The sequence below is a fragment of the Adiantum capillus-veneris genome, chromosome 10 (assembly GCF_014529385.1).
Source record: "Adiantum capillus-veneris isolate H3 chromosome 10, ASM1452938v2, whole genome shotgun sequence".
NCBI classification, from domain to species: domain Eukaryota; kingdom Viridiplantae; phylum Streptophyta; class Polypodiopsida; order Polypodiales; family Pteridaceae; genus Adiantum; species Adiantum capillus-veneris.
This window is the reverse complement of record NC_140940.1, coordinates 64,953,662-65,097,840: the sequence shown is the minus strand read 5'-3', so window position 1 is coordinate 65,097,840 and position 144,179 is coordinate 64,953,662. Positions and strand designations below refer to the sequence as shown.

The window sequence follows — 144,179 nt, the reverse complement described above, 5'->3', positions numbered from 1 at the left end:
TGATACATTATGAAAATCTAGCTCAAGAATATTATGGACAATTTCAAATTTAGGAAAATATGAATGAGATGGATTATAAGTTTAAGCTTCAATGTCATTGGAAGATTTTAATGCATCTCTTTTAAGCTTACTAAAGTCATCCTCCCAAGGTTCTTCTCCTACATAGTCAATTCACAAAGACCCTCGTAAATATGATGAACTAAAAGAGATTCTACAACTCAAGGCTATACTGCAACACAAGGGCATCCTATTCTAGAGGACTAAGATTTTGCACGAGTATTTTATACGTTAAAAAGTTCCTCTTTTGATGACATAAAATGAATGATGGGACCTCAACTCAAAGATTCCTAATCTGTTATTGAGGACTAGAAACCAACACATGGGTTACAAAAAACCAAGACACAGTGTAAAAACATGTTTGATGAAGTCAAGTTTTATTAGAATCCTTAGAGGTACTTTTCTTTGGGCATGAGGGATCTTAGATGAACATAAGAGCCTACCCCCTTTAGAGGAGCTCCATCTGAGAAAAAACTTAATGATCCTAAAGCTTAAGCAAGTCCTTTCAAAAACTTGGAATGGTAACCATTAATTGCAACTAAGGAGATCGAGTACCACATTAGGGGACACATAAAAGACCACATTTGAACTTTCTTGTGACACAAATAAAAAGTTTGGAGCCCTATGCCGCATCCACAAGTGGGAAACAAGTACACTTACTCTTCAGATGTAGTGAATCTTAATAAAGCTATTGCTATTCTCATAAAGGAAAATATCCTTGTGGAGTGACTATAGCACACAATCTTGTGTGAGAAGGACCCTAAAAACTTCTTACCTACACACCCTTGTAGATATTAACTGTTAAGTCATGCCTAGTAGATAGAAAAGGAAAACATTATTCTTACAATCACTTATTATCTACACACTCTCATGAATGTTTCACAAGTCCATCTTCACCTAAATGAAGGTAGATAGGGAAAACTCTACATATTTGAGACAATCTTTTCCTCTACACAGTTGAGGCAATCTAGATAGGGAAAAATCTATACAGTTGAGACAATATATTTCCCTTATAGCATCATCGTGCACGATACCCAAACCCACACCCATGGCTTTCAAGGATCTTTTCTCATAAGGCATGGCAATCCTTTGGATTGATGAGCCAAAAATGTGACCTCGCTTAAGGTCAATGCTAACTCAAACCACACAATCTATAAAAGGGTTTTGATGTAGTGAGAATGGAACTTGGTTTAAACCTTTGTCAAGTAATTTCTCCCATAAATCACAGCATACCATCCCATAGAGGTTGCGATGAGATTATCCATTTAGAGGACACATAAAATATTCCTTTTGATAAAATTTATGATGATCAAGCTTAAAATTGGAAGCAGAAGATACACTTCCCTTATAGTATATCTACAAGCTTTGTATTTAAAATTTAAAGGCACCACTTATACTACCTTAAGTGCAACAAAAAAGTGATAAATTGATGAAAGTTTGCTTGCAATCAACTAGCTCGTACCATGTTGTTGTCCAAAGATGCATAAAACAAATGATTGGGAAAAGACTTGCAATATTCAATCCATGGTAATCTAGGAAAAATATGATATTGTGTGCACTTGAGAACTCCTAGATAACAGGTATGTTAAAGTGCGTCATACTACACTTCTTAGGTGTGAAAACTGCTTAAATGAGACCTTTCTTGCACAAGTGTCTAGAAAATCATGAATTGGCTAATCAAATACAACATCCATGAGATTTGGAGTCTAAAAGGTACAACGTGGAACCCTTGTCTTGTTATCACATTAAAAATGGAAATTGAAAGATTTTCCATATGTGAGGTGTTGAAGAATGAGCATGAAGCCCATCATACCATTAACACACTATCAACATGTAGGACAAATGGCATATCTTCCTGCAACACCACTTATCTATTGCCCATATACTGTTTCAAAAGGATATTATATAGCACTAGTGTGTGGTAATTACAATAAGAGACAACAGGCCCCAAAAAAAAGACCATCCATAACATGTTTCATCCATACCATATTTGATTGTAGGATCAATATCAATTTCCCAACTTGGCCACTCTAGTACACTAGATATGATAGTGCTTAAATAATAAGAGGATAAGATAAATGTGCATACCAAAACCACATATCTAAGAGATGCAATCAAACATCATAGCCATGAATGCATCACACATCCTCTATAAACAAGGAGCCCTCTAGCCCTTATTCCCACCAACCTCAGCGCTTAATTGTAGGCTCCTAGCTCTTAGGACCTTTGTCCATACATTGCTCAATGCTAATAGCTCCTAGGCTCAATCAAGATATAATGAAATTCCATATTTATTGGGGCTCATACACTTGTCCTACAACATAGAAACCATAGAAATATTAAGAAATCAATGTCAAAGTGTAAAATATTATTTTCCCTGTAAAATTGATATCAACATGCCACTCAATAATAATTTGCAGTTGTGGTCAAATGGCGTGTAAATGCTACATCCTTGCCATTCATATGATTTGTGGTCCGATTCCCGTTGTGATTGCACTTACACTTTGGAGAATCGGGTTGGTAAAACATAGAAAGTAGCCAATTTGTGGTTCGTGCTTGAAAATGGCACTTCCAACCTTTCCCACACAGAGAATCGGAGAGAGGAGAATAAAAAATAGCTCTAATACCATTGTAAAGAGAAGAGAGAGTCCATGACCTAGGGTGCATGATACTCCACTTGCCGAACTCCAAATACAGCCAATCACACCCCCTATATTTAGGACCCCTTTCCATGCATCCTCCCCAAATCCTCTATGAATAGGAATCCCTCTAGCTCCTATTCCCACCAATTCCTAGCCTTAGCCATTGTGCTCGCCTATGCTACTAGGAATAGGGATCCCTGTAGCTCTTATTCCCACTGGCTTAGGTGAGCACAACTCATGAGTATGGGGTTGTTTTCTTCACATACTTTTCTTTATTACAATGTGGGTGAGCTATGCTTGTAGCCAGGGCTCCTCCTTTTCCATTGCATCTATCCCAAGAGTTTCATCTTCCATGCACTTGGGCAAGTCTTGAGATAGAGGTGATGGAAGAGGAGGAGCCCTTGCTACAAGCATACCTCACCCACACTTCAATAAAGAAACTTATGATGAAGAAACAATCACATACTCATGAGTTGTGCTCACCTAAGAATTTCATAATCCTTATGAAATTTGATCTGGGGGAACATGCATCAGGACGTGTACAATGTTGTCATAAAAATGACATACCATTATTCAATGATGTGATCATTGAGAGATAAGTGTACCTTTGACAAAATTCTCTATAGATTATTAGTGTCTCTGACACACAAAAATATACTACAACACAGGTAGCATCTTAACAATGGCAGTTATGCCACACTTGTGCTTGTTAGGGTTCACGCCAAGTGGCCAGCCGCTCATCACTAACCATATTTTCTTTGGATAATATAGAAGAATAAGGAGTGGTAAGTTATTATGCTTACCTTGAGCTCCACAAAATCTATGTTCTGTTGCAGTGCCTCACACCGCGCACTTGCATGCATGCGCTCCCGCCCACACTCATAAGTGGTATCAGAGCAAGGTGCTTTCTTGATCCGCTCCATTGGCACGTGCACAAGCTTTGAGGTGAGCTAATGCTTGGAGATTAGTGTGCAAGTGAATTAAGTAGAGCTTCACAGACTGCAAAGCTGGAGTTTTTAGCAAATTTTACTGTAATGTTGGCCACTCTGTGCAAAGCTAAAATAGCATTGAATTCTACAAATTCTAGTAGCATACCCAAAGCCAACGATAGAGTTGGAAATTTGAAAAATTGCAGTTGCACTGAGAAAAGAAAATCACTATCGTTAGAAGTTCTTTGCAGCATCGCTAGCAAATTGCAAAAGCGACAGAGCATTGGATTTTGTGTTCAATGCACTACAGAGAGCAATAAGGCACAGTGTTGAAGTTATCTTTTGCATAGCACTACTCAAAGAGAGAGCAAGGAGAAGGCAACTATTACAGAAAGCAAGTGGAAGAGAGAGTGTGCTCTTGGGTGTCGGCAACTGACAAGCGTGTGGGTATGCGCATACACACACACACGTTCACCAAAGTAGAGAGAAGCAAGAGAAGAGAGAGGGAAGCTCTCAACCAGTCTCCCTCTCGGCATCATCACCTCTCCCAATCAGTTTCTCTCTCGGTATTAGCATCAGAGAGAGAGAGAGAGAGAGAGAGAAAGAGAGAGAGAAAGAGAGAGAGAGAGAGAGAGAGAGAGAGAGAGAGAGAGAGAGAGAGGAGAGAGAGAGAGAGAGAGAGAGAGAGAGAGAGAGAGAGAGAAGAGGGGCTGATTTTGGCATACAAACATATCAGCCCAGCGATCTCCCCCCCTCCCCCCCCCCCGCCAACACACACACACACACACGCGCGCGCTCGGCATTGCGTTTGACATTGGAATTTCTTTCAACATTGACATCCACATCGGCTTTGGATGAGTAGTTTTTGGCACACACAAGACTGCTGAGTGATGTATGCTTATGTGGTTTAGAGATCGATTTTCTTTGAGTTTTCACCATAGCTATGCTGGCTTATAGATACAGGTGGAGACTGGCATTTGTGTACTTGTTTTGGCACATGTAAAGCATTCATCGTCCCATGCTTAGTTACCTATGGTCGATAGACTCATGCTGTAATGCTAGTTTATGCGTTGTTTTATGCATGATTAGCAATTATGGTGCTATTGTGCTCTATTGAGAGAAATTTTCATTCTCTATAGTAGGGAGAGGTCAATTCAGACTTGCTTCCATCTATCTTGGTGCCTATTTGTGTGCAGATCTTGGTACAATAGTAGTGACTATCATCACATGTATGTTGAGTTACAGATATTTCCTTTTGTATGATGTTATGGAGCCATTTTTTGGCTTGTTCTTGGCAGTCTTGGCCATTTTTGAGACTCAGACTAGGAAGCCTTAGGGTAAATTTCTAACTTGCCCCAAATAGTCTAACTTTAGTAGGTCTAAATTCAGTAGGTTTTGGAGTAGCTTGGTGGCACCTCCAAGAAATGTGCTAAGGTCTCACACAAGAGTTAAAGTTTTAAAGCCCAAGGGCGAGTTTTTATTTTACCCAATTTTATCCTAATTTAGCAGGTCCAAAATTACCAGGTAGGCTAGAGCCCAAGTCAGCTTCATAAAGCCCCAAAGGTTTTTGCAAGGTCTTGTACCAAAGCTAGTTTAATTTAAGGATAAGTTTATGATTGATAATAGGTGAGAGAGAGAAACTAAGTTTCATGCAAGATCAACCCTGCCATTTTTTGGTAAGTTGACCCTAGACCGCGTCTCTTTTAAGTTTGGCTAGGCCACATGTTTAAAGTAGCTTGCACTTGCTTTTGTGAAGTTGGGCAAGTTGGTGTGTGTGTGTGTGTGTGTGTGTGTGTGTGTGTGAGAGAGAGAGAGAGAGAGAGAGAGAGAGAGAGAGAGAGAGAGAGAGAGTGCAAAGACAAGTCAAAAGAGAAGAGGGACTAGTTCTTTCAAGAAAGGAAAGTGGGGACAAGTGCTTGCATATGCAAAGTTGTAGTTTTGGGTGTTCACTTCTCATTAGACAAATGGTAAGCATTCCTTTTAAAGTTTATTAGCAAGTTTTGCATGAATTAAAAGCAAGGGTTCCATGGGAATTTTCTCTTATCTTTTCCCTTATTCAAGTGCTAAGTGTGGGCATGCAAACTCTCTCTCTCTCTCTCTCTCTCTCTCTCTCTCTCTCTCTCTCTCTCTCTCTCTCTCTCTCATATGGGAGATCTAGAGACGAAATCTATGCTTGAGAGCTTGGCTACGGATGCAAATCCAAGCAAGTGAAAGCTACATCTCCTTTTGGAGGCGGGACTGGCTCCAAGCAAATCTGATCCTCATCAAGTTTTCAACCTTACTTGTGGTATCCTCTTTGAATTATGTGCATGGTTTTCAATGTTCTAATGTGTAAATGTGTAAAGAAATCAGCTTGGCATAACCCCTAGTCTCCTCTAAAGAAGTCTCTTAAGGAAAACTCTCTTCTTTTATAAGCTAAAATTCCACTGATCTAAAGTAATTATTAGACTCTCTAATAATTCTATTCTTGCTATGATAACAAGCTCACCCAACTCATTTCAATGTCTTCTATGCATCACACATATATTAAAAAAGCAACCAATTGCACTATCTCATGCCTAGCTCCTCACATGTTGTTGTGTATGGAATGAGCTTGACACTTTCAGACAGCTATGGTAGTTAGAGTTAGTTCAAACCAGGCATGCAACTTCATATCAAACTAGACAGTAACTGAAAGACAAGATTAGAATTGGAAAAGAGATTGATACTAAAACTGAGAATTTAAACTGGAGTTGTATTATTCAAATCAGAGACAATTGCTTAGAAGTGTAATTGGTCAGACAAGTAAGCATTGAGCTTAATGATAATTACAAGGTATGAAAAACCCTTGGCTAAGTATGTGCGATAGCACTAGGATTTGGATTGGGGAATCAAGGACCGGGTCCCCACAAATGAAGTAATGAGCCCTATTTATAATTCTTTACTGGCTCTCTGACTGACTATTCCTTATGCCAGTTACCTCGTAACCGATTTTGGTAATTACCAGCCTAGGCACCCTAGTCTGGTAGCCGTTCCCATCATTTACATTCCCTCTCTCCTTTCTTAAATTTTGGTGTATACCAAAATTTGCCAATGAATAGTCAACCAGCATCATTCCATCGAACACACTTCTTCTTGTCTGGCGCCTTCTTCTTTGGAGGTTTGTGTAGAACTTTGAATGAATCTGAAGTGCTTGGACTAGGGCCATTTTTCTCCTTTTGAATTAGGCAGTGCAATGCCTCTTGCTCCAACTGGTCTTTTCTGACTTTGTTCATTTCAACTTCATATGGTGTTAGTGCATTCCACGTCTTTGTGTCAGGGTCATACATAGTTCTTTTGCGGCCTCTGGTCATGCGGCCTCTGGACAATATGAGGTAGTGTGAGTCCACCCTTGAGGTAGTGATTGATTGCATTTGATTCTATCCTCAAACACGATTTCAACAATGTCATAAAATATAATATCTAACTTTACCAAATGATTTTCTCATATTAAACTGACCATTTAATATGGGAAGATAAAAGGGGAACAAGAGTTAAGATATAGATATGTGCTTCTAGACCTATCTCAACAGGGGACCAAAAGGAGAAATGGTTGCATCTCAATAGGGGTCCAAAAGGAGACAGTTTACCAAAGAACATTGTGCAATAAGTGCTTCTAGATTTACCTTAGTAAGGGACCAAGAGGAGAGATGGTTATATCTCAATAGGGGTGGTAGTCAAAGAGCAACGTGCATCTAATGGAGCTTAAAAGACCTTAGGGTTAGCTTCATTAAAGACCTCCAAAAGTTAGTGTGTGTTAAAAAGTCATTTGACCTTAGGCAAGCTAGGGTTGACCTTGAGGTGGGAATCCTACCCAAGCATGAGGTGCTTGTCGACTTGCTAAGTGTTTGTGGGAACCTTGCTCAAAAGCTTGAGGTGCTTCTCACATGCTTAAATGACTAAGGTTCTTGAAGTGTTGAATTCAAAGATAAACTCTCAAGAGGCATAAAACGTTTCCATGCTTGATTGACTAAGTGCTTGAAGTATTCAATTCAAACCAAATGACTTAAGAAGCATAAAAGACACATGTTCAAATGATCTTCCACATGTGGCCCTCATGAGGTGCTTGAATCCTATTGGATAGGCTTTAAAGGGGTCCAATGAGAATTTAGATGCATAAAAATTAATAATTAAGTTCTTTCTCTCAAAGAGGAAAAAGACGACACATGTCCAAATGAAATAATTAAATAATACGAGAGAGAGAGAGAGAGAGGTGGACCAAGCATGAGAGGGGGGTATACTCTCCCACACACACACACACACACACACACATTCTCTCATTGTGTGGAGTACAAAGTGCAAGAGCTCCATCTCCTTCTCCAAGCTTGTTGAGAAGTAAAGAGCCTACACCAACACTCTTGGCTATGGAATGCAAATCCAACCAAGAGCTATGCTTCAATGCTTAAGCTTGTCATCTTCTTCATCTTTGTTACGATGCTATTATGCTATGCTCAGCAAAAATAATAAGTGAGAAACTTTTTCTTTCTCCTATGAATGATTCTTCTTCCTCTTCCCTACCCTCCTTCCCTACTAGCTCTCTCCACCTTCGAAGGTGATTGAGGCCTTGGAACTGAGGCTTGGGATAGTTAATGCTTTTTGCAAAGTTTATGTTATGCTCGTGATGCATGAAGATTTCCATCTTCATAGCATCACTAAGGTCACAAGGAACACAAAGATTGTATTATACCAAGTCTCTCTTGATGGGAGAATCTATAATACAAACGCCTTTTGGAGGGGGGACCAGCTCCAAGTAAATCCTGTCCTCAACTATTGTCATGCCCTCTAATACTCTCTCTCTTGCAAAAGTATTGTTCATGCCAAGTTAATTAAGTATTATGTTTATGTTGCTACCATCAATTAAGTTCACCCTCTATGTTCTCTAAGTGATCTCACAAAAATACTCACTTTAATTCTCTTAATTCCGCTATTCTCAAAGTTCATAGACCATTTTCATTACATTAGCGTTTGGTTTCTCTTTTTTTGCTTAAGAAGAGAGGTCCTTAAGGGGCCTATTAATGGTTGACTTTGTTAATTATATTAGGGTAAGTGGGTTTGGGATCTATTATTGATTTTGTTGAGCCCACTATGTGGAATATGGTGCACATCTCGGGAGCTTTGGTCTTAATAATAGGGTCTTTTTAGACTTGCCTATGGATTTATCATTATTGAGCCATAAGAAGTCCAAAAGGAGCTATCCCTTGGCAATTCTGCTATGTTAGACCTACCGTACTACTCTCTATAAATAACCAATTTGAGCCGTGGGTGTAGATACTTAAGTGCTTATTTTCAAAGGCTAAGAGGAGTAGCAACTACGGTTTTGAATTGCCAAAGAATACACTAAGTAAACACATAAATATAATTAGCATGGCTGAAAATAACCAAGAGAGTAAATTGAACATTGATAACATTAAATTTGCACATGAAGGTTCTAATGATGATGCCCCCATGTTTATTATCTTGTTACTAAGTTGCATCAATCTATGGGCAACCCTACTTTGCAAGCCGAAGTTACTCAACAACTTCGTGCTTATGGGATTCCCTTCCTCTCCAAGAGGAGAGAGAATTTAGGAGGCCTCTTGATGAGACTCCAAAAAGAAGACTCTCTTCCATAAAAGAGGAGGCATCCAAAGAACAAGAAAGAAGTGAATCCCTAAGTTCCTCTAAAGATGTGGCTCCATGAAGATGGTTGTTGTTAGCGTGTCGCCGCGACAGACGACTGCAGCATAGCTCTTTTGTACTAACATAATGTCAATATGCAAAGAAGCGACTCGGGATGGGGCACGAAGACTTAATGAGAGTGTCAATCTTACCAAAGTGAACATAGAGGGCTACTCATTCTACGACAAACTCAAATCAACCACTTCCTAGTTAGACAATTAGTATGCGTCCAATCTCACCGCTCTAGGTCATCACGCCTTTTCGGCATCCAAACGAATCCGAAATGCAAAGAAACTTAAGGAGAGGTATCACAACACTTACAGGCTTAATCCTACCAAGTTCTGTCACCATCTATGAAGGTACATAAATCACAATCTATCACAAAAAATGTGCAGAAAACTGGAAACAAAAGTACTCGAAAAGGTTCTCCTTAAGCATAGAAACACTTATCCATGGTCAAAACATCAAAAAACAACCATTTTAACCTCCAAATCAATGCATTTAGCTCACAAACAATGCGTCGCAACCCACAACAAAATTGAAAATGATTACACTTAGATTGTAGAACAAAAAACAAGGAACACAATGTGCTATTCTGAAACGAATTCTGATTACCAGTCCAGGAGAAAAGAAGATTACAATTTGTAGCAGTAAGAGGCTCCCACAGTGCACGTTTCAAAACCCGAGAGAGAGAGAGAGAGAGAGAGAGAGAGAGAGAGAGAGAGAGAGAGAGAGAGAGAGAGAGAGAGAGAGAGAGAGAGAGAGAGAGAGATCAAACAAATGTGTTACAATGTATGCTAGTGGAAGATCATTAACAAAGCATTCCCAAAAGCAAGTGACCGACATTAGCTGCAACATCCTCATTACGATGCATTAAAACATGGCCTTAATTAATCATCCACTACATCATCTTCTGCTAGTTCCATAGCCATGATGCGATCTATGTGGAGTCCCAGTTCATCAAAATCAGCATAAGGATCAAAACGATCATCCTGATCATCATTTTCTAGCTCTTCATCCTCTTCTTCATCTTCCATGTAGGTATGTTCTTCTCTATCGACATCAATTCTTGTACTTGCCTCATGATATCCTCTTGTTGAGCTTGGGAAACTCGATAAGGAGTCTTGTTAGGCGGTCAGCTTTCTAGTAGGAGCTCAATTCGATGGTCATCATTTCCTCGTTTTAAAGGTAAGTTCATAGAAATATCATCGATGAAAACATCTTGGAATCCATTTAGAAAAGTAGACAAGTCTAAGTCTTCTTGATTCCTACCATTTTCATTTGATAAATCATTAGCATCATTAGTGGATTCTTTGACAAAAATCATGTACACAGAAATCGAGCTTTTCATCGACTTATCAAAAGCTGGTGAATTTACAAGTGGCATAGTACGACCAAACTCATTAGCATCTATATACATGTCGTTTCCCCTATAGGTGAGGTAGATTCTCCTTTTAGGGGACTTCATGTTGCCAGTCATGCGATCAAACCATGGCGCCCCTCGGATAGCATCCTCATGTTGGAGAGGAGAGATGAAAAAGTCTTCTTTGTCGACATAGCTTTTGACATGAAGCCTCAACTTCCCAATCAAGGGAGTAATGGAGGCTTGCTGTCCCTTGAAAGCTGTGTCAGCCGTTACTATATCTCCCATCTCGAAAGCTTGAATGCCCAACTTGGAGGCCAACTCCGTTGATATGAAGTTGTGAGTAGAGCTAGGGTCAAACAAGATGAAGGCATCATGCTCCCTTACCTTTCCCCAAGCATAGGAGAGAGATGATCCTTTGCAATGAGCATCCTCTTTTGCAGCTTTGATCGTGGAAGCCCTAGGAGTCTCATTGCGAGCATTTTTCTTGGGGCAAGAACAATAGCCATGTCCTTGATCCCACACTTAAAACACTTATGGTCCTTGCGAAAAGCTTCAAGCTCTTCATGAGAGAGTTTGTTTTTACCTTTGTAAACTCCCTTCTCCTTGGACCTATTGTTGTTGTTGTTGTAGAAAGTGCCTTGCTAAGAATTTTGGGCATTGTTTTTCCCCTTTGTATCATTTTTGTCTTTGTTTTCCATGGGTTTGACATTCCGTCTAGACCCTTGTTGGAAATTGATGCGGGAAGCAACCATGGTGTGGTGGATTACTTCGGTGATAGAACCAGGCCGCTGGGAGTTGACATACGCAGCCATCTTCAGGTAATCCCACACAAAATTGTTGCTTTTTCTCGACAAAGTCTATCCTTTGGTAGACAGTAGCCTTGAGATGTAAATCCCAAAACTTGTCCACAAATTTGTGAATAGACTCATGTGAGAGAAGCTTCAAACTACACCATTCGGTAAGTACTTTGTCCTTTGCATCGCTTGCAAGGAATTTCTTCATGATGGAAACTCATAGAGTTTTCCATGTCTTTGGGGCTTCACCATTGCCATGAAGGCTAGCCCACCATTGACGAGCCGATTTCTGGAAGTACATAGCTACATGGCATAGCTTGGAGGACTTTGTGAAGCCCTCGTCTCAAAAGGCCGCATCAAATTGTTGGATGAAGGCCAATACTTTGTCAATGGCACCAAAGGTGCCATCATAGGTGAGAAAAGAGATACTCTTTCCTCTCTCTTTGAACTTCTTGATCTTTTGTGATCATTTCCATGCAGGGTATGATTTGCGATGTCCTCCCCTCTTGTATTCTCTAGGAGAACAGCCATAGCTTTCATCGGGAGAAGAGGAAGGTGAAGAGGGTGACCTCTTTCTTGACCTTTTCTTCCTTTGTCTCCTCTCTGCCCTTTCAGAGTGACGAGGAGAAGGACTGTGTGTTGACCGTTTCCTCATGGGAGGAGTTGGCGATCGTCTAGACCGCCGTCTTCGGTGGAGCCACATCTTCAGAGGAACTTAGAAATTCAATGCTTTATTGCTCTTTGGATTCATCCTCTCATATGGGAGAGAGTCTTTTTTTGGGGGTCTCATCAAGAGGCCTCCTAAGCTCTCTCTCCTCTTGGAGAGGAAGGGAAATCCCATTAAGCACGAAGTTGTTGAGTAACTTCAGCTTGCAAAGTAGGGTTGCCAATAGCTTGATGCAACCTAGTAACAAGATAATTGATAAACATGAGGGCATCATCATTAGCACCTTCATGTGAAAAATCAAAGTTATCAATGTTCATTCTACTCTCTTGGTTATTGTCACCCATGCTAATTATACTTATGTGTTTACTTAGTGTATTCTTTGGCAATTCAAAACCTTAGTTGCTACTCTCTTGGCCTTTGAAAATAAGCACTTAAGTATCTACACCCACGGCTCAAATTGGTTAATTATAGAGAGTAGTAGGGTGGGTCTAACATATCAGAATGCCGAGGGATAGCTCCTTTCGGACTTCTTATGGCTTAATAATGGTAAAGCTGTAGGCAAGTCTAAAAAGACCCCATTATTAAGACCAAAGCTCCCGAGGTGTGCACCAACAAACCCGATAATAGATTCCAGTCCCACTTACCCTAATATAATTAACAAAATCAACCATTGATAGGCTACTTAAGGACCTTTCTTCGTAAGCAAGAAAAGAGAAACCAAATGCTCTGATACCAATGTAATGGAAATGGCCTATGAACTTTGAGAATAGCGGAATTAAGAGAATTCGAGTGAGCATTTTTGTGAGATTACTTTGAGAAAATAGAGAGTGAACTTAACTGATGGTAGCAACATAAACGTAGTACTTAATTAACTTGGCATGAACAATACTTTTGCAAGAGAGAGAATAAACCTTGGCCCCGTGTTGAGACAGATCTATAAGCACATGTCTATATTCTAACTCCCATTGATTCTCCCACATTAAATGATTAGTTTAATATGAGAAAATCATTTGGGTTGGTTAGATATTATATTTTATGACAATGATGAAGCAAAAATGGAAGAAGAATAACTTACAGCACGATCGCTTGATGAAAACCATATCACTATCAAAAACAAATTCCCCGTGCCTCTGATAGAAGATCTGTTTTATAAACTACAAGGCTCTACCTACTTCAATAAGATTGACCTTAAAAGTGGCTATCATCAAATAAGGATAGTGGATGAAGATATCTTAAAGACCGCATTTCGTACAACGTTTGGTCTTTATGAATTTCTAGTCATGCCTTTTGGCTTGACCAATGCTCCTGCCACATTCAATCGTTTGATGGAGAAAATATTTAGACCCTACCGCAAGTTCAGTGGAGCGTTCTTTGATGATACCATCATCTACTCCAAATCCTTGAAGGAACACAAGCAACATCTCCAAGTGATTTTTCAAGCATTGAGGGAGAACAAGCTTTTTCTCAACCAAAAGAAAAGTGAATTTTTCCTTCAAGAGATTCAATACTTCGGTCATATTATTTGTCAAGATGGTATCCATATGGATCTATCGAAGTTAGAGATAATAAAAGCATGGCCTAATCCAAGGAATCTACATGAACTAAGAAGCTTTATTGGTATGTGTGCATATTGCAGACGCTTATAGCAAAATTTTCTCAAATCGCAAGACCATTACATGACTTAACAAAGAAGAACGTTAAGTATTCATGGACTGCTAAGGAGCAAAATGCTTTTGACAAGATCAAAGAGAAGCTTACCTCTCAACTAGTCCTCATGCTTCCGGATCTCTCAAAGCCATTTGAGGTCCAATGTGATGCTTGTGATTGCCTTGGAGCAGTCTTGCTTCAAGAAGGGCATGCCATAGCATATGAGAGCTGAAGGATCAATACGGATGAACAAGTCTTGGGCATTCATGAGAAAGAGCTTTTAGCTGTTCTATATGCCTTAGACACATGGAAGCACTATTTATTGGGGACTCCATTCATTTTACAAACAGACCACCAAAGTCTCAAGTACTTCATGATGCAAACCAAGCATTCCAACAAACAAATGAGGTGGGCAAATTTTCTTTCACAATTTTATTTTCATATTGCTCACATTGCTAGTAAACACAATCAAGTGGCCGATGCACTTTCACGACGATCAAAAGTCAATGCGGTGTCTATAGCAACTCACAATGATCTATCTTCTATGGTAGATGAGTATGCTACTGACCTTGACTTTAAAGATGTAATGTCAGCCCTTGCTTTGGGGAAGAAAGAAGAACTATTCACCTTGCAGGATGGTTATCTTCTCCATGGCAATAGGCTATGGGTTATCCACTCCCTTCGTGAGAAAGTCATGTATGAATCCCATGCTCTTCCCTATGCGGGGCATAGAGGCATTCAACCTACTCTTCGAGAAGTAAAGACATACTTCTATTGGCCTACCATGAAAGTGGACATACAAGAGTATGTTTCAAATTGTGTGGTATGCCAAAAGACTAAGTATGATAGAGGGAAGAAACTTGGATTACTCCGGCCATTTTCAATCCCTAATTCACCGTGGGAGAGTATATCCATGGATTTTATCTTTGGATTACCCAAGTCTATCCATGGGAATACGAGAATATGGACAATAGTCAACAGGTTTAGCAAGCAAGCACAATTTATTCCTATCAAAAAGACTATTAAGGCACACCTAATGGCAACCATCTTCATATCTCAGATTTTCAAACACCATGGATTACCAACATCCATCGTGTCAGATAGAGATCCTAGAACGACCAGTAATCTCTGAAAAGGTCTCTTTGAAAATCTAGGTACAAGATTGAACTTCTCTTCTGCTTGTCACCCACAAACGGATGGCCAAAGTGAGATAGTCAATCTTACAATACTCGATCTACAAAAGAATTATGTTATAGAAGTAGATCAACACTCGCAATAGGAGAAGTACTTACCCCCCTTGTAGAGTATGCGTACAATAATATAGTCCATACTACTATGGGAAAAACACCTTTTGAGATCATAGAGGGAAGACCTAAAAGTACCTTGCTACTTAAAGTACATGGGAAGATCTTCGTTGCTGATGAGTATAGCCATGACCTACAAGAATCTTTTCAAAAGGTTAACGAGGCTATCCATCTCTCAACAAAGGCAAAAAACTGCTGCTGACAAGCACAGAAGGGCCTTAACGTTCAAAGAAAATGATTGGATTTTACTTAAGTTTCCCAAGGCTTGATTGAGGCAAACGACGAGCAAAAATCCTACGGGCCATCAAAAGTATTATGCTAAATTAGCAAAAAGATACTATGGTCCTTTTCAAATCTTGAAACCAATCAATGACATGGCTTATCAACTCATGTTGCCCAACCATTGGCTCATACACAATGCTTTTCATGTGAGTCTACTTAAGCCCTACAAAGGAGAGCTGCCAAGAGAACCAATCCTTGAAGACCCTCCAGAAATCGAAGACCAAGAAGAGGTGCTACAACCCGAAGCTATCCTTCGGTATGAAGACAAGGTACTACTGCATGGTAAGATTATGCGACGGTATCTTATTAAGTTCAAAAACTATCCTTTTGAAGATGCTAGATGGATGCAAGGAATACAACTTAAGGATAGTATGAACCTTGTCAATGCTTACAATGTTGCACTAGAGTAAGCAAATGTAAATGCTTTCTAAATGAACAATGTTTTTGTCTTATAAGACTTATTATTTTTTGTGCATAAATTTAAATAGTATGCATGCTTAGAATCATGTTTGTCATGATAATGTCACTCAAACACCAAGTAGAATTTGTCACTCTACTTTGGGAGTATGATATGGACTAAAGAACAAACATGCTTACGGCAGCTACATGTCCTAAGCACAAAATGGACTAGTCATCCATTCTGGAATGATGTCGCTGGAAAATCTAATATCTAACCAACCCAAATGATTTTCTCATATTAAACTGATCATTTAATGTGGGAGAATACACGGGAACAAGGGTTAGAATATAGACATTTTCTTATGGATCTGTCTCAACACGGGGCCAAGGTTAAAGGGGTCCAAATGAGAGATGGTCTATCAAAGAGCAATGCTACCTAATGGAGCTTAAAGACCTTAGGGTTAGCTTCATTAAATACCTCCAAAAGTTAGTGTTAAAAAGTCATTTGACCTTAGGCAAGCTAGGGCTGATCTTGAGGTGGGAACCCTACCCAAGCATGAGGTCCTTGTCGGCTTGCTAACTAAAGTGCTTAAAATGTTTGTGGGAACCTTGCCCAAAGCTTGAGGTGATTTTTATGCTTAAAATGACTAAGGTTCTTGAAATGTTCAATTCAAAGATAAACTCTCAAGAGGCATCAACGGTTTCCATGCTTGATTGACTGCGTGCTTAAAGTATTCAATTCAAACCAACAAATAATTTAAAAAGCATAAAAGACACATGTTCAAAAAATTCTCCACATGTGGCCCTCATGATGTGCTTGAATTCTATTGGATAGGCTTTAAAGGGCTCCAATGAGAATTTAGATGCATAAGAATAAATAATTAAGTTCTTTCTCTCAAAGAGAAAAAAGAGAACACATGTCCCAAATGATATAATTAAATATTACTATAGAGCGAGAGAGAGAGAGAGAGAGAGAGAGAGAGAGAGAGAGAGACCAAGCATGAGAGAGGGGTATACTCTCCCACACACACACACACACATTCTCTCATTGTGTGGAGTGCAAAGTGCAAGAGCTCCATCTCCTTCTCCAAGCGTGTTGAGAAGTGGAGAGCCTAACACCAACACTCTTGGCTATGGAATGCAAATCCAACCAAGAGCCATGCTTCCTTCATCTTCATTGCTATGGTATTATGCTATGTTAATCAAGAAGAGTGATGATAAGTAAGGAACTATTTCTTTCTCCTATGGATGATTCTTCTTCCTCTTCCCTACCCTCATTCCCCACTAGCTCTCGCCACCTTCGAAGGTGTTTGAGGCCTTGGGACTGAGGCTTGGGATAGTTAATGCTTTTTGCAAACTTTATGGTATGCTTGTGATGCATAAAGCTTTCCATCTTCATTGCATCACCTAGGTCACAAGGAACACAAAGATTGTATTGTATCAAGTCTCTCTTGATGGGAGAATCTATAATACAAATGCCTTTTGGAGAAGGGACTGGCTCCAAGTAAAGCGGGTCCTCAACTATTGTCATGTTCCATAATGCTCTCTCTCTTTCAAAAGTATTGTTCATGCCAAGTTAATTAAGTACTATGTTTATGTTGCTACCATCAATTAAGTTCACCCTCTATTTTCTCAAAGTAATCTCACAAAAACGCTCACTCGAATTCTCTTAATTCCGCTATTCTCAAAGTTCATAGGCCATTTCCATTATAATCATCATCGTTGTGTTTGTCCACAGTGGTTCCTATGTTCACTGTGTCATCTAGTATACATCTTGCTCTTGGCGTGACTTGTATAAGAAACCAGTACCTTTGTTCGTAAATACTTGGAAGATAGATCACTTGCTCATAACTTTTGGAGAGATGTGGATATCACTTGTGCCCGTATGGAATCTTGTAGAGTCCACCATGTAGATACCGCTTGCATGTCTAGATGAGACACCTCCAAACCACTTCACATCGAACACATACTTACAAAAAATTCAAAAGTCTACTCGATAGATTCTTTGGATAACTCCACAATATCTATTTTCCATATCGTTTGGAGTTTGCGCATCAAAATTTCCCATCACTCCACTATCATTTTTCGTTCGTTTTTTGTCTACATTATCAGTTTGAAAGTGCCTTCCTTCGTGCCACATCGAGTTGAAAACCATTGCTTGTTGAAAGTAGAACAAGTTTGAGTATAGGAAGATATATACTAATACATTATATTGTGCATAATGAGTTTGATGAGCAATTACCTTTGGTAGACAACCTCGCGCATACTCCCACTCCTCATCACTAACATGCTCACCATCAGCTTTAGCTTTAGTCCAATGTGGTAAGGTACGTAAGTTACGGTACGTATTTGGTACGACCTGTACGTAGTACCGAATGGATAGAGTTGTTAGGTACATAAAATTCGTAGGTTTTTTTTTTAACAGCCAAAAACCTACAATACGGTCTGTACATGATAAAAAAATTTATAAGTATCACTCCAAGGATGTGTGATTTCTTCTATGAGAGTGTATTTCCCTATACGCTTCTCAATCTTCTTCACGCTTCTTTTCAATTCTGTATATAAACCTACCCACTTTTGCATCACTGGTGAATTAAGGGCAATGTAGTTGTTTATTGCATCACGTATGTGCCTTTCCATGAGCTTTATCTTTTCCTTCCCATTTGGCATATGAGAATGCATCCTTGGATCTTCTTTATCAGTCCATGAACATGGTATCGTTTCATCCACTATAGCCAGGTTCTCAGAGATATACACAAACAACTCTTGAACAATCCATCCTTTGGCCATGCTAGCCTCTGGTTGTGAGCATAGCCTCACGTAGTCCTTGAGTGTCTTGAGAAAACACTCAAGGAAGAACATCCAACGGGAATGGACCACTCCACAAATATTTGCCTCATCCACAAGATGCAATATAAGATGGAGTTGGCTCACTAGTATGGACCTGGGAAAGCTCTCTTCAATGAGAACAACTACTTCTTTGGCTAACAATCTTGCAGCTGATATGGATGTGACTTTAATCTCCTTAGAGCTCACCCACTTGACAAGCTCTCCCATCTTATATATAACATCACATACTTTCTTGCTTCCGCATCCACTGATGCTCAATGGTAAGATGAACTGCTTAATGTTTTCAAAAGTAATAACATTAGAGTAGCAACAAGTAAGATAAAACCTCAAGGCTGGATAATCACCTAGAGCATCTTGTGCCAATTGTGGGATTTCAACCCGTAATGACAAAATGCATGCCAAAACGCTTAGTTTTGGGCATGACTTTGGCCCCTCTATTGGAGGGGTTTTAACATGCCTATTTTCATGCAATGGCCAGCCCGTTTGGGTAGCCCATTGTATGCAAATATGCATGGCAATACCCCTCCAATAGAGGGGAAAAATTCATGCCATAAACTAAGAGTTTTGGGCTAGGGTTTTGGCCCCTAGATTAGAGGGGTTTTAACATGCATATTCACATGAAATGGGTTGCCCGTTGCATGCAAATAGGCATGTCAAGATCCCTCTAATAGAGGGGTCAAACCCTAGTCCAAAACCCTTAGTTTATGGCATGAGTTATGCCTCTCTATTGGAGGGGTTTTGGCATGCCTATGGGCAGCCCATTGCATGTGAATATGCATGTCAAAATCCTCCCTCCTTATTACTGTTATTTTGTCCTGATTGGTCGAGGTAAAGGCTCATGTGAGCCCATGGGTTGTCCCCCATGCTCATGTTTCTTTGGACCTATTTTGCATCCCCCCTTCAATGTTCAAAACCCCTAGTTTGGTTCCTCTATTAGAAGGGTTTTGGCATGCCTATTTGCATTCAATGGGCTCCCCAAACGGGCAGCCCATTGCATGCAAATAATAAAACCACTCTAATGGAGGGGCCAAACGGTAGCCCAAAACCCCTCTAATAGAGGGGCCAAAATCATCCTCAAACCCCTAGTTTTAGGTATGAGTTTGGTTTCTCTATTAGAGGGGTTTTGGCATGTCTATTTGCATGAAATGGGCTCCCCAAACGAGCAGGCCATTGCATGAAAATAAGCATGTCAAAACCTCTTTAATATAGGGACCAAATGGTAGCCCAAAACCCCTCTAATAGAGGAGCCAAAATCATCCCAAAACCCCTAGTTTTGGGTATGAGTTTGGCCCCTCTATTGGAGAGGTTTTGGCATGTCTTTGTCCCCTCTATTAAAGGGGTTTTGGCATGCCTATTTGCATGCAATGGGTTTCCCAAACGGGTAGCCCATTGTATACAAATAGGCATACCAAAACCTCTCTCATAGAGGGGCCAAACAGTAGCCCAAAACTCCTCTACTAGAGGGGCCAAACTCATCCCAAAACCCCTGATTTTGAACAACCCATTTGGTCTCTCTATTAGAGGGATTTTGTCATAATAACTGATATCTAATTCTCTTAAATGATTTTCTCATGTTAAACTAATCATTTAATATGGGGAAGTGCTAGGGGAGAAAAAACTAGAATATTGTTAAGCTGGCAGACCGGCCACAGTAGGGATCCAAAGGGGGGAAAATAAGGATCCAAAGAGGGGGCCATCTGCAAAAGAGCAATGTGCAACAATGGGCTTTAAAGACCCTAACGTTTAGCCCATTAAGACTTCCAAAATGCTAAGGTTCCAAAATTCAAAGGTTGTGTCCAATGGTCAAGCTTAGTAAAATTGGATGCTTGTGAGTGTGCCAAAAAATTCTTCAAGACTCCTACATAGGAGGGGGCGAGCCCTATAAGTAGGGGATGAGAGAAACACACACTCACAGGCTCCCTTTACACAAAGGGAATACGAGACACATGTCAGCTCCCTGGGCCAATTGCCCACAAGGTGCACTCAAATCCTATTGGATGGCCATAGAGGTGGACCAATGAGAATTAGGCTAGAGTAAATCTAGTTTAATTCATTTAAAAACACTTAAAAAAAGAACCAATAAGAATTAAGCTCTCTAGAAGACTATTGGACAGTCTCCCAAGGGGTCTAATGAGCATTCAACAGCCCAATGGCTTGTCTGCTTCCTATTGGCAAGAAGACAAAGGGGTCCAATGAGAGTTTAGTTGCATTATTTAATTACTTAAAGCTCTTACAAAAGGGAAAAGGGGGGCACATGTCACAAGGCTATCACTTATGCTTCTCAATTTTCATCTGCTAAGCTTGGAGAGGTCCAATGAGGTGCCAGCATGAGGATTTAGCAAGAGGGGTCGACTAAGAGAGAGAGAGGGAGCTGATTTTTCAAAGGCATTATTCCACACACACTCACACTAGCTCATGTGTGAAACAAGAAGACTCTCTCTCTCTCTCTCTCTCTCTCTCCCTCTCTCTCTCTCTCTCTCTCTCTCTCTCTCTCTCTCTCTCTCTCTCTCTCTCTCTCTCTCTCTCTCTCTCTCCTTCTCAAGCTTTAATGGAAAGCTCATCATCTACTCCAAGCTTGTGAGAAGGGAGGCCTACACCAACAACTCTTGGCTTTGTGATGCAAATCCAACCAAGAGCCAAGCTTCAATGCATGCTCATCTCCTCTACCATGCTAATTACTAAGCTATGCTAAGATTTTATGAGTGACTATGTGAGGAGATATACTTCTTTCTCGTAAGACTACTCCTTCTTCCTCTCAATCTACTCTCATACCCCGCTAGCTCTCACTAGCTTCAAAGGTGTGTGAGGTCTTGGGTCTGAGACCGTGAGGGAATTGATGTTGTGTTTTATAAGTATTTGCTTAGTGCTTGAAGCTTCCATCTTCATTGCACTAGCTAGTTATTGAAGCAACACAAAGAATTGTATTGTAAAATGTATCCCTTGATGGGGGAAACCTATAATACAAAGCCTTTTGGAGGGGGGACCGGCTCCATGTAAATCCGGTCCTCAACTATTGTCAATAGCTTAATTTCTCTCTCTTTTGAAGTATTGTTCATGCCTATCTAACTAGGTGTTATGCTTTTTGTTGCTCTCTCCACCCAAGAACTCTTGTTATGCTCATTAGGAATCTATTCTAATGAAATTCTCACTATGTTCATGCTATTTTCCGCTACACACAAGTTACTAGGCCATTAAATGTTACAGATTTTGGCATGTCTATTTGCATGCAATGGGCTCCCCAAATGGGCAGCCCATTGCATGCAAATAGGCATGCCAAAACCTCTCTAATAGAGGGGCCAAACGTCATGAGTTTGGCTCCACTATTAGAGGGGTTTTTGCATGCCTAATCGCATGCAATGGCAACCCAAATCCCTCTAATAGAGGGGCCAAACTCATGCCTTAAATTGGTCGAGTTAAAGGCTCATGTGAGCCCATGGGTTGTCCCCCCCATGCTCATGTTTTTTTGGCCCTATTTTGTCTACCCGCTTCAATGATGGGCATCCGTTTGGGTTACCCATTACATGCAAATAGGCATACCAAAACCCCTCTAATAAAGGGGCCAAATGGGCTGCCAAAAACTCGTAGTTTATGGCATGGCTATAGCCCCTCTATTAGAGAGGTTTTGGTACGCCTATTTTCATGCAATGGGCTGCCCGTTTAGTATGTTTAGGTTGAGTTCTCTTTTCTCTCTTTTTCAGTTGTGACATGGCCAGGCAAGACGATGATTTCTTCCGCTCTTTTAGGACAACCGTGGGTTCCTCTTCTGGGAATCCTTCTGGGGGCTCCGGTCCCTATGACCACTCCCCTCCTTGTACTCCTCATTTGGTCCCTATGGATCCCCATATAGCCTCATTCTTGCGTATGCGGCAAGAGTATGAGCGAGCTTCGCAAGGGATCTTCTCTTCATATACGCCACATCAGTTGTCCCAGTATGGGATTTTCCCACTACCTTTCCTTCACCCTTTCTGTTGGCACCCCCACTACATTTCCTTCACCCTTTCCCTCGCCCCTCGCTACTACATTTCCTTCACCCTTTCCGTCGGAACCCTCTTCTACAATTCCCTCGCATCAACCCTCCCCACTACGAACATCAGGCCATCCTAGCCCTCGTGGTCGTCGATCTTCTTTAGGGCAGAGTGAGCGATGTAGTTCGCATGGCTCTGGGTGTAATGAAAATGGCCTATGAACTTTGAGAGTAGCAGAATTAGGAAAATTAGAGAAAGAACTTTTGTGAGATTACTTTAAGAGCATAGAGAGTGAACTTAATTGGTGGTAGAAACATAAACACAGTACTTAGTTAACTTGTCATGAACAATACTTTTGCAAGAGAGAGAGTTTAGAGAACATGACAACAGTTGAGTATCGGAATTATGTGGAGCCGGTCCCCCCTCCAATAGGCATTTGTACTATAGATTCTCTCATCAAGAGAGACTTGGTATAATACAATCTTTGTGTTCCTTGTGACTTAGATGATGGAATGAATATTGGAAACTTCATGCATCACGAGCATAACATAAACTTTGCAAAAAGAATTATTCCAAGCCTCGGTCCCAAGGCCTCAAACATCTTCGAAGGTGGAGAGAGCTAGCTGGGAATGAGGGTAGGGAAGAGGAAGAAGAAACATTTCATAGGAGAAAGAAGTAGTTCCTCACTTATCATCACATAATAGCATAGTAATGAAGATGAAGAAGATGGCAAGCTTAAGCATTGAAGCATGGCTCTTGGTTGGATTTGCATTTCATAGCCAAGAGTGTTGGTGTAGGCTCTCAACTTCTCTACTAGCTTGGAGAAGGAGATGGAGTTCTTGCACTTTGCACTTCACAGAATAAGAGTGCCATAAAATTATAACATCTAACCAACCCAAATGATTTTCTCATATTAAACTGATCATTTAATGTGGAAGAATAGACAGGAACAAGGGTTAGAATATATATATGTGCTTTCGGGTCTATCTCCACCGGGGCCAATGGAAAAAGGGACCCAAATGAGAGATGATCTTTCAAAAAGAAAGGTTACCATAGGGTTAGCTTCATTAAAGACCTCCAAGGTTAGTGTTGAAAGTCCTTTGAACTTAGGTAAGCTAGGGCTGAGCTTGAAGTGGGAACCCGGCCCAAGCTTGAGGTGCTTGTCATGCTTGCTTGATGACTAAGGTGCTTGAGGTTCTTGTCGTGCTTGCTGACTGAGGTGCTTGTCGTGCTTGCCGAAATGACAACCGTGGTAATACCTGCGGTGATACCCGTGTGCCCAATTCTTTCTCTCTCCACAAACGCTTGTTGATGCACGGCTAATCCAGAGGCATTCAACCCCCTTTCTTATAGTGACAGCTAGTGTCATTGAACAAGCATGCACTCATCACAGTGGCACACTATCACCTCCTAAACTCTCCGAAACTAAAAAGAAGCATTTGCATTGTGTGCAAATTGCCTAGAGGATTTACCATCTCTCTTAGGTTCACTATCACTCGTGCTAGCTTTGAGCTTTGGGCATTCGACTTTGGTGTGACCTACTCATCAATTTTCCTTTCGCATTTTGACATAAGAGAGTTAGTCCAACGACCATCGTGACCGCCCTAGTCAGTCCTCTCCCCCTGCCTCTTAATATGGAACCCCTTTCTTTTAAACCTTGATCCCTTCTTCTCTTCTTTCTCAGCCCTACCCATCCCATCTTGTGCACCACGATGCTTGATGTCATTGTATAGCTGTGTGTACTTTATCTCCTCAGATAAGTCCTCCAGTAGAAGAGGGTCAACACACTCATGGTAATCGTTTGTGAGGCCCCTCTTGAAGTCCCGCAAAGTCTCGAATGCATGATTCCCTTTCACTTGAGCACTGTCTCTCTGTAGTCTAAAATGTATTGGGTTAGGGACTTGTTAGCGTCGAGCATTTGTCCCCATAACTCCCAATTTCACTCTTTCTCATTGCCTGACAAGAACTCCTTTCGAAACATCATTTAGAACTCTGTCCAAGTGGTCAAACTCATCCACCGCTTGTACGCCTTGCCGGTCAATAGGAAACTAGTCTCTATGGGCTATACACAGCTAGGCTGCTTCCACAATGCATGGATATCCGACCACTTGGCTATGAACATGTTCATAGAATCTTTGTTCCTCTCCCTTTCTTCGCCCCCAAAACTGGAAAATTTGAAATCCTAGAGTAGAATCGAGACTTTTTCTGCAGATGACCCCGCAGACGCATTAGCATGGACCCCCATAACCACTGGCGAGGCTACGCTCACTCGTGATGTGGGTGCCCTCCTACTCCGAGGAAGAGAAGATGCCACGTCTAAAGCGGTGGTAAATGCGTCTAGACATGTGGAGATGCTTTGCAACATCATGATTACATCAACCTGTACTTTTTCTAAGTTGTCAATTTGGCATTAAAATATTTGAATATCTTGCTACAGAGCTCTGTCTCCGTAAGGATATCGATAAGATCGGCTAGGTCATCCTTCAAGGGTTCCTCGTCGTCCCCTCGATGATGTTGGTCTCCATAGACTCTGGTTCATCGTCAATAGGGTCGACGGCCTCTACAATGGTCGCGTCCAAAGGCAGGGTTTATCGTCGTAGAGGGCGTTGGTGCAACACGTGAAGTGATTGACGAACGCGCTCCAAAGTGGGAGAGTGTCTGACATCTATAGAAAGATAATTCGGTTTGGGCTAAGCTTGCAACCGTCGACCAACAAGCCCAACAACCCTAGAGAGCTAGAAGGTGGTTGGGACACACACATAGCAATCATTTTTTTAATTGTTGTTTTAGCAATTAAATGCTGTAAAATAAAAAACAATCAAGGATTTGCACACAAACGCTAAAAAAAAAGGAGCAATAATGGAATAGAGTAGTCACCCCCCTCGATCGTGAATCAACAACATAGAAATCAATGGAACACAAAATCAATGAAGCTCAAAAACGGTGGAAGCGATGAAAACGAAGCTAAACCCAATGTAGCCAAACCACTCCGGGTAGCTGACAGTCGAATCCGATATGTCGTACTCGATTTAGCTTGAACGGCCCCTCTTTGATACTCTGCTTTAGAACGCCATTTGATTGTTTGCCAATGCGACGTTTTGGCCAGCTTTTCCTTTACACTACATTTTGAATGGCCCAAATAAGTGGTAAACTCTTTCAAGGGACTCATCAGGTGGAATCTAAGATAGATTCCACCAGAGAATTGAGGCAAAGGGAGAAAGCATAGAAAAAGGGGAGGGTGGAGGTCACCTAATTGGGAAGGGAGATGGCACTTGGAGGGGGGAGAGAGGAAGAGAGACATGACATGTCTGACAAATAGATTTAATTATCGTCGGAGAGATTAGGTCTCCCCCGTCTCATAAAAGATTAAACAGTAAGGTCCACCGGACATGTTTCACGTGCCTGATCACCCCCTGAAATCGAGATATGCTATGATACCAATGTTATGCTAAGATAATGCCCTACGGGCACAAGAGGATATGGTCTCTAGTTCACTACCCAACCATGGGAAGAATGAGCTTGCCCCTCATTCCCCTACTTTTTATAGTGTGGCATGCCTGTCCACATTGGTCAGGTCACTGCGGTCGGGCGATCTCCCCCTAAAACCCCCCCTCCTCGACTCTACAATCGGAAGGCGATCGACCTAGACGCATCCATTACAGGCTACGTGACAACTTAATTGCTTCAAGCTACCTAGCAAACTTTTCCCTTGGCCCATCTCTTGGCTTGCTTCGTTCTGTCGTACCTTCATCGGCCCACTCTTGGCTATGCTTCACCCAATTTTTGTTGCCCTGCCAGCCAGTCATTTGCCTGCACAACAAACTCCAAGCCTCTTCACTACCGTGAGATCCCTCTAAAGCCTCGCCTCTGTCGATGGCACCTCTATTCAAATCCCCTCTCATGGCATTGTAAGAACCGCAATGCCCTCCTCGTGGGTCCATGGCTCTCTCAAACCCCCTTATGCTTGCTACAACCGCTCCCTCTTTCGCTGTAGACTTTCAAGCTTCGAGCAGGTGACAGTTGCCCCAACTTAGCCCACCATCACACACAACGAAGCAACAGTATTGTGGCTATCAACTTACAAACATATGGAGTTACCCCAAGGCACTCAAAACTTGAGGGTGGGCTCCCGCGTTGTTTTGCTTCAAGCATGGCTAAAGCCTCCTTCCCATGGTCAAGATTTCTCAATGCACAAAACCATCCTCATGGCCTTGGGTCGAACCCAAGAACCTCTTCATATGTTGCAATGTGCGAGATCTGTTGTTGAGATTTTCTTTCAAGCACATTATGCTTCACACACAAAGCAATGTATGTCCAAATTGTGCGTTGTTTTAAGTTGACAGATAATATGTATGCAATTCATGTGCATGAAGGCCCTTGTCCGCACAAGCATGGGTTCATACACTGTCGGCAAAAGACTGATAAGTCTGTCAAGCAAAAAACTTGTAATCCTATGACCCTCAAGGCTCGGTCTGAGCTCGAGGTTGATGTATATTTATGATGTTCTTAATACTATCCACTCACAATTGTGAGTTTTGCAAAAAAAATAAAAAATTTTAACCTTTTAGCTCAAGTAAAGCATTTATCAAGATTAGCCTTCAAAACCATCTTCTTGATACTGCAACTTCCTAATTATATTATTACATTTAGAAGTCCTTCCCATCCTCACGTTCTAGCAAGGTTGAAACACACCTCTCTCATCCCCTAAAAGTAAGATGAGCGTGCGCGCATGAATTGAACACTTATGGGTAGAGGCAGCATTGAGTTCACAGCTCACGTAACCAACCCAACTTACAGTTGGTGCTGTCATGAAATGCAAACCACATATTTAGTAAAGAGCAAAGCTTGCACCAACAGCAACCCCGCCATGTTGTGACTCGTCCCCTCCCTTCCTCGTGTGACATGCCCCCGCCTCGTCGATGCTACACATCATGCCAGCGCAGTGCGTCCTGCTAGGTCATGCCCTCCCTTCTTCGTCTGTTGTCCCTTTCCTCGCTTCACTGATGCCTGGCATCCATGAAGATTCTTCCCCATTTTAGGATTTTTCACAGCTGGGTACCCCCTACTCGCTCTTCTTCAAACAAACTTAAGCATTGAATCATGGCTCTTGGTTGGATTTGCACTCCATATCCAAGAGTGTTGGTGTAGGCTCTCAAACTCTACATTCTATTAGTTAAAAGATTCTTCTAAAAGATTCCCTCATCCTCACTCATGGATTCACCCCCTCTTGTCGACTTTGAAGGCCCATATAGTCTTGCTACTCACCTTGTCGCCTCCCTCATGCAACATTGTTGCTCTCTTCACCTATTGACGTAATCTCCTTGTGAAGTCTCATGAGAAAGGCCGCTTGAGAGAGAGAGAGAGAGAGAGAGTATTAAATGGAACAATTAAAAATTTCTTGGGATTTTAGGGGAGTAGAGATGAAAGAATTACACATGTATGTCCAAAGAGAGAGAGAGAGAGAGAGAGAGAGAGAGAGAGAGAGATGTTTGTGCTCGGGGGAGGGAAAATGAGAGAGAGGGAGAGAGAGAAAAGGGAGCTTCCAACACCCGCCAGGTTGCCACGATTGTTTCAAGAAGGTTTCGCCTTCCTTTAATCGGGCTTACCACACGAGGGAGCATATGAGCATCTCCATATAGGATCTTGTATTTCCCCTTTTTTAACTATTGGGGCACACATACTGGTACATACTGGTACATACTGGTTGATTGCTTATTATATTGCTTTCGAATCTTCCCAAATACCCAGATTCGTATGCTAGCAATGAGGTACACCAAGCACCAAAAGAATTATTACGATTTGCGATTTGAGCTCGACTCGATCTACTAAGCGGTTCTTCTGCTAACCACGTCAACCAACTGCAGTGCTTGTCAGCAAGCCTTCCGCTTTTATTTTATAAAAGGCTGACCTCTGCAACCCCTTCCCCGAACCTCATCCAGCTGCTGTAGCCGCCTTCCTTCGCTCGCCTTGGGCCCTCCCTTCGCCTCGCACCGCGCAGTCTATTGCTCGTATGCGCTGCCTTCTGTCCCACCTGCCAGGGTCACTTGCCTTCCCTGTCCTTCTTGCCTCGTGTGTGACAGGTTTGACCAAAGGATCTTACAAGATTCCCATCCAACGATTTTATCAAAATCGTAGGCACATACCTGGCAGAAAAGAGCTCATACTACCGGCAGGCTTCTCATTTTATTAGGCAAAATCTTTGTAGATTCTTCCCCTCCATCTATTCAAAGCGCATCTATCGACAAAACTCCACTCGACAATTTTGGGAGTCGAACTGGCCAATCCTATTGTAAAGATTCACGCACTAACCACGCCACCACAATGGGCTGGTTGTTTGAACATAGACCCCTAGCCTAGGCCTACCTACAATTTAAAAAAACAACCTTCGTTGCTCTTCATCTCGACACGTGCAACGTGCAGTTGTCCGTTGTTGGCTCCCCCTCGCCATCGAGGGACATGCACGTGTAATTCTTGCTTGCGACACATTCTGCTGCTCGTCGTCCTCCCCCCTGCCCGTCACTTTCTCCTCGCCACATGGGACGAACCTGCCAGCCTTTTCTTTGTCCACAAAGGGAGAATCTCCAAAGATTCCCTTAATGAACCCTTTTCCAAGAATCGTAGGCACATAATTCAAAATTCGTTCATCAAGAAAGAATCTGAATCTCCTTCTCTCTCTCTCTCTCTCTCTCTCTCTCTCTCTGCAAGTCTGCAAGTGTAGAGAAAAAGCCAGCAGGAGAAACGCTGACGCAGGCGATGTCAAACCCTACTGAAACGGCAACTGCCTCCGCGGCAGCTAGGCGAGATCAATTCAAAGCACCAGGTCTCTCTTTTCCTTTCTCCTTAACCCACCAATTGCTGCTCTTCCCTATAAAGAGTTAGCTGGGATTGCACCGGTAGATATACTTGAACACAAGTAAAAATCTATGTGCACATGTTTGTTGTGTGGGGAACAACCTTTGTGAGGATGTCTGCTGCATTCTCCACCGTGGAACGGTACTCCAATGAAAGGAACTCTGATTGTCGTACAATAAGAGTGTGGAAGTAGTTTGAGGAAATCCCAACCCCCAAGTAATCTTTGAAACCAAATGCCTTCACAAGCAGCGAAACAGGCTGCTCTGTACTCTGCCTTTGTCGATTAAAACACAACCGTCGGTTGTTGCTTGTTGCACCATGAAATATGTCCTGAGCCAAATGTGAAAATACTCTTGCCATAGAGCACCAAGAATCTGACTAACATGAACCTCGCAATTTGCAACCTTTGGAGTCATTATAGAATATGCCATACTCCAAAGTTGCCAGAGATGTACCTCAAAGTATGAAGAGCACATTGTCAATGTCCCTATGGAGACTTGGTGGAAAAGGAACTTGAAACTAAAACTGAGTAGGCAATGTTTGGGCAAGAGTATGTCAACCATACAACATAGCCCACAATAGTTTGATACAAAGATCAATCAACAAGGGGTGAGGGGATCATGTAAAGTTATATTCTTTCTGGGCTCGAGAGGAGTGCTGATAGATCAACCCGTTTCCATCTCGAATCTGTCCCGCCTTTCTGTAAGAACCTTTGTCATGAGGGTGCCATTAAGGAACGTTCTCTTCACATCCATCTCAAAAATAGGCCTGCTGTAATGAGGTGGCTGCTAATGAGATCCTCGTCGAAGTCAAATCCGAGGGCAGTGTGCAAAGCCCTTAGCCACAAGTCTCGCCTTGTGTTTCTCAATGGAACCATCAGCTTATCTTGAAGGACTTTGAATGCGTGGCATGCGTCCAAGAGTCATGCTTAAGGGCTTCTTCTACCAAAGAAGGCTCAATAGGTGCAAATCATCTGTGACATGCGGGCGAAGTTCACAATTTGATTCAATGGAGGATGTAAAAGAGAAGATGGCATAGGAATGGTCCTCTGATATGCCCCCTCTAAAGGAAGAATGAAGGTCTTGTCAAACACAACATCATGATCACTATAGTGGATCTGGTATCTAGATCATAAGCTAGAATCCAGTGGAATTTTGAGAAACCTTGTCAACTTAGAATCCATCTTTATCGGCCTCTTCTTTGAAACATGTACAAAGGTCGGATTCCCAAACACTCCAATCGTGCCTTTGATGGCTTGTGCCCGAAGTAAGGCTGAGAAGGTGTCATATCCTCTAAATAAGCAGTAGGCAATTTATTTAGATACAGACTATGGTAGAGCAAGCCTTTGCCCAAAGAATATGAGGAAGGGAAGCATGCTCAAGCATCATTGGAGCCAACTCCATGATCGTCTGCGATGGAGCGTAGGGTATAGTCGATTGCCGCTGAATGCCCTATGTCTTGCACCACTATGCATGTCAGGTGCAACGGAATTGAAATGGTGACAAGATCTAGCTTCATACTTCCACAAAATTCAGATCTTTACTTCTTTCCTTGCAGGCTTGCTTGAGTGTGTGCTACTTAGCAGGAATAATGGTTGTCTTGTAGAGAGAGAATGCGTGACGGGTTTTAGGGTTAGGGTTTCTACGTCGAGGCCATCTAACCTTTGCATCCGTTGGCCAGTCACAGATTCACTCTCCCTTAGAGAGGTGGTCCATGCCAAGCTCTTGGTCAAAGCCAAAAGCCCTTGTGTCGTGAACAAATTGGTGTTGCATCTGTGATCATCTGTGTGGCACTACGACATTTGAGTGACCTTTGGATCTAGGGCTAACTTGATTGTTTTGCAGATTTCGGCTGAGGGGCCTAAAGCCTAGAAAGAAGAAGGAATTGAAAGAAACACTCATGGGACTCACAACTTATGGGACCCAGCCGAGAGGGACAAATGAAAGACACACTTAGAGAATTCGTAAAAGAAGGTGATGTGACGAGCAGTATGGATTTTCGCTTTTTGCGTTGACATGCTGATGTGGCAGCGTGTACGGTTTTTTTCGCAAATTCAGGTTGCACTGTGTACCAAATTACTTGGGTTGGCTTTTGGGCAGATTTTATGCCAAGTTTTTGGAAGCAGATGCTTTTGTTATGCTTTTAGAACTTATGGCAGTAACAAAACACAATCTATATTTGACAAGATGTTCTCTGATTGCTCGCTATTGCTGCGTCGCACCCCCCCCCCCCTCCCCCCTTTTTGTTCTCTTGCTGTGTCTTCTCCTCGTTGGGTGTCGGCGGCGGCTCTTTGGATTCGCTCGGCGAGATTCGCTCTAGCAGGAACACTCTGTTTTTTGCTCTCATTTGTAGTAGTAGACATAGATGAAAGCTCGTGCTCCGCCTCAAGAGGGACTCAGATGAAGTCCCCTTGCCGGACCCCGCCGTGCCCACCATCTGGCTTGTCTGCCGCCAGCAGAACAAGCGAGCCTTGCAGTAGAGGTGGAGCGCCTTCGGGCCACCTGTGTTATTTGCAAGATCATTGGCAGTCGACCTAGCAGATGTAACAAACTTGGGCACCCCAAGTCAAGATTCTACCGCGACACAGCAGAGATTCACTTCAAAACAGTTCACAATTCACACTTGAGTCGACACGGCCCGACGTAGTTCCGTGCCTAGAGATATTGGCCCCAAAGACTGGCACCCCTTTCCGTATTTCATTTTGTATTAATCTGTGCTCAAAGTACAAGAGAGCGGGTAGGTGCTCACTCTCAGACTCTGCATCCAGATGCTCTGAGAAGTGAGGCCTAGCCCACTTATTTATTGGTACAAGGGATGCCCAAAAGTAGAGCCCCAAAAGCAGTAGTTTAAAAGCTTCTCTAAATAAAGCAATAATCCCCAAAATCATTGCTAAAATCAGCCAGCGAATTTCAGGCAACGTAAAAGCAGGGAATTCCGTACGCCATGCCACGTCAGCATCTCCGCGAATTGCGCTGCAAAATCCGGAATTTTCGTACGGTAGGCCACGTCAGCATTTGAGCGCAAAAAGCGGGGGTTTCCGTATTGTCTGCCACGTGTCAGCGTGTGTCCCGGGGTCTACTGCCATGTCACCCATTCGTGACATACCCCCCTCTTGAAAGCATTGTAATCTCCCTCGATTACGCTTGCAAAACAGACAGAGGCCATAAACTGTCTTAGCACACTTACTGTTAGTACCGACGCACTGGGCACAACACATCCAACTCATGTACCATTGACAGTCACATCACAAGACATCACTTGACATCACATGACAAATCACATTCAAATTTATTCCAAATCTCAGACCATGATTAATCGGCAATGTATTTAGCAATCGCATCTAGATCCAGTCGGGACCTCACAGATGCCCAATTAACTAATCCATATTGCAATCATGTCTATAGAGATTTATAAGACCGAAATGCTGTAGTCATTTCGTCTATCAGTTCCTGCACTCAAACAAGTCAAGTACAAACCAATCAGTATCATATTCACTTTCGGGAATTCTAGTTCATAAAGTCATACAACAGAATACTGTCAGCCCAGCAGTATCCCTAAAACCCAAAGGGACATCAATGACTCTATATCGAAAATCGGGGCAATCTGTTGACAAAGGAGCGGAGTGACTCCTCCCTTGTGCAAACCCGCTGCACTAGATTCGCCCATGCTGAAATCGGGGTTATATGAGAGTAGACACTTCTAAATCGAATGCTTCAAGGTAAAGGTTCATAATCTGAGGAGTATCTGCTATGTCCTCCTCCTCCATCCACTTCGCATCCAATGCAGGATAGTGCTTGAATTTAACCAAGAACCGCCTAATCACTTTACCTTTAATCTTTCTATCTTTATATGCCAGTATCTGTTCTGGAACGAGTATCTCTTCGCTTTCCTTCACTTCGGGTTGCTCATCTAGCTCCCCATCATCGGGCATATCGCCTTTAAAAGGCTTCAAGAAACTCACATGAAAAGCATTGTGAATTCTCCAAGTATCGGGCAGCTTCAGTCTAAAGGAGACATCATTTATCTTTTCTTTTATCTGGAAAGGTCCATAGTATCTCATGCTAAGCTTTGGAAAAGGCCGCTCCTTTTCCTTTTTCTTTCTTAGGCGTGCCTTCTCAAAACTTAAGAGCACACAATCGTCTTCCTTTAATTTCAAATCGCGACGGTGTCGATCTGCTGCCTTTTTATGTCTTTCCTGAGATTTCGCTAAAGCCTCCCGGACCTTGGCAAAAGCAGTGTCCAAGTCCCTCATGTACTGGTCGGCTTCAAAAATCTTATCTTTCGTGCTTAGGAAGGGTGGAATCTTCGTAGCACCTTCAATAATCTCAAATGGCGCAACGTAGGATCAAAACGTACGTACAAATCCGTTCCGTACCGTACGAACATACTGTATGATCCGTACGGTAACGATCGATCCGTATAGGACACTTAAAAAAAAATAAAATTAGAAGATAAGTGTGGCTCAGGGTTTTTGATGCATTTTGGCTGCCTTCCGGGCGACCAAACCAGTTCTCATTTAAGCTTTGATATGTCTGTTCAATCATCAATGTCATCTAAACTTTGAAGTCTCTTGCAATAGTTACATAGTATGTGGTTGTCTTGTAAAACATGTCTTTAAATGTCTCTAAAAGTTGTTGCTCCCTCTTGTTTTTTATCAGAAATGTCCTAGAAAGTTTGGTAAATTGAGTGTTTTTTACAAGAGTACGTATTTTTACGTACATAAATTTTTTTCTTGTACGGAACAACGTACAGTACGTACATATACAGCACGTACAGTACAATCTGAACCACCTTGAAATGGCACCTTCCTCGTCGAAGAGTGGATTGTGTTATTGTAGGCAAATTCCACCAGGGCAAAAACTTTTCCCATTGAGTCTTTTGATCAGAGATGTAAGACTTCAATAAATCCAGTATGACTGAATTTCCAATCTCAGATTGCCCATCTGTCTGCAGATGGAAATATGACGAGAACTGCATACCGTGTGTCATTGTTCTCCCAAATAGCCTTCCAAAACAAACTCGTAAATCGGGGATCTTTGTCAGAGACCATTGTCTCAGGCATGCCATGTAATCTGAATATTTGGGCAATGAACAGTCTCGCTAAATGATCGGGCTTGACTGTTTTCTTCACTGGAGTGAAATAAGCTTGCTTGCTAAATCTGTCAATAACAGTCCAGATACCATTGTGCCCACTCTGTGTCTTCGGGAGATCAAAAATGAAATCCATAGCAATACTTTCCCAGGGGCGGGTGGGAATGGGTAAAAGCTTTATGCCTGTCAAACTTGACCTTCTGGCATACCAAGCAACTGCGTACAAAATCGTCCACATCCTTCTTGAGTATTGGCCAAAAGAAGTAATGCTCCACACCTTTTAAGGTGGTATCAATGCCGGGGTGACCCGTAAATGGTGGACAGTGGCATTCGGTTAGAACCTTTTCCCTCAACGGTAATGCACAACATCGTTTTCTTCATCAAGTAGCCATCCCGAATGGAATATCCCGCTACTACCTCCCCATTCTGTATTTGACTGAATACAACTAAAAATCTGGATCGGTGGCGTACCGATCGACCATGTCCTCGAAGCTTCTATGATGAATCGCGGAAATAGCCAAGACTAACGGCTTCCGGGGCAAAGCATCTGCCACCAAGTTCTTCTGTCCCTGCACATGGACAGTCTGGAAGTGAAACTGTGACAAGATGTTAGCCCACCGTATCTGCTTTTCCGATAGCTGCTTCTGTGACAAGAAGTAGCGTAAACTCTGATGATTAGTGAAGACCGTAAAATCAACTCCGAGTAGGTAATGTTGCCACTGAGTAAGAGCATGGATAACCTCCAAAAGCTCTTTCTCATAAATCTGTGCTGTCAATTCCTGCCTTGAAAACAATCGACTCTCATAGGCAATGACATGGCCTTCTTGCATTAAGACCGCACCCAGACTACGACCACAAGCATCACAATATACTTCGAATGACTTCTGCAAATCCGGCAAAGTCAAAACTGGTCCCGTAGTCAGTTTCTCTTTCAAAGTCTGAAAGGCAGTCACCTCTGTGGGTCCTCACGAGAAAGGGACTCCTTTCTGTGTCAAGATATGCAAAGGGGAAGCAACCTCTACAACCTTTCTAATGAACCGTTGGCAGTAAGAACATAAGCCAAAGAAGCTTCTAACTTCATGGACATTCTTCAAATCGGGCCAATCACGTATAGTTGCAATCTTGGGCGGGTCCATCTGCACTTCTGTTGCTGAGACAATGTGTCCTAAAAAGTGTATCTCTGATAAGAAAAATTCACTCTTCTTGGCATTGATCACCAACTTGTGATCTTGCAATTTCTGAAAGACCTGTAGCAGATGTTGTCTATGTTCTGCCTCATCCTTGGAGAAGACTATAATGTCATCAAAGAAAGTGCCAACAAAAGATCTGTACTCTTTGAAAATCGTGTCCATCATTTGGTTAAAAGTCGCTGCTGGAGCATTGGTAAGGCCAAAAGGCATCACCAAAAATTCATATAAACCGAAGCTCGTTCGAAAAGCTGTCTTGTAGACATTTCCCGGCGTGATTCGGATCTAATGATATCCGCTCTTCAAATTGATCGTGCTAAAACAAGAGGATCCCTGTAGTTGGTCAAGAATATCATTGATCCTCGGAATCGGAAATCTGTTCTTGATGGTGATTTTATTGAGACTCTATAATCAATGCACATTCTCCAAGATCCGTCTTTTTTTGAAACCAACAACACCGGAGTGCAGTAGGGTGAAGTACTCGGCTGGATAAGACCCTTTTCCAAGAGGTCTTTCACTTGGTTCATAATTTCTTCATTCTGGGCTGGCTCACACGGTAAGGTGGTCGATTCGGTGGTGTGCTTCCAGGTATCAAATCAATAGTATGATCCTCGGGACGAAAAGGTGGCAACTCGCCTGGCAGGCCCTCATAAAAGCAATCGGCATGAGTGTGGAGAAAATCTTGGCGTTCTTTATCAAGGTCAAAACATATTCGACCTTCAATTATCATTCAGTTCTCTCTAGAAAATTGAGTAAAGAAATTGAATTTCATCAAGTACAATCTCTTTGCCCTTCATTTGTCAAAGTTGCTTTCTCAGCCTGATAGTCGACCATGGTTTGTTCGTGTGGTACCAAGGGATTTCTCGGAGGACATCACAACCTTCCTAAGGGCATTTCGTAGAAGTCCTCGTGCCCTAAACACCCCTGACATTGCAAACGAAGTTTGCCAATGATCGCAATATCCCGTCCGGGTGCCGCTAGAACTGCCTCTGCCTGTGGCCTCAGCCTGTTGGGCGTAATTATAAGTCGACCCGGCAATTCAAGTGAAAAGAAGTTGGCCTTGGCTCCCCCATCAGAAAAAATGAGGGCTTCCTGATCTTTCACTTTGCCCTAAGTGCGGCAAAGTTTTGTACTTTTGTTCATTTGATTCGGTTCGAGCCCCACGCAATGTGGTACCAGTTCTGCTTTCATCTGCCTTTTCTGCCACGTTCCTCTGCTGCTCCAGAACTCTCTGGCCTGTCTTCAGTCTATTCTTGTTGTGCCTTTTTAGGGCACTTTGCGGAGATGTGTCCAAATTCCCCGCAACCAAAACACTTCCCCTCTTTGAGATAGATAACCCTTTCTCTAAGAGTCAATCGGGGAGGTGTATCTTTCTTTTCTTTGTCATGGGGACTCTTTCTCTTTCTACTTTCATTGTGAGAGGTCTGTTGGGTTCTCTGAGTCAAGATCTCATCAGTGGGGTAAGTCAAATTTCCCGAATGTATCGCAAAACCCCGTTTTGCACCCATCAATTCTGGAATAGAATTCGACTTTTGTTCCAGGCAGTAGTCGCGGATCTCTGTTGAGAGTCCGTAGCAAAACCGCTCAATCTGTTCCTTAAAAGAGACCTTCATAAATGAAGAGGTTGGTAGAAAAGAGTTCCAAAATCTCTCGCAATAAGCGTCCAAAGAATCTCCCTTGGTCATCCAAAGATGATTCCAAGCGGATCGTATATCTCGTTTATACTCCCGAGTCAGCCAAGAAGAAAATTTTGAATTTCAATCATTTAATTGGAGCGTCCTTCCTCAGAAGAAGAGTGGACCACCATGTTCGAGCATCTCGGAACCCAGAAAATGATTCAAATCGACTAGCCACCTTCTTTAAATTCTTTTGTTTTCTTGCTCTTGTCTTCGAGGAAGTCATATTGGTTGGTTTTGTAGAAGTGCTTCTTTTCAAGAGTGCTTGTCCATGTCTTTCTGCGAGTACAGGTTCTGCTTTTCTGCACTTGTCTGTCTTTTCGGCTTTCCTCCCTACCTGAGAGCAGAAGCGATGGCCACATGCCATCTGGAGTAAACCTTATCAATCGGGTAATCCTTCAGGTGTTTCGCCAATCTTGGGTCCCTGGAGTACTTAATCAATCTGTTCACACATATGCCAATCTGCAGTTGACGTTTGTACTCCTTTCAAGCAAACTTGTCCGGAAAAAAATAATTTGCCCAAATCTTCATTCTTTTCTTAAGTTCCTGCGCCATATTTTTTTTGACTTTTCTTTGCCTTCCCACTGAGAGGTGTTATCTCTGTCAGATTCTTCACGAGAACCCGTGTGTAATCTGGGATTCTTTATGGCCTTATGCCCTGTAAGACAGAGCGATGAAGACAGGAGCGCGTCCAATGCGCGGTGTATGAAGGGTGGGAGTGGCTAATAAGTCCGGGGTCGAGACACGAAGATTCTTTCCCAAAAGCTGTGTGCGCTGCAAAAAAGGATCGGATCCTCCGTAGAAGAAGAATCTTTTTGTGCTCTGATACCACTTGGACACCCCAAGTCAAGATTCTACCGCGACACAACAGAGATTCACTTCAAAACAGTTCACAATTCACACTTGAGTCGACACGGCCTAGCGTAGTTCCGTGCCTAGAGATATTGGCCCCAAAGACTGGCGCCCCTTTCGGTATTTCTTTTTGTATTAATCTGTGTTCAAAGTACAAGAGAGCGGGTAGGTGCTCACTCTCAGACTTTGCGTCCAGATGCTCTGAGAAGTGAGGCCTAGCCCACTTATTTATTGGTACAAGGGATGCCCAAAAGCAGAGCCCCAGAAGTAGTAGTTTAAAAGCTTCTCTAAATAAAGCAATAATCCCCAAAAGCATTGCTAAAATCAGCCAGTGAATTTCAGCCAGCGTAAAAGCAAGGAATTCCATACGCCATGCCACGTCAGCATCTCTGTGAATTGTGCCGCAAAATCTGGAATTTCCGTACGGCAGGCCACATCAGCATTTGAGCGCAAAAAGCGGGGGTTTCCATATTGTCTGCCACGTGTCAGTGTGTGTGTCTCGGCGTCTGCTGCCACGTCACCCATTTGTGATAGCAGAGGCGAGGTGCGCGACCTCCTACAGGCCCGTCTCCTAGCAGAGGTGGGAATGATCATCGACATACACCGTCTCGGGTTAGGGTACTACCAGATCAAGTTTGAGACCATCGAGATGGCTGCCAAGGTCATTTCGATGAGCCGACTGGCCATCCGAGCAATTAGTGTTCATTTCCGACAGTGGCGTCATGGTTTTTACCCAGCTTCAGATGTTCTTGCCGAGGAAGTAGACCTGCCTATTTCGGTTTGCTTCCATGGCCCGAGGAGAGAGTACCTCCCACTTCTTCTCGGGATTGGTTCCGAGATAGGGATAGTCGTGGAGACCCCGTCCTTGGCAGCTTCAGTTGCTGCCGAGGCTGCAGGTATTCCCACAGTCCGTGTTTTGGTTCGAGACACCCACACCTCCCGAAGGTAGTCCTTCTACCTAGGGTGAGTGGTTTCTCTTCCAGAGGGTGGAGTATTCGGGACTTCCGAAGCAGTGCTTCACTTGGAGACAGATAGGCCACTTAGCGAAGGTCTATCCTCGTAGGAGATCTCGACGTGCGTCGCATGCTCAGCCCCACAGACTGACCATGCACAACATACAGGTACCCAGGAAACACAGGCTAACACCTTGTTAGAGGCGAGTGACTAGCCAATTGATGGTTGGCAACAGGTGCACGACTGCGTCGACAGGGAAGGGCTCGCCACACTGTCCCCCCGGTGGCCGTCCTCCCGCAGTCCCCAACAGCATTGTGTTCCGACAGGGAACCATTTTGACCTTTTGTTGCAGGATTCCCCTAAGGAGCTTCCCTCCACCTCAGCTTCACCGCCGCCAGCCCCTCCCGCTCCCCCTCCCCCTCCACCTCCCCCTCTCTCTCCCCCTCCCTCTTCCCCACCTCCCGCTCCCCCCCTCTCTCCCGCTGGCCCTCAACTTCATCACCTGACCCATCACGCACTCCTCCTCCGACACAGGGGACTGGACATTCATCCAAATCTCGACGCTCTCTTGGTAGTGCTTTCGCTACGAGCCGAATGGCTCGGGAGGGATAGCCCTTGTCACAAACTGATGACGTGGCATGACCTTAAAGTGTTCCAACTTATAGGGTTCCATCCGACGGGGCCCTAGGGACACTAGGATAATAAAAAACGAATTGACTGCTGGCTGTACGGACGCCGTGAATTGCGCTGGCTGTTGACGTGGCAGAACGTACGGATTTTCGTGAATTGCGCTGACAAAGCTGGCTTGGCACAGTTGTACGGATTTCCGCGAATAGCACTGGTTGCTTTTGTGCCTGCTGCTTTTGAGTTATTGCTTTTGGGGCTCTGCTTTTGGCATCCCTTGTAAGAATAAAAGGAACCCAAGGGCCTCACTCTGCAGGGCATTTGGACGCAAAGTTTGAGAGCAGAGGACCCTCGAGAGTTGTACTTTGCTCAAAGATTAATACGAAAAGAAATACCGTAAGGGGCGTTAGTCTTTGGGCCAATCTCTCTTGGCATGGAACTACGCCAGGCTGTGCCGACTCAACTTAACTGTGATTTGATTCTGTGAAGTATTTTAAGTGAATCTCTCTCGTGTGCGACAGATTCTAGACTTGGGGTGTCCAAGTTTGTTACAATAGTATCAGAGCTCAATCGATTTCTCATCTACTGAGAAATCCGATCGCTTTTCTCGCGACACACATGGATTCAGACGAGAATCAGACGACTCCTCCGATCACCTCGGAAACGGGAGGCGCTACTAAAAATTCAAGTGCATTAGCAAAGCACGAGTACAGGCCACCTCGGCCTACACAGTATCAGCTCATGGAGATGCAACGTTAATAGCAGGTTGATGAGTGTGCAAAGCAGATGCTCCAGTTTGCCAAGGATCCACAAGTATGCCAAATTTTTGACCCGGCACCCGATGGATGAAGTGCTCGCTCATTGGCAGAAAAGCCTTTTAGTCACCAATAAAACCGGCAATCAAGAAACCTCCTACTCTAAGGATGTTCACCGAAGAAGAACTTAATGATGTCGTCAAAAACCGAATCAATCAACTTCTAGACGTGAAGAAGCCATCGAAGAAGCACAACAAGGGGACTGACTACCCCGGTTACTTGGGCCGTCAATCTTCTTTTGCAACTGCACGAAAACAAAAGAAGCATGTACGTTTGAAGGACTACCCATTTCTTCTTCTTTTGACAGTTCTTCTAGCTCTTCCTCTTCCGACTCGAGTGAGGAGGACAGAAAGGGCAAGAAGTAAAGCAAGAATCAAACTTTTGGAAAGGACAAGAAAAAGGCAAAGAAAATCAGATTCCTACCCATTTCTGACAGTTCTACTGAGCTATAATCCTCTGACAGTTCGGACTCCGATGATCACATGTTCTATGCAAAGAAGAAACACTTTTACAAAGCCAACCAGTATGATTTTCTCGAAGTCGAGCAAAAAGACTAAGGAATTTAAAGAGAGTGGACAATTAGTGAAATTTGAATCCTTTTCTGGATTCCGAGATGCTCCCAAGGCTTTAGCTTTCATTCAGGAGTTTGATATAGCATTCTCTGGAGGGCACTACTCAGAGCACTCCAAGATGAGGAGGGCAACATCGTTCTTGAAGGGAAATGCACGAACATGGTGGTCCACTCTTCTTTTGAGGAGAGAAGCCCCGACTATGCTCTTTATTACTTCTTGGTTGACTCAGGAGTACGATGTGAGAACCGCTTGGAACCATCTTCAGATGACCAAGGGTGACACTTTGGATGCTTATTGTGAAAGATTTTGGGATTCTTCTCTAGCGACCTCTTCTTTTAAGAAGGTCACTTTCAAGGAGCAGATTGAGGAGTTTTGTTGCAGACTCCCCAAAGAGATCTGAGATTACTGCCTTGAACAGAAGTCCGAGTCTATACAACAACTGATGGGACATGCTAAGCAGGGATTCTCGATATATTCGGGTAACCTCACCTATGTCACAAAGTGATGACGTGGCGGACAGCAGAAACCCTAATTTCTGCCAGAAACCCTAAAATTCCTGCAAACCCTAATTTCTGCCAGAAACCCTAATTTCCGGAAATCGCGGAGGCTGAAGATTTTGTTTTTTAATAATTATTTTATAATGACGAGCGACGCGAATCTTGCTTTTTCTCTACGCCATGAGAAAGAGAGAGAACTTGCTTTTTTTTAAAAGAAAAGAGACTCTCTAAGAGAGAGAGAGAACTGATGCTTTTTATTTTTAAAAGCTTTTGGGGCTCTGCTTTGGGCATCCCTTGTAACCTTTAAATTAGTGGTGAGGGCCTCACTTCTCAGAGCATCTGGACGCAGAGTCTGAGAATGAAACCTAACCGCTCTCTTGTACTTTGATTGATTAATATAAAAAGAAATACCGAAAGGGGCGCCAGTCTTTGGGGCCAATATCTGTAGGCACGGAACTCTGCTGGGCCAGTGCAAATCTATTGTGATCTGTGAATTGTTTTGAAGTGGTTATTTGGTGCTGTCGCGATTGATTCTTGACTTGGAGTGTCCAAGTCTGTTATAGTGGTATCAGAGCATGGCCGATTTCTCTTCTACGGGAGATCCGATCCCCGATTTTTTTTTTTTCCGCAGCACCTATGGCTTCAGGCAATGATCAGTCGACTCCCTCTGCATCTGGAGATGCAGGCTGGGATCACAACGAAGATTCAGGCAGAGAGTATGGCCCGCCTTGGCCTACTTAGGTGGAGCGGCGAGAGATGGTGAAACCGGCCCGTAGGGCGGTAGGCGTTGGCTTTCACCCGAAATTCTTTACTTTAAACACACACACAGAGCACTTTGCAAAGAGAACCTGCGACGGGAGTTAACACTTGAATTCACACACGGCCCGGAAGTTAGAATGCTCCGAGCAGACGCCGACAACCTGTAGGCCCCAAAATTGGCGCCCCTTTCGGTATTTCTTTATTCTTTAGGAGGGTAAATTACAAGGTAAGATCCTGGGAATCCTTCACGTGTATCCACCTAGATACCATTTGATTTGGCCAAATTTCGGCAGCATAACAGCCCCAAAACTTGCGCGAAACCAATTCCCCTGCTGGAACTCGCTTGCGCTGTCGTATACCCTCTGATTCCTGTCCAAAAACAGTAAATTCAGCACGCTGTATTTACTGGTTTTTACCCTGTTTTCAGCCCCAAACAGTCCCCTAACTGTCCTCTGCCAGTGGGGCACGATTCCCAATGGTCCTGGCGTCCGTATGGCTGAAAAACAGTGAATTTACAGCGCATACACAGCGCTGATTTTGCACCTGTAAGGTGAGGTTATGACCCTCACTAGTGCCTGCTTTGGAGCAGCAGTTAGCTACCCCTGTTCCTGCTCAAGGAGGCTCTTGCCTCAGCACAAAAGCATGAACCCACACAACTGTACATCAGTCAAATGAGTAGCCCTCTTGTGGGGCATCACATAACTGCACGTAGGGGAGAGAGAGAGCAGTGTGTAGTGTGCAGGGCATCACTCCTAGCACCACACTGTACATGAGAGGGAAAGAAAGCACTCCATAGCTCTTAACCTGACAGGTTGCAAATGAGGCCTCTCCCTTCTCTAAATTCAGCGCCAATTCTTCTGCAAGAGGAAAGTGCATGAAAAGTTGACACTTGGCGCATTTACAAGCATTTGCCCGTTTCGGGCTTGCCGCTTAAAAATATCCTGACCGGTTGCCCAGTTGACTTCGCGGCAGAGTTGTAAAATGTTCCCCTAGTCATACCGGAGGTAATGACGCGAACACATTTCACGGCCCAAAATAGCAGTTCCCTAAATTTTAGGAGATGCTTCCGTTGGGCTCCCACTGGTCTTTTGACCATCTATCCTCATTGGGACCGCATCCAAAAGTGCAATGTGGCCCAACTGTCGGATACTTTTTGTTGGTAGTCCCACCTTGACTTTACGCCTTAATTGAGTTCACTTCCTAGTATCCACCAACTTGCTAAGTGCGACGGGGGGACCTATATGATCTTGCTCTGAGCCTAGACATCCTCTTACCATACGAATTCCAGTGCCGACCACTTCCCATCTGCGGGTGAATCTACCGTTCACATTGGCCATACAATGTCCGACCGTTTGCTACTTCAAAAAGAGGGTCTTAAACAAATAAAATAAACCCCATTGGAAAGAAACCAACAACCAAGGTTAGCAGTTGCCACATCTCTGTGACATGGTTAATAACTGCCACGTCCTCGTGACAGATGGAACGTCGCCAGCTGATCGGCGATGCAACAAAGATGATGCTCAATTTTGCCAAGGACCCGAAGATGGAAAAATATATGAACCAGACCTCTTTGGAAGAGGTACAGATGGAGTGGCAGAGAACCGCAACACCACTCCCAAAACCCGCTCTCAAGAAACCTTCTGCCTCTAAGAAAATATACGAAGAAGGAACTGGAGAACGTGGTTGATGCACGGATTGCTCAGCTTTTTGACGCGCAAAAGAAAGCCAAAAAGCACGGCAAAAAGCAGAAGGAAAGCACTGACTTTCCAGGTTATTTGGGTCGTCAATCGACTTTTGACAAGGCAAAGAAACAGAAGAAGCGTGTTCGATTTGAAGGAGTACCCAGTTCTTCTTCTAGTTCTTCTAGCTCCTCGAATTCGAGCGAAGAAGACAGAAAAGGTAAAAAGCGAAGCAAGAAACAAAGCTTCGGAAAGGGCAAGAAAAAGGCAAAGAAGGCTACATCTCGCCCAGAGACTGACAGTTCTACTGAGGACTCGTCTACAGACAGCTCAGATTCCGATGATGGAAAGTTTTATGCGAACAAGAAGAATTTTTACAAAGCCAACCAGTATGACTTTCTCGAAGATAAAAGCAAGAAAGTCCGAGAGTTTAAGGAAGGTGGCCACTCGATCAAGTTTGATACTTTTCAGGATACTCAGATGCTTCGAAGGCTTTGTCTTTTATACAGCTGTTTGACATCGCTTTCGCAGGAGGACGCTATTCAGAGCACACCAAGATTCGGAGAGCTACCTCTTACCTTAAGGGGAATGCTTGTAGTTGGTCCACGCTTCTTTTAACAAGAGTGCGCCAGTTAAATGGCTGAAATTTAAGAAGCTTTTTATTTCTTCTTGGTTGACGCAAGAATATGAACGAGATGTACGAGCTGCTTGGAACCATCTTCTGATGACCAAGAAAGATACAATCAATGCTTATTGTGAAAGATTCTGGAGCTCTTTTCTACCCGCCTCTTCATTCAAGAAGATCTCGTTTAGAGAACAGATTGAGCGGTTTACCTTGGGTCTACCTACAGAGATCCGAGATCACTGCTTGGAACAGAAGTCAGCTTCTATTCAGAAGTTGATGAGTCATGCGAAGCGGGGCTTTGCCATTCACTCTGGCAGTCTGACCTACCCCACAGATGAGGCCATGACACAACGAGCCGAACAGACTTTAGGGAATGAAAGTAGAAAGAAAAAGAGCAACCCAGAGAAAAATGATGCACGACCCAAGCTTACTCCTGAGGAGAGAGCTCGCTTCATCAAAGAGGGGAAGTGCTTTGGATGCGGGGAACAGGGACATATCTCCGCGAAGTGCCCTAATAAGGCACAGAAAGAACAGAATGATAAAGACGATGACAGGTCTGAGAGTTCGAGAGCAGCTAAGGAATGTGGCAGAAAAGGCAGATAGAAAAGTAGAACTGGTACCACATGGCGTGGGACCTGCATCGAATCTAATGAATGAAAGTACCAACTTTGCCGCTTTTGGGGCAAAGTGAAGGATCAGGAACCTCTTTTGAAGGAGCCAAGGCCAACTTCTTTTCACTTGGAATTGGCGGCTCGATTTGGAATTACGCCGGAGAGACTGACGCCACAGGCAGAGGTAGTTCGACTTGCACCCGGATGGGATGTTGCCATTACACCGAGCATTGGCAAACTTTGTTTGCAATGACAGGGGTGTTCAGGGCACGCGAGTGACGTTCTACTCAGGATCCCTTGGTACCACAAGAACTACGCCGTGGTTGACTACCGGGCCGAGAAAGCGACTTTGATAAATGAAGGGCTTAGAGATTGTACTTGATGAACTTCAGTTTCTTACTCATTCTTTTGGGAGAGAACTGAACGCTGGATAAAGTTTGAATATGTTTTGACCTGATCAAAAGAACGCCAAGATTTTTCTCCACACTGATGCCGATTGCTTTTCAGAGGGCCTGAAGATCAAACCATTGATCTGATACCTGGAAGCAGGCCACCGAATCGGCCACCTTATCGTGTGAGCCGAGTACAGAATGAAAAGATTATGAACCCAGTGAATGACCTCTTGGAAAAGGGTCTTGTCTAGCCTAGTACTTCACCGTATTGCTCTCCAGTGTTGTTGGTTTTTAAGAAAGACGGATCTTGGAGAATGTGCATCGATTATAGCACTCTCAACGAAATCACCATCAAGAACAGATTTCCAATTCCTAGGATCGATGATATACTTGACAGGTTACAGGGATCCTCGTGCTTTAGCAGGATTGACTTGAAGAGTGGATATCATCAGATGAGGATAAATCATCGTGATCATTCTGTGTTCTCGGTAGATCAAAAAATGAAATCCATTTCAATATTTCCCAGGGGCGGGTGGGTATGGGTAAAGGCTGTAACAATCCCTGTGCCTTATGCCTGTCAAACTTGACCTTCTGGCATAGCAAGCAACTGCGCACAAACTCTTCCACGTCCTTCTTGAGTCTCCGCCAAAAGAAATATCTCTCTACCCCTTTCATGGTGGTAGCAATGCCGCGGTGACCCGTAAAAAGTGGACAGTGGCATTCAGTCATAACCTTTTCCCTCAACGGCTGTGTAACGCACAACATAGTCTTTTTCATCAAGTAGCCTTCCCGAAGGGAGTATCTAGTTACTGTCTCCCCATCTCGTATCCATGTGAAAATATCTGCAAACTCTGTATCTGTGGCATACTGATCGACTGTATCCTCGAAGCTCCTATGATGTATCGCGGAAAAAGACAGAACCAACGGTTTCCGAGACAAAGCATCTACCACCACATTCTTCTGTCCCTGCACATGGACAATCTGGAAGTGGAACTGTGACATGATGTTCGCCCACCGCATCTGCTTTTCCGAAAGCTGCTTCTGTGACAAGAAGTAGCACAAACTCTGATGGTCTGTAAAGACAGTAAAATCCGCTCCGAGTAGGTAATGCCGCCACTGAGTAAGAGCATGGATAACCACCAATAGCTCTTTCTCATAAATCTGTGCTGTCATCTCCGGCCTAGAGAACAAACGGCTCTCGTAAGCTATGACATGGCCTTCTTGCATCAAGACTGTACCCAGACTACGACCACAAGCATCACAATATACTTCAAATGACTTCTGCAAGTCCGACAAAGTCAAAATAGGTCCCGTAGTTAATTTCTCTTTCAATGTCCGAAAGGCAGTCACCTCTGTGGGTCCCCACGAAAAAGGTACTCCTTTCTGTGTCAAGGTATGCAAAGGGGAAGCAACCTCTGCAAACTTTCGTATGAACCGCCTGTAGTACGAACACAGTCCCAAGAAGCTTCTAACTTCATGGACATTCCTCAAATCGGGCCAATCACGGATAGTCTCTATCTTGGCTGGGTCCATTCGCACTCCTGCTGCTGACACAATGTGTCCCAAAAAGTGTATCTCTAGTAGGAAAAATTCACTTTTCTTTGCATTAATCACTAACGTGTGATATCGTAATGCCTGAAAGACTTGAAGCAGATAATCTCTGTGTTCTGCCTCATTCTTGGAGAAAACAATGATGTCGTCAAAGAAAGTGCCAACAAATAGCCTGTACTCTCGAAAAATCCTGTCCACCATCCGGTTAAATGTCGCAGGAGCATTGGTTAAGCCAAAAGGCATCACCAAAAACTCAAATAACCCAAAAGTCGTCCGAAAAGCGGTCTTGTAGACATCTCCTGATCTGGTGATATCCACTCTTCAAGTCAATCCTGCTAAAGCACGAGGATCCCTGTAACCTGTCAAGTATCCTAGGAATCGGAAATCTGTTCGTGATGGTGATTTTGTTGAGAGCGCTATAATCGATGCACATTCTCCAAGATCCGTCTTTCTTCAAAACCAACAACACTGGAGAGCAATACGGTGAAGTACTAGGCTGGAGAAGACCCTTTTCCAAGAGGTCTTTCACTGGGTTCATAATCTTTTCATTTTGTACGCGGCTCACACGATAAGGTGGCCGATTCGGTGGCGTGCTTCCAGGTATCAGATCAATGGTTTGATCTTCAGGCCCTCTGAAAAGCAATCGGCATGAGTGTGGAGAAAAATCTTGGCGTTCTTTTGATCAGGTCAATACATATTAAACCTTTATCCAGCGTTCAGTTCTCTCCCAAAAGAATGAGTAAGAAACTGAAGTTCATCAAGTACAATCTCTAAGCCCTTCATTTATCAAAGTCGCTTTCTCGGCCCGGTAGTCAACCACGGCGTAGTTCTTGTGGTACCAAGGGATCCTGAGTAGAACGTCACTCGCGTGCCCTGAACACCCCTGTCATTGCAAACGAAGTTGCTCGGTGTAATGGCAACATCCCATCCGGGTGCTAGTCGAACTACCTCCGCCTGTGGCGTCAGTCTGTCAGGTGTAATTCCTAATCAAGCCGCCAATTCCAAGTGAAAAGAAGTTGGCCTTGGCTCCTTCAAAAGAGCTTCCTGATCCTTCACTTTGCCCCAAAAGCGGCAAAGTTTGTACCTTCATTCATTAGATTCGGTGCAGGTCCCACGCCATGTGGTACCAGTTCTGCTTTTCTATCTGCGTATTCTGCCACATTCCTCAGCTGCTCTCGAACTCTCAGACCTGTCGTCGTCTTTATCATTCTGTTCTTTCTGTGCCTTATTAGGGCACTTCGCGGAGATATGTCCCTGTTCCCCGCATCCAAAGCACTTCCCCTCTCTGATGAAGCGAGCTCTCTCCTCAGGAGTAAGCTTGGGTCGTGCATCATTTTTCTCTAGGTTGCTCTTTTTCTTTCTACTTTCATTCCCGAAAGTCTGTTCGGCTCGTTGTATCGTGACCTCATCTGTGGGGTAGGTCAGACTGCCAGAGTGAATGGCAAAGCCCCGCTTCGCATGACTCATCAACTCCTGAATAGAAGCTGACTTCTGTTCCAAGCAGTGATCTCGGATCTCTGTAGGTAGACCCAAGGTAAACCACTCAATCTGTTCTCTGAACGAGATCTTCTTGAATGAAGAGGCGGGTAGAAAAGAGCTCCAGAATCTTTCACAGTAAGTATTTACTGGATCGCTCTTGGTCATCCGAAGATGGTTCCAAGCAGCTCGTACATCTCGTTCATATTCTCTCATCAACTAAGAAGAAATAAAAAGCTTCTTAAATTTCAGCCATTTAACTGGCGCACTCTTGTTAAAAGAAGCGTGGACCACCAAGTACGAGCATTCCCCTTAAGGTAAGAGGTAGCTCTCCAAATCTTGGAGTGCTCTAAATAGCGTCCTCCCGTGAAAGCGATGTCAAACTGCTGTATAAAAGACAAAGCCTTCGAAGCATCTGAGTATCCTGAAAAAGAATCAAACTTGATCGAGTGGCCACCTTCCTTAAACGCTCGGACTTTCTTGCTTTTATCTTCGAGAAAGTCATACTGGCTGGCTCTGTAAAAATTCTTCTTGTTCGCATAAAAGTTTCCGTCATCGGAATCTGAGCTGTCTGTAGACCAGTTTGCAATAGAACTGTCATTCTCTGGGCGAGATGTAGCCTTCTTTGCCTTTTTCTTGCCCTTTCCGAAGCTTTGTTTCTTGCTTCGCTTTTTACCTTTTCTGTCTTCTTCGCTCGAATCCGAGGAGCTAGAAGAACTATCTAAAGAAGAAGAAGAAGAAGAAGAAGAACTAGGTACTCCTTCAAATCGAACACGCTTCTTCTGTTTCTTTGCCTTGTCAAAAGTCGACTGACGACCCAAATAACCTGGAAAGTCAGTGCTTTTCTTCTGCTTTTTGCCGTGCTTTTTTTTTGTGCGCGTCAAAAAGCTGAGCAATCCGTGCATCAACCACGTTCTCCAGTTCCTTCTTCGTATATTTTCTTAGAGGCAGAAGGTTTCTTGAGAGCGGGTTTCGGGAGTGGTGTTGTGGTTCTCTGCCACTCCATCTGTACCTCTTCCAAAGAGGTCTGGTTCATATATTTTGCCATCTTCGGGTCCTTGGCAAAACTGAGCATCATCTTTGTTGCATCGCCGATCAACTGGCGACGCTCCATCTCTCGCCGCTCCGCCTAAGTAGGCCAAGGCGGGCCATACTCTCTGCCGGAATCTTCGTTGTGATCCCAGCCCGCATCTCCAGATGCAAAGGGAGTCGATTGATCCTTGCATGAAGCCATAGGTGCCGCGGAAAAAAAATATTTCGGGGATCGGATTTCCCGTAGAAGAGAAATCGGCCGTGCTCTGATACCACTGTAACAGACTTGGACACTCCAAGTCTAGAATCAACCGCGACAGCACCAAATAACCACTTCAAAACAATTCACAGATCACAATAGATTTGCACTGGCCCGGCGGAGTTCCGTGCCTAGAGATATTGGCCCCAAAGACTGGCGCCCCTTTCGGTATTTCTTTTTATATTAATCAGTTCAAAGTACAAGAGAGTGGGTCGGGATTCACTCTGAGACTCTGCGTCTAGATGCTCTGAGAAGTGAGGCCCTCACCTCTAATTTAAAGGTTACAAGGGATGCCCAAAAGCAGAGCCCCAAAAGCTTCAAATCAAAAGCAATTGCTCTCTCTCTCTCTCTCACAGAGAGTCAAAACTTGAAAGCAAAAGCATTCTCTCTCTCTTTCTCAAGAAAAAGCGAAATTTGCGTCGCTCATCATTTTCCAATTTTTTTTTCTTTTTCTAGCCTCCGCGATTTCCGAAAATTAGGGTTTCTGGCAGAAATTAGGGTTTTTGCTGTCCGCCACATCATCACTTTGTGATAGGGAAAGTATTGCAATGGATTTCATTTTTGATCTCCCAAGAACACAGAATGATCACGATGATTTTCCGATTACATGGCACGTCTGAGACGATTGTCTCAGACAGAGACCCTAGATTTATGAGTTTGTTTTGGAAGGCAATTTGGCAGAACATTGGCACACAATTGCAATTCTCATCATCGTTCCACTTGCAGACTGACGGGCAATTTGAGATTGCCAATTCAATGATTTTAGATTTATTGAAGTCTTGTATCTCGGATCAGAAGACTCAATGAGAAAAGAACTTACCGTTGGTGGAATTTGCCTACAATAACACGATACACTCTTTGACGGGCAAGACGCCATGTGAGATTGTTGAAAGTGCTGCGAAGGTTCCATCCTTCCTGAGCACGAAAGATTAGATATTGAAAGCGGATGAATATTCGCGAGATTTGGATACGGCTTTTGCCAAGGTTCGCGAGAATTTGCAGGAGTCTCAAGAACGACAGAAAAAGGCAGCGGATCGCCATCGTCACGACTTGAAATTGAAGGAGGATGATTTGGTGCTCTTACGTTTTGAGAAGGCACGCCTACGAAAGAAAAAGGGAAAGGAGAGGCTTTTTCCAAAGCTTAGTATGCGATACTACGGACCTTTCCAGATCATTGACAAGATAAATGATGTCTCCTTCTGATTGAAATTGCCAGATACTTGGAGGATTCACAATGCATTGCATGTGAATCTCTTGAAACCTGTTAAGGGTGATGTGCTTGATGATGGGGAGCCTGATGAGCAACCCGAAGTGGAAGAAAACGAGGAGATCCTTGTTCCTGAACAGATTTTGGCACATATAACGATACGAAGAAAGGTAAAGTCCGAAGGCGGTCTGGTTTAGTTCAAGAACTTTCGTGCATTTGATGCGAAGTGGATGGAGGAGGACCCAGCAGATACTCCTCGGATTGTGAAACTTTACCTCGATGTTTTGGTTTAGCATAGTCTACTCCAAACGGAACCCAGAAATTCAGCTTGGCCGAAGATCTGGTGCAGTGGGATGCACAAGAGGAGAGTTACTCCGCTCCTTTGTCAACAGATGCCTTGATTTTGATACTAAAGTCACTGATGTCTCTTTGAGCTTCAGGGATACTGAGAGCTGACAGTATTCTGCTGGATGACTTTATGAAATGGAATTCCTGATAATGATACTGATTTGTTCTTGACTTCTATTGAGTGCAGGAACTGATAGCCGAAATGACTGCAGCATTTTGGTTTGATTGATCTCGAATAGACATGGTTGCAATAGGGGTTAGTCAATCGGACATCGATGAGGTTCCGATTGGACCTAGATGTGATTGCTAGCTACATTGCCGATAAATCATGGTCTAAGATCCGAATGAATGTTGAATGTCATGTGATGTCCTGTGATGTCTGGTGATGTCCTGTGATATCGTGTGATGTGACTGTCGATTTTGTACATGTGCTAGATGTGTGTTCCTAGTACGTAGGTACTAACAGTCAGTGTCTGCTAAGACGGTTTATGGCTTTTGTCGGTTTTGCAGGCTTAATCGCGGTCGATTACAATGCTTTCAAGAGGGGGGCATGTCACAAAGTGATGACGTGGCGGACAACAGAAACCCTAAAATTCTTGCAAACCCTAATTTTTGCCAGAAACCCTAATTTTCGGAAATCGCGGAGGCTGAAGATTTTTTATTTTATTTTTATAATGACGAGCGATGTGAATCTTGCTTTTTCTCTACGCCATGAGAAAGAGAGAGAACTTGCTTTTTTTTTATAAAAAGAAACTCTCTAAGAGAACTGATGCTTTTTATTTTTAAAAGCTTTTGGGGCTCTGCTTTGGGCATCCCTTGTAACCTTTAAATTAGTGGTGAGGGCCTCTCTTCTCAGAGCATCTGGACGCAGAGTCTGAGAGTGAAACCCTAACCACTCTCTTGTACTTTGATGATTGATTAATATAAAAAGAAATACCGAAAGGGGCGCCAGTCTTTGGGGCCAATATCTCTAGGCACGGGACTCCGCCGGGCCAGTGCAAATCTATTGTGATCTGTGAATTGTTTTGAAGTGGTTATTTGGTGCTGTCGCGATTGATTCTTGACTTGGAGTGTCCAAGTTTGTTACACCTACCCCATTGATGAAGTTTCGACACCAAGGACTCGACAGAACTCGACAAATGACAGTAGAAAGAAGAAGAAGTTTCAGAACAAGAGGGATGCACGACCCCGATTGACTGAGGAACAGACAGCAGACTATCTCAAAGAGGAAGTGTTTTGGTTGCGGGGAACAGGGACATTTCTCCGCAAAGTGCCCCAAAAAGGTGTTAGAGTTACACCACCGTTGCTTCGCAATTTTGTATGGCTAGTGATTGTCCCGTGTTGGCCGCCCATCGCACATTATGTAGATTGCATGGACGGACACTTTTAGCATGTTCCGGCCGGTCATTTTTTGAGCCTGGTGCCCGGGTTGGCCGCCCATTGCACATCATGTAGATTGCATGGGCGGACACTTTTAGCACGTGTCTGGCCGGTCATTTTCAGAGCCTGACGGGTGCACACATTTTTAGCCATTTTTGGGCTTTTATGTTTTTGCACTAGTTACACATTTTTGCTCTACCTCAACCTAAGATTCTATAAATAGAATGCTTAGGGTCTTGTAGTCACACAGATTGTGTATTGAGAGCATCATTTGCAGAGCACTTGTCTCTCTCTCTCTCTCTCTCTCTCTCTCTCTCTCTCTCTCTCTCTCTCTCTCTCTCTCTCTCTCTCTCTCTCTCTCTCTCTCTCTCTCTCCAGCGTTTTCAGCGCGCGTGGCTCACACTCTTTCCGCTGCTCACTCTGACATGGTATCAGTCGCCAAGCACAAAGAATCTGCATCGATCTCTCCTCCATAGGCTAGCGCTAGCACTTTCGCCGGTTTCCATCGCGGCGGATCTCAAAAATGCTGATGAACGTTTTTCAGCCCTAGCGTTTTTTGCAAGAACAACAGCATTTTTGCATCTGCAGCCTTGATCTGTATCCTTCTCCCGAGCGCTTCCCTCCTGCAGAAGAATCGCACCAAAACCGGCACTAACATTTGCTGGCGTTTTTGCAAACCCTAGCGTTTTTGGACTGATCTGCGTTTTTCCCTGTTTTGCTGGCGTTTTTGGTGATTTGCGGCGTTTTTCACAAAACGCTGATCTTGTGCATCTAAGGGAGCAGCAAGGGAACACCCAGGAGTCTTCTACATTGCCTAGAACTTGCAGATCTACACCTTGGACAAGTATCTACACCCAATCGGCACCATTTTCGATACTTATTGCTTGCTGTTTTTTCTCTGTTTTCACTCCCTCGACGGTTGACAAGTGCTAGAATCTTCTCCTCTTAACACTCTGCGACGCTCCTGCATCGACCATGGCGTACAGGCACTCTGAAATCTCTATTACAACAACATTTTCAGCACCCTTTGTAGCGTTTTTTTGGGCGGACAGCACGCTGAATTTTTACCTCTTGTGCGGTTGAACCATCCCTTGCTCGTCAGGACACCATCCAGTGGTTGTCCGTGCGGTTATCTTGGACTGCTGCAGCCTTGGGAACGGTACCTTCACCGGCGACTTGTGATCTTATCGATCTACCTTTGGGACTTTTCTCTCAGCACGCGACATGTCGACTCCAAAGCAGAAGGGACAACAACAACAGTCCCAGAAGGGGGCCACAACGTCTTCTACGACTACGGCCACTTCCACTTCTGCGACTACGTCAGCATTTGCCAACACTACATCCAACAATTATGCCCTCACCCAGTTTGATGAGGAGAAGAAGTTGGTTTTACACAACTATTTTGTGTGGAGAACACGGTTGAATGATTTCACCCATTCGGCTACTCAGCCTTCCCTTCCCACTGCCATTCAGGCCCAGATCGACAAGTGGGTGGATCGGGACATATGAGTCTATACTTTTCTTACGATGAACCTCTCGGACCGCATCATGAAGGAAGTTTCCAAAGAGGAGCATGCACATCCATTGTGGAGACGGTTTCTTGACCAGTTTGAGGAGACTTCGTTTGCCAGACAGATCGCACTTGAACGGGAGTTGTACAACCTCCAGTTCAAGGATTTCAACTCACTTGATGGGTTGACCCGCCACATGCGGGAACTCTGGGACGACCTTGTCTCTGCCGGAGGCGACATCACCTCAGCGCGCATGGATGGCCTCTTACTATTCAAGCTTCCCCCACGCTTTGATCCTTATTTTCAGAGTTTGCTCACATCTGGATGTACCTCTTTTCCCACTTGGGATGAGATTCTCCCTTCCCTTAGACAGATTGAGGGGCACTCCGCATTCCGAGCCGGAGGTGCTATTGATGTAGAAAAAGCTTTGATAGCTCAAGGAGGTAACAAGAAAGGTAAAGGTAAGAAGAAGAAGAACAAGGACATCAAATGTTACCATTGCCACAAGAAAGGGCACAGAGAATCAGAATGCAGAAAGAAGAAGTGAGACTAGCCCAACAGGGAGAAAGAGACAACCTCGACTGCAATTGTAGCCTCTCACGAGACGCCGGGGACCGCTCTTGTCGCGACAACGGACCACGCTCTTGCTACATCGCAATCATGTACTTGGGTTGTTGACAGTGGAGCCACCACTCACTGGCTCCCCAATAGTCATGGTTTAGCTCTCTCAGGGAGACTCACATGCAGACCGTCACTATGGGTGACAACCATGAGATTCCAGTGTCTGGCACAGGCCAAATTACCCTCTTTCGTTCTACCTTAGACCCGAAGTTCAGTTCAATGGCGGCGCTTTACGTTCTGGACATGGCCTTCAACCTCCTCTCTGTGTCGAGTTTGGACTCTCAGGGAGCTGACATACACTTTTGGCACAGTACATTTTTGATTCTACGACAGGTTCTATCCTTGCACGCGGTGAGCGAATAGTTCCCTATACCTCCTCACTGCTCTTCTGTCTAGGACCACGGAGTCTTCTTCTCTATGACATGCACGATTTGGACATCTATGTTATCAGCAACTTCAGCAGGCTGCTAGGACCTCTATGGTGGAGGGTTTACCAACGATACGCTCGCGGCGGCTCCTCATTAGGCGTATGCGAGGCTTGCCGGCTGGGCAAGCAACATAGGGTTGCCTTTCTGAAGCAGGCATCCAACAGAGCTTCGGCACCACTTGCATTGGTTCACATTGATCTATGTGGCCCGATGAGCACTCATTCATTTTCTGGCGCACAGTTTTTGCTTGTGCTTGTGGATGATTTCAGCAGGTACACTTGGGCTTGGTTCCTAAAGCTCAAGTCGGAGGCTTTCAGTTTTGTTAGAAATTGGAAAAGGAGGACTTGCACGTCAAATGTATTCGATCAGACAGAGGGGATGAGTTCATCTCGAAGGACTTTGCACAATGGTGCAAGTCAGAGGGCATCTAGCGCCAGCTGACTACTCCTTACACTCCTTCCCAGAACAAAGTTGTTGAGCGGAAGAATCGGACTATCATGGAGATGGCTCGTGCGATGCTTGCGCATGCTTCCTTGCCCCGGGTTTACTGGGCAGAGGCGTACAACATGGCGGTTTACATCCAGAACCGTTCTCCTACCCATGCTTTGCAGGATATGACTCCTTATCAGGCTTACTACGGGCGCAAGCCCTCGGTCTCACACTTTCGAGTTTGTGGGTGTCCGGCCTTTGTCCATGTGCCAAAGGAGAAGCGACAGAAGTTAGATTTCAAGGCGAAGAAGCTCATCTTCCTGGGCTATTCATGAGAGTGACGGATACCGGCTTTATGATCGAGATACCTTACTTGGTTGGTGCGATTCAGATTGGGCAGGAAATCGAGATACTCGGCGCTCTACTATAGGAGTAGTTTTCACACTTGGCTCGGGACCCATTTCATGGAGCAGTAAACGGCAACCCACTGTTGCGCTATCTTCTACAGAGGCGGAGTATAGAGCAGCTTGCTATGCTGCTTGTGAGGCCATATGGCTACAGAGATTACTGGGAGAGTTTTCCCCAGACTGCTACTATTGTGCGACAATCAGAGTTGCGTTGCTATTGCCAAGAACCCTATCTCACGCTCGGACTAAGCACATTGAGGTGCAGTACCACTATGTTCGAGAGCGGGTTTTGGCCGGAGATCTTCATTTGGAGTATGTTCCTATAGCAGACAATGCAGTAGACATCTTCACGAAGACTGTACCTCAGCGGACTTTGGCTTCTCACCTTTGACTCCTCTGTGTTGTCTTAGCATCCGGTGCTGAGAGGGGGTGTTAAGAGTTACACCACTGTTGCTTCGTCATTTTGTACGGCTAGTGATTGTCCCGGGTTGGCCACCCATCGCACATCATGTAGATTGCATGGGCGGACACTTTTAGCACGTGTCCGGATGGTCATTTTCTGAGCATTGGGCTTTTATGTTTTTTGCACCAGTTACACATTTTTGACTTGCCTCAACCTAAGATTCTATAAATAGAATGCTTAGGGTCTTGTAGTCATACAGATTGTGTATTGAGAGTATCATTTGCAGAGCACTTGTGTTCTCTCTCTCTCTCTCTCTCTCTCTCCCTCTCTCTCTCTCTCTCTCTCTCTCTCTCTCTCTCTCTCTCTCTCTCCGGCGTTTTCGGCACGCGTGGCTCACACTCTTTTTGCTGCTCACTCTCACAAAAGTCACAGCGAGGACAATTAGAAGATAGGCCAGAGAGATCTAGAGCAACAAAAGAACATGGCAAAAAAGGCAAGATGAAAGTAGGACTGGTACCAGATTGTATGGGGACCGACCCGAGTCAGATGGACGAAAGTACAGAACTTTGCCGCGCATGGGGCAAAGTAAAAGATTAGGAAGCCCCTATCTTCTTTGACGGAGGAGCCAAGGCCAACTTCATTTCACTTGAATTGGCGGCTCGACTTGGAATTACGCTCGCCGACAGGATGGTGCCACCGGCGGAGGCAGTTCTAGCAGCACCCGGATGGATGTTGCCATTACACTTGTCATTGGCAAACTTCGTTTGCATTGTTAGGGGTATTTAGGGCACAATAACTTTTACATCATGCCTTTGGAAGGGTGTGACGTCTTCCTAGGAATCCCTTGGTACCACAAGAACAACGCAGTGGTCGACTATCGGGCCAAGAAAGCGACTTTGATGAACGAGAAGGGCTGGAAAATTGTACTTGATGTAAAATTGAAGGGAGACTACGTCCCTATTGTATCGGCTTCGGCCATTTTGAAATAAATGAAATCCAGTCTTTTTGTTTACTCGATCTACTTGAAAGAATTGAATGATGAACAAAGAACCAATATGTTTGAATTGGATAAAGAACGACAATAATTTTTGCACTCACATGCTGACTATTTCTCTGAAGGCCTACCATGCGAGTTACCTCCACCTCGTCTTGAGGACCACACCATTGACTTGATTCCTGGAAGCACACCACCGAACAGGCCACCTTACCGTGTTAGCCAAGCCCAGAATGAAGAAACCATGAACCAAGTGAAAGAACTTCTAGAAAAGGGTCTCATCCAACCTAGTACATCACCTTTTTATTAATACTAAAGAAAAACGGATCTTGGAGAATGTGCATTGATTACAGAGCTCTCACTCAAATCACCATCAAGAACAGATCCCTTATCCCAAGGATCGATAATATTCTCGACAGACTTCAAGGATCCTCTTGTTTCAGCAAGATTGACTTAAAACGTGGATATCATCAGATCAGAATTGCTTCGGGAGATGTCTACAAGACAGCCTTTCGGACAAGCTTTGGTTTCTGTGAATTTTTGGTGATGCCCTTTGGACTTATAGATACTCTAGCAACTTTCAATCAAATGGATACTCCTAGAGTAGTGGTCGGTCGTAGTCTGGGAGCGGTCTTGATGCAAGAAGGCCATGTGATTGCTTATGAAAGCAGAAAGTTTTCACGGCCAGAATTAGTAGCACAGGTTTATGAGAAAGAGCCATTGGCAGTGATCCATACTCTTACACAGTGGCGACACTATTTACTCGGAGCCGATTTCACAATTTTGGAGGCAGGAGATACAGGCAAGACGGCGCAGATAGATTGGTCTGGCCTTTCCTCTTCTCAGAGATTCTTCACAGCACGGACTGCTCAGTCTGGCTTCCCTTCTTCATATAGGATGATCACAGTGCAGATAGCTTCATCTGACCACACATCTTCTCAGAGGCCCTACACAGTGCAGACTGTTGAGTCTGGCATTCCCCTTATCTTGGATTACCCTACCTACTAATAGGACACCATCCGGTGGTGGTCCATGCGGTCTATCAGTGACTGTTGCAGCTTACGGTAGCTTCTACAGTGTAGACTATTTAGGCTGGCTTTCCTTGATTCGGAGGACGTTTACGGCGAAGATTACTACATCTGGCCTTCCTGGAGTTTTTCACAGCTTAGCCACCTGGCCACCTTGGGTTGCAGGTTCATGCATTGACAGGCTTCCGTGCATACTGATGACGGTTCCTGGGCTTCCCTATTTTCTCAAGACGGTTTGACTACAGACACCATAGATCCTATTGGGCAGGACACTTGCAGATCTATTGGGACTTCTTTCACGACAAGGAGTTGTTTTCACACTCAGTTCGGGACCTTTACGCAGTATCTTCACCCTGTATCAATGGAGTGCAGCAGTTTGCTACACTGCTCGTGACGGCACTTTACCATGGAGATCTCTGGAGGTTGACACCCCCCAGACTGGTGTAGACATGGCAACAGACATCTTCATCATTTGCCTCACATCTTCGGCTTCACATAGTTTGTTCAGCATCAGGTGCTGAGAGGGGGTGCTAGAATTACACCACTCTGTTGCTTCACAAGTCTAGAGCATACTTGTACGGCTAGTATGTCTCCGGGCTGGCCACGCATAGTCTAGGTTGATCCTAGTCCAGCTGCCCGAGTTTGGGGCCGACTGCCCACTTTGTCTGTGCGGCCTCATATATTTCCATATATCATTTTTCTGTTGGGTCGTGGGGATTTTTATCAGGCCTTGCCCTACCTCCCCTTGGGCACCTATTTGTGGGGGCAGGGGGGTACCCACTTCCATCGTCCGATCATTGTATTGTACGGGTCTTCTGCAAGGGTAGTCATGGGGGGCTGATCGTCCCCTCTTCCTCATATCAGCGTTTGTGTTCTCTGTCTCTGTCTCTCTCTCCTCTCTCACTCTTCCGGACGCGGGCACTCTCACACCCCACACAATTTGAGCTAGTAGCGGACCTACATTCTCACTCAGAAGAGCAGCAGAGACCAGACTTACTAGAGCCCACACAGCATTGGGTAGATTGGAGAGGATGTGTTCGCAGGTCCAGTTTCAGGAGCCCCGGATGAAGCTCTGGCTCTTTGACACCTTGGTGGCTTCAGCATTGCTCTATGGAACCGAGAAATGGAGACCTTCATTGGATCACCACGGGAGGCCGGGTCGCTGTCACAAAGTGATGACGTGGCGGACAGCAGAAACACTAATTTCTGCCAGAAACCCTAAAATTCCTGCAAACCCTAATTTTTGCCAAAAACCCTAAATTCCGGAAATCGCGGAGGCGGATTATTAAAAAAAAAAAAATTTTATTATTATTTTTCTTTTTTGGAAAATGATGAGCGACGCGAATTTTGCTTTTGCTTTTTTTTTATAAAAAAAAAGAAAAGAGTCTCTATGAGAGAGAGAGAACTGATGCTTTTGATTTTAAAAGCTTTTGGGGCTCTGCTTTTGGGCATCCCTTGTAACCTTTAAATTAGTGGTGAGGGCCTCACTTCTCAGAGCATCTGGATGCAGAGTCTGAGAGTGAAACCCTAACCGCTCTCTTGTACTTTGATGATTGATTAATACAAAAAGAAATACCGAAAGGGGCGCCAGTCTTTGGGGCCAATATCTCTAGGCACGGAACTCCGCCGGGCCAGTGCAAATCTATTGTGATCTGTGAATTGTTTTGAAGTGGTTATTTGGTGCTGTCGCGGTTGATTCTTGACTTGGAGTGTCCAAGTTTGTTACAGTGGTATCAGAGCACGGCCGATTTCTCTTCTACGGGAAATCCGATCCCCGAATTTTTTTCCGCGGCACCTATTGCTTCAGGCAATGATCAGTCGACTCCCTCTGCATCTGGAGATGTGGGCTGGGATCACAACGAAGATTCAGACAGAGAGTATGGCCCGCCTCGGCCTACTCAGGCGGAGCAAACAGAGATGAAGTGTCGTCAATTGATTGGCAATGCAACATAGATGATGCTCAATTTTGCCAAGGACCCGAAGATGGTAAAATATATGAACCAGACCTCTTTGAAAGAGGTACAGATGGAGTGGCAGAGAACCACAACACCACTCTCGAAACCCGCTCTCAAGAAACCTTCTGCCTCCAAGAAATATACGGAGAAGCAACTGGATAACGTGGTTGATGCACGGATTGCTCAGCTTTTCGACGTGCAAAAGAAAGGCAAAAAGCACGGCAAAAAGCAGAACAAAGGTACTGACTTCCCGGGATATTTGGGTCGTCAGTCGACATTCGACAAAGCAAAGAAACGGAAGAAGCGTGTTCGATTTGAAGGAGTACCCAGTTCTTCTTCTTCTTCTTCTGACAGTTCTCCTAGCTCCTCGGATTAGAGCGAAGAAGACAGAAAAAAAGCAAAAAAGCGAAGCAAGACACAAAGCTTCGGAACGGGCAAGAAAAAGGCAAAGAAGGCTACATCTCGCCCAGAGACTGACAGTTCTACTGAGGACTCGTCTACAGACAGCTCAGATTCCGATGACGGAAAGTTTTATGCGAACAAGAAGAATTTTTACAAAGCCAACCAGTATGACTTTCTCGAAGATAACAGCAAGAAAGTCCGAGAGTTTAAGGAAGGTGGCCACTCGATCAAGTTTGATACTTTTCAGGATACTCAGATGCTTCGAAGGCTTTGTCTTTTATACAGCAGTTTGACATCGCTTTCGCGGGAGGACGCTATTCAGAGCACTCCAACATTCGGAGAGCTGCCTCTTACTTTAAGGGGAATGCTCGTACTTGGTGGTCCACGCTTCTATTAAGCAAGACTGTGCCAGTTACATGGCTGAAATTCAAGAGGCTTTTTATTTCTTCTTGGTTGACTCAAGAGTTTGAGCGAGATATACGAGCTGCTTGGAACCATCTCCGGATGACCAAGAGCGATACAGTGAATTCTTATTGTGAAAGATTCTGGAGCTCTTTTCTACCCGCCTCTTCATTCAAGAAGATCTCGTTCAGAGAACAGATTGAGCGGTTTACCTTGGGTCTACCTACAGAGATCCGAGATCACTGCTTGGAACAGAAGTCAGCTTCTATTCAGGAGTTGATGAGTCATGCGAAGCGGGGCTTTGCCATTCACTCTGGCAGTCTGACCTACCCCACAGATGAGGCCATGACACAACGAGCCGAACAGACTTCTGGGAATGAAAGTAGAATGAAAAAAAGCAACCCAGAGAAAAAAAAAGGATGCACGACCCAAGCTTACTCCTGAGGAGACAGCTCGCTTCATCAGAGAGGGGAAGTGCTTTGGATGCGGGGAACATGGACATATTTCCGCAAAGTGCCCTGATAAGGCACAGAAAGAACAGAATGATAAAGACGACGACAGGTCTGAGAGTTCGAGAGCAGCTGAGGAATGCGGCAGAAAAGGCAGATAGAAAAGCAGAACTGGTACCACATGGCGTGGGACCTGCACCGAATCTAATGAATGAAAGTACAAACTTTGCCGCTTTCGGGGCAAAGCGAAGGATCAGGAAGCTCTTTTGAAGGAGCCAAGGCCAACTTCTTTTCACTTGGAATTGGCGGCTCGATTTGGAACTACGCCCGACAGACTGACGCCACAGGCGGAGGTAGTTCGACTCACACCCGGATGGGATGTTGCCATTACACCGAGCATTGGCAAACTTCGTGTGCAATGACAGGGGTGTTCAGGGCACGTGAGTGACGTTCTACTCGGGATCCCTTGGTACCACAAGAACTACGCCGTGGTTGACTACCGGGCCGAGAAAGCGACTTTGATAAATGAAGGGCTTAGAGATTGTACTTGATGAACTTCAGTTTTCTTACTCATTCTTTTGGGAGAACTGAACGATGGATAAAAGTTGAATATGTTTTGACCTGAAGAAAAGAACGCCAAGATTTTTTTCTCCACGCTCATGCCGATTGCTTTTGAGAGGGCCTGAAGATCATACCATTGATCTGATATCTGGAAGCACGCCACCGAATCGGCCACCTTATCGTGTGAGCCGAGTACAGAATGAAAAGATTATGAACTCAGTGAAAGACCTCTTGGAAAAGGGTCTTGTCCAGCCTAGTACTTCACCGTATTGCTCTCCAGTGTTGTTGGTTTCGAAGAAAGACGGATCTTGGAGAATGTGTATCGATTATAGCACTCTCAACGAAATCACCATCAAGAACAGATTTCCGATTCCTAGGATCGATGATATACTCGACAGGTTACAGGGATCCTCGTGCTTTAGCAGGATTGACTTGAAGAGTGGATATCATCAGATCTGGATAGTACCAGGAGATGTCTACAAGACAGCTTTTCGGACGACTTTTGGGTTATTTGAGTTTTTGGTGATGCCTTTTGGCTTAACCAATGCTCTTGCGACATTTAACCGGATGATGGACAGGATTTTTCGAGAGTACAGACTATTTGTTGGCACTTTCTTTGACGACATCATTGTTTTCTCCAAGAATGAGGCAGAACAGAGAGATCATCTGCTTCAAGTCTTTCAGGCAATTACGAGATCACACGTTAGTGATTAATGCTAAGAAAAGTGAATTTTTCCTACTAGAGATACACTTTTTGGGACACATTGTGTCAGCAGCAGGAGTGCGAATGGACCCGGCCAAGATAGAGACTATCCGTGATTGGCCCGATTTGAGGAATGTCCATGAAGTTAGAAGCTTCTTGGGACTGTGTTCGTACTACAGGCGGTTCATACGAAAGTTTGCAGAGGTTGCTTCCCCTTTGCATACCTTGACACAGAAAGGAGTACCTTTTTCGTGGGACCCACAGAGGTGACTGCCTTTCGGACATTGAAAGAGAAATTGACTACGGGACCAGATTTGACTTTGCCGGACTTGCAGAAGTCATTTGAAGTATATTGTTATGCTTGTGGTCGTAGTCTGGGTGCGGTCTTGATGCAAGAAGGCCATGTCATAGCTTACGAGAGCCGTTTGTTCTCTAGGCCGGAGATGACAGCACAGATCTATGAGAAAGAGCTTTTGGCGGTTATCCATGCTCTTACTCAGTGGCGGCATTACCTACTCGGAGCGGATTTTACTGTCTGTACAAACCATCAGAGTTTGCGCTACTTCCTGTCACAGAAGCAGCTTTCGGAAAAGCAGATGCGGTGGGTGAACATCTTGTCACAGTTCCACATCCAGATTGTCCATGTGCAGGGACAGAAGAATGTGGTGGCAGATGCTTTGTCTCGGAAACCGTTGGTTCTGGCTATTTCCGAGATACATCATAGGAGCTTCGAGGATATGGTCGATCAGTATGCCACAGATACAGGTTTTGCAGATATTTTCACACGGATACGGGATGGGGAGACAATAGCTGGATACACCCTTCGGGAAGGCTACTTGATGAAAAAGACTATGTTGTGCGTTACACAGCCGTTGAGGGAAAAGGTTATGACTGATTGCCACTGTCCACCTTTTACGGGTCACCGCGGCATTGCTACCACCATGAAAGGGGTAGAGAGATTTCTTTTGGTGGAGACTGAAGAAGGATGTGGAAGAGTTTGTGCGCAGTTGCTTGGTATGCCAGAAGGTCAAGTTTGACAGGCATAAAGCACAGGGATTGTTACAGCCTTTACCCATACCCACCCGCCCCTGGGAAAGTATTGAAATGGATTTCATTTTTTTTGATCTCCCGAGAATACAGAATGATCACGATGATTTTCCGATTACATGGCACGTCTGAGACGATTCTCTCCGACATAGACCCCAGATTTATGAGTTGGTTTTGGAAGGCAATTTGGGAGAACATTGGCACGTAGTTGCAGTTCTCGTCATCGTTCCACTTGCAGACTGACGGGCAATTTGAGATTGCCAATTCACTGATTTTAGATTTATTGAAGTCTTGTATCTTGCATCAGAAGACTCAATGGGAAAAGAAGTTACCTTTGGTGGAATTTGCCTACAATAACACGATACACTCTTCGACGGGGAAGATGCCATGTGAGATTGTTGAAACTGCTGCGAAGGTTCCATCCTTCCTGAGCACGAAAGATTAGAAATTTGAAGTGGATGTATATTCGCGAGATTTGGATACGGCTTTTGCCAAGGTTCGCGAGACTTTGCAGGAGTCTCAAGAACGACAGAAAAAGGCAGCGGATCGCCATCGTCGCGACTGGAAACTGAAGGAGGATGATTGGGTGCTCTTACTTTTGAGAAGGCACGCCTAAGAAAGAAACAGGGAAAGGAGAGGCTTTTTCCAAAGCTTAGTATGTGATACTACGGACCTTTCCAGATTACTGACAAGATAAATGATGTCTCCTTCCGATTGGAACTGCCAGATACTTGGAGGATTCACAATGCATTGCATGTGAGTCTCTTGAACCCTGTTAAGGGTGATGTGCCTGATGATGGGGAGCCTGATGAGCAACCCAAAGTGGAAGAAAACGAGGAGATCCTTGTTCCTGAACAGATTTTGGCACATAATGATATGAAGAAAGGTAAAGTCCAAAGGCGGTTCTTGGTTTAGTTCAAGAGCTTTCCTGCATTTGATGCGAAGTGGATGGAGGAGGAGGACCTAGCAGATACTCCTCGGATTGTGAAACTTTACCTCGATGTTTTGGTTTAGCATAGTCTACTCCAAACGGAACCCAGAACTCAGCTTGGCCGAAGATCTGGTGCAGTGGGATGCACAAGAGGGGAGTTACTCCGCTCCCTTGTCAACAGATGCCTCGATTTTGATACTAAAGTCACTGATGTCTCTTTGAGCTTCAGGGATACTGAGAGCTGACAGTATTCTGCTGGATGACTTTATGAAATGGAATTCCTGATTATGATACTGATTTGTTCTTGACTTCTTGTGAGTGCGACTTCTTGTGAGTGCAGGAACTGATAGCCGAAATGACTGCAGCATTTTGGTATGATTGATCTCGAATAGACATGGTTGCAATAGGGGTTAGTCAATCGGACATCGATGAGGTCCCGATTGGACCTAGATGTGATTGCTAGCTACATTGCCGATAAATCATGGTCTAAGATCCGAATGAATGTTGAATGTCATGTGATGTCTTGTGATGTCCTGTGATGTGACTGTCGATTCTGTACATGTGCTAGATGTGCATTCCTAGTACGTAGGTACTAACAGTCAAGTGTCTGCTAAGACGGTTTATGGCTTTTGTCGGTTTTGCAGGCGTAATCGCGGTCGATTACAATGCTTTCAAGAGGGGGGTATGTCACAAAGTGATGACGTGGCGGACAGCAGAAACCCTAATTTCTGCCAAAAACCCTAAATTCCGGAAATCACGGAGGGGGATTATTATTATTATTATTATTATTATTATTATTATTATTATTATTATTATTTTTGGAAAATGATGAGCGACGTGAATTTTGCTTTTGCTTTTTTTTATAAAAAAAAAGAAAAGAGTCTCTAAGAGAGAGAGAGAACTGATGCTTTTGATTTTAAAAGCTTTTGGGGCTCTGCTTTTGGGCATCCCTTGTAACCTTTAAATTAGTGGTGAGGGCCTCACTTCTCAGAGCATCTAGACGCAGAGTCTGAGAGTGAAACCCTAACCGCTCTCTTGTACTTTGATGATTGATTAATACAAAAAGAAATACCGAAAGGGGCGCCAGTCTTTGGGGCCAATATCTCTAGGCACGGAACTCCGCCGGGCCAGTGCAAATCTATTGTGATCTGTGAATTGTTTTGAAGTGGTTATTTGGTGCTGTCGCGGTTGATTCTTGACTTGGAGTGTCCAAGTTTGTTACAGTCGCTCAGACGGATGGGGGAACATGGAGAAACCTCTCGTCTCTATGATCTCGCGGCTCATTAGAGCCAAGGCATCAGTACCACGGGCCATTATCCGAGCAGAGCTAGCGGCCCCCCCACTTGTGGTGGAGGCGCTCACCAGATCAGTCTCCTTCATAAACCGCACATGGGAACTTCCTAGAGACAGATATGCTCGCATAGCACTTGAATCCTCTCGACAGTTAGCCATACAAGGAGATACAACATGTTGGTATGGGGAGATGACATCATGGTTTCAGGCACATGGGTTCAGCATAGACCGGCTGCCACCATTCCATTACTCATTGGATGCACCATCTCTCACTCTTACATAGTCAGAGATCACCAAGCTCATACGCCAAGACCTGACCCAGCTAGACACCAGGAGGACATGGATACAACCAGCACAAGAATTGGGCACTAAGATGGCTTTCTACAGAGACCACCTTCTCCAGCTTACGGAAGATGGTTTTGTGGCGAGACCCAGATACATGGATACCCACTTGTCTCATGGGATACGATGTGCTATTGGCCAGTTACGCACATCTTCTTCAGAGAAGGTTTTGGACCACTCTCAAGAGTCATGGGATACGAAGATCAGAGATGTCTGGGTTTGTTCTTGCTCGAGCTGCGCAGACACAGAGATAGCCTGATGAATGGCAAGGCTAGCCAGTCTCAAAGACGGATCACAGACTTCTTCAGAGCAGACACGGGATAGCCGCAAGAGCCACTCCCACAGCAGAGCTCCCCCTCGTCTCACACCAGAGGCACATTGATTGACCGAGCGATTGAACTGGGGAAATCCAGGCGCCCACGACTGCGAAGAACTACACAGCATCGACGGAGGCTACGACAGAAAATTCGGAGCACGCTGGTAGGCATGCACGACGCTCGGTTAGACTACTAACCATGGAGGAAATTGATGAGATTCACCAACGACCGATGCTAGATCTCTTGTGATTCAGCTATCCCAACAAGCCGCCCATTTTTTGCTTAGTTTTTTGCTTGGTTCACATCGATCAACTTAGGACCCCCATAGTATATATCTTTGTTTTGTACTGTTGTTAGGTTATTTTGTTACTCTGACTTTGTATCAGATCCACCACTTTGTAACTTTCGGGTCTCATAGGTCATTATGGCCTTTTGAAGACGTTAATATAACATTTCATTTCATTTCATTTCTCTCTCTCTCTCTCTCTCTCTCTCTCTCTCTCTCTCTCTCTCTCTCGTGTTTGTCTTGCAACAGAGTCATCATGCCTAAGCCATGCAACCCGTACTGGAAGAAATAGACCAATGTCATCCCCATTATCAACACTCAAGCCAAGCGGGTTCCGACACTTGACGATGGCTATAATTTTCACCTCACGAGTACAATTTCTCATGTCGTCAAGCACTTCACAAGCCTTCTCTCTTGTTTTTTATTGCAAATGTCTTAGAAAGTTTAGTAAATTAAGGTTTTTTTACAAGAGTACGTTTTTTACGTACATAATTTTTTTTCCTGTACAGAACAACGTACAATACGTACATATACGCCACGTATATTACGTTTTGAACCACCTGATATGAGTACTATTTGACAGCATTGCTAGCACCATTAATGTGAAGCAAGGCTGCCCATTTATCTCCAAATCTTTGGGGATTTGTCTTAAGAAACATGGTTGACTATATCCGATTCAGGGGATGCACAAAAGCATAGATCTTAGGCAAAGGGAGGCACATTCCAGTTATACCAATAGCATTGTCCCGATTTCTACTCTACAACAAATTTTTTTTTTCCGAGAAAAAGATCCTTCTATTAGTTAATGAAAACTGCCCATAGGGCTACATCCACCTCTGCAGGAGAGGGCTACAACAAGCATGATGGGGAGACTCTCCCAATGAAAAAACAACATATATACAATGGGGCTAAATCAAGAGATGGGAGGAGGGAAAAGCCACACAGGTGGAAAGTAGTGCCATCTGAGCACCCCCTCGACCATGGTGTAAAAAGGCCCAAGGCGCCAGAGTCGAAGGAAAGCCTCTCGGCGCTCCCGCATGCGGTCGGAGCTGCCCTGTAGTCCCTCAAGCTGTCCTCTGAGAGTATGGATCAGCTCTAGCCAAAAGTCACGAACAGTCTCTGCTGGTGGCACAGGGCGAGCCTCAAAGATGCGGAAACAGCGGGCCCGCCAGATGAACCAGAGAGCTAAGCCGCTGATGAGCTCCCAACACTCCTCCCTCTCACTGCTCCACTCCTGTGGAGTAAGATCTGTAACAGGCTGGAGTGTAGGTCGCCCCCCCTGTATCACTATCATCCTGCTGGTGGAAGATAGCTCAAACTGAAGTGCCGGGCCCGTGAGGGTGGACCAAGCCGCTGCCCCCCAAGTGTACTGTCGAGCCGTGGAGAGGGCAGGCATCAGCCGAAGAACTCGTAACCACACCTGCTGGGCCGAGGGACAGTCCCAAAGACAGTGACGCTGACTCTCCACCAACTGGTCACAGGCTGTACATGCGGCCGAGAGACCACTATGCACAAGCCAGCTCCCAACTGCTGTGGCTCTGTGTGCAACCAACCACTGGAACAAAGTGACGCGCCTCAGTTGTCTGGAGTCCCACAGCCTCTGCCAAAAAGCTGCCAAGAACTCAATTGTGAGGCCCTCCTCCTGCCAATGACGTGCTGCAGCGGGGCGGGCCTCTCTCTGCGCTGCCAGTATATGACGTCCTAGCCGAACAGTGTACTGAAAGAAAGGGACTCCTGGGCGGTCTGCAGAAGAGAAGGGGTCCCTCCATAGCCACTCACCAGGATCCCACTGCACTCGTGCCAATGGACAGCACTCCCAAGCCCATAGCCTCTAGTGCCCTGTCTCAAGAGCTGCTGGGTCAGGGTCTATGACGCAAGTCCTCCCACAGATGCCCACAACACGGATCCTCTAGAAGCAGAACTCTGCTACCTGCGGGGCCTCTACTGCAACTCGCTCTAATCGTCCCCCACCCTGAAGCTCGAAGAACAGGGCTGGGACAGTCTCTGAACAGGCCCTGACTGAGATGAGAACCTCCAGTCGTGTGAAGGCTCCCATCCATCGGGGTGCTACTGGCTCGAGAGGTGTGAGCCACTCAGCGGGAACTGACTCTGAGATGTCCTGACACATGCTCTGAACCCCTCTCATGCCCTGTAGCTGGACAGCCTGTACCTCCTCTGACAGACCTGTGAACTCTAGCCAGTCACCTAGAGAGCGCGCTGGACCTGCTGCCATGGGACCCCAAGAAACATGAGGCCTACTCCCAACCAAGTGGCCTCTCTGGGTGCTAACCATGGGGTTCCAGACGAGGGGCTGCCGTAGGCGCTCCTCCGTGCATGTCGGCTGTCTCTGCTCTAGGCCACGCCGTAAGAGCTCCCAAGAACGAAGCAAACTCACAGCGAATCGGTCCTCCAGTCTCCTGCTCAAACCAACTCGGCGCAACTCTGTGAAGATCCATCTGGTCGAAAGTTGCCAAGGTCCTCCTAACTGAGCCACCCTGGCACGAAGCCTCTGCAGCAAGAACTCCTACCAGGGCTCCTCGCCTGGAAGAAGTCCTCTGACGACGAACTTCCCAAGAAGGGCTCTACTGTGCTGTGCTGGATCAATGATCCCAAGCCCTCCCTGAGAGCAAGGGAGTGTGATGACCGACCAAGCCACCTTGGCTCGGGCAATCTGAGTGTCGCGTCCTGACCAAAGGAAGTTCCTGATCAGCCTCTCTACCTGGCTGATACAAGAACTCGAGAAGATCCAGCAAGAAGTGATGTACCACATAGTTGCCAACAACACCTGGTTGGCAACTACTACTCTACCAGCCAGCGAAAGTCGTGCTGAGCTCCAATGTAACAGCTTTCTCCTGATGGACAGGAGAAGCGGAGCAATCTGCTGCTCGGGGGACAAATCCAAACCAACCTGACAACCCAAGTATCGAACTGCAGTCCCTGGAGAAATCCACCTGAAACCCTCTCCTGGTTTCCACTCTGGCACAGGAGCACTGCCAACCGAGAAAGCCACTGTCTTTCTCCAGTTGATCAGTGCGCCCGATGCACAGCAGAAGGTCTCTAGAGCCTGCCCACACCTGTGTAGATTGGCCTCCTGGCCCTCTAAGTACAAGGCTGAATCGTCGGCAAACTCAGCATCCAGAAGCTCATCTCCCCGTATAGGGAGTGCTAAGCCCCTCAAACCAACCTGCTGTGACACCAAAAATCTGCTCATCGCCTCCGCATAGAACAGAAAGAGAAAGGGGGCAAGAGGACAACCCTGTCTGACCGATCGTGTGAGCATGAAGCGCTCACCTCTACCTCCTGCCAAAAGCACCTGACTGTGAGCCTGTCTGTACAAAGCTGACACCCCTCTGATCCAAGCATCTGAAAAGCCCATCCTGCGAAGCGTGCCCTCTAGAAAGTCCCAGTCAACTCTGTCGTATGCCTTCTCAAAATCGAGAAGAAGAATCACAAGGTCCTCCCCACGGAGACGTGCCAGGGCAGAAGCCTCCCAGAAAGTGAAGATGTTGTCAAGGATACTACGTTCCTTGACAAAACCTGTCTGAGTCCCATGAATAAGGCTCTCCAAAAGTGGCTGAATCCTCAAACTCAGAGCCTTGGCAAGAATTTTGTAGGCTGAGTTGAGGATGGTGATAGGGCGCCACTGTCGAATCTCATCCAAGGAGCCACCCTCCTTTGGAATGAGGTAAATCAGGCCCTCACTCATGCTATCCGGCATCACTCCTGTGTGCAGAATGTACTGAAAGGCACTACAAAGATCTGGGCCAAGCAAGTCCCAATACTCCAAGAAGAAGCTGGGAGTCAGCCCATCCTCACCAGGATAGCTACCACGAGGAAGGGCCCTAAGAGCCGTGTGCAGCTCCTCAAGCTGAAGAGGTATCTCTAGCCTCTGGCGCATCTCCTCAGTCACAAGACAAGGCATCTGCGCCCAAACCTGCTTCCTGCATGCATCCTGTCTCTCTGACTGAGGCTCAGCCGACAATAGCTCACGGTAAAAGTCAGTAGCAACTGCACGCATATCCTCAGGCTCACAAACAACTGACCCATCGGGTCTCCTCAGCTGTTTGACCTTGGCATGCGAGTGCCGAGGTCCCACTGTCTCAAAAAAAGCACCTGTCACTCTGTCACCTACCTGAGTCCACTGAGATGCCTGTCGGTGAAAGGCAAACTCATGGCGCCTCTCCTCTGTGCAAGCAAGCTCCTGTCGAGCCTGCTGTAGCTGCTCCTCCAACCATGGACTGTCTGGATGCTGCTCCTGCATCCTCTGTAGTGAAGCAATGCCTCGTCTGAGACGCTGCTCCTCCTCTCTCGCTGCAGCCCGTCGAGCCAAAGACTCCTGGAGAAAGAAGTGGCTAAGCTGAGCTAGGCCTGAGGCCACTCTGTCTGCCGGTAGAGCCTGGCTGTCCATGCCCTTTGTCCAAAGAGCCTCGACCCTCTCTCTGAGTGCTGAGTCCAACAAGACCCCCTCTGGGATGCGAAGCATCGTGCTCCCACTCCTCTGTCTGTCTGCCACTGTGAGGATCACTGGTGCATGGTCCGAGAAGGATGTCCCTGCCAGGATGCCCACTGATCCCCCCATGTCACTGAAGTGGTCACTAGTGTAGAAGCGATCTATCCGCGATAGATTCACTCCTCCCACTCTGCGGTCCGATCTAGAGAAGGCAAGACTCTCTGAAGGCCTCACAAAGCTTGAATGCTGCCATGTATCCGAGACCCTCAAAGTCATACACAACCTCTCCCAAGCTGCTAACTCGACTCCATGCACAGTAGCATGGCTGCCTCCGATCCTGTCAGAGGTGTCCTCCAACATGTTGAAGTCCCCTCCTACACACCAATGGTCAACCTGTGGCAGAGACTCAACAATCTGTGACCAAAACTCTGCACGAGCACTCGCCACATTGGGCGCATAAATGTTCAGGAAGCCCACAAGGTCACCCTGAACCTGCAGAGTGATCCACTGAGCCCTGCCTGGCACAATAATCCCTCTGTCCACAATGGCCTGTTGTAGTGAGTCAGCAATAGTCATACATACCCCACCCTGGATGCCTCCAGGTCCAAAAGCAGCTGACCAAAAGGTATCATAACGTCCACGCAAAATCTGACCACATCGCCGAATGCGGCTCTCAGACAAATGGTGCTCCTGAAGCATAAGGAGATCAATCTCTCCTCCCACAAGGCAACGCTGCAGCTCCTGATGCAATCGGCCCCGCTGTCGCTGAAACTGGGGCCCACCTAATCCCTGCACATTCCACGAGACGATCCTCATGGGGAGCGAGAGAGAACAGATGCTGCCGCAGCAGCAAGACGGGCTATCTTCGAGGCAGGCTGGGAGTAATCCGCATCCGAGCGTCCTCTAGATAGGCGAGCCTGTAGTGAGTGTCTGGCCCAAGCCCAAGCAGAGCGAGCCATGTTTAAAGCAACCTCCTTTGTCCAGGAGTCCTCATGTATGTATACATAGCAAGGCAAACACTGCGTATCAGCAAAAAAGTATACCACAATGTGCCTACATCCTGCTGATTCTGGGGGTGTCACCGCAAACTTGGCCAGTGGCCACAAAGTCTACAGCAAATGTGTAACTCCAAGTTCTCCCATGTGGTGAGAGAACTCGAGAACCTGTGTATGCAACCATCCCTCCACTGAGTCGAGGGACCACTCTGTGTCGGTCCTACCACAGAGGGGAAAGGAGAAACCAACTGCCGAGTCCAAGGCCTCTGTCCCCCTAGCGGCGAGGAACAGAGCGTGGACCCTGAAGCAGGCTGCCTCGTGGTCTGCTGCGGAATCGCCGAGAAAGCGAGTGAATCCGTAATTGAAGAAATCCCAGCGGCGTCGGAGGTCAATGCTCGTCAGACCACGAGGGATAGCTGCAAGGGAAGATGTCTGAATCTGCAGAGGGGGCCGCAAGAAGGGCTGACCCTCTCTCGCTAGGCGACTCGTGGCAAAAGCACTGCCAAGAGATCTCCTAGCCGCCGGCGAGGGACCAGTCTCCTGGGTCGACTGAGGTACTGGAGCAGGAGGAGGGGGAGCAGGAGCAGGGGGGGGCGGAGGAGAAGAGAAGCGGGGTGGGGCGACAGAGACAGAGGGGCGAGGTGGGGAGTGGGCGGGAGCAGAGGGCGGGGGAGGGGATGAGGAGGAAGAGGGGAGATTTGGAGGTGGGAAGGCTGGCGAGGGTGAAGCGGAGGTGGAGGCTGGCGTAGGGGACTCCTCCTGCTCAAGAGGACCAAAGCGGTTCCCCGTGGGAACCCACTGCTGCTGAGTAGGCACCTGAGGGCCACTCTGCGTGCCAGGCTGTCGCTGTGGCCCCTGGCGTCGACGGCCATGGGCCTGCTGCGACCCCTCCTCCGCTGGAGCCCCAGGCTCGGAGGGTGGCTCAGAATCTGTGCGCTGTGTCGCTGGCTGAGGCTGCGGCCCAGTCTTGGCAGGCTGGGGCTGAGGCTGAGGTGTAGGTCGTGGCCTCCTCCGTGGACAGGCCTTCGCTAGGTGGCCCATCTGTCTGCAAATGAAGCACTGGTTCGGAGACCCGAGTACTCCACACTCTGTCGAAACCAACCCCCACTCACCCGAGGCAAGAGGATGACCTTCGGGAGCGTGTGGGTATCTCTGACCAAAACTCGAACTGAAGGGATGCCAGCCGCCTTGGCAGCTACTGATGCTGCCGTACAAGGTGTCTCCAGAACAGTCCCGATGGCGGAGCTAATCGTGGAGAGAAGTGGAAGGTACTCCCTCCGTAAACCCGGAAAGCAGACTGAGATGGGGATGTCTGCCTCCTCTACTAGCACATCCGAAGTCGGGTCAAAACCATGTCGCCATTGTCGAAAGTGGGCGCGTGATGCTCGGATAGCGAGTGGACTCATAGCTATGACCTTGGAGGCCATCTTAGAAGTCTCGAACTCGATCTGGTAGTACCCCCGTTCGAGGATCTGAACATCCAAAATCTTGCCCACCTCTGCGAGAAGGCGGGCCTGGAGAAGGTTTCGCAGCTCTCCTCTGCTAGGACGGGTGCCGAGAACCTTGCAGATGACAGAAGTCGCCTGCAAGCGCTCTACCTCTGCGGCAAGGCTCGCTTGCTCTGTCGGCGAAAGAGCAAGTCGAATGGTGGGCTCAGCGGGGTCGGGCGAGGGGGCTTCAGGCGAGTCCCTCTGTGGCGGAGCTGGAGCCTCCATCTGTGTCTACTGCTGAGTCGAAGAGGCGGACGGAGAAGAACAATCTGCAACCGAGGACGCCGAACACTTGTCCGAAGAATAAATGTTGCAGAGCCAGGCGCAAAGAAACCTTCGGGGATAATGCGGACAAAGGGGGGGGGCGGGGGGGGGGGCAGCGGGCGGGCTAGGGGGCAGCTAGGGGGGGAGGGCGGCGGGCAGCAGGGGGCAGCAGGTGGCGGGCAGGGCTGGGAGGGGGAGACATCGCAAGGCGGGAGGGGGTGGGGGATGCAGTGCGAGGGCAAGGGGGGGGGGCAGCGCGAGGGGGGCTGATGGCAGCGCGAGGGTGAGAGAGAGAAGGGGGGTGAGGGGAGGCGATGGCGCAAGAGGGGGGGGAGCGTGCAGCAGCAGTGAGCCGGTCTGGTTGTTCAAGCGGTCCTTTTCCTTGCACATCACTCTACAACAAAATTTACACGCAAAATAGAGTTTTCTACACAAAGGGGACTCATTCTAAATCTTGAGAAAACCAACGTTTTGATCTTTCATACCTGGATAGCAGTGACAAGGAGATTTATTTTCACGTTTGATAGCAGCTAGGTGGAGAAATCTGATTCATATCTCTACCTTGGGATCATCTTTGCGATTAGAGCTGGGATGCTATGTCAGAAATCTTATCTGCTCTCTTAAAGCATTCCATGCATGAATATTTATCAACGAAAACACAAAACGTATTATCTCAATGTTCAAATTTATCGAAAGCCCCATTTTCTTCAAAGCATAGTCCATGACTTAAGCAAATGGAAGAATTTGTTTTTATTCAAATACAATAGAGCTACCAGTATAGTGTAGTGAGTAAAGAGGCTTCTTCTTAAGTTACTATTTCAAAGGGGCTTCTTTGAAGCCAAAGCTTTATGTTGTATCCTTGTTTTCTTCCCTTTTTCTTAGTTAAGTTCACAATTCTTGATTTGCCCAGGTACAAACATGAATTTCACTGATTTTAATTCTCTTTATGCTTTTTAATTTTTCTGATAGTATCTAACAAGAGGTAATTGCTGGCAGTAGGAAATGCTGCTAGCCAAAGGAGACGCCGACAAGCCATCACAGTTGGCAAAGAGCGAAGAGATGCTGTTGTTCGGGCAAAACGCATGCGCAGGACAGATGCCAGTGATGAAGGGATGATGGATGATGAACAATTCTCAGAGAAAACCCTAAATGAGGACACAATTCAGGCTGTTCAAGACCTCAAATCATTATTCATAATGAGGTGCTTCCTATTAAACTGCACTTGAAGTGTACTTTGCAGTATGTTTATGAAGACGTGGTGTTCTTGCCAACAGTGTCAAGAGCTCTTCACAAAAAAGAATGGAGGCTTTGAGAAGGTTGAGGAGGATACTTTCATGCAGCTCAAATCCACCAGTAGGTGCAGCGGTTGAGACAGGAATTGTCCCACTCCTTGTGAAGTGCCTTGAGTTTGGCTCAACTGATGAGCAGGTATAATAGCAGTTGCTGTGGTGATATCATTGCTTTTTTTTTAATTGAAATGTTTTGTGCAAGGCTGATTGCGTTTTTCTTGATGTGCTACTCCTGGCTTTATTGGTGTTGCTCTGAAAAGCTGGTTGAAGCTGCCTGGTGTTTAACCAATATTGCGTCAGGCGATTCGGAACATACATTAGCAATCTTGCCAGCTCTTCCTCTTCTTATTGCACATCTTGGAGGCAAGTCACCTGACATGTTCTGCAACAGGGATTATTAATGGAACCTTGTTTACCATGACTAATTTAGTAACATTTGCAACTAGCTTAATGATATCAATCTTAAAAATTCACACCATCTTTGTGTTGAACCTTCAGACATGATTGATATAGCTTATCATGTAGCCTTATCTACCGAGACTAAGTTATTGACATTTGCATCTAGCTTATTGATGTCATCTTAAAATTTCACACCATACTTCGTTATTAGACTAAAAGGATTTTCTCAAGCTATGCTCTAGAGATATGATGGACTCACACGGTACAAAAGCATCTGAAACTTTGATGATGGTGGCAAGTTGCGATCATGGAATAGCGTTCACTGCACTTGTTCACAAGCTTTTGTGAAGCACTTTTAATTTTGTGTTCTTTACTAGTTTTGGAAACGTTTCTCTTTAAGCTCGGGCCATCTTGGTGACTTGTATGGCCTAGAAGGATTTGGTGGGTATTCAAGGGGAGTGGGAGACTTCTGCAACTAGCCTCTCGAATGACCTGAGGTGTGAAGATAGTGCACTGCCCTACTTGCAACAAACCTAACAGTTTGAGAAGTTAATAAGTACAGAAAAAAGATGGGGTTGAGAGAATTTGATAGTGGGAGCTATTACTAAAGTGCTCTTAAACTGGTGTCTGTGAATCCCCACGGTCAACAAACAAGTGGGAAACAAGTGGTACAACTCAAATGGGGTCCAGCCACAAGGAGGAAGCCTCTAACAGTGCATGTCATGGCTTGATGACCTTCAATATCCTTTTGGATATTTTTGCAAATAAGGATAATTAGCTAATTCATGTATTTTGGTTTTCATTATAAACTAACAAAAAATTTGGAACTATGCAACAGAGTTTGCCATTGATGAGTTGCCACAAGGTATGGTGGATCCACACAGGGGGCTAGAACAAAGATAATGCACACTTCCTCCTACATGCTTGTGACAAGAATTGAAGCATATTAAGACCAAACTTGCTTGTAGAAAAGATTGATGCCTTGGGGTGTGGGCTAGCTACGGCACACCAGATAATCACAATCAATAAGATGAAAGACCGTGAGAGTTTCTCAATGTGCATGTATGCATTTATCAGGATTGGGTTCTGATTAGGATTTGGTTGCATCAGAATTTGCATACAACTTTCTTGGTAGAGGTCAACGATGAGGATCCAAAGGCTGTTCGATTCATCTTGGACACTTGAAAAAGATGTTTAAAGCTCAATTGTATTAGGTTTGCTCCACAGTGCTGAGGTCTCAGACCATATAGAGAATGGGAGGGCCAGGGCGAAATTTAGCCATAGTGTTGATACCCTTCCTTTTCTATGCAGACAACATTGTTCCTATTTTAGACTCCCTAAATTGTCTATGACATCATTTGGATGCATTACAATCCTCTTGTGAGGATAGAGATCTTGTAGTGAACCTTGATAAAACCAAAGTGAAGATGTTCAACACCGCACAAGCATGGATGATCAGATCACAACTGAAATTCGCTTTTTGAGAAGAGCCAGTTGAGTGTAAGATCCCATGTATACTTGGGAGCTCCCTTCAAATGGCTGTAGATTTCTATGGAGGAGGAAGCGAAGACCACACTTAACTTTGGGCTTACTCCCCTTTGTGAATCGATCACATTAGGGCATGGCACCTCACTATACTTTGGTTTCCAGCTCATGTCCATGATGTGTGTGACTAGGAGGCTTTTTCCCCAATCAAGCCTTATCTTTTTGTTAGCACATTCAATAATACTACTTACTATTTTATCTGCCCTTTTGAGCTACTCTTTTCCATCTTTGTGTGCATTCCATCAACAAGGATAAACAATAACTCAAAAGGTTAGCAACAGGGGGCTATCATTTACATCTCTAGATTGGCTACAGTGTACTAGATATAAGACGAACTTCAGGTGTTGTCTTCATTCATTAGTGTGCCTATTCTTATGAGGAGTCTTCTATGGTTGGGTACTTGATCTAGAGCTCCTTACCGTTCTCTGCCATGCCTATGATGGCATTAGGGGCACATAAACAATTTTTGCACAACTTTTATTTTTCTAGAATTGGAACTTTGACATCGCAATTACTTTTTCAAATCCTTCTGAGCTTTCCTTTGGAGATTAATGCTTTTATCTCTCAAATCTTTTTGAATATTGGGGTCAACTTTTTTTATGTATGCCTAGGAGGCAGCATAGCGGAGTTGTCATGTGTGCCAAGTTTACCGAAGTGTATCTGGCTATGCAAGAATGCACTAACAGTTGTCATATGTGCCAGCTTTACTGAAGTGTATCTGGCTATGTAAGAATGTCTTTTAGTGCATTGATTGTGGTCGCTCTGAGCTCCCACTCCCTTGTTGTATCAGCTTTTCTATCCCAACCTCTCTCTTATTATTTTGTTTACCCACACATGCAATCATTTGGGTAGTGTTTCTTGGATATTGGAATTCATCACTTAGCCACTTTCTTGTAGTGAGGGGTGATTACAAAGAAAGGGGGTTATATGACATAAAAACTAGAACAATGTTGTGTGCATCTCTTCCAGCTATGCCTGTGGCTTAAAATGGTAATTCATGTTTTTCCCTTTCTACCTGGTTTCACGACTTGCAGAAAGAAGCGCTTTACCTGTAGCAGAGCAGTGTGCATGGGCTGTTGGGAATGTTGCTGGTGAAGGGGAAAAGGCCAGAGACATCTTGATTGCTCAAGGGGCTTTACTTCCATTAGCAAAGCTTTTACTTTCAAATAAGTCCACCCTTGCAAAAACAGCTGCTTGGGCACTTTCCAATATTATCAAGGTATGACCATCAGTTTTTTTTCGATCTACCTCTTAATGTCTATTTTTTTTTTGTGTATACAGGTTCAGACACACATGTGCGCACGCAACAGCAACAAAGAAAACCACAAAATGAGTCGATGTTTTCAGCTTTCTTGGATGAATTATGCTATGAAAAGATTGGGTTTATTCACAAGAAGTGCTACTTCTAATTCAGGGACCAAGTTCAAAAGCAGCAATGGAATTATTCAAGCTGGATAACTTGCCAGAAGCCATTACTCGGCATATGACAAAGGGGTATTTATCTTGTCTGATTTCTTAAGTGTGATTGAATGGTATTTGTCTATGTCTATTGTGATCAAGCGTGCCCGCAGCTGAATGCTCAAACTTAACTTATTGACTTATTGGGATGCAGATAAGAAACATTAACTGTATGGTAATGGGCTGTTTAAGTTTGCCAGCACTAATTTAAGCTAAATGCTTCCCATTCATAAAATCGCTTAATCCTGGCACTGAATACAGTCTGAATGATTCATAGACTGAGTATACTTTTGGTTAGCTTAAATTTGACATGTGAATGATTTGAAAGATTGAGGAAGTTGAAAGATGATTGTCTTCTTTTCTGAGACAGTCCCACAGCAAGATGAGGAAGTTGTTAAGGAGCTGCTGCTGTGGCTGGAAGAGAATAAATGCGATATTTATACTGATCTAGAGAGAAATCCATACGAGGACAGTTCCCAGAAAATCAATGTTGATGTATGAGAAACTCTTGGAGCTAGATTGCAACAAAGTCTTAGAATGTTTATATCTTGTGGCAGTGGCAGCCTTGTGCAAGAGGGGCTCGTTTTTACAAGGATCATCTGAGATGGCTTGGTCGGTAGTCATCAACAGTTGGCCCTTGCCCTTACAAGTGGACCTCATCGGAATTTGATGGCCCCTTTCGTCATGCAAGAGATGCATGATGCAGTGCTTGGTATTGATGCTGCCTCTTGCCATGGAGAGGATGGGCTGACTCACAATTTTTTCTTGCAATTGGGATACGATTTTTCATGTACTTCTGAGGGCTTGCATCCTATTTCTGATACAGGCATGATGCCATTACTATGTCTTCCGGGCCGATTCTTTTATACCAATGGGTGGGGATTCCTCTTACTTGTGTCAGTGGAGAGCAATTACTCTCATGTCTTCTGTGTATATAAGATATTGGCTTGGACGATCAATGCACGTTTGCACACTTCTTGGCCGCTCTTGTGTTGTCTACAAAGTGCAAGTGAGATCTTTCAGGTCTTTCAGTTGCAGTCTTATGTGTGTCGGAGGCACTGTCTGGCAGGTGATTACAGTGATGTGATGACTTACTGGCTTAGCAGCAGCCGGTGAACCAACTAGGAGCAAGGCCGATTAGGAACAGGAATCCGAACCCAAATCTGAGCTGAGGGCTGCCGCCAAATCATGCAGCAATTCATGGGCAAAACATGAACAGCTGTACAAAACTTGCTGATGTGGCAATGCAAATTTCAGGCAGCTTTTCAGTTCCAGATAATAGAGCAGTTGAGTTTGGGTGAATTATGAAACCAGATGCTTTTAAGGGCTGATTTTAGCCGTGTATTTAAAATTGCTTTTGTTATGGCCAAGTGCCTTTAAATACGAGGCCTAGCCTCAGTTGTAACACAGATTGGTGGAAGTGCATGTCACACATCTGCATCTAATTAAATACCGCTAGGGACGCTTGACTTGAGGGGCCAATTCTGGAGCCAACTTACAGATGCCGGCCGAGGGGCCTAAACCCTAAGAAGAACAAGTAGCAAAAGAAGAAGAAGAAGTCCTACCAACTTATGGGGACCCCGTCCGATGGGGCCCCAGTGACATAAGGGATTAAAATAAGTGACATAAAGGGATTAAAATAAAGCAGGACTCACACACACACACACACACTCATGCAAAGCTGATGATGTGGCAGATGTGCGGCAAATTTCCGAAAATTGCGTTGGCATGATGACGTGGCAGGTTGTACGGATTTCCACGTTTTGCGCTGGCTGATGGTGTGGCAAGCTGTACGGATTTCCGTAAATTACGCTGGCAGCTTTTGGCTTTGCTTTTTGGACCAGAAGCTTGAGTTTTGAAGGCTTTTCATTATAAGTGCTTTCCAGGCCAAGGGCCTTTAAATATGAGGTTAGGGCTCATTCTCTGGCATGTTTCCTGGAGAAGGTACAGAGTCTGGAGTACCGGCTTGTACTGTGTTGATGCAATATAAAGAAATACCGAAAGGGGCGCCAAGGTTTGGGGCCAATATTCTCTGGGGTGGAATTCCGCCACTCCGTGTCGCGTCGTCTCTCTCTCTCTCTCTCAGTTCAATTGTTAATGAAGTGCTAAAAGTTTGTTCTTTTCTATTGGCACGTGGTGCCCGTCTTGTGACAGTGGTATCAGAGCATCAGGCGTGTGCTTTTTTGAAAGCATACCGGTCCTACAAAAGAGCAGGCAGAGCTATTGGAATTTTTATTTGAGGTATCTTCGGGCTCCAACCCGGACTTATTAGCCACTCCCACCCTTACTTCATCGCGCATCGGGCGCGCTCCCATCTTCACCGCTCATGTCTTACAGGGCATAAGCCAATTAAGATCACTTGCAAGAGAAGGATCCAGATTTGTTTCAGGTCACTGTTTTTCTCAGAAGCAGTGCCGTGCAAATGTTGATGTCTACAGCTACCTAGCCAACATACTCCAAGTACTTGGCAAGCTTTCAAGAATTTTTTTTTGCCCAAAGTTATATGGTTTCTGACATCTTCCTTCGGAGTGCAACTTCTAGCAGAGTGGGGTATCCTGAAATGCTTGCCATGGAAACCCTTGCAGATTATAACTTGAAATTTCTCGACATCTCTCAGTAGATGTCTCTTCACGAGCAGATGACCTTGGAGGTCCAGTGCGATTGCTATCTTGGGACTATCATCGCCGCCAAAGAAACACTGTTTGTCCAAGAGCTGATGGACCATGTTGTGCTCGGCTACGACCCTATGGAATGAACCTAACCCTAATTTTTTTTGGTGCAAGTTTCAGGATGGAAAGTCAGTCGACTTTTCGAGCTCGATTGATGTCGAGATTGCTTTTTAAGTTTGAAATCTGTTTGAGAACTTGTTTGGTGATCCTGTTTGGAATTTGTTTGAAATGGATGGTATCTGTTTTGAACCTGTCTTGGTGCCGATTTGAAATGTTTGACTTTGGTTGTAATACTGGTTTCAATGATTGGTGATTTTACTCCCGGGTGGAGTAGTGAGAAATGTTGTTTTGCTATTGTTTGAACCTCCGAACGACGCAGACGGGATGTCTGGGGAGCGTTTGGTTGTATGCTTGTAAAATAATTGTTGTTGTGACTCCCGGCCCAGACCTGGATGGTTATGCGGGAGGAGTATTAAGAAGTCTGAGCAGTGGTTACTTTCAGCACCTCCAAACGACGCAGGCTGCGGTCTGGGGGGCGTTTTGTTGTAAAAGGCCTCTATATCTCCCGGCCCGGACCTTTTAGGTTATGCGGGAGGAGTAATGAGGGAGTCGTTGAATATCTCCCGGCCCGAACCTTGTTAGGTTATGCGGGAGGAGTGTTCATCGGCGACTTTATGTTTCTATGTCTTGTAACATGCATATGTAAGCATTTGTGTTGCATTGTGATGCGCCAATTACTGAATATTCCTAATTGGATGCGATTGCCTTGGTATGTAATTTTAGTGCACCAAGACACACGTGGAAGATCAATACGGTCTGGGTGTGATGGCTAATTTTACTACGCCGGAATATCAAGAGTTCCGATTTGGACGAAAGGAGAAGCTAACTCCTTGATCAAAAGAGCTGCAAGGAGAAGCTAACTCCTTAACGAAACGAGCAAACTGATTGTCCCTTGGAATGTCCCTCGGAAATTTTTGAGCTAACTTGAGTTGTTTTGCAGATATGCTGTAAATTAAGACGATTACTCTCTTTCAAGAAGGGGAGATGTCACAAATTGCTGACGTGTCAAAGCCTAAAGAATGGAGCCAACTTACAGATGCCGGCCGAGGGGCCTAAACCCTAAGAAGAACAAGTAGCAAAAGAAGAAGAAGTCCTACCAACTCATTGGGACCCTGTCCGATGGGGCCCCAGTGACATAAAGGGATTAAAATAAAGCAACACTCACAAACACACTCACGCAAAGCTGATGACGTGGCAGCTGTACAACAGATTTCCAAAAATTGCACTGGTATGATGACGTGGCAGGCTCTACGGATTCCCGCGTTTTGCGTTGGTTGATGACGTGGCAGGCTGTACGGATTTCCATAAATTACGTTGGCAGCTGTTGGCTTTGCTTTTTGGACCAGAAGCTTTTGAGTTTTGAAGGCTTTTCACTGTAAGTGCTTTTCAGGCCAAGGGCCTTTAAATATGAGGTTAGGGCTCATTCTCTGGCATGCTTCTTGGAGAAGGTGCAAAGTCTGGAGTACCGGCTTGTACTGTGTTGATGCAATATAAAGAAATACCGAAAGGGGCGCCAAGGTTTGGGGCCAATACTCTCTGGGGTGGAATTCCACCACTCCGTGTTGCGTGTCGTCTCTCTCTCTCAGTTCAATTGTTAATGAAGTGCTAAAAGTCTATTCAGTCTGTTCTTTTCTATTGGCACGTGGGGCCCGTCTTGTGACAAGATGCTGAGGGAGCTGGATGGTGCAGTGGGTCTACCTAGAATATCACAAGATGTGGAGCATACTGAGTATGGACGGCTCTTGATATACATGGGGACTGCACATGGATTGGCCATTTTGAATGGCCTATAGAGATTTCCTATTGCAGGAGGTTTTTCATGCTTTCCACACAGACATGGAGCCAGCACAATGGATTATGTGATGGCACAACCGAGCTTTATCTCTAGTATCCAGGACCTCACAGTTGGACCTAGACATGTTGGTGTGGCAGTAGATCATGCCCTAGCGTCAATGACCATCTCTTTCCAGTTTAGTGTTGCACACATACTACGGATAGCAGCCCCTACTCGCTACACCTTTAACGGGAGACGGACTCTGTCTACAAAGATGGGATCTACAGACGCCTGTGCATTGAGCCAGGGTGACCTCTAGAAGAGCTTACTACTATACTGACACAAACATTGCACGATGCAGTAGCAGAGGCATACCCACACACCCAGCCTGAGCAGAGACGACGTTTTGTGAGCATGCCCCAAAACGGGTGGTATGATGAGGAGTGTCGCGAGACGAGAGCCAAGCTTCAAAGGGAGGTGCTTTTGGTGGACATCACTCATAGTCACAGATTGCCTTCCGACGCCTAGTGCTGTGGAAAAAGAGGGCATTTTTGGCTCGTCTAGAGCAAGATCTATATCAACTATTCTTGAATCAGGACTCACGTGAGGCATGGCGACTCTTTCAATAGCACTCCCCCCCTCGTGCCATTACTTCTACAGAGGCCTGGGGCCAGTATGCGTCATCTCTGTACACAGTTCTTGGACAGCCGCCTCTTCCTGACCCCCCCGAGCCATGCCCACACACATGTGCTTTTTTCACCGCTGAGATGGTGAAGAAGGCCATTGATAGGATGAGGACTGGGAGAGCATACGATCATGATGGCTTAGTGGCTGAGCATTTTATACATGCCAAGGATCTGCTCACAGAGCTTCTAGTAGTGATGTTCATCTGTGCCATGTGTGAGGGTTTGCCTGATACTTGGAGTTTATCCACTATTGTACCTATCTTCAAGTCAGGAGACCCTATGGAGCTTGGGAATTATCACACTATCATGATTGGACACACATTGGCACGGTTGTACGCATCCATTCTTGAGAAGCAGTTGAGTAGATGGGCAGAGAAGGAGGGTATACGCGTAGCCGGGCAAGCATGGTTCAGGAGAGGTTTTTCTACTCTTGACCACATTCTGACACTCAGAGCCATTATTGACGAGGGCAGATCATATGGAAGACGGATCTATTGTAGCTTTGTTGACTTCCGCAAAGCATTTGACACAATGCTCAAAGCTAGATTGATGCGCAAAGTACACGAGATGGGAGTACCCACCGAGCTGATTTGGGGGATTATGGCATTATACAGGTCAATAGTGGGGCATGCACGCACTCCAGAGAAGTTATCTACCTTAGTTCACTCCACTATCGGGGTGAAGCAAGGTTGCCCGCTCTCTCCTACTCTATTTGGTATGTATGTGGATGAGGTTTTTGACTATATTGAGAGAGAGGGGGATAGAGGTGCACAGTTGTCAGGGACATCGATTCCACTATTGTTATATGCTAATGATATTGTATTGATCTCCGACTCTCTAGAGGGGATGCAATGTCACTTGGATGCTTTGCATGGGTTTGCTCACGACAGTGGTCTGCCTATCAACCTTGGTAAAACCAAGGTTATGATGTTTAACAGCACCCCACAGTGGACGAGGAGATCAACACCCACATTCACATACGGCCATGAGAAAATGGCGTATACAGATGCTTACACCTACTTTGGGGTGGTCTTTAGTGGACAAGCATATTCATTGAGGAGAGCAGTAGACACTAGACCGACCAGAGAACGCAACATTGGGTGGATTGGAGAGGATGTGTTCACAGATTCAGTTTCAAGAGCCTCGGATGAAGCTCTGGCTTTTTGACATTAGTGGCTTCCGCAAGGTCAATGGAGTTCAGATATGAGGGCCTCCATTGGACCATCACGGGAGGTCGGGTCGCACTGATAGATGGGGAGACATGGAGAAGTCTCTAGCCTCTATGATCTCACGGCTTATTAGAGCAAAGGCTTCAAGACTATATGCATTATTCGAGCAGAGCTAGCTGCCTCCCCTGTAACAGACTTGGATACTCCAAGTCGAGAATCAACCGCGACAACACCAAATAACCACTTCAAAACAATTCACAGATCACAATAGATTCGCACTGGCCTGGTGGAGTTCCGTGCCTAGAGATATTGGCCCCAAAGACTGGCGCCCCTTTCGGTATTTCTTTTTATATTAATCAGATCAAAGTACAAGAGAGTGGCTAGGGTTTCACTCTCAGACTCTGCGTCCAGATGCTCTGAGAAGTGAAGCCCTCGCCACTTATTTAAAGACACATAGGATGCCCAAAAGCAGAGTCCCAAAAGCTTTCAAGTTAAAAGCATAAGAGCTCAAAAACTCTTCTCTCTCAAGCTCTCCTTTTTTTGTTAAAAAAAAGCATTCTCTTCCTTTTCTCTTGCGTAGAGTAAAAAGCGAAATTCGCGTCGCTCATCATTTTATAATTTATTTTTATTTTTATTTTTCAGCCTCCGTGATTACCAAAAATTAGGGTTTCTGGCAGAAATTAGGGTTTACAAAAATTTTAGGGTTTCTGTTGTCCGCCACGTCATCACTTTGTGACATACCCCCCTCTTGAAAGCATTGTAATCGATCGTGATTACGCCTGCAAAACCGACAAAAGCCATAAACCGTCTTAGCAGACACTGACTGTTAGTACCTACGTACTAGGAACACATATCTAGCACATGTACAAAATCTACAGTCACATCACAGGACATCCTAGGACATCACCAGGACATCCCAGACATCAGGACATCACATGACATTCAACATTCATTCGGATCTTAGACCATGATTTATCGGCAATGTAGCTAGCAATCACATCTAGGTCCAATCGGGACCTCATCGATGTCCGATTGACTAACCCCTATTGCAACCATGTCTATTCGAGATCAAGTAGACCAAAATGCTGCAATCATTTCGTCTATCAGTTCTTGCACTCACAAGAAGTCAAGAACAAATCAGTATCATAATCAGGAATTCCATTTCATAAAGTCATCCAGCAGAATACTGTCAGCTCTCAGTATCCCCGAAGCTCAAAGAGACATCAGTGACTTTAGTATCAAAATCAAGGCATCTGTTGACAAAGGAGCGGAGTGACTCCCCTCTTGTGCATCTCACTGCACCAGATCTCCGGACAATCTGAATTCTGGGTTCCGTTTGGAGTAGACTATACTAAACCAAAACATCGAGGTAAAGTTTCACAATCCGAGGAGTATCTGTTAGGTCCTCCTCCTCCATCCACTTCGCATCAAATGCAGGAAAGTTCTTGAACTTAACCAAGAACCGCCTTCGGACTTTACCTTTCTTCGTATCGTTATGTGCCAAAATCTGTTTAGGAACAAGGATCTCCTCATTTTCTTCCATTTCGGGTTGCTCATCAGGCTCCCCATCATCAGGCACATCACCCTTAACAGGTTTCAAGAGATTCACATGCAATGCATTGTGAATCCTCCAAGTATCTGGCAGTTTCAATCGGAAGGAGACATCATTTATCTTGTCGGCGATCTAGAAAGAGCACCCAATCATCCTCCTTCAATTTCAAGTCGCGACGATGGCGATCCGCTGCCTTTTTCTGTCGTTCTTGAGACTCCTGCAAAGTCTCGCGAACCTTGGCAAAAGCCGTATCCAAATCTTGCAAATATTCATCCGCTTCCAATATCTAATCTTTCGTGCTCAGGAAGGATGGAACCTTCGCAGCACTTTCAACAATCTCACATGGCGTCTTCCCCGTCGAAGAGTGTATCGTGTTATTGTAGGAAAATTCCACCAAAGATAAGTTCTTTTCCCATTGAGTCTTCTGATCCGAGATACAAGACTTCAATAAATCTAAAATCACTGAATTGGCAGTCTCAAATCGCCCGTCAGGTGGAACGATGACGAGAACTGCAACTGCGTGCCAAGGTTCTCCCAAATTGCCTTCAAAACAAACTCATAAATCTTGGGTCTCTGTCGGAGACAATGGTCTCAGACGTGCCATGTAATTGGAAAATCATCATGATCATTCTGTGTTCTTGGGAGATTAAAAATGAAATCCATTGCAATACTTTCCCAAGGGTGGGTGGATATGGGTAAAGGCTGTAACAATCCCTGTGCCTTATGCCTCTCAAACTTGACCTTCTGGCATACCAAGCAACTGCGCACAAACTCTTCCACATCCTTTTTGAGTCTCCGCCAAAAGAAGTATCTCTCTACCCCCTTCATGGTGGTAGCAATGCCGCGGTGACCCGTAAAAGGTGGACAGTGGCATTCAGTCATAACCTTTGCCCTCAACGGTTGTGTAACGCACAACATAGTCTTTTTTCATCAAGTAGCCTTCCCGAAGGGAGTATCCAGCTACTATCTCCCCATCCCGTATCCGTGTGAAAATATCTGCAAAATCTGTATCTATGGCATACTGATCGACCATATCCTCGAAGCTCCTATGATGTATCGCGGAAATAGCCGGAACCAACGGTTTTCGAGACAAAGCATCTGCCACCACATTCTTCTGTCCCTGCACATGGACAATCTGGAAGTGGAACTGTGACAAGATGTTCGCCCACCGCATCTGCTTTTCTGAAAGCTGCTTCTGTGACTAGTAGTAGCGCAAACTCTGATGGTCTGTAAAGACAGTGAAATCCGCTCCAAGTAGGTAATTCCGCCACTGAGTAAGAGCATGGATAACCGCGAAAATCTCTTTCTCATATATCTGTGTTGTCATCTCCGGCCTAAAGAACAATCGGCTCTCATAAGCTATGACATGGCCTTCTTGCAACAAGACCGCACCCAGACTACGACCACAAGCATCACAATATACTTCAAATGACTTCTGCAAGTCTGCCAAAGTGAAAACAGGTCCTGTAGTTAATTTCTCTTTCAAGTTCTGAAAGGCAATCACCTCTGTGGATCCCCACGAGAAAGGTACTCCTTTCTGTGTCAAGATATGCAAAGGGGAAGCAACCTCTGCAAACTTTCGTATGAACCACCTGTAGTACGAACACAGTCCCAAGAAGCTTCTAACTTCATGGACATTCCTCAAATCGGGCCAATCATAGATAGTCTCTATCTTGGCCGGGTCCATTTGCACTACTGCTGCTGACACAATGTGTCCCAAAAAGTGTATCTCTGGTAGGAAAAAAATTCACTTTTCTTTGCATTAATCACTAACGTGTGATCTCGTAATGCCTGAAAGACTTGAAGTAGATGATCTCTGTGTTCTGCCTCGTTCTTGGAGAAAACAATGATGTCGTCAAAGAAAGTGCCAACAAATAGCCTGTACTCTCGAAAAATCCTGTCCATCATCGGGTTAAATGTCGCAGGAGCATTGGTTAAGCCAAAAGGCATCACCAAAAACTCAAATAACCCAAAAGTCATCCGAAAAGCTGTCTTGTAGACATCTCCTGGCGCTATCCTGATCTGATGATATCCACTCTTCAAGTCCTATCCTGATCTGATGATATCCACTCTTCAAGTCAATCCCGCGAAAGCACGAGGATCCCTGTAACCTGTCGAGTATATCATCGATCCTAGGAATCGGAAATCTGTTCTTGATGGTGATTTCGTTGAGAGTGCTATAATCGATGCACATTCTCCAAGATCCGTCTTTCTTAAAAACCAACAACACTGGAGAGCAATACGGTGAAGTACTAGGCTAGACAAGACCCTTTTCCAAGAGGTCTTTCACTGGGTTCATAATCTTTTCATTCTGTACTCGGCTCACACGATAAGGTGGCCGATTCGGTGGCGTGCTTCCACGTATCAGATCAATGGTTTGATCTTCAGGCCCTCTGAAAAGCAATCGGCATCAGTGTGGAGAAAAATCTTGGCGTTCTTTTGATCAGGTCAAAACATATTCAAACTTTATCCAGCGTTCAGTTCTCTCCCAAAAGAATGAGTAAGAAACTGAAGTTCATCAAGTACAATCTCTAAGCCCTTCATTTATCAAAGTCGCTTTCTCGGCCCGGTAGTCAACCACGGCGTAGTTCTTGTGGTACCAAGGGATCCTGAGTAGAACGTCACTCGCGTGCCCTGAACACCCCTGTCATTGCAAATGAAGTTTGCCAATGCTCGGTGTAATGGCAACATCCCATCCGGGTGCCAATCGATCTACCTCCGCCTGTGGCGTCAATTTGTCAGGCGTAATTTCCAAATCGAGCCGGCAATTCCAAGTGAAAAGAAGTTGGTCTTGGCTCCTTCAAAAGAGCTTCCCGATCCTTCACTTTGCCCCAAAGGCGGCAAAGTTTGTACTTCCATTCATTAGATTCGGTGTAGGTTCCACTCCATGTTGTGCCAGTTCTGTTTTTCTATCTGCCTTTTCTGTCACGTTCCTCAGCTGCTCTCTAACTCTCAGGCCTGTCGTTGTCTTTATCATTCTGTTCTTTCTGTGCCTTTATAGGGCACTTCACGGAGATATGTCCAGTTTCCCCGCATCCAAAGCACTTCCCCTCCCTGATGAAGCGAGTCCGCTCCTGAGGTGTAAGCCTGGGTTGCGCATCCTTTTTCTCTGGGTTGCTCTTTCTTCTTCTACTTTCATTCCCAGAAGTCTGTCCGGTTTGTTGTATCGTGACCTCATCTGTGGGGTAGGTCAGACTGCCAGAGTGAATTGCAAAGCCCTGCTTCGCATGACTCATCAACTCCTGAATAGAAGCTGATTTCTGTTCCAAGCAGTGGTCTCGGATCTCTGTAGGTAGACCCAAGGTAAACCGCTCAATCTGTTTTGTGAATGAGATCTTCTTGAATGAAGAGGCAGGTAGAAAAGAGTTCCAGAATCTTTCACAGTAAGAATTCACTCTATCGCTCTTGGTCATCCGGAGATGGTTCCATGCAGCTCGTATATCTCTCTCAAAGTCTTGAGTCAACCGAGAAGAAATAAAAAGCCTCTTGAATTTCAGCCATGTAATGTAATTGGCACAATTTTGCTTAATAGAAGCGTGGACCACCAAGTGCAAGCATTCCCCTTAAAATAAGAGGCAGCTCTTTGAATCTTGGAGTGCTCTGAATAGCGTCCTCCCGCGAAAGCGATGTCAAAGTGTTGTATAAAAGACAAAGCCTTCGAAGCATCGGAGTATCCCGAAAAAGTATCAAAGTTGATCGAGTGGCCACCTTCCTTAAACTCTCTGACTTTCTTGCTTTTATCTTCGAGAAAGTCATACTGGTTGGCTCTGTAAAAATTCTTCTTGTTCGCAGAAAAGTTTCCGTTGTCAGAGTGTGAACTGTCCGTAGACGAGTCCGCTGTAGAAGTGTCACTCTCTGGGCGAGACTTAGACTTCCTTGCCTTTTTCTTGCCCTTTCGGAAGCGTTGTTTCTTGCTTCGCTTTTTGCTTTTTCTGTCTTCTTCGCTCGAGTCTGAAGAGCTAGAAGAACTGTCAGAAGAAGAAGAAGAAGAACTGGGTAAGCCTTCAAACTTGACGCGCTTCTTCAGTTTCTTTGCCTTGTCGAATGTCGACCGACGACCCAAATATCCCGGGAAGTCAGTGCCTTTCTTCTGTTTTTTTTTTGCCGTGCTTTTTGTCTTTCTTTTGCACGTCGAAAAGCTGAGCAATCCGTGCATCAACTACGTTCTCCAGTTCCTTCTCCGTATATTTCTTGGAGGCAGAAGGTTTCTTGAGAGCGGGTTTCAGGAGTGGTGTTGTGGTTCTCTGCCACTGCGTCTCTATCTCTTCCAAAGAGGTTTGATTCATATATTTTTCCATCTTCGGGTCCTTGGCAAAATTGAGCATCATCTTTGTTGCATCGCCAATCAATTGACGACGCTCCATCTCTTGCTGCTTCGCCTGAGTAGGCCTAGGCGGGCCATACTCCGTGCCGGAATCTTCGTTGTGATCCCTGCCCGCATCTCCAGATGCAGAGGGAGTCGACTGATCATTGACTAAAGCCATAGGTGCCACAGAAAAAAAATCCGGGGATCGGATTTCCCGTAGAAGAGAAATTGGCCGTGCTCTGATACCACTGTAACAGACTTGGATACTCCAAGTCAAGAATCAACCGCGACAGCATCAAATAACCACTTCAAAACAATTCACAGATCACAATAGATTTGCACTGGCCCGGCGGAGTTCCGTGCCTAGAGATATTGGCCCCAAAGATTGGTGCCCCTTTCGGTATTTCTTTTTATATTAATCAGATCAAAGTACAAGAGAGTGGCTAGGGTTTCACTCTCAGACTCTGCGTCCAGATGCTCTGAGAAGTGAAGCCCTCACCACTTATTTAAAGATACAAGGGATGCCCAAAAGCAGAGCCCCAAAAGCTTTCCAGTTAAAAGCATAAGAGCTTAAAAGCTCTTCTCTCTCAAGCTCTCCTTTTTTTGTTAAAAAAAAAGCATTCTCTTCCTTTTCTCTTGCGTAGAGTAAAAAGAGAAATTCGCGTCGCTCATCACTTTTTTTAAAAAAAAAAAATTTTCAGCCTCCGCGATTTACGGAGATTAGAGTTTCTGACAAAAATTAGGGTTTGTAGGAATTTTAGGGTTTCTGTTGTCCACCACGTCATCACTTTGTGACATCCCCACTAGTGGTTGAGACGCTTACGAGATCAGTCTCCTTTATACACCGCCTGTGGGACCACCTCAGAGACAAATATGCCCGCCTAGCACTTGAGTCCTCTCGACAATTAGCTTTGCAGGGAGACACAACATGCTGGTATGGGGAGATGACATCATGGTTTCAGGTACATGGGTTCAACATGGACATATTGCCCCCCTTCCAGTACTCATTAGATGCACCCTCTCTGACTCTTACGTAGTCCGAGATCATCAGGCTCATCCGCCAAGACCTGACTCAACTAGATACTAGGAGGACTTGGATACAGCCGGCCCAGGAGTTGGGCACAAAGATGGCTTTCTATAGAGAGCATCTTCTCCAGCTTATTGAGGATGGTTTTGTGACGAGGCCCAGATACATGGACACCCACTTGTCTCATGGGATACGATATGCTATTGGCCAGATATGCACATCTTCACACCAGCTTTGGATCGAGACTGATAGATACACGGAGTACCAACAGAGGCCAAGACATGTTCCCTATGTCACATGAAGCTTGAGATAGAGTTGGACTACACATGCTACTGCCCAGTTTACTATGAGATACGAGGCCTTTTTCACTGCTTGTTCAGAGAGGGCTTTGGACCACTCTCCAGAGTCATGGGTTATGAGGACCAAAGATGTCTGGGTCTATTTTTGCTTGAGCTGCGCAGACTCAAGGAGAGCTAGATGAGAGGAGCAGCTAGCCAGTCTCAGAGACGGATCACAAACTTCTTTAGAGCGGACACTGGGCAGTCGGAGGAGCAGCTACTAGAACAGATTTCACATTCTCCTCACACCAGAGGCACGTTGATCGATCGAGCGATCGAACTAGGGAGATCGAGACGCCCACGATTGCGGAGGACTACACAGCATCGACGAAGGTTGCATCAGAGGATTCGGATCACTTTGGCCCGACATGCACGACGCCCGGTCAAACTAGTGACCATGGAGGAGATTGATGAGATCCGCCAGCAACCAATGATGGATCTCCTATGATTTAGCTCTTTTGAGGATTGTACACTCTACTCATCATCTTGTATCAGCCTTTGTATCAGCTCTCACCCATTATATTCCCACACGCACACCCACATTGTGTTGTATTAGCCCCCAGTCACTACTTTCACCCCCCTACTCATATTCTACATAATTCCAGCTAACTGCTTAGTTCACATCTAGCAGTTAAGATTTTAGTCTCACCTCATTTTATTTTTGTGCCTAGACATTGTATTAGATCCACCAAGATTGTATCAGTTTGGTCTCATAGGTCATTTTGGCCTTTTGAAGACGTTTAGTATTTCATTTCATTTTCTCTCTCTCTCTCATACATGGGTCTCTCACTGTTTTTAGGGTTTCGCCACTTCTTCTTTACTGTTTTTAGGGTTTCGTCACTATTTTTTTTGCTGTTTTTGGGGTTTCAAAACTGTTTTTTTCTGTTTTTTAGGGTTTCATCACTGTTTTCTACTGTTTTTTAGATTTTTGTCACCGTTTCTTGCTGTCTTTTAGGGTTTTGCCACTGCTTTTTGCTGTTTTTAGGGTTTCAAATCTGTGTTTTGCTGTTTTTAAAGGTTTCACAAGTGTTTCTTGCTGTTTTTTAGGGTTTCTTACATTTTTTTGTTGTTTTAGACTCTCTCTCTCTCTCTCTCTCTCTCTCTCTCTCTCTCTCTCTCTCTCTCTCTCTCATGGGAAGCGTCGAAGAAATGCCAACGGCTTCCCCCACGTGTGTACTCCAATCGCAAATCTCCAGCTAGAATCCTCTCGCGTACATAGTGATACTGCACCTCAATGTGCTTGGTCCTCGCATGGAAGACCGGATTCTTGGCGATGGCGATGCAACTCTGGTTATCGCAGGAAAGAAGTGACGCTGCAGTCTGTGGGAACCCCAGCTCCCTTAGAAGTCTCCGTAGCCAAATGCCCTCGCACGCAGCGTAGCAAGCTGCCCGGTACTCCGCCTCTGTAGATGAGAGCGCAATAGTAGGTTGCCTCTTGCTGCTCCATGAGATAGGTCCTAAGCCAAGTGTGAAAACGACTCCTGTAGTCGAGCGCCGAGTGTCGGGATTGCCAGCCCAATCCGAATCGCACCATCCACAAAGTGTGGAACCGCCTGAGCGACGATAGAAGATCCCCAGATCAACCGTGCTAGAAATGTACCTCATCGTACGAAGAGCACACTTCCAGTGTCGTTGCGGAGGGTTGGAGGAAAAGGAACTGAGAATAGAAACAGCATAGTAGATGTCTGGGCGTGAATACGTAAGCCACACTAAACAGCCTACAACATTGCGGTACTGAGTCTGGTCAACCCGAGCTGAGGGATCATGGATAGAAAGGTTCTCCCCGGGCTCAAGTGGAGTGCCTATAGGTCTTCACTGTCCCATTCTGTGTCAGTCAAGTATATCCGTAGCATACTTGCGCTGAGAGAAGAAGATGCCGTGAGGTGTCTGGTAAATCTCAAAACCCAGGAAGAAGTGTAGCAAGCCCAGATCCGTCATCTCAAATGTCTTTTCCAAAGACTGCATGATGGAGCGGATCCTGATTGTCCAAGATCCTGAAAAGATCAAGTCATCAACATATACAATAACAATAGCAACTAAACTGCCCTCTGATGCTACATAGCAGATCGCGTCACCATGTGTACGCTTCAGCCTGAGACTAATGAAAAACTCATGAATCCTCTGATACCAGGCCCTGGAAGCCTGCTACAGGCCGTATAGCGCTTTGTACAGTCGACAGACGTAGTCCTCGAAGCCAGGTTTCGCAAAACCCGGCTGCTGCTCAACATAAATCTCCCCTGTAAGAGTACCGTTGAGGAAGGCACTCTTGATGTCCATCTGATAGATAGGCCAGCCGTAGTGGGCTGCTAAGGAGAGTAACATCCGTATAGTAGTCATCCGAGCGGTCGGAGCGAAAGTCTCGTCGAAGTCAACGCCAAGGCGCTGTGCATAGCCCTTGGCCACAAGTCTCGCCTTGTGCTTCTCGATGGAACCGTCGACTTTGAACTTCGTCTTGAAGATCCAACGCGTCCCAACAATCTTCCGCTTCTTAGGTCGAGGAACAAGCTTCCAAGTACCATTCCGCTCAATAGCGTCGAGCTCCATAAGCATCGCACGCTTCCAAGAGTTAGACTCAAGGGCCTCTTTCACTGAAGAGGGCTCTGGGGCCGCAAAAGAAATCCGCGTCATGAGAGCAAAGTTCACGAACTCGTTGCCCTCGTATACCTGCCTTCGCTGCTGAAGGCGTGCGGAGCGTCTAGGTTGCCCAGGCTCCTGCGGCTGTGGTAACTCCGTCAATCCAGAAGAAGAAACTGTCGAATAAAGCCAACTACGTACAAGTCGCTCCTGAGGTGCTGCCGCTACGTCCTCTGGAGGGTCCTCAGCATCATCTGCAGACTGGAAAGAGTCGGTGTTAGAATCAGCATGATCCAAGGTAGGTACTGGCTGCTGTGGTAGAGGTCTAGGTAGTGGTGGAGGTGGAGGTGGAGGCTTGACTGGTGCGAGAAGGGAGAGAGGTGTCGATGTAGAAGGCTCCGAAGTAGACGCCCCCTCTGAAGAGCCGATGAACTGCTCATCAAAGACAACATCACGACTCACTGTAGTGGCCCTGGTGACCGGATCATGAAGGCGAAATCCACTGGACTCCTTACTGTATCCAACGAAGATCATCTTCTTGGACTTAGGATCCAGCTTCGTCCGCTTCTCCTTCGGCACATGCACGAAGGCCGGACACCCAAACACGCGTAGGTGTGCCAGAGAGGGCTTGCGTCCATAGTAAGCCTGATAAGGGGTCATAGATGCTACTGTTGATATAGGCGACCTGTTCTGAAGGTAGACCGCCGTGGAACAAGCTTCTACCCAAAAAACCCGAGCCAGAGAAGCATGCTCGAGCATCGTCCGAGCCATCTCAACAATAGTCGGATTCTTCCGCTCGACCACTCCATTTTGAGATGGAGTGTAAGGAGTAGTCAGCTGGCGCTGTATGCCCTCCGACTTGCAGAACTGCGCGAACTCCTTGGAAGTGAACTCACCTCCATTGTCTGAGCGAAGAGAGACAATCTTTAAGTCCTTCTCCACCATAGTCTTCCAATCCTTGAAGTAGGATAGGCACTCCGACTTGAGTTTCAAGAAGTAAACCCAAGTGTACCTCGTAAAATCATCCACTAGCACCAACATGTAGAGGGCTCCGCTGAAGGAAGGTGTGGCTTGAGGGCCACAAATGCCGGTGTGGATCAAGGCTAGTGGTCTCGAAGCTCTGGTTTCGGCCTGCTTCGGAAAGGCGTCACGATGTTGCTTGCCCATCTGGCAAGCTGTGCAAACACCCGTAGGAGAGCGAATGCTAGGAAGCCCATCAACCAAGGACTCCCTGGATGCCTGCTGCATATAGGAATAGTTCAAGTGGCCATATCTGGCATGCCACAATGAAGAAGATACCAAGCCATGTGATAGTAGTGCTGTGAGCTTGAAGAGGGCGCCGTCTCGCTCACCATGGGCTAGCACTGTGCCAGTAGCAGAGTCGGAGATAACAACCTTACCTCCTCCAAATAGTACTTGTGCCCCCTGTGAATCAAGTGAAGCCACTGAAAGGAGGTTGAAGGCTAAGTGAGGTACATACAAAGCCTCCAAAGCACTGTATTGTGGGTCGGTCGAAGATCTGAAAATGGGTATGTGGCCTGTACCAGAGACCGGTACCGTGTGGGAATCACCAAGAGTGATAGTCTGATCTGACGTAGCTGTAAGGGAACTGAACCAGTCCCTCATAGGAGTCATGTGGGCGGTAGCACCGCTGTCCACAATCCATGCTCCAGACTGAGTAGAAGTCAATGCCGCACCGGTAGCAGCAACAAGAGAAATCCCCTCAGATGGCTTGGCAGTCGTCACCGCCGTGGAAGCTATGTTCTTCTTAGCTTTGTCAGCCTCGTCCCGCTTCTTCTTCCGACACTCCGCTTGCTTGTGCCCTTTTTTCTTGCAATAATGGCACGCGATGTCTTTGTTGTTGTTCTTCTTCTTCTTCTTGTCGTCCAACGTAGAAGGTTCGCCCGAATCTGATGTCTGGGCCTTCTTTCCCTTGTCCTTGCCCTTAGCCAGCAATGCACCATCCGCGCCAACAGCTCCTCCGGCCCGAAACTCGGAGTGGCTCTCAATCTGCATGAGCTCGGGAAGAACCTCTTCCTAGGTAGGCGGGGCTGCGGGGCGTGAGCATATGATCCCCTGGTAGTAGGAATCAAATCGAGGAGGGAGTTTGAAGAGCAAGTGCTTGGCCATCTGCTGTGTGAGGTCGTCCCAGATCTCCCGCATCTTGCGAGTCAACCCCAGAAGTGAGTTGAAGTGGCTGAACTGCAGGAGGTAAAGCTCCCGCTCTAGCCGAAGACAACTGGCAACTGATTTGTCCTCAAACAATTCCGTAATGCGTTGCCAAAGCTTGTGTGCGTGCTCCTCCGCTTTAACTTCCTGTAGAACCGTGTGAGAGAGGTTCATAAGGAGAAAAGTGTACACCTGACGGTCAGTGTCGACCCATGAATCAATATCTGCCTGTGAAACAGATCCTGGAGTAAGAACCGGCTTCGTAGCCAATGTGCTGTCCTGAAGCCAATCCCAGAATCCATTGTAGGTGATCAGGGTCTTCACCTTCGTCTTCCAAACACTGTAGTTGGAATTATCCAGCTTGGAGGTCTCTGCAAAGACCGTAAAACCATATGCTGCAGGGGCAGCCATGTCTCGTCAATCTCTGTGCGGAAGCGTATGCCCAGAAAGCAGAGAGATCAAGTCGATGTGAGGGTACTGTGAGCAACCGTGCTAGAGGATAAGTGCCAGGCAAGCTGTCTACCCAAGAGCAACTGCTAAGGTGCTGACAATCACTGCTGAACAGTAAAAAACAGCAAGCTTGTACGTCTCCAAACAAGATGGAAATGCTGCAGAAGCGGATGTTGAGTAACTCTGTGTATCTCAGCCTATGAAGGCGCTGAAATGAGAGAAAAACAGCAAGGAAATTGGTCCAGAAACTGCACCGGAAGAGGGGTAAAAACACCCAAAGTAGAGGGTACAGGGGAACCAACAAGATCGCTGAACCTCATCTCGTGTGTGCGAAAAAACGCAGCAAACCTGTAAAAAATAGCAAGCTGAAAATCGCTGTCCGCTGAGGTTAATGCCCGGCCGATGAGGGGCAATGAGGGGTAAAGATAGGGAATGAAGGGGAACTCTGAAGCCAACTGCAACAGACGAGGGACCCTTCAACTGTGTTGATGAGATAACACAAGCACCAATTGAGCAATGAGGGAAAAGTCAGACCAATAGAGAAAAAAACGCTGGAGTTTATCTCTCTGCCACAAAACGATGATGAGGAAAAAACACAAGAGTTAATCCCAAGATAAAACGCAAGGGGTAGGTGCTGAAAACGCAGCAAGTAGAAAACGCAGCTGCCTTTGGAAAAAAACGCAAGCACTCCTGCTGCAGATCCTTGGCAATGAAACACAAGGGGGAGATGAGCGCTCGCTACTGATGCCTCAAACGCTGATGTAGAGATGCTCCCAGCCTAGGCGATGATACCATGTGAGAATGGCGATGGAGAGAGAGAAAGTGCCAACGCCGGAATGGAGAGAGAGTGGGTAAACGGGTTCCCAATGGAACCTCTCTACTATCGTAAGTGTACAAAGATGATGAATACATGTGGGGTGGGCCTAGCATATATACTAGGCCCCAAGGCCCCCACGACCTCATGAGATAAAAGGCCCCACGACCCTCATGGGAAAAATACCCTAAGGTATAAAACCATCCAATGTGGGTGTGGTGAATGGAAAAAGGAATGACCATGTGCAATGTGCACATGTGACCCTAGGCTAAGTGCATGACATGGGTGGCCAACCCGGACCATAATAGCCGTACAACATGAAGTGTGAAGCAGCCGGAGATGTAACTCTAACAGTTATGGTGTTTAACACCACACCACAGTGGATCAGGAGATCAGCACCGACTTTCACATATGGTCAAGAGATTGTAGAGTATGCATACACTTACCTTGGGGTTGTCTTCACTAGAGTATGCATACACTTACCTTGGGGTTGTCTTTGGGGAGAGCAGTAGAGACTAGATTGACTAGAGCTTTTGCGGCCTTGGGAGGCTTGGAGAGGATGCGTTCGCAGGTTCAGTTCCAGGAACCTTGGACAAAGTTATGGCTCTTTGATACCTTAGTAGCCTCAACTATGTTGTATGGGGTGTAGACATGGGGACCTTCTGTAGGCCAGGATGGTTGGAGACGTATAGAGAGGCCCTTGGTATCTATGAACTTTCGACTGATCAAAGCCAAGGCCTCCGTGCCCCACGCTATCATTCGAGCAGGGCTAGCTGCCCCTCCTATGGAGATTGAGGTGCTTACCAGATCAGATCTCCTTTGTGCACAGCTTGTGGGATACTACTAGAGACAGATATGCTAGATTGGCCCTTGAGTCTTCCAGACAGTTAGCTCTTTAGGGGGACACTTCATGCTGGTATGCACAGATGACATCATGGTTTCAGACACATGGTTTCACCATGGATAGGCTGCCCCCTTTCTAGTACTCTCTTCAGGCACCCTCGATATCTCTTACATGGGTGGAGATTTACTAGACTCGTTCGCCAGGACCTGATCCAGCTGGATACGAGGAGGACATGGATAGAGCCGCCACAGGAGTTGGGCATGAAGATGGCTTTCTATAGAGAGCATCTTCTCCACCTCACAGGAGATGGGTTTGTGATTCGACCCAGCTACATGGACACACACATGTCTCATGGTTTGCGGTATGCCATTGGTCAGATACGCACATCCTCACATCAGCTGGAGATTGAGACTGGTAGATTTAGAGGGATACCAGCAGACATCAAGATATGCTGCTTATGCCAGTTAGAGCCAGAGACAGAGCCACATTACATATGTCATTGCACAATGTACTATGAGATACAGGGCCGTTTCCATTGCTTATTGAGAGGGTTTCGGTCCTTTCTCTAGGGTCATAAGTTATGAGGATCAGAGATGTCTTGGGCTATATCTACTTGAGTTACACAGATATAGAGATACTTTATTGGGGAGAGATAGAGAGAGACAGTCCCAGAGACAGATTACAAATTTCTTTTCACTAGATATGGGACAGCCAGAGGAACAGTCATCATTGCAGAGCTCTACCCACACTCATTCGACCACTACCGGCACTCTCATCGACCGAGCACTGGAGCTACGGAGATCCAGATGGCCACGATTGAGGAGAAGGGCTACACAACATCGACGGAGACTACAGTAGAGGATTCGAGCCATACTCTCTCGATATCCAGAGTGCAGATGAGGATGGATTCTAGTAGTAGTCTCTAGTTCTTTTGTACCCAGGCATGGTATTAGATTCACCATTTTGTAACAGATTGGTCTCATAGGTCATTTTGGCCTTTTGAAGACGTTAATATAACATTTCATTTCATTTCATTTCTCTCTCTCACATTTCATTTCTCTACCCTTCTCTCTCTCTCTCTCTCTCTCTCTCTCTCTCTCTCTCTCTCTCTCTCTCTCTCTCTCTCTCTCTCTCTCAGCGATGGCGGCCCTCTACAGCGCGAAGCCATGGCAGCTCGAAGCAACGGGAAGTCATGGCAACCCTCTGCAACGCGAGTAAGCCCCCCCCCCCCCCCCCCTGCTGCCCTGCCCCCGTCGCCCCTACTGCATCCCTGCTCCCACCCACCCCCTCGCGCTCTTCCCCCCCCCCCTGCTGCCCCGCTCCCGTCGCGTGCCCTACTGCACCCCCTGCTGCCCCCGTCCTCTACTCTCGTGCTGCCCCCTGCACCCCCGCCCTTTGCTCGCGCGCTGCCCCTACACCCGCCCCCTACTCACGCGCGGCCCCTTCACCCCCGCCCTTTGCTCGCGCGCTACCCCTGCAGCCCCCCCCCCCGCTTGCGCGCTGTCCCTGCCCTAACCTAGCGTGTAGAGAGAGAGAAAGAGGGGAGGGGAAAAAGTAGCGTAGAGAGAGAAAGAGGGGGAAAAGGGCGTAGAGAGAGAAAGAGGAGAATTTGCGTAGAGAGAGAAAGAGGGCAGAGCGTAGAGAGCGAGAGGTGAGAAGCGTAGAGAGAGAGAGAAAAAAAAAATCCTGTGCGCATAGAGAGAAAGTCTAGCCGCGTAGAGAGAGAGAGAGAGAAAAAAAAAATCCTGTGCGCATAGAGAGAAAGTCTAGCCGCGTAGAGAGAGAGAGAGAGAGAGAGAGAGAGAGAGAGAGAGAGAGAGAGAGAGAGAGAGAATAGCTACGTGCCTCTCCCTTCACTCCTATATCCCTCTCCCCCTCCTGTGGCGGCCTTCCGACCATGAGGAAGCAGAATGGCAAAGATGACCCGATGGAGGATGCCATCCAAAAATGCAAAGAAGAGTTGAGTGAGTCCATCAGCATGATCAACCGCCACCTCCTAGGTACTATCAACATACTCGACGCGCGCGTGGCAGCACAGGAAAGCATGATACATACACTCGAGGATCGCGTGAAGGCCCAACATGAGGAAATCGCACTACTCAAGAAAGAGCTTGCAGAGGTGCGATCGCAAAATGTCCTCGAAGAGGGAGAGCTTCAATCCTCAGTAATTGAAGAGCTTAACAGGATTAAGGAACAAGTGCGGGCCATCAAAGAAGGTGGGGAGCAACGAAAAGAAATGACGACCTCGTGGGTAGATGTCATCACAAAGACCCAACAAAAAGCAAAATAGGCCGAAAAATGGATCGAGATTGTCAAGAAAGGGAAAGGCAAGGAAATAACCCCTACCCCCACACCAACCATCATCAACTTGACACTAGAAGAGGACAAAGGAGACGTGTGCAGGCCTTACACGTAAGGATATGTGGCCTCAAAGACCAAGATAATGTGGAGGAAGAGGTGAAAGAACTCATGACTCTGGTGGAGGTCAACGAGCAGACGCATACGAGGGCCTGGAGAGTGGGCACAAAGGAAAGCGGGAGCAACGGAGAAACCTCGAAGGAAAGGGCACTCATTCTCCGCTTCCCCTCCATGGAAGCGAAGGACTTCCTGAAGAAGAGACCGACCCTAAAGAAGACTGGCATCTTTCTTGGAGATGACCTCACCCTCTCGCAAATTGCTCATATGCAAGAAGTAATGGCGGAAATTAGAGCAGCAAGGGAAAAGGGGAAGATTGATTTTTATAGAGATGGAAAGGAGGTGATATTGGAGCAACGTCCCGCATGACTATGCGAGACCTATGGGACCACACTAAAGATGGCAACCTGGAATTGTAACGGGTCACTTCGTCTTGATGTAGGGGCCTTTGAGGATAGCTTCACAAGAAGAGACATCATCTTCTACTCTGAGACGCATCAAGCCCCTGTGCAATCCATGCCACATGTGAGCGGGTATAGATGGGAGACAACCCGCAGACAAGAGACCAGATCGGAACACCGAGGACGAGGCTCAGGGGGAGTGGCAGTCTATTCAGGGAGGAGCTGCAGCCATTGATATATATAACACGCAAGGATGAGCATGCTAGGTACATGTGGGTGAGGCTCAGGGCAGAGACGGGCAGATACCTCTACATTGCTATCTGTTACTTTCCTCCTAGTACGCCAATATATGCATCACCTAGGGGACAATCCCCCTTTGCTATTTTGGATAATGACATATGGGAGTTTTCTAAGGATGGTGACATTATCATACTAGGGGATTTCAATGCTAGGACTGGCCACCACCACATATACAGGAAGCTATGCACCCAGGAGCCAGGACGGCCACTAGATGAACTCACTCAGATATTGACAAAGACGCTCCATGATGCAGCATCAGAAGCATACCTGTCACTAGGAGGTGTATTTTTCCTGTTTCCTTCCGTAAATAAGTATTAGATATATTTATTTTATTTTTACTTGTTTGTCCCAAAACCCTTGAAAAGGTGCAAGTGGACATTGCATGGCCAGTGTGAAACGGCTGCAGCCAAATGGGTTTCTCACATCGGGGATCTAGGTCGGTCAGACAGGGACTGCCCGGGCCAGTTAGCACTGAATTCTGATGAGTATGGAAGCTCGTGTGCGCCAAACTGGAATTTGGGCCACTCGTCAAGTCACTGCAACTTTATAAGTTGAAAGGGGCCAGTAAATTAACCCACATTGTAGATGTTGGTCAAATGGTAGTCTTCAATGATCGTCAGGAGACCGATAGGGACGCCATGGAAGCATCTCCTAAAATTTAGGGAACTGCTATTTTTGACCGGAAAATGTGTTCGCGTCATTAGCTCTGGAATGACAAGGGGAACATTTTATTGCTCTGCTGCCAAGTCAACTGACGCACCAGTTGAGATATTTTTAGCAGGGAAAGCCCAAACTCGGAAACTGGGCGACGTGTCAGCCTGTGAGCGATTCTGCGACTCTGGGAGGCAAAAACGAGCTGCATATCAACAAAGGGGGCGCCATTTTCAGCCTCAGGTGGATTGTAGCAGGTGCAGAAGCTATGGAATGCTTACCTTGCCTTCTATGCACAGTATGGTGACGGGAGTGATGCCCCGCACGCTACATACTGCTCTCTTTCTCCCCTACGTACAGTATGTTATGCCCCACTAGTGGGCTTCTCATTTGACCTATGTACAGTTCTGGGGGTTTATGCGCGTTTGCCAAGGCAAGAGCCTTCTGAACAGGAACCGGATTAGCTAATTGCTAATCCCCCACAGGTACGCACAGTTCCATCACGAAAGATTGCGAGTTTGGAGAGTTTTCTCGCGTGAAAACTCGTCCAATTCACAGGGGAACTGTCCCATTGCATGCGGGAGCCCTTGGGACACGCGTAGGCATGTTCGCTCCGCTAAAAACGATCCGAAACAGGGAATTACAGCCTGCTGTGTTTTTCTGCAGGTTTAGGGTTTCGCACCTAAACTGCAAGGGAACATCGGGGGAGCCTCGTGAGAGCTTTGGGATGCGTGTACAGGCTTTTGGGCTCTCGGCAGTGAAAAACAGAGAATTACAGCCCTCTGAATTTCTGTGACAGCTCACCAGAAAGCTTTCAGATATCGAGGGAATCCGTCCTAGACAAGTGTTTTTGACCTACAGGGGTTTTTGCGCCGTTATGTTGTCGAAATCCGGTCGAAAACCTGCGTTTTCAGCCCTCGCCAGGTTTGGACAGCTTTGTGAAAGCTTGTGCTAAGTGGTCGGATCGTCTACCTTAATTTGAATAAAGAAATACCGAAAAGGGCGCCAATCTTTGAGGCCTACAGGGTGTCGGTCTCGTGTGCGCAGTGACATTCTAGTCGCTGGACGTAACTGTGTTCTCTTCCCTTCTCAGTGCTCTGTGTAAAGTTAACAGGTAATTGATATAGTACCGCCCTCTACGTTGTACGGGCCGGTTATATGGTTCCATCGACGGGATAGTCACTTTTTCTTCAAAAAGTGCAGCGTGGATTGTTGTGGGTGAAAGCAACACAGAGCTTGTCGATATGGCAGAGAAGAGAGACCAAGTACCTGAAGATGGATCTCCCTAACATGGCACAGAGAAAATTCCTTCAACTCTTCAAGAAGAGGACAGGTTGTTTAGAACTCAACTGCGTTGTTGCATGGACATGTTTCAGCAGTTGGCTAACAACCCAAGGATGCAGGAATTCTTATAGGCTCCGACACAGGGTTTTCAGCCTCCTACACAAGGCATGACTGAGCCGTTGCAGGAAAAGGAGATTTCCAATGCGCAGAGGACTCATGATGCTCGAGGGAAAGCCCATGTGGTTGAGCAACTAGCGGTGTCCAATGATCCAAAGCAACTTGCTGTAGCTGGACACGAACCGTTTGTGAATGGTCAAGGGAGCAATGAACAGGCTATGCGTCAGACCCTTCCATTACCTAATACTTATCCTGGTTATTTTGGAGGTGGTTCAGTGTTTCAAGCTATGGCTGGACCTTCCACAGGTTATATGCCAAGGAATGTGTTCGGGACAATGCAAACAGGCATGGGTAACCCTATGTACGCGAACATGGGTGTCCAACCAGGTTTTCAGGGTGCCTATGGTCAGTTTCGAGTGCCTGGAACACAATTTGGTATGGCTGGTTTTTCGCAGCCATGCGTACAAAATGCAGATATGACAGGGAAAACAGTTGATGCGGGTGCTGGAATGAACACTCATGGAGCACCACTGTTATAGGCACCTGTTTATGATAATGTGGCTCCTTTGAGTCAGCTTAAGGATTACAAGGAAGGTGGGCAGGGAGTGAAGTTTGAAACTTTCAGAGGAACTGAAGACCAATTGAAGGCTTTGACCTTCATATAGCAGTTCGATGCAGCTTATGATGGAGGAAACTTCACGGAATCTTCAAAGATACGCAAGGCTGCCACTTTCTTGAAAGGGAATGCGCTCCAATGGTGGACCGCATTGTTGAACCAGGGTCAAGCCCCAACAACGTGGGTCCAATTCAAACAACTTTTTGCGCCTGCATGGTTGACAAACACTTTTGAAGTGGATGTGATGACAGAATGGCACGAGTTGAATGCTAAACAGTGTGCGAATTTGGAAGAGTACAATAAACAGTTTTGGGCCGCACTGTTGCCGGTCACCTCTTACAGGTTTGTGCCATTGTCAGAACAGATTGAGAAGTACTGTTGCGGATTGCCTAAGAAAATCAGGGACTACTGCACAAAGACTACTGTCATGAATATGTTTCAGTTGATAGAGAATGCAAGAGTGGCCAGCAATCTGTCAAAGGGAGATTCCGATGGATTTAATAGCCACAAGAAAGGGTCCCAAGGCAAACAGTTTTCAGCCAAGGGCAATGTTGCAGCAAAGCCTTCTGAGCCTCCCACAAAGAAGCCCTCCACTGAAGAAGCTGATACGTCCAAGAAGCAGTCTAAATCTTCTTCGGAACGAGGACAAGGACAAAAAAGGCATTTTTCTGGCAAAACTTTTCAAGAAAGGAAAGCTCTTAGGGAGGCCAAGAAATGCTACATTTGTGAACAGGAAGGACACTTTGCAAATGAGTGCCCACAGAAGAAGTCACAGGATAAGGATGACAAGTCAGACCATAAAGGGAAGAAGCCAAAGCCGAGTGTGGACTTGTTCCAGATTTGGTTGGAGACCAGCTAAACACAGATGCCACGGAGCTGTGCAGAGCTTGGGGCAAAGTTAGAGACCAGACAATGCTGGTTTTCTTTGATCCAGGAGCCCGTGCAAATTTCATATCACCAGAATTGGCATCAAAATTGGGCATTCATGCAGAGGAGATGGGTATGACAGGCGAAGCAGGTTTGGCATGCCCAGGACATTCATAGCCTGTTACTCCCATTCTGGGAAAGCTTCGTCTGCACATTCAGAGTTATGTCGATGCGGAAGAGTTTCATATTATGCCACTTGAGGGCTGTGATGTGTTATTGGGTATCCCATGGTGTTACAGGTTGCATGCTATGGTAGATACTTACAACAAAAAGATTACCCTTGTACATAGAGGAAAGACTCATGTCCTTGATGTAAAGCTTAAAGGCGAGTCTGTTCCAGTTGTTTCTGCTTCTGCTATTTCATCTGTAATAAAGAATCATCTTTCTGCGTACTTGATCTTTGCAAAAGAAGTACCTCAAGTTGTATCTAATTTGTCTACCTTAGATAAAGACAGGTCAACTTTTTTGAGTGGTTTCAGTGATTGTTTTTCGGACTCTTTGCCAAGGGAGTTACCTCCTGAGAGACCTGAGGATCATACTATAGATCTTGTGCCAGGTTCTAGTCCACCGAATAGACCACCATACAGGGTTAGTGCAGCCTAGCAGAAAGAGATTATGGGTCAGGTCAACGAGCTTTTAGAGAATGGGCTGATTCAGCCGAGTTCATCCCCTTTTTGTTCACCTGTACTCTTAGTGCAGAAGAAGGATGGTTCATGGCGCATGTGCATTGACTATCGCGCCTTGAATAAGAATACTATCAAGAACAGGTTCCCCATACCGAGGATAGATGACATTCTTGATCGGCTTGAGGGAGCGTCATTGTTTACAAGAATAGACCTAAAGAGCGGGTATCATCAGATACGCATTAGACCAGAAGATGTCCATAAGACTGCGTTCAGGACAACATTTGGTCTCTATGAGTTTCTTGTCATGCCATTTGGTCTCACAAATGCTTCTGCCACATTTAATAGAATGATGGACAGAATTTTTAGACCACATAGAAACTTCGTGGGTACCTTCTTTGATGACATGATTGTCTACTCAAAGTCTGAAGAGGAGCATAGGGATCACTTGAGTGCAGTTTTCAATGAGTTACGTAAGAACAGGCTACTCATTAATGCGAAGAAGAGTGAATTCTTTTTGCAAGAGATTCACTTCCTTGGGCACATTGTTTCAAAGGATGGGGTACGCATGGATCCCGCTAAAGTGGAAGCAATTAGGTCATGGCCAGACTTGAAGTCCGTACATGACATTCGAAGCTTTCTAGGCTTATGTTCCTATTACAGGAGGTTCATCCGAAATTTTGCTGAGATTGCTTCTCCACTCCATGCACTGCAAGGAAAAGGAGTTACTTTCAAGTGGACAGCCAAGGAAATTTTAGCGTTCAAACACTTGAAAGAGAAGCTGACTTCAGATCCGGTAATTATTTTGCCAGATCTTTCTAAACCTTTTGTGGTTCAATGTGATGCGTGCGGCCATAGTCTTGGTGCAGTTCTAATGCAGAATGGCCGAGTAGTCGCATATGAGAGCAGAATTCTTTTGAAGACTGAAAGGAACTTGCGAGTCTATGAGAAAGAATTGCTGGCAGTAATTCATGCTCTCACTAGTTGGAAACACTATTTGCTAGGGGCTGATTTTGTTGTCCAAACGGATCATCAAACCTTGCGATATTTTCTTACACAGACGAAGTTGTCTGAGAAGCACATGCGATGGGCAAACATCTTGTCAATGTTCCATTTTCAGATTGTGCATGTGCAAGGGAAAAAGAACGTGGTGGCTGATGCGTTGTCACGAAAGCCCCAAATTTCAGCAGTGTCAATTCCGTACCATTGTGAACTAGACGAAATGAAGACACAATATGCTGAAGATTCAGATTTTGCAAGGATCTATGACCAGCTTGTTGATGGGCAACATCATGAGCACTATATGCTTAAGAATGACTTTCTCATGATGCATGGAAAGTTATGCGTTACTAAACAGTTACGGCCAAAGATTTTGATGGAAAGTCATGCTCCACCTTATGCTGGGCATCGTGGAATTGATGCGACAGTGAAAGGGGTTGAGGCATTCTTCTATTGGCCAGCTTTGCGTCAAGATGTTGACACATTTGTAAGATCGTGCTTAGTATGCCAAAAAGTCAAATTTGACAGACAAAAGCAACCGGGATTGTTGCAGCCATTGCCGATCCCTGATAGGCCATGGGAAAGTATAGCAATGGACTTTATCTTTGATCTTCCAAGGACGCAAGAAGGAAATGATGGGATTTGGACTATCATTTGTAGGTTCAGTAAGAAGGCCCATTTCATTCCTGTTAGGAAGAAGATAAAGCCAGAACACATGGTCAAGATATTCATGAGCAATATCTTTAAATATCATGGGATGCCTCAGTCAATTGTCAGTGACAGGGATCCACGTATGACGAGTCTTTTCTGGAAGGCATTGTTTGAGAACATGGGCACTACGCTCAAGTTCTCTTCTTCGTTTCATCCGCAAACTGATGGACAGCCAGAAGAGGCAAATTCTACTATCTTGGACCTACTCAAATGTTATGTCTCAGAGCACAAGGCAACTTGGGAACACCATATCCCATTGGTTGAATATGCTTACAATAACACTGTGCATACATCAACAGGTAAGGCACCATTTGAGATAGTGGAAGGAGGAAAGAAAGTCCCACCCATTTTGCAGACTAAGGACAAGATATTTGAGGCAGACAAGTATGTGCAAGATATGGATGAAACATACAGGAAGATAAAGATTGCTCTTGAGAAGACTCAGGCTAAGCAAAAGAAAGCTGCTGATCGTCACCGTCGTGAACTTGTATTTTCACTTGGTGATTGGGTACTTTTGCGCTTTGAAAAGGCCAGGTTAAGGAAAAGGAAAGGCAAGGAACGCTTGTTTCCTAAGCTCAGTATGCGATATTATGGTCCTTTTCAGATTTCAGAAAAGATCAGCGATGTAGCTTACAGGTTAAAGCTACCAGAAGGCTGGAAAATACATAATGCTTTTCATGTCAGCCTTCTAAGGCCCTTTGTTGGTGATGTGCCAGAGAATATGCTTGATGAGGAACAACCCGAAGTGGAAGAATTGGATGAAATCCTTGTTCCTGAACAGATATTGGCACATAAAGAAAGAAAGGTTAGAGGAAAGGTTGCAAGACGCTATTTGGTGAAGTTCAAGAACTATCCATCATTAGATGCCAAATGGATAGAAGAGTCTGAATTGCTTGATTCACCTCAGCTATTGCAATTGTATCTTGAAGCCTTTCAAATGGAACCCACATTGACTTGATGCAGCCTTTTTGGAGCAAGGCAAGAGCATGGTTCATGATGCTCAAGAGAGTAGTTAAGCAATTGCATCTACTCTTTCCATACAAAATTTAGCTAGAGAAGTTTGTGCTCAAGACTACACTAGAAGACTTCTATGCTTGATATATGTGTCGTAGCCAGGTTGGTGGGATTGTTTAATCGTCCAACGCTACATTTCCGGAAGCATGTATATCTTGGATTCCCATCATAGAATATATGTGATATCAGGAGATATCTGCATGTATTATTGGCATGCAAGCGAGGTCGCTTGCAATATTTCAAGGGTGGGGTGTGTCACCAGGAGGTGTATTTTTCCTGTTGCCTTCCGTAAATAAGTATTAGATATATTTATTTTATTTTTACTTATTTGTCCCAAAACCCTTGAAAAGGTGCAAGTGGACATTGCATGGCCAGTGTGAAACGGCTGCAGCCAAATGGGTTTCTCACATCGGGGATCTAGGTCGGTCAGACAGGGACTGCCCAGGCCAGTTAGCACTGAATTCTGATGAGTATGGAAGCTCGTGTGCGCCAAACTGGAATTTGGGCCACTCGTCAAGTCACTGCAACTTTATAAGTTGAAAGGGGCCAGTAAATTAACCCACATTGTAGATGTTGGTCAAATGGTAGTCTTCAATGATCGTCAGGAGACCGATAGGGACGCCATGGAAGCATCTCCTAAAATTTAGGGAGCTGCTATTTTTGACCGGAAAATGTGTTCGTGTCATTAGCTCTGGAATGACAAGGGAAACATTTTATTGCTCTGCTGCCAAGTCAACTGACGCACCAGTTGAGATATTTTTAGCAGGGAAAGCCCAAACTTAGAAACTGGGCGACGTGTTAGCCTGTGAGCGATTCTGCGACTCTGGGAGGCAAAAACGAGCTGCATATCAACAAAGGGGGCGCCATTTTCAGCCTCAGGTGGATTGTAGCAGGTACAGAAGCTATGGAATGCTTACCTTGCCCTCTATGCACAGTATGGTGACGGGAGTGATGCCCCGCACGCTACATACTGCTCTCTTTCTCCCCTACGTACAATATGTTATGCCCCACTAGTGGGCTTCTCATTTGACCTATGTACAGTTCTGGGGGTTTATGCGCGTTTGCCAAAGCAAGAGCCTTCTGAACAGGAACCGGATTAGCTAATTGCTAATCCCCCCAGGTACGCACAGTTCCATCACGAAAGATTGCGAGTTTGGATCACGAAAGATTGCGAGTTTGGAGAGTTTTCTCGCGTGAAAACTCGTCCAATTCACAGGGGAACTGTCCCATTGCGTGCGGGAGCCCTTGGGACACGCGTAGGCGTGTTCGCTCCGCTAAAAACGATCCGAAACAGGGAATTACAGCCTGCTGTGTTTTTCTGCAGGTTAGGGTTTCGCACCTAAACTGCAAGGGAACATCGGGGGAGCCTCGTGAGAGCCTTGGGATGCGTGTACAGGCATTTGGGCTCCCGGCAGTGAAAAACAGAGAATTACAATCCGCTGAATTTCTGTGACAGCTCACCAGAAAGCTTCCAGATATCGAGGGAATCCGTCCTAGACAGGTGTTTTTGACCTACAGGGGTTTTTGCGCCGTTATGTTGTCGAAATCCGGTCGAAAACCTGCGTTTTCAGCCCTCGCCAGGTTTGGACAGCTTTGTGAAAGCTTGTGCTAAGTGGTCGGATCGTCTACCTTAATTTGAATAAAGAAATACTGAAAGGGGCGCCAGTGTATCAGGACAACCACCTCTGCCAGACCCACTAGAGACATGCCCGGAGACATGCTCTTTCTTTACTACCGAGAGGGTAAGGAAAGATATTGTTAGGATGAAGACAAGGAGAGACATGGGGGGAATATGCCACATCTCTCTACACAGTATCAGGACAACCACCTCTGCCAGACCCACTAGAGACATGCCCGGAGACATGCTCTTTCTTTACTACCGAGAGGGTAAGGAAAGATATTGACAGGATGCAGACAAGGAGAGCACATGATCATGATGGTCTGGTAGCAGAGCACTTCATCCATGCCAGAGATATGCTTGCAGAGCTCCTGGCTATGATGTTTAATCGAGCCATGTATGAAGGCTTCCCGGAGACTTGGAGTATGTCCACGATTGTGCCTATTTTCAAGTCAGGAGATCCCATGATTCCCGGGAATTATCGCACCATCATGGTTGGTCACACACTAGCTAGGCTTTATGCATCCATTCTTGAACAGGAGCTGAGTAGATGGGCAGAGCGAGAGGGCATAAGAGCACCAGGGCAAGCAGGTTTCAGGAGAAGTTTCTCCACTCTTGACCAGATTCTGACACTCACAGCTATTCTTGAGGACGGTAGACACCATGGCAAGAGGATCTATTGTAGCTTTGTGGATTTCCGTTAAGCCTTCGACACAATGTCGAGAGCCAGACTTATACGCAGATTACAGGACATGGGTGTGCCTACAGAGCTGATTTGGGGGATTCTGGCTCTATACAGGACAGTGATGGGGTGGGTACGCACCACTGAGGGAATGTCTCACATGGTCCTCTCCACTGTTGGAGTAAAGCAGGGATGTCCCCTATCCCCGACTCTTTTTGGGATGTATGTGGATGAGTTTTCAAACTATGTAGAGCGTCAGGGGGACAGGGGGGCTCAGCTAGCAGGGACATGGATTCCGTTGTTACTATATGCTGATATTGTGCTAATTTCTAACTCTCCAGAGGGGATGCCGTGTCATTTGGATGTTTTGCATACGTTTGCTCGTGACAGTGGATTGTCTGTCAATCTAGGGAAAACCAAGGTTATGGTGTTCAACACCACACCACAGTGGGTCAGGAGGTCGGCACCCACATTTATGTATGGCCAAGAGACTGTGGAGTACACAGATGCATATACTTATCTTGGGGTAGTCTTCGTTGGACCGGTGTTGTCACTAAGGAGAGCATCAGAGCATATGCAGCTTTGGGAGGACTGGAGAGGATGTGTTCGCAGGTTCAGTTTCAGGAACCGTGAACAAAGCTTTGGCTTTTTGACACTCTAGTGACTCCAGCTATGCTCTATGGAGTTCAGGTATGGGGACCCTCAGTAGACCACCAAGGGAGATTTGGCAACACAAACGGATGGAGATGTATGGAGAGGCCTCTGGTCTCCATGATCGCTCGGATGATTCGGGCTAAGGCCTCAGTACCACATGAGATTATCCGAGTCGAGCTAGCCGCGCCCCCCCCCCCCCCCCCCCCCCCCCCTTGGTGGAGGCATTGACGAGATCAGTTTCCTTTATGCACAGTCTATGGGATCTCCCCAGGGACAGATACGCTCGGCTTGCCCTGGAGTCATCTCGACAACTAGCTCTACAAGGCGATACAGCATGTTGGTATGCACAGATGACAGCATGGTTTCAGTCGCATGGTCTCAACATGGATAGATTACCTCCGCTTCAATACTCCCAGGATGCACCCTCTCTGTCCCTCACACGGACAGAGATCACCAGACTCATACGTGAGGATCTGATTCAGCTAAATACTAGGAGCACATGGATACAGCTGACACAGGAGCTCGGCACGAAGATGGCCTTCTACAGAGAGCATCTTCTCCAACTCACGGAGGACAGCTTTGTGACTAGGGCTGCATACATGGATGGACACACACTTATCTCATGGGATAAGATGCGCTATTGGACAGATACGCACATCCTCACATCAGCTCCAAATCGAAATTGGCCGATTTCGACGCACCCCGGCAGGAGCTAGGATATTGACCTATGTAACTTAGAGCCAGAGACAGAATTGCACTACACATGTCACTGCCGGGCATACTATGAGATACGCGGCCGCTTCCACTGCCTGTTCAGAGAAGGGTTCGGACCTTTTTCTAGAGTCATGAGATACAAGGATCAGAGGTGTCTCGGATTGTTCGTGCTAGAGCTACGTAGACTTAGGGAGAGCTTGCTGAGGACATCAGAGGAAAGACAGTCTCAGAGACGAATCACAGATTTCTTTACACCAGCCAGAGAAGAGCCAACGGAGCAATCATTAGAGCAGATCTCAGAGCCTACTCATACTAGAGGTACACTGCTTGATCGAGCCACGGAGCTTGGTAGATCCAGACGTCCACGACCTCGGGGGGTCTCCCGCTATCGACGAAGGCTGCAACAAAAGATACATATCACTCTAGCTCGACATGCAAGACGCCCAACCAGAGTACTAACCATGAAGGAGGTCGATGAGATCCGACAGCGACCGATGAGAGATTTCATCTGAACCCACAACCCCCCCCCCCCCCTCGTATTTCCTTTCTCCTTAGTGTTTTAGATTTAGTTCTTTGTAACTCTGTAATTTCTGTACTCAGACATGGTATCAGATTCACCAATTGTAACTTTTTGGTCTCATAGGTCATTTTGGCCTTTTGAAGACGTTAATATAACATTTCATTTCATTTCTCTCTCTCTCTCTCTCTCTCTCTCTCTCTCTCTCTCTCTCTCTCTCTCTCTCTCTCTAATCTATTGATTTTCTCTTTCTAAAATTTGAATTTAAAATTGCATCAAATCAGAGGGGGGGAGCTCTTTTTGGAGAGCCCCTGCTTTTTTGGGGACTTGCTATTGTTTCAAGTCCTCTGGGCCTATAAAAGCAACCCTCTGCGGCATCACTTGCACACAAAGAAATTGCTTGCAGATTGACCCTGTGTGATTGCATGAGCACCAACTTTCGGATTTCAGCACTCCAATCCTTGTACGAGAAGAGTTCAATTTGGTAAAGAGATATGTGCGCTGAGAGTGGCAGTTCAAGGCTACCAACTGTGTATAGGGGCATGCCGTTAAGACATCTTCTCTCTCCCCCTTCACTCTCTGTTTCAGTTTTGTTATTCAAGTTGTTGGAAGTGATAAAGTGTTCCCCAGTTTTGTAGATTGTGGTTTCTTTGTGTCCTCCCTCAGATCACTCACGAGAAGTGATTATACTAGTACTTGCAATCCAGGTCAAAATCCAGTTCATATTATAAAGGCAGGCATATCAAAATCCTGTTCATATTAAAGGCAGGCATATTTTCCTAAACTACTAGCCTGTTGTGTATTGCGAACAAAAATGTTTGCAGTTTAGTTTGGTTTGTACTTGTACATAGAAATGATGATAGTTGTCAATGAATGAGTTTGGCCCTCAGAATTTTTTTGAAAATTATTGTGGTTTTTAGAGATGAAGAGCTCGTTGTGGAGATTGCTTGGGTGGTGGTATATATCACTTCTCTAGCAGAGTCACATACCAAAATCTTAATCAAGTCGGGTCTTCTTCCTCCTCTCATAAAGTGGATTTCATCGTCAGATAGTCTTCCATTGTTGACACCTGTTAGTAAGCATCAACAATCAGGATTTTGAAATTACAGAAATGGTATTTTCTTGTCTGATGTACAGCAGTTTTGTGCCTGCCTCAATCATTATGCAGGTCCTAAGGAGTATAGGTAACCTGGTTGCAGGGGATAATGCCAACACTGACGCTTTGTTTGACGCAGCGAAGGAATTACCAGGTCCATATTTGCACCTTGCGTGTTAAAGCTGTATCTGTTAGCTTGAAGAGTGTTAAGCCACTTACCTTAAAACACCGCTTACATGTGAGACTTCTTCATTTGTTTAACTGTTTGGAGTCGAACCTTCACAGCTGCCTTCAGCCTTCTTTGTGGTCATTTTTGCAAATCTTGGTTTTTGGAAATTGAAGATGTTGGCCCCCTTTGGTGATGTTTCACCGAGTGTCGGTGTTTATTCAATTCCACAATCTATAATACAAATTTGTGACCAAATGTCCTTTCTCATGCTGGCGTGCTGTTTTTATTGCAGGAGGACTCTTGGGGAGTTTGGTCCGCTGTCTAGGGAGTGAGCACCGTACCTTACAAAAGGTTTGTTTGGAGTAGCATCACAGAGCCTGCTACCTATGCTTGCAATATATAATTTTCAAAACTAAACTGTGAAGTCCGTTTTCATTGTTGTAGGAGGCGGCTTGGGCAGTTTCAAATATTGTAGCAGGCTCCTTGCAGCACAAACAGCTGGTTTTCTGTAGTGGAGTTGTCCCATCCCTGCTCCATCTGCTGGCAACATCAACTTTTGATGTGAGGAAAGAAGTTGCATATGCACTAGGAAACTTATCTGTTATGCCTGCAGGAGAGTTTCAAATTACACAACCCATTATAGAGCATTTGACCACGCTTGTTGAGAGGGGATGCTTACCCGGATTTATCAACCTTGTGAAGTCTCCAGATTTGGACGCCTCTCGGTTGGGTCTGCAGTTTCTAGAGCTGGTGAGTTGCCAACACATATACATAATAATTTTAATTAGTGTTCGCTGAACTGTGATTCTAGACCAGAGCTAGCTTATTTTCTCTGTATTCTTGTGTAATACTTTTGATGTGTTAGTTGCTGAGTGAAGCTAAAAAGAACTGTGAATCAACTATTACAATCTTTCCAACTTTGTGCATTGTTTACTGTTTTAAGTAAAGCGATACGTTGGATACCCGAGGTACGAGTAGATGACGATTGAGTTCCTATGTGTCGATACTTGCATGGTTACTCAGCTATCCTTATTATCCCTTACAAAGCAGTAATTCCCAAAAGCGAGAGAAAGCGCTCTTATAGCAAGCAGCACTTATAAAAGATTAAATGCCTCTTGTAGATCTTTAAAGCAATCACCTATAGAAAAATTTTGTCTACTTTGGCACAACGAGATTTTTCAACACTGGACAATGTTGGGACCCTCATAAAATAGGTGCTCTCCTAGAAGTTGCATGAGCCACGATCATGGACCCCATTGGACAGCCAAACTTTCTCGGTTGGCAGTGCTCCTACGCCTGCTTGGTCGCCAAGTGAGGGTTTCAGATGGATTCCCCGAGGGACTGCAGTTTGATACTAGGGTTGTCAAGTTGGCCTGGACTTGTCCATTAGGAGGAAGTTGCTGCATTGGAGTTCGGCACGGCTCTCTTTGGCAGGCAGAGTTGTAGTGGCCAACCAGGCGCTGTTGGCCACTATGTGGTACATTCCATCTTGCTGGATCTTCTCGAGCTCTTGTATCAGCCAGTTGGAGAGGCTCAGTTGGAGAGGCTGATCAGGAATTTTCTTTGGTCAGGGCACGACACCCAGTTCGCCCGAGCTAAAGTAGCCTGGCAGGTCATCACCTTACCATGTTCTCAGGGGGGGACTGGGAATCATTGACCCAACACAACAGAGCAGAGCCCTTCTTGGGAAGTTTGTAGTCAGAGGATTGCTTCCAGGGGAGGAGCCCTAGAAGGAGTTTTGCTTCATCGACTTCGAGCTCGGGTGCCTCATACATGAGGCCCCTGGAGCCCCTCCATCAGGTGGATTTTCATAGAGATGCGTAGAGTTGGTCTGAGCAGGAGGTTAGAGGACCGTTTTGCTGCGAGCCTGCTTAGATCCTGGGAGCAGTTGAGGAGTGACCTAGAGCAGCATCAGCCCATTTGCACGGAGGAGCGCTTGAGGAAGCCCCTTGTTTGGAACCCCATGGTCAACGCGCAGAGAGGCCACCTGGTTGATAGTAGGCCACATGTTTCTTGGGGCCCCATGGGAGAGGGTCCCAGCTCACACTCTTGGTGACTGGAATCCCGGATAGAGTTTTCAGGTTTGTCCAAGGAGGCTCAAAGCATCTAGCTACGGGGCATGAGAGGTGTGCAGAGCATGTGCCAAGACATTACAGAGGCCTTACCAGTTGAGTGGCTCATCCCACTAGAGACAGCAACTCCCAGATGGATGTGTGACTTCACGCGATTGGAGGTCCTCATCGCAGTTCGGGCTTGCTCGGAGTTTGTAGCTCACATGTTCTTTGAGATCCAGGACGAGGGTCGCCTTCAAAGAGTCTCAGTAGAGGCTCCTCAGGTTGCAGAGTGTTGCTTTCAGAGGATACAAGTTTTAGGTATCAGAGGGAGGACTTGTGTCTTAGATCCTGACCCTACAGATCTTGAGACAGACCACTGGCGGCTTTGGGCTTGGGAGAGCTGCCCTCTGGCACGAGTGCAGTGGGACCCTAGAGAGTGGTTCTGGAGAGACCTTTTCTCTTTAGTCGATCACCCTGGGATCCCATTCTTTCAGTACATAGTTCGACTGGGGTGTCACATACTGGCAGCATGGAGGGAGGCTCGTCCTGCTGCAGCACTGCATTGGCAGGAGGAGGGTCTCACCGCTGAGTTCCTGTCAGTATTTTGGGAGTGATTGTGGGACTCCAAACAGCCGAGGAGATACACTTTGTTCCAGACGCTTGTTGCACACAGAGCCACAGCAGGTGGGAGCTGGCTAGTACACAGTGGCTTTTTGGCCGCATGTGCAGCTTGTGGTCATCCTTTGGAGAGTTAGGGACATTGTCTGTGGAACTGCCCCATGGTACAACAGATTTGGCTTCGGGTTCTTCGGCTGATGCCAACTCTCTCCACAGCTGGACAATACGCTTGTGGTCCACTCTTACAGGCCTTGCGCTCGAGTTTGAGTTGGCTTCCACCAGCAAGATGATAGTGATCCAGGGGGGTCGACCTACACTTCAGCTTGCCACAGAGCTTACCCCCCAGGAGTGGTGCAGTGAGAGAGGTGTGTGTTGGGAGCTCGTCTGTGGCCTGACACTATGGTTCATTTGGCGGGCCCGCTGCTTCCGCATCTTCGAGGCTCGCCCTGTTCCACATGCAGAGACGGTTTGTGTTTTTTGGTTGGAGCCGATCGACACTCTTAGGGGCCAGTTGGAGAGACTCCAGAGCAGTTCCGACCACATGCAGGAGCGTAGAGAGGCTTTCGTGCGAATCTGGCGCCGAGGGCCCTTCTTCACCTTGGTCCAAGGTGCACCCCGATGGCACTACCATCCACGTGTGTGGCTCTTTCCTCCTCACATCTCGTGATTTAGCCCCCATTGTACATATTCTGTTTTTTCTTTGGGAGAGTCTCCCCTTGCTATTGATATAGACCTCTAGTGGAGGTGATTGTAGCCGTATGGGCAGTTTTATTAACTAATGAAAGGATCTTTTTCTCGAATTTTTTTTAAAGGATAGGAACATCCTCATCGAAGTAAGCCCACCAACCCACATGCTTTGGCATAGTAGCAGCACCTCAGTACTTGGTCCCATTGCATAGGTATAGCCGCCTCAATCTCACGTTTGCTCCGAATCTTCTGGATCTGCATGCAATGGAGACTTAGACCTATGTATCTTGGAGCTAGGGGGCGTCTCCTAGCTCTGATGTCTCAAGGGTGACCCCTCTCTGTGTTTGTGTGACGAGTGGCTGTAGGGTTTAGGTTTTGTGGAAGAAATCCATAAGCTGTGACTATCTGCCACCCTCTGGTGCCGCTACAGGTGCAAGTGGTCTCTAGACTCCATGATCTGTCATAGGGTGGGTGTCCTATGATGATCAAGGTTACTTTCTCCTTCCTCCATTCCTCCACCTCCTGCCTCCATTCTTTCATATACAGAGAGGCGGTTGTTGGTGGCTACAAATGTGGTCTCTTTGCTTGCCATGGGGGAAGCCACTTTACTTTTGTCATTGAGACTATGGGAGGAGAGGAAGACTTTTAAACAGCCCAAGAGCTTCGAAGAGGCTCAACGAGGCTCAAAGGTGTTTCGCATGTGCCTTGAGAGGGGGAGGGCTCAAGTGCCCCCCATAGCTATGTAAGTGGGAAGGGACAGCCTATCTGTGAGGTATGTGCGTGCGTGTAGGATGTGTGTGTGTCTGTGTGTGGAAGAGAGAGGGGGGAGGGGGAGAGTGCGTGTGTGTTTGAGAGAGAGAGAGAGAGAGAGAGAGAGAGAGAGAGGTGTTCCTGCATTACAGGTCTTAAGGGGGCTACCAAATGGGCAAGGTCCAAAGCTGGTGGAAAAAGAAGGGGGGCTGGCTGCACTTGAGGTCTTGGAGTACCATGAAAATGACGAATTGCGAGCTATGGCAAACGAGCTGATTGACAAGTATTATGGGGAAGATTATGGGCTAGAAGAAGAGTATGGTCCTGGCATTGCAGAGGTCCTGAAAGGTGGGGAAGAATATCCATCTTGGAGAAGAGGCTGGGTAGTCAATTCTTAAGGCTTTTTCTACAAGAGGGGAATTTCTGGGTAGATGTGGTCTTATAAATTTGTGTAGTTCCATGTCTACCTGTATCTCCCCTATAGCCAATTGTCCAACACACATGTTTGTAGGAGTGTAGAGGGCAAGGGTTTTGCAAAGACAGAACGACGCCTTGCTGTGCTTGCAAAAGTTCAATTAAATTGATGCCCAAGAGCTCCATTGTGTCGGTGTCTAGGCCACCTCTCCTCCCGCAGCATCTTTGCAGATCCAGATCACGTGAGATCTATTTTTGTCATCATGTTAAGTTGAATTTCCCAAGTGGGTGGGTATACAACTCTCTCTACAGAATGGATGTGAGAGATGCCAAATCTCAGATTGGTACTATATTGCTTGTTCACTCTATATTGCACACTTGCAACCAAATGTGTACTACAAAATAACAAGAAACGAGTGATGTTTGGTCTAGACTCTAGGGTATTTAAACCTCAAGGACTATTTACACATGCATGTGCACGTGAGCATATACACATGTATCATATTATATACGCCATTGCGATGTGTGCTGATGGATTTTAACTCTACGTTGCAATGCAAGGACAGATATTTCTGCCAAACAAAAAACAAGTCTACACAGGAAGCACACCAAGGGATATGTTCATAATATAGTATTTCCTAACAAATTCTCAAAAAAGATAGATTCTAACTTCGATTTCCCTTTTAAAAAAACGAAAAATATCAAGACAATATACAAGCAAAAAGGGAAAAGCCATCATACCAAACATAAGCTTTTTAGCTAACTTTTGGAGACAGGTTATCCAAGACCTTTGTGTAGAGAGTGTCATAAGTTAAATGAACATAACTTTTATGATATTTGACAAGTTCTAAAGCAAGGTAGTGGGATTTTCTTTCTTTAATCTTCCACAACGCAGCAAAACTACGGCCACAAAAAGAAAAAAAAGGTTCTCATAATCATCGTTTGGATTTATGTATATAGTTAACTTTAGATTACCCTTTGCTGATTTATTTGCTGTAACTCTAGATATCTTTCATCTCTTCAATATTCAAGAGCTAAAGCCCAACATAATTGGCCTTTGAGGTTCCAAGGACACTCTCATGCTTTTGTAGGCTTCTTAACACCACCTTTGCTTCTCATTTGCCTTCTGATGAGGTGTAAAGAAATTTTTTTTACCAATGGTGACTCTCTGGCTCCATCCCCTTCATAGTTGTCACACTTGAAGAATTAAAGGCCTACCAATCAAAGCACACGTGTGCGCTACTATACAACGAAATGATTGGTATGGATGATTGGGAACCAGTTGTCTAATAAATGTAAGTTTACACTTCATTCCAATGAAGCTGTTCATGGAAAATCATTTCAAGCTATATGGGCTGCCTACTAGTAAGTGATTGCATCTCAAAGTTCAGTTGCTTGAGTATGTGTTGAAAGTATACAAGAGTAAGAAACATTGAAGTTAGGAGGATTATCTATCATCTTTGGAATTTACTTACAACGGTGCCAAGCATTTCACTACAAAGTCTATTATATTCATGCTTATGTGCAGTTGTCAACCTTGCAGTGGGATTGACAACTGAAAAACTTCAACAAGTCAAGGGCTTTATCCAAGGCCATATGGATATGTTGAAGTTATCTGGCCACTATGTTTTGCAAGCACAAGATAAATACAAGACATATGCTGATGAGAATCATCATTGCCACTTTCAAGGAAGGCGATGAGGTCACAAACCTAAGTCGTTTCTATTGGAAATACGGCTACAAAAATGCAAGCAAAGATGGAGAAGATGAAGAGGAAGCTCAAGAGTACACAACACACAAAGTAGCATTAATGGGTATGCTAATGCAAGGATAAGGCTTTCCCTAGAGTGATGGACATAGAGGAAAAAAAATATCACGACGGTCTTCATTGTGTTCACACACATCACCACCATAATATGGTAGCAAATACACCTTTGCGAGAGATGCGGTGAACATGAGTTGTCTAGCATGAAACGAAAACCACTAGTTGATACTCATGTGTCATACCAACCAACCCAGTTCCAATCTTAAAAAAACATACAAATCTGGCGACAGTGATCCCTTTGGTATAAAAAAAACCCAAGATATATAATGCCTCTCAAGTCGTGAAGATCCGCTTAACTACCTTCCAATGTATAGACCTTGGTCCATGCATAAGTCTGCTCACCTCTATGAGACTGCATAATGAATATATGGCCTTGTAATGCATACGCAACTCAGGCAACCAACTGCCTGCTTATAGAGTGCCATTAGAGTATTATCCATCATCGTGTTGACTAAGCTTCATCCCTAACTCCATTGGAGTAGCAATAGGTTTGCAATCTTCAAGGCCAAATCTACGCAACAATTTCTAAATGATTTGTGTCTGACACAAAGCAATACCTCCATCAACTTGCTTAAACTGTATGCCCAAATATTGATGCAAAAGCCCCACATCTAAAATTTCAAAAGAGGCATTCAAGTCAACCTTAAAATCAGCATGATTAACATACAAAGTGCTCTTGGTTGGACCATTCTGAAAACCATGTACAACCAAGAGAGCATGAATATTTCCATGCCAAGCACGCGAGGTTTCCTTAAACCATACAAAGACTTCTCAGACTAGCACACATTTTTTTCCTCCCCTTTTCAAACAAAATGAAAAGGTTGTGCCACATACACTTTCTCATACATATAACCATTCAAAAACGTAGTCTTTAAATCCATTTGATGTACATTCATCCATTGTGATGTCAATGCATAAATGCTATGAATGGTAGTCATACAACAAGTGGGAGAAAAAGCCTCATCATAGGCATACCTTTTGTTGGGTTAAGCTTAACTCGTGGCTCATATGGGAAAGCCACCTAGCAACCTAGAAAAGGATAGATGATGAGATGGTCTAATGAAAAGAGGGTGCAACATCTCTAACCAATGATTTTAAAGCATAAAGCCTATTTAAGAGGCTATTTTCTAATGACTCAATTGCACTTTTGAGTCTATCATTTGTGTCTATACCCTAATGCTCTTGATCTAAGCTCTTAACCTACCCCTAATCCTATTGCTCTAACCCTAATCTTAGCATCATGGTGAGCTTAAGGCTTTATCCTCCATAGCCTGACTCACTAATGGCACTTAGGGTTTAGCACACACTTCCCAACAAGTGGTATCAGAGCGAGCCGACGAGTCCATACCTAGGCCTAATTATCAAGTACTCCCTATTTGCATTAGCTTTCTTAATGATCGCACTCCCTACTCACCACTTGGGCATGAGCATGCTCCACTACCCTTTGGTGATTAGAAGAGGAGGAAGTCTCATTAGAGTTGATTTCTTTGCATTTAGTGTTTTCGCATTCAATTAATCTTTGCATTTAGTGTGATTTTTGTAATTGCCATCTTCAATTTGGTAGACCTTACAATACATTGCATCAATTGTGTGGAAAAAGTCCTCAATGAGAGTTTTCATTTGAGCCCTAGATCATTGAGATTGGTGGGCATTAGCATCCTTAATTAGCTTGGAAATCTCGTTCTTATTTCTTTGGTTTTTTGCAACAAACATAGAAAATGTGTGTGTGTGAGCGTGCACGCACATGCGCACTCGCTTCAGAGCTTTCAATGCTCAAAGCACCCTTTTGGTAAAGCCCTTTTTTAATGCCTTTAACCACGTGGGAAAGGCTTTTTGTAAGGGAATTTAAGGTCAAAGGCCGTAAGGGCCTATACTAATTCGGACACCCATAGGGCGGACTTCAAACAACATGCTCAAACAGATTTCATAACCCTAAGTGGGTCAGCCAAGGCAGTTCCCCATGCTCTGACAATAGCTCACTATGCATAGATCGCTATTGACCGCGATCGACCTTCCCTTGTCTCTCGTCAACTAGCGAACGCCAATACCCGTGCCTAACTGCATTTCATTAGTTCTTCAGGTCCACTACTAGAAGGTCTCGTGCAAGCCTCCAAGGGCCCATAAGCCTCGCCTTTGACCAAAAAGGGCCTCTCCCAGGTAGCACCAAAGTCAGAAGGTCTCCGTTAAGAGCACAGCCCCACATTTGTCAAAACAAAGAATAATTCCAACTTAGAAGAGCTTCACATATGATCAAAGGGCATGCACACTTGTTGTAAATGAGGATTAGACATCGTCCGGTTTTTGGGTAAGACCTTCCTCATGAGCACCACATGGCATGAATGTAATGTCTTTCGAGGCATTTGCACAAAATTACACACACATGATGACCATCACATTTGAAATGTATGCGTATTTTATGACATTGGCCATGAAGGATGCACCCTCTACAAATTGGACCAATGACATCAACAAAGAAAGTCGACATCAACATGAAGGCAATCACATGAAGGCAAAAACAAATGACAGCGAAAAAGGTATGAAGACGATCTTGAAGAGGACACACATGAATACCTCTTCACACATGATTGAATGAATGAATGAAGTTTGTATTACCTAGGACTACTATTGAGCCTACTAAAGTCTCACTTGTGAACCATAGTGATGAATTCAAATGAGAACCACTATGATGTATCATGGGACATTGGGACATTGAACCATGGTGATGAATCAAATTGAAACACCATAATGTATCATGTAGCTAAATCATGTTAGCCTAGGAGTGCACCATGACATGACCCATGAACGAAAAACACATGAAAGCTTTGTAAAAGCCCCAAGTTTGACTTAACGGGGCAATTTTTGGGGTAAATCCAACTTGTGGCTCATATGAGAAAGCCACCTAGCCACCTAGGAAAGGAGAGATGATGAGAAGCCCAATGAAAAGAGTCCAACCTCTCTAACCAATGATTCTAAAGCACAAAGCCTATTTAAGAGGCTATTCTCTAATGAACCAATTACACGTTTGAGTCTACCATTTGTGTCTATACTCTACCCTAATGCTCTTGCTCTCAGACCGTAACCTTAATCCTATTGCACTAACCATAATCATAACACCATGGTGAGCTTAAGGCTCCATAATCCATAGCCTAACTCACTAATGGTGCTTAGGGTTAAGCACATGCTTCCCAACCACCCTTTTGCCACAAGTCTTGCTTATAGCTATCAACACTACCATCATGCTTACATTTTAACTTGAAAACCCACTTATTACCAATGACCTTTTTGCCAATCAAAAAGTTACTCAAAGACCACTTGCCATGTCACAATAGCATCATAAGTCAATTGCATTGCAACCTACTAGTTTTTTGAGCTTTGTGCTTCATCAATTGACAAAAGGTTCTTCCTCATCAAATATACTATATACAACCAAGACATAACAATCTGATGCATAAGAGGCATCTTGAGTATCTTATGATTTATTGTCAGCAAGGTTTACACCAGCCATTTTGACATACCTCTAGCTTCCTCATTTTCATCCCGATCCTCATCAATCACATTTTGTAAATCTACATAAAAAAATGGCTAATTATAACATGATTTGAAATCTGCATGGGATACACATTTGTTGCATTTGGGCTTACATTCGTACTCCCACCATCAAATGGAGACAACAACATACCATATATGAGCTGTCATAAAATCTAATATCTAACCAACCCAAATGATTTTCTCATATTAAATTGATCACTTAATGTGGGAGAATAAACGGGAACAAGTGTTAAGATATAGATATGTGCTTATAGATCTATCTCAACACGGGGCCAATAGTAAAGGGGCCCAAATGGGAGATGGTCTATCAAGAGCAAGGCTAACCAATGGAGCATAAGACCTTAGGGTTAGCTTCATTGAAGACCTCCAATAATGTGTGTAAAAGTCCTTTGACCTTAGGTAAGCTAGGGCTGAGCTTGAGGTGGGAACCCGGCCCAAACTCGAGGTGTTTGTCCTGCTTGAGGTGCTTGTCGTGCTTGAGGTGTTTGTCCTGCTTGAGGTGCTTGATTAAGGTGCTTGAGGTGCTTGACTTACTCCATGCTTGAGGTGCTTGACTTGCCGCTTGATTAAGGTGCTTGAGGTGCCTTGACATGCTTGCCTGAGATACTTGTGGGAATACCCCCTAGTCCAAGTGCTTTGTCATGCTTGATGACTAAGGTGCTTGAGCTCCTAAAGTCAAAATCATCCCTACAAGAGGGGGGGCGAGCCCTTTTCCTAGGGATTAGAGAGAGAACACACACTCACACTCACAAGGGAAGCCCCAGCTTAAAGAGGTAGCAAGGACACATGTCAGGTCCCTACCCATGTTACCTTCATGTGTTGCTTGAAGCCTATTGGCTAGGCTTCAAAGGGGTCCAATGATAAATTACTTGAATTATCTAATTGTTTTTGCATTTATCAAGTCCTCTCTCTCAAAGGGGAAAGGGGGACACTTGTCCCAAGGCTATCCCTGTTGCTTGTAATGGCTTCTGCTTGTGATTGGCTAGGCCTGGAGGGGTCCAATGAGCTTCAAGCATGAGCTACAAGGGGGGGTCGACCCAAGCAAGCTAGGGGGGTGCTTAGGGGGTATACTCACCCACACACACTCGCAAGCACTCTCATGGTGTACTATGCAAAGTGCAAGAGCTCCCTCTCCTTCTCAAAGCAAGTAGAGGTTGAGAGCCTACACCAACACTCTTGGCTATGGAGTAAAAATCCAACCAAGAGCCATGCTTCAATGCTTAAGCTTTCCATCTCCTTCTTCTTCATTACTATGCTATTATGTATGCTAGCAACAAGAGTATGATAAGTGAGGAACTAATTCTTTCTCCTACGAAATGTTTCTTCTTCCTCTTCCCTACCCTCATTCCCTGCTAGCTCTCTCCACCTTCGAAGGTGTTTGAGGTCTTGGGACTGAGGCTTGGGATAGTTAAAGCTTTCTTCAAGTTTATGTTATGTTTGTGATGCATTAAGCCTTCCATCTTCATGGCATCATGTTAACCCTCACGGCTCACGGACACCCATCACCTACGATGGACGCGTATTATGTATTTGGTAGAGTCAGGTACCGGGCTTGTCGGACCAATAGGGAAAGGTAGAGTGATCGTCGATGAGAGGCGCACTTTAACTTAGACATTCAAGGGATTCGTTGGTTAAGCATGGGCGCCCAAGTGTGAATGGGGTGAGCTCCTATAAAAGCCAACTAAACCTAATTTTTACTCATTCTCTCATTTGTGCAATAGAAGAGTGCTCTTGCTCCATCTCCATCTTCTTCTTCTTCTTCACCTACTTGTGTGTGTGTGTGTGAGAGAGAGAGAGAGGGAGAGTGTGTGTGCGATCGAGCATTACGAAGGCACGACGGCGGCGAAGCGGTTGAGCGCGGCACGACTGCAGCTTCTTCTTCATCGCGGCGAGGAATCCACCACGAAGGCGAGCGTAGAGCGGTGAGTGACACACCCTTTGTTTTCTTGAGCTTGCTAGTTTAGGCTTGTTGTGTGCTTGGAGCCGTTTGTGGCTCGCACACGGTGTATTGGCAAGTCCCTTGCTTCGACAGTGCGGCAAGGAGCGCACATTTTTGGCGCCGCTGCCGGGGATATGCCCTACACTAAGCTCGGTTAGCACTTTACGCTTCCTTGTGGTGCAATTTCTATCATAGGAAAGGCAGGGAAGGAGTGTGTGGAAGGTTTCTGTTTTTTGCGTTTTCTGCAATTGCTGTCAAGTTTCAATTTCTGCTATTGTCTGCGTTGTTTCAATTTCTGCATTTTCAAGTTCGGCGTTTTCAATTTCTGCAATTTTCTGCATTTCTGTCAATTTTCTGCAATTTCTGCGTTTTTTCTGCAGTTTCTGCGTTTTTTCTGCATTTTCTACAATTTCTGCGTTTTTTCTGCATTTTCTGCATTTTCTGCATTTCTGCGTTTCTGCGTTTTTTTTTCAATTTCTGTATTTTCTGCATCAACAAAAAAAAATAATAATTTAGAAAATTTTTGGGAAAAAAAAGTTTTTTGAGAAAAAAAAATAAAAGCGAAATTTTTCGAAAATAAAAAACGTGACTCTTAAAACGGACGGGTTGGTTTGTATAAAAGAGAGATTGGGATCATTTTCCCAAGCCCAAGCCCAAGCCCAAGCAAGCCCAAGCCCAAGCCCAAGCCCAGGCCTCAGTCCTCAGTCTTATGATATATGCTAGACTCACTCTTATATATATACCCTACTCCCTCAAGAGAGAATGAGAGCATGTGGGACAAGTCCTCCACTCTCCTCCTTTCTCTTCCCACTTGCACCCTTAGACTTTCTAGTTTGGGCCTAGTTCCCTACTGGAAATTGACAGTTTTAGGGATTCCGAGGGCATAGAGTGACCAAACGGAGGGCTGTAAAGGACGGCACGACCCTCTGACCGATACGCTCGTTTTGAGCTATCACACGGCCCATTCCACGACACGCTCTAAAAAATCTAGCAAAAAAACAAACAAAAAACACGCTAAAAACTAGTCACAAGGCCTCCTAGAGCAGCTTTTTGACACCTTAGGGTATCAAAAGCACATGCACTTACGCTCTGGGCGGGTGCTAGAACACGAGCATATTGAGGGTGCCTCTGTTCATACGGACACCCATTACCCATCCACGATAGGCTCTAGACCCTCAACGGGGACACAAGGTAGCACCACCCAAGACCCTAAAATAGCCGCTAGTGATTCCTCCTCCGACTCAAAAATCATGGAAGCATACCCTACCCAAAACACTGAGAGAGAAGGCCATGCACCTCCCGAAGCTCCACAGCCTAGTACTAGTATGTTTAGCCGTTTCATGGAAACATTAGGTAGAGCTACTCGCTCGGAACCTGATGCAAATGAAGCACACGAAGGGGGTGGGGAAGTGGACTCTCCTTTCACATCGCACGTGGACCCCACACCCCCAAAGAGTGTCCATGTGGATATCCTGCCAACTTCTTACCAAGAAGGCCCTGTTGAGCTGCCTCCTTCAGAAGTTCCCTCTAGAGTACCGTTGGTGACAAGTAAAACCACGGGGAGAAACATTGCTTCTACCTCACAAGAAACCGTTAACACGTCGACTCTAGAAGGATTGTTCATTAATGATCATTGGACATACGACCTCCACACTGAGGTGTTGACGGATCTACACTCTGGCCACGCCTACCATGTAGGATGGATAGAGATTGTACAATCCACCTCTAGTGCCACGAGCATCGAAGATCAACAGAAAATGATCTGTAATGTTATCCATGGCATTATTCAATCAGAAAGGCAAAACCGAGGGGTAAATATACTCTCAACTGGCCCCATGAGATTTCTGGATACGAGCAAGGCTCAACAGCCTACTCTATCACAAATGGAGACTCCTCTAATGAGTCCCATGGACCCATCTTACGTCATTTCACCTGGGGTCTCTATGCAATCTGAGCCTCCGAGCGAAAACTTTAGCTTCCCTAACTTGGCTCAACCCTCTATTAAGGAAAACACAGTGCTCACTCCAGGGATAAGCCTGACAGAGAATGTACCGATGACATCTACGGTTAGCGCAGTGCCACTACCTAGTGTCGCAGTACCTAATATGGGGCCTCGACCGTATGTGCCTCTAGCCCCTTATGCACACATGGCCCCCACACCTCCAATTGTACCACTTGCTTATGCTCCTCGAGTGCCGCTCCCTAGCTCTTATCCGAGTGGACCTATGCCCGGTTATGTTCCATATCCTGCATCATCCACACATATGCCAAGACCGGTACCCGTTCCTCTCCCACATATGATTCCAAGAGTACCTCCACCGGCCCTGCCTCCTCACATAGGTGACTTGGCAGCGTTTGCTCAAACCATAGGTCGATCTATCGCGGAAAATATGCGTCATGCATCTGATAGAGAGCCTAGAAGTAAGGCAGTACAAATTGCCAAACTCACGCAAAAATTCAATGGGGACGAAGATGCTAGGAAACACATTGAAGTGTTTGAACAAGTATGTGATTCCTTAGGGGAACGCAACGAACTACATAAGTGCAATGCCTTAAGCTTGACATTAAGTGGGAAGGCTGGAGATTGGTATAGGACCCTAAGGGTGGACGAGAAAACAATCTACCCTACCCTTCGAAGGTTGTTTCTAAAGGAGTACATACGAGAAGGTGTGCTTTGGGGTGTAGCATCTCAGCTACAGAAGGCCGAACGTAAGGAAGGAGAGTCAGTAAGGGACTTCATTAGTCGTCTAAAGCACTTAAACTCTCGCTGCCCTGTAAATGAGCGCTCCAACAATAACCAACTGCTTGATCGATTCATTCGAGGGTTGAGGAATGAAGGAATCTATAATGGACTAGTGATTAGAGGTATCACAACCTGGGAAGATGTCACTGCCAATGCAATCCAATTAGAGGACAACTTGATGATAGCAGGCATGAGGGTGTCTACTGACACGAGATCCACTAGCTCACAAGCCATTGAGTATGAACCCATGACTGCAAAGCCCATTGCCAATGAGCCAAAGGTATTTGAGACATTCTTGACAGACCTCACCAAGGCAATTCAAGAGTCTCTTAAGGATAATCGACCCCCTCAAAATAGTCACATGTATCCAAGAAGGGAGCAACAATGGTGTTCCATTTGCTTAGGTCCACATAGCACTAGTGAGTGCCCTACGTTTAGAGTAAAATTTAATGGAACTTGCAACGCATGTGGTAGGTATGGTCACCAAGCTAAGGATTGTTTAATGATCAAACGTATGATGGCAAATAGACCACCTGTAGCCTGGACGGATGCGCCTCGAGCTCCTGTATTGATGCCTACTCCACCTGTTGAGCAACTACCGCAACACATGGTCCCTAGATCTCAAAATGTTGTACAAGCTACACCGTTACCACCTCCTGTGCTAGGACCGCAGCCCCCGCATCCAAGAGTCGCCCCTATGAACCAAGTGGGTTGCGAGCCATCTAATGCTTATGCAGATGGCTGTGAGGAGGAAATAGACACTAGTATTGCCTACGGACTTGATACATTGGAAGAATGTCCTATATACTACATGGAAGATTGTTGGGGACAAGTCAAGCCGGTTTATCAAGCTGCTGCTCTCGCATCCAGAGGTCAAAATATCAACACCCAGGCTAGGAGGCCACCTCTTCAATGCTACGAGTGTGGGGGACCACATCGAGTAGCGGAGTGCCCTATTAGGCTACAAAAGAATGCTGCACAGATGCAAATGAATCAAGGGAGCACGTCTGCAATGCCAATACTCACATGTAATCGTTGTGGCATAGATCACTTGATTGCCCAATGCCCCTATAACCCAAATGCGCCTAAAATCACACCCCTGAATTTGGTCGAAATTGCTAGTGTGACATCGCCAATACCACCCGTCGCACCCGCTTATGCGATTACACGGTCCATGCTTCAAGGGCCAGGACATATCCTCGAAGAGAGAGATACCGCGTCAGTTATCCAAGCAAAGAAAAAGAAGACACGAAGGAAGAAGTCGCAGAATACGGAAAATTCAAAGCCAAGTTCCAAAACAAACATAGGAACAGGAGATGACCCCGTGTATATGAATGACCTCGAGGATGATTCAGATTCAGTCGAGACAATGGAGACTAGAACCAATACCACAAAGGGAAAGACCGACAAGGAAAACCGTAACATGGGACCAAATGAAAACCGAATAAGAGAAAATCATAAAGAGCCTCTGAAAACACCACAAGTGTTTCCAAATCCAATCCAAGACCCCCAAGATAAACCGCAGGGGCAAAAAGGGAAGAATCGTAAAAAGAAGATTGGGACGTATCCAAACCCTATAGACGAGATTAAGCAGGTGAAACATCTAAGAGGTTTAGTGGAGGAGACTCAAAGGAAACTAGAACCAGAACCCATGCATGTAAAAATTCATGACACAGTGTTTCCCACGCAAGTTCATCCACCCCACATGAACCATAGACCGTTAGCCATATCTAGTATCATCCAAGAAGGGAGTGAGGACAGGACATCAGAAAGTGAGCATACACCCTTCTTGTTGGAAAGGATGTTTAACGAAGGAATACCTGATCCCATTGAGGAATATGAGATTCCATCCTCACCAGTTCCTAGTCAAGGACCTACACCCTGCAAAACGCCAATGAATGTTGCCAAACTAGTGGACTTCATGTCTTCTGAGGTCCGAACCACGATCATAGCAAAGCTGTATGGAGATCCTGAGTTATTCCTTGCACTTCGAGCATTCCTTAACGGAGAGCTACGAACGGGATTACCGCAGTTTGAGCAACCAAATAGGCCTGACTCGATTATGATTGATGAGGAAAATCATGTGCAATCACTTGACTTAGATGGACACGAGTCTGTGATCGAGGTACCCATTAACGAATTAGGCCAGTATTTTGAAGGCGACGAGTCTAATGCGATCCTACCCATCACTACCAAGGGATTAACTATAAAGGGAATTCTTGATGGTGGTGCGGGAGTTAGCATCGTTACAAAAGATTGTTGGGAATCCATGGGAAAACCCCGCCTCAGTGTTACTAACATTGTGGTAAAGATGGCAAATGGTACCATAGCCAAACCTATGGGGATGCTCAAGGATCTTAAGATCAAAGTTCTAGGACACAAGGTACGACATACGTTCATTGTAATGGATTTCTCTAAACACCTTATGTCATATGAAATGATTTTAGGACGACCATTCATGAGGGAAGCACAAATGGTTCACGATTGGTCTAAAAATCATGTCTATTTGCAATTCCAAGACTCTGTCCTTAGAGTGGATTTGGTGACTGGTAAGGTACACCCCTTAGGGAGTAAAAACATTATTGATCATCGCTCTGACACCACAGTTCACTCGGCCCCACTACAATATTGTTACACTTGTAAGAAGGATACAGACATTGGCCAAGATTCTCCTTATATGGATATCCTACCTGGGATGACTGAGTCGGACAATGTGGATTGGGTACACCTAGCTGCAACCATAGATACCTGGGGAAATAGAGGAACCACTTGGGTCACACCAGAGGGGGAAGAGGTTCCACAAATTGCACCTCTGAACATGATAAGTGCCATACATGCATCTTCTAAGGGCAAGGCAATTGTGGACCAATCTGACAGTGACACCGATAGCTCAATAGAAGACTTTGACCAACACGACTTGGACACTGACTCCCAGAGTGAAACGGATTCTGAATCTCATGAATTAGAGAGTGGAGCAAGTTCACAGTCAAAACATTCGGAAGGACCGAGCACATCAACCGATGATAGCTCCTCCGAGAGTGAAGAGGACACCAACGAGGACTCCTTTAGTGAGCCAGATCTAAATGCAAATCAAAAGCAGGTCTCAAATAAGAAAAAGAAAAACCTTAAGAGGCGTCGATATCGAGCCAATGTACGTGCTAGGATAAACAAGAAGAGATCCTCAGCAGAATGGCTCAGTTATATAGGAGCATGTGATGCTCATCGAAAATTGGTAGACAATTGGGGTGAATATCTCCAAAATGTTATGTGGTGTAGACCACAACCCCATGACATAGCCCAATTAGAGATCATAGACAAGCCAAAGTTGAGCCGCAATGCAAGGAGGCGTCAAAACCAAGAGTTAGCTCGACAACACAAGAAAGCAGAAATGGAAGCACAAACCAACGCACAACCAGAATCCACAGACTTGCATCCTGCACCAGAACATTTCAAATCTTACACCACAGGGGAGGCAAAGGTTGTGTACACAAAAGCCCAAAGAATACCTATCGATGGGAATAATGGAATCTATGATGGTCCGGCAATAGTTAAAGAAATAGAATTAGCTGACCCCGGTGAAGAATCAAAACCTGTTTTTATTGCCCAAGACCTCACAGAAGTTGAAGAGGCGGTCCTCAAAGAGCTTCTCAAGGAATTCAAGGACGTATTCGCTTGGACATACCATGATATGAAAGGTGTTCCGCCTTCTGTGGTCCAACATACAATCCCTATGATTAACACTGTGAAGCCCGTACAACAAAGACCCTACCCGATGAATCCTAAGTACGCAAAGATCATTCAAGAAGAACTAGAAAAGCTTATCAAATGTGGGTTCATATATCCTATTGAACACTCTGAATGGGTGTCGCCAATAGTTATCGTGCCAAAAAAGAATGGGAAACTCAGGGTGTGCGTGGACCTCAAAAAAGTTAATGCAGCTACTAGAAGAGACCATTACCCCCTACCATATTCCGAACATGTACTCGAAAGAATTGCAGGCAAGGAAGCTTATAGCTTTCTAGATGGGTACTCAGGCTACAACCAAATCACGATAGCGCTAGAGGACCAAGCTAAAACTGCCTTCATCACAGAATTTGGCGTGTTTGCATTTCGTGTGATGGCTTTTGGCTTAACAAATGCCCCTGCTACATTCCAACGATTAATAAACACTGCTTTTAAAGAATATTTGAGAGAGTTTTGTGAAGCTTTCTTAGACGACCTTTGTGTTTACTCTTCTTGGAAAGAACGTCTATCATGTTTGCGGAAGGTGTTTGAAAAATGTAGGTTATATCGTATCTCATTGAACCCGTTCAAATGCCAATTTTGGGTCAAGCATGGAGTTATTTCAGGGCATATAGTATCCAAGAATGGTATCTCAACCGATGAGAGCAAAATTAAAGTGATTCTAGAGTTACCACCACCAACCAATTACAAGGGAGTTCAAAGGTTCATGGGACACGTGGGTTATTATCGACGGTTTATTTTATTTTTCGCTGAGATAGCACGTCCTTTGTACAAGCTTCTCATTGAATTTAAATGGACTGAAGAGTGTGACCAGGCCTATGAACAATTGAAGAAAACACTAGCAAGTGCTCCGATTTTAAGGACACCTAACTGGGATGTCATTTTCCATGTGCATATTGATGCATCAAACTTTGCTATTGGGTGTGTTCTCACTCAACCAGGAGAACATAAATTGGACTATCCCATTAGCTTTGCAAGCCGTCAATTGAACGATGCTGAAAGGAACTACACCACTACAGAGCGAGAAGGTTTGGCAATGGTTTATGCAGTAAAGAAATTTCGCTACTACCTTCTGGCAAACAAGTTTGTATTTTATGTGGATCATCAAGCGTTGCTGTATCTGGTAAACAAGCCATGCTCCACAGGAAGAATCACACGATGGTTGTTAATTCTTCTTGAGTTTGATTTCACGATTGTAGTGAGACCCGGTAAAAGGCACGTCATGGCTGATCATTTGTCTCGCATACCCAATGGTGAAGCCCCTACAGGAGTTGATGATGAATTACCCGATACTTCCCTATTCATAGTTGAGACTATGCCTGAATGGAGTGAGAACATTGTTAACTTTTTAGTTAATGGTTTTCCACCCAAGGAACTTCGTAAGGATATCGCTCGAAGGCTAGTAAAAGAATGTGAACCCTATTGTTTGATTGCCGGAACCCTGTATAGATTAGGCAAGGACGATATTCTTAGGCGTTGTGCCCGCGAGGATGAATATTTATATATCTTGCAAGAAGCACATATGGGCATAGCAGGAGGACATTTTTCAGGGGACCTGACTGCTAGAAAGGTGCTGCAATCAGGCTATTGGTGGCCAACTTTATTTAAGGATGCATCACTTTTTACAAAAGGGTGTGATGAGTGCCAACGTTACAAGACCACACAGCGCAAGGACAGAATGCCCTTACATCCTATTAAAGTAACCCAACCATTTGAAAAATGGGGCTTAGACTTTGTAGGTCCAATTAGTCCCGCAGCTCGCAACACTCAATCTCGATATATTCTAGTTGCTACGGACTATGTAACAAAGTGGGCTGAAGCTAAGGCTTCACAAAAAGCTGACGCGAGGACAACAGCTAAGTTTCTTTTTGAGAACATTATCACAAGATTTGGTTGCCCTTTTGAAATTGTTAGTGATAATGGTACCCATTTTATAAATGAGGTAATAAGAGAGCTTACCACGACCTTTATGATATCCCACCATAAGTCTACACCTTATTACCCACAAGCTAATGGACAAGCCGAGAGCACCAACAAGACTCTAATCTCTATTTTAACCAAGACGGTAGAAGCTCATCGCACTGATTGGGATTTGAAGTTGACATCTGCTCTATGGGCTTATCGTACTGCTTATAAAGTGGCTATTAATTGTACGCCATTCAAAATGGTATACGGCCAAGAAGTGGTTATGCCTTGGGAGTTTGTCATTCCTAGTCTTAGGGTAGCTTCGCAAGAAGGATGGAATGGTAACCCCTTAACCGAGCGTTTGTTTATCTTAGAAAAACTAGACGAAGAGAGACAGTTGGCTGTGCAAAATGCTCTTGTGGAAAAGGATAGGAGAAAGAAGTGGTTTGATCGCCATGTGAAGGACAAGGATATCAAAGTTGGTGATAAAGTCCTTATGTATGGAGTACGTAAAGAGAAGAAAAAGTTGAAATATGCTGGTAAAGGACCATATAGAGTATGTGAAATTACCCCACAAGGTACCCTTCGTGTGGAAACTCTTGATGGAGTTGAAACCATTGGATTCCTCAATGGGAGTAAATTCAAAAGATATTATGATCCTTTAAGCCAAGAAGAACTACGGGCCATTCATCAAAAGAAGGCCGCCAAAGCAAAAACCGAGTTAAACAAGATACAAGCTCAAGCTGAGGCTAAGGAGCGACAACAACGTATAAGACAAAAACGAGAGGCTAACCTTGGGGTCACAAATGCATTCCACGTGGAAATCGAAGAGGATGGGTTGGACTCTGACACACCTCTACGATACCCCATTGAGTTAAATAGTGCCTATGGAAAAGTGCTATATAACGCCTTATTGGACACGGGTGCTAAATACAATCTGCTATCCTATGGGGTGTGGTGTCAGTTAGGGAAGCCACCTCTATCTGAGAGTATTATCCAAGTCAAGGGTGTCAACAAGAAAAAAACTGCGGTTTTTGGAATCTGGCACACTTCTGTCAGTTATGACAATGGGGTGGTAGCTCAAGACTTTTTGGTCATGCCTACTGGAACTATGGAGGGTAATATAAACCTAGGCCGCATGTGGATGATAGCCACCAAATGCACTATTGATTGGGGGACTGGGGGTGTTACAACGCAAAAACCAACTCTTAGCCCTACCACTCAAGCCATAGTCCCTCAGATATTGCCCAAGGAAATAAAACCCAAGACATTGCATGTCCAGGAGGTTGAACCATACATCCCCATAGCCCAACTCTCTAGAGCTTCAACTGATGTAGTTGAAAGAAAGCTTGCGACACACAAGAACCATCCTAATATAACAGAGAAAAAATACAAGTGGGTCCCTAAAACCTCTGTAGTGAGCATGGTTGATGCAAAAAAACGGAAACCTAGTAAGAACCGTACCACTCACTCCAAGAAATGTAAAGAAACGCTGCGTTGGATTCCTAAACGACTATTGGAAGCCCAAGGATACTATGAAGGAAATGATCAAATCTGGGTGCCCAAACGTAAAGTGTACTCTTACCTATCACCTGGCCCATGTAAACCCAATCTTGTGGCTCCAAAACAAATTGAAAATTGCGGAAAGGAAAAAATCATGGAACGTTACACACCCGTTCTAGAGCTAGTTTGGGTACCAAAGAAAGAACGATTTGTCCCACCTAGCTCAGGAACAGGGAAATCAAATGAAGCTTCTTGCTCTTCATGTAGTTCCTATACGCAAATAGAAGCTTCGACACAACCTCCACCTACCACTGTACATATCCATCCAAGCACGAAAGAGTTTGCACCTTCCGGGGTAAGTTCACCACCTACAACAACGTTGCAAATAAAATCCTGGGAGAGTACCTTACCACCCTTGCAGCTTGACGAGGCACCTAGGGTAATAGAAAACTACTGGCAAAAATCCTCACCTATTACCAACTGGAACAATTGGTTTCAACGGGTGACAAGCACATTTCAAACGGTATGATCTACCCAAGGAAGGGGGGAGTGTTTGCTGACAGTCATCATTCATTTGTTTCCCTCTCAACCTTTTTCCCTGACCTCTCAATTCCAATCTTAGGGAATGTACATATAAAGCTTTATACTCACAAAAAACAAAAAAATAAAGAGCAAGAGCAATTAGCAAACGAGTATGCACATTAAAGTCAAAACATTGACTTAGACCTACACATGTCACATTTGGTACAATGAAACAGAAACCTATGCCATAAAACACCTTTGATCCTCATCACTTGAGTGATGGAGGGTAGGTAAGATTAGTACGATAGGAGTGTTTCTGTTTTAGAGTTGAGTGATTAGCAAAGATCTCTTTTCCCACTGATGTGCCTCCTGGAGGTATTCCTTTTGTTTCCTAGTGTGTACAGGAGCGTGTTGCTATTGATAGGATTTGGATCTTCATGGAACCTTCAAATCAAGCGCAACCATCAACACAAACAGGTGTTTCTTGTCCATTAGCATTGCCCTTATCTTTTTTGCATCCATGTTTGTCTGCTTTGATTGTGATTGGTAGCATAATATTCAGCGCATTGGCTTAGTATCCAACATTTAATTCAATGTAGTGTTTTGTCATAATCACTTGTTTAGGTGTAAAAATCAAGCAGTCCGACTAAGCTAGTTTGACCAAGCTAGGTATTAGAAATCTTCTCTTAATACCATGGGGAATGCCTTCCTAATAAACAATGGTTACTTAGGTTCTTAATCCGATTTAGGCAGCATTGTATGAAATGTACTAGGGCTTTCTAGTGGGCTTAACCCTATTGACCTTTAGCTTAAGTATTATAAAGGGAGTTTACTAATGTGATGAGCCTGGGGAGTGTAACAATGTTATATGACCCCCCAAAGTTACAAAATTTAAATGATGAAAATGAACAAACAAAAAATCAAAGTGCCACAATGTAAAATTTTAAGCTGGAAAAGAAATCTCGGCTTGATTTGGTACTTCACTCACATGTATCGCCTATGGTACTAGAGCCCTAGAGGTTCCCAGTGTGGGCGCTTTTCCTTGAAAAGCAAAAAACCCAAGGCATACAAAATAAGCACACACATCATAATTGAATCAATGTGAAAAGACTTTGGGGGGTCAAAGAAAAAGTAATCAGTCAGGTGATGATTTCATGAGAAATTCCTTTTATGGTAGCTTAACTACAAGGTTTTCTAGATATAGCCTCTAGTCAGCCCTTGAACATGAATACTTGGCTCTCGCGATTAAACAACTTAATTGACCACAGAAAATTAAGAAGCTTACCCATGGTATTAATACTTGATCTCTAGTGCCTTTCGACCGTCAAATTAGCGACCCCAGACTTGTTTAATTTTCTACCTTTACATTTGTTTATGCATTTGATTACATTGCAATTTAATGTTCATTGCTAACAAATTGTTTGAAATTGTTTTACCAATCAATGTGTCTACCTAAAACTGCATATGCTTTTTAAGAGAATGCAATTACTGTGCCAATGTTGTTTGATTTTGCAGTGACTGAAGAAGGCTAAGGATATTCATCTCAAATGCTCTTCCACCTCGACGAACCAGCTTCAACTCAATAGCTTCCGAGGACGGAATCTACATCAGGAAGGGGGGCATGTTAACCCTCACGGCTCACGGACACCCATCACCTACGATGGACGCGTATTATGTATTTGGTAGAGTCAGGTACCGGGCTTGTCGGACCAATAGGGAAAGGTAGAGTGATCGTCGATGAGAGGCGCACTTTAACTTGGACATTCAAGGGATTAGTTGGTTAAGCATGGGCGCCCAAGTGTGAATGGGGTGAGCTCCTATAAAAGCCAACTAAACCTAATTTTTACTCATTCTCTCATTTGTGCAATAGAAGAGTGCTCTTGCTCCATCTCCATCTTCTTCTTCTTCTTCACCTCCTTGTGTGTGTGTGTGTGAGAGAGAGAGAGAGAGAGAGAGGGAGAGTGTGTGTGCGATCGAGCATTACGAAGGCACGACGGCGGCGAAGCGGTTGAGCGCGGCACGACTGCAGCTTCTTCTTCATCGCGGCGAGGAATCCACCACGAAGGCGAGCGTAGAGCGGTGAGTGACACACCCTTTGTTTTCTTGAGCTTGCTAGTTTAGGCTTGTTGTGTGCTTGGAGCCGTTTGTGGCTCGCACACGGTGTATTGGCAAGTCCCTTGCTTCGACAGTGCGGCAAGGAGCGCACACATCACCTAGGTCACAAGGAACACAAAGACTATATTGTAACAAGTCTCTCTTTATGGGAGAAATCATAATACAAATGCCTATTGCAGGGGGGACCGGCTCCACATAAATCCGGTCCTCAACTGTTGTCATGTTCTCTAAACTCTCTCTCTTGCAAAAGTATTGTCTATGCCAAGTTAACTAATTGCTATGATTATGTTGCTATCTTCAATTATGTCAACCCGCTATGCTCACAAAATCATTTCTTGAAAGTACTCTCATTAAATTCCGCTACTCTCAAATTGAATAGGCAAATTCCATTACATTGGTATCAGAGCATTTGGTTTCTCTTTTCTTGCTTAAGAAGAGAGGTCCTTAAGTAGCCTATAAATGGTTGATGTTGTTAATTATAATAGGGTAAGTGGAATTGGGATCTATTATCGGTTTTGTTGAGCCCACTATGTGGGGGATGGTGCACACCTCGGGAGCTTTAGACTTAATAATGGAGTCTTTCTAGACTTGCCTACGGCTTTACCCCATTATTGAGCCATAAGAAGTCCGAAAGGAGCTAACCCTTGGCAACTCTGCTATGTTAGACCTACTCCTCTACTCTCTATAATTAACCACTTTGAGCCAGGGGTGTAGATACTTAAGAGCCGATTTTCAAAGGCTAAGAAGAGTGGCAACTAAGGTTTTGTATTGCCAAAGCATACACTAAGTATAAACATAAATTTTGTTAACATGGCTGACAATAATCAAGAGAGTAGAATGAACATTGATAGCTTTGATTTCGCACATGAAGGTGCTAATGATGATGCTCCCATGTTTGTGAATTATCTCGTCACTAGGTTGCAGCAAGCTATGGGCAACCCTGCTTTACAAGCCGAAGTTACTCAACATCTTCGTGCTTATGGAATTTACGTTCCTCTCCCAGAGGAGAGAGCTTAGGAGGCCTCTTGAAGAGACCCCAAAAGAAGACTCTCTCCCATTCGAGAGGAGGAATCCAAAGAGAAAGAAAGCAATGACAGTCTAAGTTCTTCTGAAGCTGTGGCTCCACGAAGACGGCGGTCTAGACGATCGCCTACTCCTCCCAAGAGGAAAAGAGCAACCTATAGTCCTTCTCCTCATCACTCTGAAAGGCAAGAGAGGAAACAAAGGAAGAAAAGGGCTAGGAAGAGGTCACCCTCTTCTCCTTCTTCTTCACCTTCCTCCTCTTCTGATCAAAGTTATGGCTATTCTCCTAGAGAATACAAGAGGGGAGGACATCGCAAATCATTTCCTGCATGGCGAAGGTCACAAAAGCTAAAGAAGTTCAAGGAGGGAGGAAAGAGTATCTCTTTTCTCACCTACGATGGAACCTTTGGTGCTACCGATAAAGTGTTGGCCTTCATCCAGCAATTTGATGCGGCCTTTGGGGACGAGGGCTTCACAGAGTCCTCCAAGCTACGCCATGTAGCTATGCACTTCCAAAAATCAGCTCGTCAATGGTGGGCTAGCCTTCGTGGCAATGGAGAAGCCCCAAAGACATGGAAAACTCTACGAGTTTCCATCATGAAGCAATTTCTTCCAAGTGATACTAAAGATAAAGTTCTTACCGAATGGAGCGGCTTGAAGCTTCTCTCTCATGAGTCTATCAACAAGTATGTAGACAAGTTTTGGGATTTATATCTCAAAGCTACTGTCTTTCAAAAGATAGACTTTGTCGAACAAAGACAACAATTCTGTGTGGGATTACCTGAAGAGATGGCCGAATACATCAACTCTCAACGGCCCGGTACTATTACCGAAGTAATCTACCACACCATGGTTGCTTCACGCATCAATTTCCATCAAGGGGCTAGACGTAATGTCAAGCCCATGGAAAACAAAGATAAAAATGATGCAAAGGGGAAATCCAATGCTCAAAATAATTCCCAAGGCACTTCCAACAACAACAACAACAACAATCGGTCCAAGGAGAAGGGAGTTTACAAAGGTAAAAACAAACTCTCTCCTGAAGAGCTTGAAGATTTTCGCAAGTACCATAAGTGTTTCAAGTGTGGAGAGCAAGGACATGGCTATCGTTCTTGCCCCAAGAAGAATACTCGCAATGAGACTCCTAGGGCTTCCACCATCGAAGCTCCAAAAGAGGATGCTCATTGCAAAGGATCCTCACTCTCCTATGCTTGGGGAAAGGTAAGAGAGCATGATGCCTTCATCTTGTTTGACCCTGGCTCTACTCTCAACTTCATATCAATAGAGTTGGCCACCAAGTTGGGCATTCAAGCTTTTGAGATGGGAGATATAGTAATAGCGGATGCAGCTTTCAAGGGACAACAAGCCTCCATTACTCCCTTGATTGGGAAGTTGAGGCTTCATGTCCAAAGCTATGTCGACAAAGAAGACTTCTTCATCTCTCCTCTCCAACATCAGGATGTTATCCTAGGGGCACCATGGTTTGATCGCATGGCTGCCAATATGAAGTTCCCTGAAAGGAGAATTTACTTCACCTACAGGGGAAAGAACATGTATATAGATGCTAGTGAGCGTGGTTGCACTATTCCACTTGTAAATCCTCTTTCTTTTGATAAATCAATGAAGAGCTCAGTTTCTGCGTACATGATTTATGTCAAAGAGTCTCTAAAAGCTAATAATGTTTCATCAAATGAAAATGATAGGAATCAAGAAGAGTTAGACTTGTCTACTTTTCTAAAAGTATTCCAATATGTGTTCATCGATGATATCCCTATGGACCTACCTCCAAAACGAGGGGATGATGACCATCGTATTGAGCTCCTTCCAGGAAGCTCACCGCCTAACAAACCTCCTTATCGAGTCTCACAAGCTCAACAAGAGGAGATTATGAGGCAAGTACAGGAATTGGTAGACAAAGGGATGGTGAGGCCTAGTTCCTCTCCCTTTTGTTCTCCAGTCCTTTTAGTGCAAAAGAAAGATGGTACATACCGTATGTGTGTGGACTATCGAGCACTAAACCATATCACTATCAAAAACAGATTTCCCGTGCCTCGGGTAGAAGATCTGTTTGATAAGCTACAAGGCTCTACCGACTTCAGTAGGATTGAACTTAAGAGTGGCTATCATCAAATAAGGATAGTGGATGAAGATATCCTAAAGACCGCGTTTCGCACAACATTGGGTCTTTATGAATATCTAGTCATGCCTTTTGGCTTGACTAATGCACCAGCTACTTTCAATCGTCTCATGGAGAAAATTTTTAGACCATATCGTAAATTCACTGGAGTGTTCTTTGATGATATCATCATCTACTCCAAGTCTTTGGAGGAACATAAGCAACATCTCCAAGTGATTTTTCAAGCCTTGAGGGAGAACAAACTTTTTCTCAACCAAAAGAAAAGTGAATTCTTCCTTCAAGAGATTCAATATCTAGGTCATATTATCTCTCACGATGGTATTCGTATGGATCCATCAAAGTTAGAGGTAATAAAATCATGGCCTAACCCAAGGAATCTACATGAGCTAAGAAGCTTTATTGGTATGTGTGCATACTATAGACGCTTCATAGCAAAATTCTCTCAAGTAGCAGGACCACTACACGACTTAACAAAAAAGAACGTTAAGTTTGTATGGACTGCTAAGGAGCAAAATCCTTTCTAAAAACTCAAAGAGAAGCTTACTTCCCAACCAGTCCTCGTGCTTCCGGATCTCTCAAAGCCATTTGAGGTCCAATGTGATGCGTGTGGTGATTGCCTTGGAGCGGTTTTGCTTCAAGAAGGGCATGCCATAGCATATGAGAGCCGAAGGCTCAATAGTGATGAACGAGTCTTGGGCATTTATGAGAAAGAGCTTTTAGCTGTTCTACATGCCCTAGACACATGGAAGCACTACCTATTGGGGACTCCATTTATCCTACGAACCGACCACCAAAGTCTCAGGTATTTCATGACGCAAACCAAGCTTTCCGACAAACAAATGAGGTGGGCAAATTTTCTTTCGCAATTTAATTTCCATATTGCTCACATAGCTGGTAAGCACAATCAAGTTGCCGATGCACTTTCACGACGACCAAAAGTTAATGCGGTGTCTATAGCTACTCACAATGATCTATCCTCTATGATAGATGAGTATGCTATTGACCCTGACTTTAGAGACATAATGTCAGCCCTTGCTCTGGGGAAGAAAGAGGAACCATTCACCTTGTAGGATGGCTATCTTCTCCACGGCAATAGGCTATGTGTTACCCATTTCCTTCGTGAGAAGGTTATGTATGAATCCCATGCTCCTCCATATGCAGGGCATAGAGGTATTCAACCTACTCTCCGAGGAGTAGAGACGTATTTCTATTGGCCTACCCTGAAAGTGGACATACAAGAGTATGTTTCAAAATGTGTAGTATGCCAAAAGACCAAGTATGATAGAGGGAAGCAA

General features: G+C 45.2%; 1 protein-coding gene and 1 pseudogene across 1 annotated transcript; one reads left to right on the top strand and one right to left on the bottom strand.

Moving 5' to 3' along the window:
- Nucleotides 1-17,454: 17,454 nt before the first annotated feature.
- On the bottom strand, nucleotides 17,455-26,519 carry LOC147448967 (uncharacterized; annotated as a pseudogene).
- A 2,691-nt stretch (nucleotides 26,520-29,210) lies between these two features.
- LOC147448966 (importin subunit alpha-9) lies at nucleotides 29,211-120,310 on the top strand. Its single transcript, XM_086521356.1, has 11 exons — nucleotides 29,211-29,398; nucleotides 75,722-75,926; nucleotides 76,000-76,153; nucleotides 76,275-76,377; nucleotides 78,993-79,177; nucleotides 79,373-79,452; nucleotides 115,012-115,162; nucleotides 115,260-115,341; nucleotides 115,649-115,707; nucleotides 115,801-116,106; nucleotides 119,618-120,310. Exons 1-11 carry the CDS (start codon nucleotides 29,332-29,334, stop codon nucleotides 119,861-119,863), a joined length of 1,638 nt encoding a protein of 545 aa, XP_086377482.1. The 5' UTR covers nucleotides 29,211-29,331; the 3' UTR covers nucleotides 119,864-120,310.
- The last annotated feature ends 23,869 nt before the right edge of the window (nucleotides 120,311-144,179 follow it).

Coding starts and splice junctions, on each gene's coding strand:
- LOC147448966 (XM_086521356.1), top strand. CDS start 29,332: ATGTCAAACCCTACTGAAACGGCAACTGCCTCCGCGGCAGCTAGGCGA. Junction 76,154..76,274: donor TTGGCTCAACTGATGAGCAG/GTATAATAGCAG, acceptor TGCTCTGAAAAG/CTGGTTGAAGCTGCCTGGTG. Junction 79,178..79,372: donor CACTTTCCAATATTATCAAG/GTATGACCATCA, acceptor CTTCTAATTCAG/GGACCAAGTTCAAAAGCAGC.